The 133,493-nt window shown below is 41.1% G+C and overlaps 16 protein-coding genes, 4 long non-coding RNA genes, 4 other non-coding genes and 1 pseudogene across 29 annotated transcripts; 11 read left to right on the top strand and 14 right to left on the bottom strand.

Annotated features, from left to right (window-relative positions):
* Positions 1-2,123: 2,123 nt before the first annotated feature.
* On the bottom strand, positions 2,124-3,004 carry LOC4342223 (uncharacterized). The gene is made up of 2 exons (XR_010742490.1): positions 2,563-3,004; positions 2,124-2,446 (listed from the first exon to the last, which is right to left on the bottom strand). It is a non-coding gene; the product is annotated as an uncharacterized protein (transcript).
* Positions 3,005-6,299: 3,295 nt separating this feature from the next.
* Positions 6,300-10,128, bottom strand: LOC136357337 (uncharacterized). Its single transcript, XR_010742609.1, has 3 exons — positions 9,959-10,128; positions 8,064-8,161; positions 6,300-6,736 (listed from the first exon to the last, which is right to left on the bottom strand). It is a non-coding gene; the product is annotated as an uncharacterized lncRNA (long non-coding RNA).
* Positions 10,129-11,635: 1,507 nt separating this feature from the next.
* LOC4342222 (uncharacterized) lies at positions 11,636-13,472 on the bottom strand. Its single transcript, XM_015789855.3, has 3 exons — positions 13,280-13,472; positions 11,991-12,112; positions 11,636-11,894 (listed from the first exon to the last, which is right to left on the bottom strand). Exons 1-3 carry the CDS (start codon positions 13,376-13,378, stop codon positions 11,732-11,734), a joined length of 384 nt encoding a protein of 127 aa, XP_015645341.1. The 5' UTR covers positions 13,379-13,472; the 3' UTR covers positions 11,636-11,731.
* Positions 13,473-17,055: 3,583 nt separating this feature from the next.
* Positions 17,056-25,361, top strand: LOC4342220 (protein LEO1 homolog). The gene is made up of 11 exons (XM_015791336.3): positions 17,056-17,719; positions 18,291-18,649; positions 19,113-19,227; positions 19,701-19,883; positions 20,364-20,540; positions 20,912-21,043; positions 21,154-21,333; positions 22,672-22,803; positions 23,961-24,074; positions 24,163-24,390; positions 24,925-25,361. The coding sequence occupies exons 1-11, from the start codon at positions 17,480-17,482 to the stop codon at positions 25,066-25,068; spliced, it is 2,004 nt and encodes a 667-aa protein (XP_015646822.1). The 5' UTR covers positions 17,056-17,479; the 3' UTR covers positions 25,069-25,361.
* Positions 25,362-25,623: 262 nt separating this feature from the next.
* LOC4342219 (large ribosomal subunit protein uL13y) lies at positions 25,624-27,636 on the top strand. The gene is made up of 3 exons (XM_015791338.3): positions 25,624-26,130; positions 26,207-26,294; positions 27,356-27,636. Exons 1-3 carry the CDS (start codon positions 25,742-25,744, stop codon positions 27,497-27,499), a joined length of 621 nt encoding a protein of 206 aa, XP_015646824.1. The 5' UTR covers positions 25,624-25,741; the 3' UTR covers positions 27,500-27,636.
* LOC112939787 (small nucleolar RNA R12) lies at positions 27,085-27,164 on the top strand. Its single transcript, XR_003243650.1, has one exon. It is a non-coding gene; the product is annotated as a small nucleolar RNA R12 (small nucleolar RNA).
* Positions 27,637-29,478: 1,842 nt separating the features above from the next.
* On the bottom strand, positions 29,479-35,553 carry LOC4342218 (protein LONGIFOLIA 1). Of its 2 annotated transcripts, XM_026027031.2 has the most exons (6): positions 35,250-35,553; positions 35,022-35,151; positions 34,154-34,221; positions 31,963-34,059; positions 31,519-31,669; positions 29,479-30,536 (listed from the first exon to the last, which is right to left on the bottom strand). In XM_026027031.2, exons 2-6 carry the CDS (start codon positions 35,149-35,151, stop codon positions 29,734-29,736), a joined length of 3,249 nt encoding a protein of 1,082 aa, XP_025882816.1. In that variant the 5' UTR covers positions 35,250-35,553; the 3' UTR covers positions 29,479-29,733. The 2 variants fall into 2 exon arrangements, with proteins under 2 accessions (XP_025882816.1, XP_015646820.1); XM_015791334.3 differs by having other exon boundaries at positions 35,022-35,553.
* Positions 35,554-39,490: 3,937 nt separating this feature from the next.
* Positions 39,491-40,000, bottom strand: LOC136357330 (uncharacterized). Its single transcript, XR_010742599.1, has 3 exons — positions 39,861-40,000; positions 39,725-39,775; positions 39,491-39,625 (listed from the first exon to the last, which is right to left on the bottom strand). It is a non-coding gene; the product is annotated as an uncharacterized lncRNA (long non-coding RNA).
* A 135-nt stretch (positions 40,001-40,135) lies between these two features.
* Positions 40,136-45,348, bottom strand: LOC107277120 (flocculation protein FLO11). The gene is made up of 10 exons (XM_015789206.3): positions 45,092-45,348; positions 44,463-44,693; positions 43,767-44,102; positions 43,047-43,394; positions 41,809-42,684; positions 41,599-41,680; positions 41,448-41,517; positions 41,048-41,233; positions 40,882-40,942; positions 40,136-40,787 (listed from the first exon to the last, which is right to left on the bottom strand). Exons 1-10 carry the CDS (start codon positions 45,126-45,128, stop codon positions 40,621-40,623), a joined length of 2,394 nt encoding a protein of 797 aa, XP_015644692.1. The 5' UTR covers positions 45,129-45,348; the 3' UTR covers positions 40,136-40,620.
* A 3,343-nt stretch (positions 45,349-48,691) lies between these two features.
* On the bottom strand, positions 48,692-48,763 carry TRNAD-GUC (transfer RNA aspartic acid (anticodon GUC)). Its single transcript has one exon. It is a non-coding gene; the product is annotated as a tRNA-Asp (tRNA).
* Positions 48,764-50,358: 1,595 nt separating this feature from the next.
* LOC107281556 (uncharacterized) lies at positions 50,359-55,030 on the top strand. The gene is made up of 2 exons (XM_026026766.2): positions 50,359-50,439; positions 52,458-55,030. The coding sequence occupies exon 2, from the start codon at positions 52,528-52,530 to the stop codon at positions 54,925-54,927; it is 2,400 nt and encodes a 799-aa protein (XP_025882551.1). The 5' UTR covers positions 50,359-50,439; positions 52,458-52,527; the 3' UTR covers positions 54,928-55,030.
* A 19,049-nt stretch (positions 55,031-74,079) lies between these two features.
* LOC4342214 (MADS-box transcription factor 15-like) lies at positions 74,080-80,507 on the top strand. Of its 4 annotated transcripts, none has more exons than NM_001402986.1 (8): positions 74,080-74,445; positions 76,862-76,940; positions 78,275-78,339; positions 78,489-78,588; positions 78,964-79,005; positions 79,142-79,183; positions 79,695-79,858; positions 80,014-80,507. In NM_001402986.1, the coding sequence occupies exons 1-8, from the start codon at positions 74,261-74,263 to the stop codon at positions 80,138-80,140; spliced, it is 804 nt and encodes a 267-aa protein (NP_001389915.1). In that variant the 5' UTR covers positions 74,080-74,260; the 3' UTR covers positions 80,141-80,507. The 4 variants fall into 4 exon arrangements, with proteins under 4 accessions (NP_001389915.1, NP_001389914.1, XP_015645261.1 ...); NM_001402985.1 differs by having other exon boundaries at positions 80,011-80,507; XM_015789775.3 differs by having other exon boundaries at positions 79,682-79,858; positions 80,014-80,503.
* Positions 80,508-82,980: 2,473 nt separating this feature from the next.
* On the bottom strand, positions 82,981-84,449 carry LOC4342213 (two pore potassium channel b-like). The gene has a single exon (NM_001421959.1). It carries the CDS (start codon positions 84,317-84,319, stop codon positions 83,270-83,272), a length of 1,050 nt encoding a protein of 349 aa, NP_001408888.1. The 5' UTR covers positions 84,320-84,449; the 3' UTR covers positions 82,981-83,269.
* Positions 84,450-86,393: 1,944 nt separating this feature from the next.
* On the bottom strand, positions 86,394-87,341 carry LOC107281555 (senescence-specific cysteine protease SAG39). The gene has a single exon (XM_015790345.2). It carries the CDS (start codon positions 87,339-87,341, stop codon positions 86,394-86,396), a length of 948 nt encoding a protein of 315 aa, XP_015645831.2.
* Positions 87,342-91,418: 4,077 nt separating this feature from the next.
* On the top strand, positions 91,419-94,118 carry LOC4342212 (protein C2-DOMAIN ABA-RELATED 4). Its single transcript, XM_015790900.3, has 5 exons — positions 91,419-91,710; positions 92,556-92,651; positions 92,789-93,062; positions 93,694-93,732; positions 93,850-94,118. Exons 1-4 carry the CDS (start codon positions 91,600-91,602, stop codon positions 93,696-93,698), a joined length of 486 nt encoding a protein of 161 aa, XP_015646386.1. The 5' UTR covers positions 91,419-91,599; the 3' UTR covers positions 93,699-93,732; positions 93,850-94,118.
* A 2,143-nt stretch (positions 94,119-96,261) lies between these two features.
* On the top strand, positions 96,262-97,046 carry LOC107281714 (xylanase inhibitor protein 2-like; annotated as a pseudogene).
* Positions 97,047-97,643: 597 nt separating this feature from the next.
* On the top strand, positions 97,644-100,004 carry LOC4342211 (GTPase activating protein 1). The gene is made up of 4 exons (XM_026026725.2): positions 97,644-98,415; positions 98,513-99,037; positions 99,155-99,250; positions 99,374-100,004. Exons 2-4 carry the CDS (start codon positions 98,927-98,929, stop codon positions 99,656-99,658), a joined length of 492 nt encoding a protein of 163 aa, XP_025882510.1. The 5' UTR covers positions 97,644-98,415; positions 98,513-98,926; the 3' UTR covers positions 99,659-100,004.
* A 258-nt stretch (positions 100,005-100,262) lies between these two features.
* LOC4342210 (glutamate--glyoxylate aminotransferase 2) lies at positions 100,263-105,399 on the top strand. Its single transcript, XM_015791486.3, has 12 exons — positions 100,263-100,792; positions 100,877-100,994; positions 101,178-101,259; positions 101,367-101,454; positions 101,568-101,726; positions 102,453-102,626; positions 102,913-103,044; positions 103,634-103,699; positions 104,171-104,235; positions 104,386-104,477; positions 104,569-104,725; positions 105,012-105,399. The coding sequence occupies exons 1-12, from the start codon at positions 100,589-100,591 to the stop codon at positions 105,130-105,132; spliced, it is 1,458 nt and encodes a 485-aa protein (XP_015646972.1). The 5' UTR covers positions 100,263-100,588; the 3' UTR covers positions 105,133-105,399.
* Positions 105,400-106,883: 1,484 nt separating this feature from the next.
* On the top strand, positions 106,884-111,900 carry LOC4342209 (protein DETOXIFICATION 18). Its single transcript, XM_015791218.3, has 7 exons — positions 106,884-107,199; positions 109,542-110,086; positions 110,184-110,270; positions 110,374-110,430; positions 110,509-110,747; positions 110,865-110,983; positions 111,104-111,900. The coding sequence occupies exons 1-7, from the start codon at positions 106,915-106,917 to the stop codon at positions 111,230-111,232; spliced, it is 1,461 nt and encodes a 486-aa protein (XP_015646704.1). The 5' UTR covers positions 106,884-106,914; the 3' UTR covers positions 111,233-111,900.
* On the bottom strand, positions 110,253-111,422 carry LOC136357329 (uncharacterized). Its single transcript, XR_010742598.1, has 2 exons — positions 110,808-111,422; positions 110,253-110,726 (listed from the first exon to the last, which is right to left on the bottom strand). It is a non-coding gene; the product is annotated as an uncharacterized lncRNA (long non-coding RNA).
* LOC4342208 (uncharacterized) lies at positions 111,698-113,548 on the bottom strand. 2 transcript variants are annotated; one of them, XR_010742597.1, is made up of 4 exons: positions 113,383-113,548; positions 113,196-113,254; positions 112,515-112,648; positions 111,698-112,421 (listed from the first exon to the last, which is right to left on the bottom strand). It is a non-coding gene; the product is annotated as an uncharacterized protein (transcript). The 2 variants fall into 2 exon arrangements; XR_010742596.1 differs by having other exon boundaries at positions 112,515-112,637; positions 113,383-113,542.
* A 608-nt stretch (positions 113,549-114,156) lies between these two features.
* On the bottom strand, positions 114,157-119,769 carry LOC4342207 (uncharacterized). Its single transcript, XM_066312265.1, has 12 exons — positions 119,645-119,769; positions 119,453-119,574; positions 119,224-119,370; positions 118,998-119,128; positions 117,961-118,193; positions 117,622-117,816; positions 117,169-117,269; positions 116,565-116,720; positions 116,019-116,071; positions 115,875-115,932; positions 115,468-115,588; positions 114,157-114,740 (listed from the first exon to the last, which is right to left on the bottom strand). The coding sequence occupies exons 1-12, from the start codon at positions 119,664-119,666 to the stop codon at positions 114,535-114,537; spliced, it is 1,545 nt and encodes a 514-aa protein (XP_066168362.1). The 5' UTR covers positions 119,667-119,769; the 3' UTR covers positions 114,157-114,534.
* Positions 119,770-120,150: 381 nt separating this feature from the next.
* On the bottom strand, positions 120,151-122,603 carry LOC4342206 (uncharacterized). The gene is made up of 3 exons (XM_015791219.3): positions 122,418-122,603; positions 120,623-122,176; positions 120,151-120,541 (listed from the first exon to the last, which is right to left on the bottom strand). The coding sequence occupies exons 1-3, from the start codon at positions 122,451-122,453 to the stop codon at positions 120,476-120,478; spliced, it is 1,656 nt and encodes a 551-aa protein (XP_015646705.1). The 5' UTR covers positions 122,454-122,603; the 3' UTR covers positions 120,151-120,475.
* A 765-nt stretch (positions 122,604-123,368) lies between these two features.
* On the bottom strand, positions 123,369-126,781 carry LOC4342205 (phytosulfokine receptor 2). Its single transcript, XM_015791217.3, has one exon. The coding sequence runs from the start codon at positions 126,726-126,728 to the stop codon at positions 123,621-123,623; it is 3,108 nt and encodes a 1,035-aa protein (XP_015646703.1). The 5' UTR covers positions 126,729-126,781; the 3' UTR covers positions 123,369-123,620.
* A 5,386-nt stretch (positions 126,782-132,167) lies between these two features.
* LOC112939730 (uncharacterized) lies at positions 132,168-132,972 on the top strand. The gene is made up of 2 exons (XR_003243600.2): positions 132,168-132,400; positions 132,606-132,972. It is a non-coding gene; the product is annotated as an uncharacterized lncRNA (long non-coding RNA).
* Positions 132,973-133,493: the final 521 nt, after the last annotated feature.

The following is a 133,493-nucleotide window of genomic DNA, read 5'->3' as shown; positions in this document are numbered from 1 at the left end:
GACTGCAATACCGGATATCTTCACACACACACCCAATTATTAAAACTGATGCAATTTTACTCTCTTAGGCTGTGTTCGGGAGCCGACACGCAAAACAAAGCAGCGTTTAGCGCATGATTAATTAAGTTTTAGCTATTTTTTTTAAAAATGGATTAATATGGTTTTTTAAGCAACTTTTGTATAAAAACTTTTTTTTTAAAAAAACACACCATTTAGCAGTTTGAAAAGCATGCGTGTGGAAAACGAGAAGAGGGAGTTGGGAACGGCTGGGAATGAACGCATCCTTAGTGGTTTTGGAGGGCGGTTTCACTGACGTGGCGTCTACGTGGCAGTGTTGACCTGATCTATGGCGTTGATGTAGCGCTTATGTGGGACCCATTTTTCATTAAAAATTTTTTGTGGTGCACACTAATATGTGGAGCCCACATGTCATCCGTTGCATATTAGATTAGAGAGAATTTATTATATACCACTGAGTTTGTTCGAGTTTAACAATTTGCCATTGACATTGTCTCTTTCTATAATATACCAACGACTTTATCAGTTGTTTTACAATACACCATTGGATTGGGCCTTCTTTTCAAAAATACCCAAAATACACTTAGAGACATACAAGATTAACAATTGGTTTATTTCATTAGAAGTTTCAAAAAATATATAATTTTTTTTGTGTGGCCTTGCCGCCTTGTTACAAAATATGGAAGTTTGTATACATGTTTTAAATTTTTTCTGGTATATTTAGTTTTTAGAAAAAAAATATTTTTATGTGGTATATGAGAGAAATTTGCTTATACAAGAGATAATAGCATAAAAATATCTTATATAGTGTATGAAAGATGATTTATATTAATAATGGCAAATAGTTTGCCAGACTGGCATGCCACATAGGCAAAAATGACAAATACTCCCTCCGTCCTAAAATATAAGAACCAGGACTGGATGGGATATTTCCTAGTACTACGAATCTGCACAGGCTGCCTAACTTCTCTTTGTAAAGAGGATAAAGATAAATAATGGTCATCTCAAATTCAATAACATTTTGTAGTGATATGGAACGAATAGAATGGAAATAAAACTATGGTGTCAGTACAAAGAGGCTGCTAAAATGATTACGGTGTCAACATAAAGAGGCTGCTAAAACAGAATTCATTACAGAGGGCATTAGGATGATCTTGGGAAAGGAGAAATTGCCCAATCTGAATCAATGGTCCAAGTATTCAACCCACTAAACTATGAAAAAAATAGAACTGAGTATTCAATCCACTAAAGTATGAAAAGCAGTTCGAACAGCTCCATAGTGGCTTGGCCATGTGGACTATGACAAGTGATAGTGAAATGGTGATGGATTCGATAAAAAAAAATTCAGTAAGTCATACAGCATGAAAAAGAAGTGTGTTAATGTATAGTATTCCTGGGCTCACTGATTAGTGAGGAAAGGGCTCGGCTTGAGTAAAATGAGCTAACATGTGAGCCACGTAAGCAATACCACCAACAACTGTTGGATAGACTTTTTATTCCATATTATAATTCAATGGTTCAAGCAGGGCATAGCATGGCAAGAATCTTCTAAGAATAAGTTTGCATTTTGTGTCTTGTCATTCTTCATAAATTAATCTTATATAAGTGCACCCCCCAAAAAAAGTATGTATCATGTTGTTATTTTTCACCCAGCCACTTGTAACATGTTTGTAGTTCAATGTAACTTGAATAGAAAGCTAAGAAAATTGTGCAAGAAAATCACATGAATCCTTAGGGGCAACTTCAAAGAGGAATTTAGAAATAAGATTTTATTCACAAGGCCGTGTGCAAGTGATTGGTGTGCATCTTATAGTGCTCCCATGGCATGCATAGGTCGATTTCACCTTTCTGGAGGGTACAGAGAAAATAAAGTTATACTACAAGTTACTCCGTACAAGTTTAGTTATAGGGCATATATTTTGTTTCGCCAGTACAATGCTTTGATCAACTATTACTCTGTGTAGTTGGTAATATATTATAATATTTGTGTACAAAATTATAAGTAGAAGAAAGTATTTATGAATACAAAACTAAAAATACATTAATATTGTTTCTCGAAAATTATATTTAATATATATAGTAAAAAAATGATGAAAGCATTATCGTAACAAAATAAAAGATGCCCCACAATTTGTATAAATAAGTTGGAGAAGGATCGAGCAGTGCTTACAAGCCAACAACAAATATAGGCAGTAGCACTAAGTATTTTAATGATGGGGGGAAAATAGAACCAGTGTATCTCTCTTAAAAATATACTATATGTTTGGGGTGGGAAAGAAGAAGAAAACGTAGCGTATTAACGCATGTCGCTAGAGCATGTGGTATATCATATCAGAAATTTACAGGATCAGTAGAGCTCCTAGTGATGTACAGCTCCTATACAGTCGCATATCCATGGCAGCGTAGCGTTGGACCGGATCGGAGGCACCTACCAAACCAAACCAAACCAAATCAAATCAAATCAAAATAATAATATAATAATAAAAGAGTAAAAGAAAGAAAAAAGCAGCGTTAATAGAAGAAGAGAGTAGAGCAGACACGTACTGCGATTTTGCGTTGACGGACGACGGCATGAGATTATCTGCGCGCGCCACAAAAGGCGAAAAAGGTACTGCATGTCCTCTGCTCCTCCCTCCTCTGCGATGCGAGGGGGAGGGTGGTAAAAAGTCTGGCAAAACAAAACAAAACAAAAACGAAGAAAGAAAGAAGAGAAAATCTGTGCGCCTCCCTCCCTCAAATCAGAAACTCTCGTCGCTCCTGCTCCTGTACTGAGCTCCTGTACTGACAGACTGACAGACACGACGAGATTCCTCTCCTCCCCTCCCCTTCTCTTCCTTCCGTCATCGATCTGTCGCACGGAGGAGGGATCAGGCGACGACCATAAAAAAACCCACACCGATCCGATGAGAGAGAGAGAGTTGGGAGGCCAGATCCGATCTCCCCATTAGTAACTTATCCCTGGAAAGAAGAAGAGAGGGAGGGGCACGCGAAATTCCATCCCTGCCCCTCTCCCTTATCTGACTCACTCCTTCCCTTCGCTCGCTATTCACTGACTCATTAGGGCCGGCTGTGTTTTCCCAACTAATCTCTTTTTTTTCCATCATCACGTTTTTTATAAACTTCTAAACGGTATTTTCTTTCATAATATATATATATATATATATATAAATTATTTAGAAAATTCATATTGATCTATTTTTTAAATAAAATATAGCTAATACCTAATTAATTAAATGCTAATTGATAGCTTTGTTTTACATGCACTGTAAATTTAATTTCGGAACCGCAATGAACAAACACAGCCTAGTTAAGGCTGCCTTCGCACATCTAGGAGTTAATAGTTCCTAGAGGTGCGAGGTGTGTCCTAGATAGATATCCGATCGAACATCCAATAATCATCCATGTCAGCAGGAACTCTCAACCTATGAAATGAAGGGGAAAAAAAGAAACAGGAGGGAAAATATATATATGGTCACTGGATGCTGCTACTTTTATACACTAGAAGAAAGAAAAGGAGGGTGAATATGTATACCAGACATAAGGAGGAGGAGTTGGTTCTCCTAGCGAGCGTTGACGGACTGGCATGAGTCATCTAGTTATCTGCGCCACAAAAGGCTGCAGCAGCCAGCGAAAAGGAATTGCCTCTGCTGCTGCTCCTGAATCGCGTGAAATCATGGGGGTCGCCCGCTCCGCTCGTTTCGTCCGTCTTATCGCTCCCCCTCCTGTACTGACAGACACGACGAGATTCCTCTCCTCTCCTCTGCTCCCCTTCTCTTCCTTCCGTCATCGATCCGCCGCAGGGAGGAGGGATCAGGCGACGACCACCAAAAACCCACACCGATCCGATGAGAGAGAGAGAGAGAGAGAGTTGGGAGGCCAGATCCGATCTCCCCATTAGTAACTTATCCCTGGAAAGAAGAAGAGAGGGAGGGGCATGCGAAATTCCATCCCTGCCCCTCTCCCTTATCTGACTCACTCCTTCCCTTCCCTATTCACGGATCGTCGTATCTATATTTATATAGAATATAAAAAATATATATGGGCTTCTTTTTTTCGCCCTACTTTTTTTTCCATCCGTTTTTTTCGTCGCCTCCTTTTTTTTCGCCGTTTTTATCCATATTCTTTTTTTCGTCGCCTTTTTCCGTTTTCTTTGTCCGCTTTTTTTCGCTATTTTTAAGTCGCAATTTTTTCAATAATCTTTATATCATTCCCTGTCTAATAATATGAGGATTTTTGTTAAAAATTTGTTCCAATGAATTATCTAATCTCATTCCCAGAATTCTTTGTTCCCTACTCCGGATCGTCGTTTCTTTTTCTTGGACACATTTTGGCTCTCTATCGTGGCACTTAACGCGCAGGAAGAGATATGGTGAAGTGCAAAACAAATTTTTCCAGTGGAGATTTTATATGGCCCGCCTTTTTAGTTTTTGAAAACCAATTTTACCCAATCTCTTGGTGAAAGGAAAATTTTAACACCATAAATTCTGTTTAGGATTTCCATAATAAAAAATTTGGGAATAAAATTTTAAGTTGCTGTTAGTGATGCTTATTCGGGTTTATTTAGATGTCCGTCTTCTTATCGTCGGGCCGTATCTAGCGCCGCCGCCACATCGATATGCCTCCCCCATGCGTTCCCTCCTCCTATTAATTGCAAAAGGCCAAAAATCAATTCACTACTACTCCCCTGTCATTTTCCCATGAGTACCAACTCAACCATTTGTATATTCACCAATCTAAAAAAATATTGCCCAAGTCTATCAAATATATTTATAGGGTGTGTGTGCGCTTCATAGAGATGGCTATATGCGCTTCATAGATATTATGAGTCGAATAGAGTAGCACATACAGAAAAAAAATGAATGAGGGGTAGACCGTAGACGTGTACTCGGTAGCATCATGAAAAACCTAGCAGATATAACGTTGCATAGTAAAGTAAACTATGAAAAAAAAAACACCTAATTGCAGTAGTATACTCTGATGTGCAGAGCTTAATTGGGTGGGCTGTCACGTCTCTACCACCTGCCTCGTATGCAACATACTAATATCCTCCAATATATGTTTGATAGGAGTAGTTGCGTACTTTTTACTTTTTAGCATAATTTTGAGCATAGTTTTTTTTTTCTTTTTTACCGAGGGTGTAGTAAGCCCAACATGATGCATATGACTCATGTAAAATTTCTGTTCTTTTTGTTTAATGTATAACCCATGTAAGTTTAGATTAATCTATGGGACACCCGAAAGCTCCGCTACAAATAAGCTCGCAACAGCCGTCGTTAGTATACGAGCCGTGATTTAGTATAATGGTTTTTTCTCTAGTAATATACCCGTGTTTGTAACGGGTCAGACTTATGCAAGTAAGGATTGACTGAGTGTTAGATTAGAATAAATCACAAGCCAGGTTCGTATAATTGGGGATTAAATAAGTGGATGGATTGAGGAGAAAACACGAGCTAGACTTATATAATTAGGACTTGAATTGGCTGGTAGGTGGATTGAGAAAGTATTGAACAACCTCAATAGATGGATGGTGAGAAGGTGACAGATGGAGTAGAGAAAATCATAGGGGTAGCATTTTCAATGTTATGATTCAAATATGGAGCAATTGACAAGTTGGTGGTAACTTGGCAGAAGAAACAATAAATATCAAGTAAGTCATTCCTACGTCCCTTAATATAAGAAGTTTTAGAGTTGGACACGGTTATTAAGAAAATAGGTAGAAGTGAATGGTGAAGGGTTGTTATTGGTTGGGAAGAGAATGTTGGTGGATAAGTTATTATATTTTGAGACAAATTCTAAGGGCTAAAAGTTGTCATATTTTGGGACGGAGGAAGTAATAGCTAGCTCTTTCAATTTGAAACAAGTGAAATAAAGTTTTAGTTCAAAACGGCTTCTTCACAAGGTCAATGCTAATAAATAACGAGTATTCCCACCGTTCCGTAAAATTATAATATAAGGCTATCAATCTGAACGTAACCTTAGCCTCTAAAAGTTTTCTATTTTTTTAGGCTATCTATATATTTATCGATAAATTTTATTATAGAAAATTTTCAGTTGCAAATAAAGTACGATATGAGTGTAATCACTGCACAATCATATATGATATAACAAATTAAAGATAAACAAAATCACTGGCTCACGAATAGCTCATGTAGAGGGAAAAGAACCCAAAAATGCGTGAGCTATAAAATATATGTACTAGCAAAATCGGGAACGGTCAGCAGTGGTAGAAATAGAAGGGCACCACCACATCAAATAATTAACCAATCAACCAACTCACATGCTTGCACCAAGCAGAATACTTTAGTTACAATAACCAACACATGCATACACCATAAACAGTATTTAGCTACATTATAGTCAGAATCAAAAGCCATCACGAAGGGTTGTGTCAGGTGCAGGCTGTAGACCCCCGATTTTGGAAATCGAAAATCTTCTATGTTTATCCGTACCAATCTCTGGATCAGTAGTTGGTACACACATACATAGTTGGATCACAACATATCACGAATGAATTTAGGCTAAAAGAGTTAAATACTTACATTAGGGCCAGGTAGGCCAACAACTATCAGAGAACAACAGCAGAAGACAAAATAATATAAGGGCCTGGTTAACATGCCACAGGCAGTCGACTGGGGAACGAGACCTAGAACAAGACCGCACTCCGATCATCTTGTGGGATACGCAAGCGTACCGACAATGGCTTCTCTTTAACACTCTCCTAAAAAATATATAAATAGCAAGGGTGAGTACCAACCGTACTCAGCAAGCCACCACAACAACAATGCATATGATAGAGGGTATTCAAGGAATGCTTTCAGGTTCTTTTGCATAAAGCTGCGTTTTGCAAATATTTTCACAAGCCTAAGACCTATCATAGACTGATCATATTTTAATTCCAGTGTTCACATTAAACAACGACGGTTCTGTCCACCATCCATTGTGATCCCAAGGATAGCTTCCCGCCATTGAGTCGTCATGGTTTTCTGAGGACGTCCACCTTCCCTCCTCTCAGGAAGTGGCTCCATCAGCATAAAAATCACCATGCAATATCCCATCCCACACAAGTTAAGAATTTAGAGTCTAGCCAAGTGTAATACATGTCCCAGTGCTCATTAACCGCGAGCACGGCTATTCGAATAGATTTGGTTTGCTCACACTGCAGTGGATGTACACTTTACCCACACTCCGCGACTGCCCAACACATGAGCCTCGTCCCAACACATGAGACGCGTCACGGCAAAGCTTTTCGATAACCTCGCATTGGCAGTACCCGCTCCATGAACTTAAATCCTCATGCATTCTAGGCGTCCATGTTTCTAGCAGTGAGAGGAGTTCTGGCGCTCCCGGGAAAGAGAAGTCTCACACGCATATTAAATTATGGTTCAAGTTAAGTTCTCTCTCTCACACACTCATGGCAGTCCTACCAATGGCGACACCGATGTAGGGCACGCTTCTCGGCCCTACCTCAACGGCTGTCCCATCGTAGCGCACCTGCCTCACTCAGGGGTGAACCATCTATGCAGGGATACTGCCTCCGCTCGGCTATCTAATCCGCTAGGTCTATATCCCTTCGAGAAGTACGGTTGTACGGGGGTCGTTTCATGCTTAACTTCATGGCTCGGTCCTTAATTGACTGGGGACGGTACTAGCCTTTTCCAGATACCACCCAAATCCTCCATCCGCCCCAGTCGAAAACAGTTGTTTAATTTTATTTCTCCTTTCACAAATCATGTCATCAACATCATGGCAATGTGGCGCTCATGTCTCCACATGCCGCATCTCAATTACCTTCCCAAAGGTAATTGCCCAAGCATATAGCATTTGATAAATATGAGTATGCATGATTCTAGAATAGCATTTCTAAGCAATTGTCATAGTTGACTAGGGACTCATACGTAAACATGGTTACAAAGATTTAAGGGTAAACAATAATCAAGGCATGGCATAATCACAAGTACGATGTTCATCATTGCATGCAATTTTATTTGTAAACAAAACAATTTCGCAATTGGGATCAACATGTTCAAGGAATAGTGATGACTTGCCTTGCTCAGGATAGTCCTTATTCTTGATATAATTCTTGATCAACCTTCACCTCCTGGAAGTTGCTGACGTTGCCTCACGACTATCCGATACACAAAGTCTATAATACGCTAGAAAAACCAATATTCAAGCAACAATCAAATATGCACAAACAAAATATATTTGTTGAGGTTGAACCTAAGGTTGCTCATATTATTCGCGCTTGCTAATGGGTTCCAACATGCTAAGGGCTAAAGTTTCTTAATCTTTCTGTTATCATGGTGGTCTATTTAGGAGCTAGCCAATGTAGTATGAATGAGATACGTATCTGGCTAATTTGTGGTTTAGTCTAGCTAATGGCTATGGAAGGATTATGGCTACACATGCATCTATCTAAATAAAATGGTCGTATACTAGAGGTTCTGTTGTCGGATGGATTTAGGATCAATCAAATAATTACAGTGAATCATTTGTATTATTTATTTTATTGATGGAAGCTTTACTTTAATTATGAACATATTTTACTTGTCACAATAAATTATAAAAGGTTAATAATTATCCATGCTTCGTATGTTAGAGTTGTTTAGGTTAATCATATTATGGTTACAGATTATCCCATCACATAATTTTACAATGAATAATCCTAATTTACAGTTAAACTATAATTATAATTATATGAGGTCAAGATTTATAACTAGTATTTATCTAATATACATGTTTGTCATACACTCTCTCTTAATTTCATATATGCAACACGCAAATTAATACTATACCGTACCACTATAATGGGATGTATAGTTTATGTGTAAGCAACAATATCTTATTATTGGATCATATATTTGAGTAGTTTCTTTTTACTGTAAGCTATACAATACATGTTGATTTTAAGATGGCTCTATTTGGTTAACTAATGGATATCAACCGACTATATATATATATATTCTACTTCACATGACATTGAATCAACTAATTTTTTTAAGTGGTCCAAATACAACTAGCTCTGTGATTACTCTCCTAAACAAGTTAAAGATTCATCTATGTGTGTTTATAGTTTAGTTAGAAAATATGAGGCTAAACTTTATGTAAATAATTTATAAGTCATAGAATTAATTATATTTGGACATAGGCTAGTAAATGGCACTAATATTTTCCTTTACACCCATTAATTTGAAGGATTGATTATAACTAATTTATTTGGTTGCTACAGTGACAAGACATATTAAAGATAATTATGCTACTGTACAATATCCATTTTTTTTATTTATTGGCACACTATTTAGGTTAACTATTATCTAATCATTTGATATTAATTAATTTATAATTATAAATATATTTTATTGAATAGTGAATTATATATCATTGGAAAGCTTATGAATTTAGATGAATTTAGGTTCAAGTTTCACTCAAATCCGAGTTAAAATGAATAAGTTATGCTAGTGTAAAGATTCAAATTTGAATTAATTCTAATAATTGTGAAATGGTACTGTTCCTAATTCATTTATTTTTAATACAACCTTATCCACAGGCTATAGTGACTGACAGGTGGGGTCTTCCTATTTTCTTTTATTTTATTTTATTTTTCTTTCTAAAGGAATCATATGGGCAAATGACAGGTGGGCCCGACTCCTTTGACTAGGGTCAAACCGGCCATTAAACCCGGTAGGGCCCGCATGTCATAGACTCAGGATTATAAAACCTCAATAATTAGATTTTTAACCACCCTGACCCACATGTAATAGACTCAACTAATAAAGATTAAGAAGGGAATTACTATTCACTAAACACGTGGGGCCCACTCTAATCTCTCCTCTCCTTTCTCTTCTCTCTCTCTGCTACCTCTTTGCTTCCTCCCGCGGCTCGGCTGGAACTGGCGGGCGGCACGGCGCGGCGTCAAGCGGTGGGGGAGGGGAAGGCTCACCGGACTGACGGTGGGGTCGACGGAGACGCGGCGGCGGGGTCAACGTCGGAGCACGGCGCGGCGACGAGGTACAGCGCAGCGGCGGGGCGCGTCGGCTCAGCGGCGGCGGCGGCTTCCGAAGAGGTGGCGACGCCGGGGACGGGAAAGAGAGGGGAAAGGGAGGGGAGGTGGTGAGGGTGGTGTGGGAAGCAATGGGCGGCAAGGGGGAGGGGTTTATATAGGTGGAGGGGGCGGGCAGTGCTTAATGACGACGGCGACGCGGCACGGCGGCGTGGGGCGCGACGGCGACGGGACGGCGACAGGTGACATGGCGCAGCGGCGCGGGGCTCGGGGCGCGGCAGCGGCACATGGCGACGGGCGAGCGGCACAGCGGCGTGGCGACAGTGACGCGCACGGCGCGGTAGGGGTGCGGGGCGCGAGGTGGCGCGGCATGGGGCACGACGCGGGGGCGACGGCGGCAGCGCGCGCGGAGGGGAGGGGCTCGAGACGACGCGACAGACGACGGCGATGCGATGGAGTGTGGCGCGGCGACAGGACGGCGCGCGGCGCGGTAGTGGAGTCGACGGGACGGCGATGGCGCGCGGCGGGATGGAGACGGCGCGGCAACGGCAACGGCGCGGCGCTCGAGGCGAGCGGTGATGTGACGGCGACACGCGACGACGTGACGGCGACGGCGGCGGCACGTGCGGAGGAGCGGGGCTCGGCGCACGGCGATGGGACGGGCGCGCAGCGGGGCAGGGGCGCGGGGCGCACGGCCAGCTAGGGCGCCGTGGTGGGAGAGGAGGGGGGAGGGCTAGGGGACCACATCGAACACCTATGCCGTAATGAACAGTGACTTTTCCTATTTATCCCGATTTTAGTCCATTTCTTGTGTAAATTTGATTCTATAAATCCTAGATTTTGTATAAATGAAGTTTACCCAATATTTGTGTCATTCCAACCAATGGATTTATTCTAGATTAATATTACTCATATTTTATTTATATAATTTATTTGAATTTTTAATTAGGGTTAATTCTTATTATTATTATATATTTGTCAAAGTTTTCCTATTTTTCTTCTTTTAGGGTTTTGGTTGATTTATAAATTCAGAAAAGTTGCAAATTAAATTTGTATTTACTCCTAAGCATTTGGGTGACCGTATTAAGTGTTCAAATGTGAATTTGCCCAAAATTTAATATTGTCCAATATTTAAGGTTTATTAAAGATTCTATAATTTTCTAATGAGACCGTTATTAACACAATAGCACTTTAGTTCAATTTATTTATATGTTAGTTTATATGGAGGGGTTTAATATATTAAATTTCAATCCCTAAATGCAATTAGGAACTTGGTGTAATATCGATCTACATATAGAATTAAATACTCCCATAATTCTATTATATATATATTATATATACAGAGAGCTCAGTTTATTTGAATAATCATCATTTCATGTGTACTCATATTATGGCACCCACCTACATTATTCAAATATTTTAATATTTGATAAAATAGGTTAATAATAACTTTTCTTTTATTTGATTTTAATATCTTGTGCATAATTATTTGTAGGATTAAATATATTCTCGTAAATCATTTCTATTGCTTAAATGTAGTTCTTTTCTTTACTTTCTTGGTGATCATTTATGGTTTGGCAAGCAATAGGAATCATAACAACCAGCATGATGCAAAAGTTTTAAAAAGTTCGAAATTTTAGTGATTTTTATTATCAGGAATTTTCAGGGTGTTACACAGGCCCTCCTCCATCTAACATTACAGCTAATTAAACTTCAAGCATTAGTACCAAACTTTGCACGCTTACGCCGCGCATCTCTCCAGCCAGCACTGCATGCCCCAACTACACCGGATGCAACAAACACCGCAACTACGTTACATCCAAACACTAGATTATCTCGAAATACACCCCTGGGCATCCCGCAGAAAGTCAACAACCTGTGCGAATGATATACACAACACATATATATGAAGCTGCCCCTGAAACCAAGGTGGAAAACAATGACAAACATAAACTTGCAAGCAACCACATACCGGCTGAGCACATTTCTATCTTCATTCTCCACCCTTTTTACCTTCTCGACATCTTCAATCATTTCCCTCTTCACCTTCGCCTTCAATTCATCAATTTCTCTGACGATGTTGGTCCTTCTGACCTGATTAGGATTCACAGGTTTGAGCACAAATCAAGACAAAAATGATCAATTACTCCCTCATGGTATCAGAGGACGGTAAGTCACCAGCATTGTTAGTGCTGAGTTGTTACTGACAAGCATTCATAGGCCTCAACGTCGCCGGCTGATTTAGAGAAGAAAATGAAACACACAAGCATACGGCGGACTGAGGTTACAAGTTAGAAATATGAGAGAAATTCACATACTCTTTTAGAACCTATATAGATTCAGCGGTAACACTTAAAAAACAACATTTTTTAATTAGTAACTGATGAAAATGAGCCTGTAATCACAGTATGAAAATTAACTATGAACATTCAGCAAGTGTGTTCTTAACATATATCAGAAAGCCGACTGCTTTCTAACTCCAGAACTGTTTTATGTGCCCATGCTCCTAATACATGGTATTACTGTTACATTCATGCGGTCATTTTCTAATCTTTTAGAGAAAAACAGAATCTCTTCTAATATAACAAATACCAGCCAACTTGCACATACAAGACGATTTAAGTTGGTCTTAGGGAGTTAGGGAAGAGGAGCCCAGTAGCCCACCACCTCTCCAATCTCATCTTAATCTTATATATGTTTTACCTTCAGTATCCAAACCAAGAGGCCAGATAAAGGCTATATTTATGTGCAACGCATAAGGAAACTCTAAGACATATAGACAGAAACCAAAAAGAAGAGTTTTTTTTGAATCAATTTCTAAATAGGATTAGAGATGGAGTAACATAAGTGAAATTCTCTACAGTTATCTACTGCTGACTGTTAGAGGGGACAAAATTAGGTACTGGGATTCGGTGATATTCCCCTGTGACATTCTCGGTGACATTGAGTCACTGACATGTGGGTCCAGACACATGTGGGTCCCACATGTCAGTGACTCAATGTCACTGAGAATGTCACGGGGGAATGTCACCGAATCCCAATCCCAAAATTAGGTGCATATCCCGGCGAAAAAAAATAAAATTAGGTGCATTGGAAAATGGCCTAAAATTAGGCGGGGACAAGCGAACCAGAGCATTCAATTTCGCCGTTTGTGAAGTCCATATATATTCGATGCCGCATACAGAAATTCAGTTGAGCAGAAAGATGAGATGTGTATCGATCCGGTGGTCTTGGTGAGAAGGAAGAATAGGAGTTAGTTACCTGCTCTTGATCCGTGGCGCCGGTGGTGGAGAAGGTCCGACGGCGGGTGCGGAGAAGAAGCCCCCGCGACTGCATCACCACAGCGCGGCAGAGCGACATCACGAATCAAATCGAATCGAATCGAGGAGGAAGGAAGACGAAGGCTAGGGTTTGGAATTGGATTGAGCTTCAGCTTTATATATTTCTTTATTATTGTTTTTCTTTCGTTCTTTCCTCTCTCTTGGAAATCGCTTTTGTATTTTATCGGTGGGCTGGGTTGGGCTGGGCTGGGCTTTTTCTTTCTCATCCCTTCCCGGATTCGGATTTATCCCCTTTTTTTTTGTTGGAAGTAAAGGTGGGAGAAGAGCGAGAGAGAGAGAGAGAGAGCTTGTGGAACCCTAACCCTAACCAGGACGGACAGGAGGAGTAGATCCGTTCGATCCCCATGTCGTTCGCCGCTACAAGGATGATGGCGGCAGCCCGGCGCGCCTTCCACTCCAAGGCCGCGGAAGACGTACGTACCCTACTCCGTCTCCTTCCTTCCTTCCTTCCTTGCTTCTTCTTGCCTTAGCTTGCTTTTTGATTATTTGATTGATTAATTGATGATCGCTAGGTGCGTAGACATCTCGATGCCATGGAAAAGGCCAACCTTGAAAGGTTGCCACAGCTCTTGGATCCCATCATCCGGCAGCGAGCCGCTCGAGATGTCCACCGCAATACCCACAGGATCAAGATCTATGCTAATCCTTGCATAGGGAGGTACTTAATCCATCCATTATCTATCACATATATATGCGTCAGCACTCATGTCCTTTTTTTTATATATATGATGAATCAATCAATGCGATGAGCTAATTAATTTATTATCCATCTTAATTTGCATTGCAGGCCACCGCCCGAAGGGCACATTTGGTATGATGTCGCCTGGGCAAAAAATCTTGGTCTAGTTTTTTTTGTCACCTCATTTTTTGGGATGTACGATGTTCTATTCGAGGAGACTCAACAGTCTGACCACCATATGTCCTCCTCGTTGCCAATGCCACCCTCCTAAATTATTCTGTGTAAAATCATCGCTGCCGACCGATTTTAGATTATGAAATAATAATCTCCATGTCCTGTGGTCTTACTCTATGAGGACCTTCTTAATTCTAGCCTTGTGGTCTTATAATCTATTAGTACCTCCTTAATTTAAGCCTTGTGGAAGCACCTACTTAATTTAAGCCTTGTGGGCTTGATGTATCAGCACCTACTTAATTTAAGCTTTTGTGGGCTTGATGTATCAGCACCTACTTAATTTAAGCCTTGTGTGCTTGATGATTTAAAGTAAGTACATCCTTAAACTTAAATTAAGCCTTGTCGTTGTCGTCTTGATGCAACATTACCTCCTTAATTTAAGCCTTGCTGTCCTAATGTTTTTACTACCTCCTCAATTTCATTTGTAGGCCAGTGTCACAACTTAAGAGTAACTTTCCGTGGTAACAGTACCACTATATGTTTTTCTCAACTTTAATTACTGCGTGCACCCAAAGATCCCAAACACAACTTGCTCACTTTTTTTTTCATGCTGCCTTTTGATTATCTGTTTACAATAGGGTTGTTCGGCTGCCCTGGCTGCTGCTACCATAAAATTTCAATACTAGATACTGTATTGGCTGGCTGCAAAGCGGCCATATATAGCTTTACCGAACATCCCTTATGTTGCTAAGATTACAGAAACATTTGTGGTTTAGACGCTTCTTTGTTCACTATTACCGGTACTTAATTGACGGTTTTATGAAACCTATTCTCAAACATCTTCCTAGCAAGGTGACATCATGTTTCATCTTTTCTTTTCATGGGTTAGTTAGTTACCTGTGGCGTTGTTTCAGTAAATGGTAAACTCTTTTGGTAATTCTTGAAGTGATTTGTATTTGAATGGTTTCTTCGAACTGTTTGTGATTTGGCATGTTCTGCAATCAGTTGACATTGTTGTTATTTATAATTTGCTTTCCCTTGTTCTTTCATGATTTTGTGCTGAAATATTATCAAGGTTGGGATAGTTGTTTCCGCTTGGGTTATGATGATACTTGAGCTTGGATTTGGCATATATATTATATTACTACTCTCTTACAATGAACCAGAGGGGAGTGCTTGGGTTCCAATACTGCAGAGCTGCTAGGGTGCATGTAGGCAGTGTTGCCCTTTTGCCTATAAGATGGGCTTGGTAGCCAAGCGCCTAGTCGCTCTTGTTTGCTGCCAAGCTGCATGTTTGGTGTTATTTCTGTTAAGTGATGCATAATTGCGATGAGCAGGTACTTTTGTTCATACTGCAATTTCCATCAGCAGAAATTTCAGTGCTATTAGTTATGGATTACCTGTTGTTTGTCTTTTTTGTTCAGTTTATTGATTTCTGGTTAAATTAAACTTGTGCTGCTGTTTCAATGTCGGTATGTTTGTTGATGAGACGAGTCAGATAGTGTGATACTGAGCTGAGTTACTAGCAACATTTGTACATCGGAGTCGAAGCGATGTAATATATTTGTAACACTTCAAAATTTTATGAATAAATTGTGTGTTTGGAACTTTGGACCGATTGTTTCAGTCTTTTAGTTACTGCTTTCGGCTTGTGCCACTTTTGACCGCACCAACTATTGTTGGTTTCATTTCATCTTAGTGTATAGCCGAGATCATTTGTGATGTAGCATGCGTATGCTATTTCCTTAGCACAGGAGGTGGCAATGGCATAATGACTTGCTTCCTTGACACCAACAACAGTGCCAACAAGGACCAGGATTAAGACATTCAACCAATTTGATTGATGTCAAAAGTTAAATATTTTGGTGATCTACTCTGTTAACATATCTAGTGATGGGTGTTTTGTTGTTCTGTGAAATCGAGCCAAGATACATAAGCAAATATTATCCATACATATTGCTGCATCACAAAACATTCGCCTAGGAAAAATATGTTTCTTTTGACATGAGTTTTCACTAATGCAGGCATGCATATATGTAATTTATCTAGACCAAATATAATAATTCAAGTGTTGAAATATGATTTTTTAACATCACATTTAGAAAAACTTTATTTCGTGAGATGAGTGCTGCTCAACTTTTAGATGGGACTAAAAGATTGGATGTTTGGACATTAATTATAAATATTAAACGTAGACTATTAATAAAACCTATTCTATAACCCTGGACTAATTTGCGAGACGAATCTATTGAGCCTAATTAATCCATGATTAGCCTATGTGATGCTACAGTAAACATGCGCTAATTATGGATTAATTAGGTTTTTAAAAAAATTGTCATGTGAATTAGCTCTTATTTATATGTAATTAGTTTTATAAGTAGTCTATGTTTAATACTCCAAATTCATCCGATATGACAGGGACTAAAGTTTAGTCCCTGGATCCAAACACCACCACCTAAATAGGTTCTTGCTGTGTAACCTATCCACTCGGGTACTTGCATGTGCGCGTATGTTTATATGAGTGTATGCATTTATATTGTATTTTTTTTAAAAAATTTGATTTTGTTTTTTCTAAAAAAACTTTTTTAAACACGAATGCGCTTGGCCCGATAGTAACCTGAAGAAGAGAAAGGAAAAATAAAAAAAAATGGAACCCTTACAAATTGGGCGTCCGATTTATTTGTCAAAATTGAGCGCTGTTTCGTTAGTTAGAAAAAAAAATGTTACACCTAGTAGATGGAGAATGTTTTAATTTATACTGAAACACGTTATGGAACATGGAATTTCACCCTAAGGAAACACCAACAAATCTATATCAATCAAAAACCCCCTGTTAGCACAACATTTCAATCCAACACAAGGGCACCCATCCACCACTCTTCCCGGCGAGCATCTCGCTCTCGCTGCCGGCACGGCTCGCGACTCGTCGCCGCCGCCGCCCGACGCGGGGCGCCCCAAAGGCCGCACGGCCGCCGCTCCGTCCAGCGCCGCGGCGTGGCGCGGGCGGTAGTACGACGACGCGCTCATCCCGGGAGCGGCAGCGGTGGCGAACCTCCTTGCGGCAGCGCGTCCTGTCGTCGTCGCGCCGAGCTCCGGCCTCCTACTCGGCCAGCGGCCGGCGGCGGCGGCTACGGCTACGGAGGAGGAGAAGGAGAGCGAGCGAGGCGCCCCATTTTTTCGGCTTCCATCGGCCGCACTTTTGACAGCATTTTCGAAAGAAATCCCCAATTGAAGAAGAATTGGAGAGGAGAGGCGGCGGCGGCGGCGATGGCTGGCGGCGACAGGGAGAGGGATGTCGAGGAGGAGACGAGGAACCAGATGATGCAGAACCTCTTCGGCGACCAGTCGGAGGACGAAGAGGATGACGACGAGGCCGTCGAGGTCGTCGACGAGGACGACCACCCGCATCCGCAGCAGCAGCAGCTGCTTCGCCACCAGGTGGTGGACGACGACGACGACGAAGACGACGTCCGTAGCGAAGGCCATGCCCGCTCCGGCTACCACTCGGTAAAAATCTCAAATCTCCCCTCCCCTGCTTCCTGTCCCCCCGTCCTGGGGCTAGGGCTTAGGTTTGTTCGGCTGGAATAAATCTCGCCATTGGGATACTGCAGTTTGATGAACCAGTACATTTCTGCTTCGCTGATCCCCAATCATCTGTTCGAAAATTCTGAAAGGAACATCTTGATAATAAGCTTTGCTAGTAGAATATTGTACTTTTTTGGACCAAAACTATTGTAATTTTAGGTGACGTGATATGGAGCATTGCCTCTTGAACACCACTGGCATTTCAGAATTCCATCATTTTGTTTCCTCACACTTTGCGCGCAAGTCTGTCAGTCTCAAGTGTAAATCCTCTGTGTGTAATGCTAGTTTTTTTCAGTGCCCAGCTGTAGCAAGTGATTTGGAGACATACTGGACCTATCACGGTGTAAAAATCGAACCGTCATTCCTTGCTGATCTTGCCACAGAGTTTAGCTCTCGTAGGCTCTTCTTGTGCCCCAGTTCTTCATTGATGCATTCTGTATACTTCCGCTGCAGCTATCTGATGTGATGCTTGCTTATTGATTTGCTTGTACAGGAAGAAGTGGAAGGTGAGGCTGATAATGGAGGGGAAGGTGAAGCGGAAGGAGAAGGTGAAAGTGAGGGGCAAGTTGGGATGGAAGAAGAAAGCGAAGCTGAAGCTCATCAAGCTGATCTTGATCAAGGAGAAAGTGATGGGGAAAAGGTCCAGAGCTCCCCAGAAAGAGAATTTAGTGACCGGGTGATGCAAAATGATGCAGCAGGCATGGATAGTGAAGACGGAGGCTATCAGCAGTGGCCAGTAGCTAGCGGAAGAAGAGGAGTTGTTGCCTCTGAATCTGAAGGGTCTGAAGATGACTATTATGCTGGCCGAGGTCATGAAGATGAGGAACCTCATCAAACAAGGAAAACACCAAGGTTAAGGGAAAACAATCAGAATCCTATCTATTGTCCGTGCATTATATGCTTTCTAGATCTGACATTACGACGTACTCCCTCCGTACTTGTAAAGGAAGTCGTTTAGGACACCGACACGGTCTCCAAAACACAACTTTGACTTATTTCTATAAAAATATTTATTAAAAAGTGGTATATGTATACTTTTATGAAAGTATTTTTCAAGACAAATTTATTCATATAATTTTTACATTTTTAAACTCAACAACTTGAGAGTTATTCAGGATTTATATTCCCAAGGTTTGACTTAAACATTGTTCTAAACGACTTCCTTTACGAGTACGGAGGGAGTAACAATCTATCCACTTCTTCATTAACTGTTTCTTAGTATTTTGCTAGTGACTCAATATGCACTCTTTGCCTATGTATATCCTCCCTACCTTTGTAGTAAGTAGTAACTCGTAAGAACCATAATCTTATGCAGCTCGCCAGTTGAGGAGGAGAGAGATCATGAAGTTGTCCGTGATGTATTTGGTGAAAGCGATGAAGATGGACCTGCTCCATATCGTGATCAACATGAAATTGATGAAGATTCCCATGTGAGATTTTTATGCTCAAGTTACCTACCATTCTAGGCTTAAAGTAGGAATATCTTTCGTCGGGCTTAAAGAAAACCAGCAAAGATTTTCACGGAAATTCTAAACAGAGCCATTTTTTTATACATTCTGCACTGAGCAAGTACAGTATGCTAACGATGACTTGGTGGCATGTTGTTTAAACTGAATATCAGCAAAAGTATTCATGTAATTCAATATGTAGAGAATTTTGTGTTTTATCTTCTTTTAAATTCAGAGTTACCATATGATGCTTAACTATGTAACAAATTTACTAATGCAGGTAGCATCTTTGCTAATTATGTATTTATCTAAAAATCTAATCTTTCTCCCTATTCATTTCTTGTATGTACCCTGCATGAATATAGATCTGTGCTCCAGTCAGTATTGATCAACTTTCACACCTAACTTTTTTCTGGATGCAATAGGTACTCAAAATTTCCTCCTTTCTTTTTTAGAGATCACCTATGGAAGATGAAGGTCACTATGAGAAGGATTTGCAGCCTGAGGATGTAGTAGCTGATGAAGATATGAGATATGAATCAGATGAAAATCGTGAATTGAAACCAAAAGAGAAACCAGTTGGTCCACCGTTGAACCTGGTGGTTCCACTTAAGCAGCCGCCAGCTCAACCGGACAGAGTGAGTTGACTACCCCTTTCGAACCATATATCTTTCAGTCTTTGACCATACAGCACTGTTATCTTTTCTGACAAGATGATTATATATTGGCAGACATCAGTTATCTTTGATGGATATTTATTGCGTTGCTGTATATACACCAGATTTTTATTTGTCATTCTTTGTATCTGTTACTGTTTAATTGCTGATATTTTGTGCTTGTTCGTAAATGTTGTTGTGCAGAACTGCACAATTGACTGGTGCAGTACAATGTCAGAAATAAAGAACCTGTGCTGCTATGAACTCCATGCTTGTACTTATTATGTGACGTTGGCCCTTTAGTAGTTGAAATTTCTTTTTTATGTCATGGTATTATTGAAGAGAACTTTGCTGTCATGTTATAGGCTTGACTAGGAATATTAATGATTGGTGCTTAAATATTTTGTGCTTTTGCAGCTATTCATAGATTTTTTTGTTACTGACTGATTTCTTAACTTGTAGATGAATGTGATCAAGGTATCAAACATTATGGGGATTGACCCGAAGCCTTTTGATCCTAAAACATATGTGGAGGAGGATGTATTTGTTACAGATGAATCTGGGACTAAAAAAAGGATACGACTGGAGGACAATATTGTGCGGTGGAGAACCGTTAAGAATGCTAATGGCACTACATCTGTAAGTGGAATGTTTTTCAAGTAGCATTTTGAAATCCTTTAGCATTACAGACTCAGTTATGCTATGTCGCCATCTTCTAAGTTTCCCTCCCTGAAGATGCTCTGGGCAGCTTCTTAACTTTCTTACAATAATCAGGGTTGTGAACTAGCCTTTAGTGATGCTTGCACCGAGTCTTCTCTCATAGCCAACTTGCCCAACTGTTATTATGTATTCCCTGCAAAAGAATATATATGTTATTATACATACCATAAGATGCTTGGTCTGTTTCATTTTCTTCCTCCTTTTTTTTGGTCATTGCCCTTTTAAGTAGTTTGTGACAGGTGGTCGGTGCACTATGTGGCTATGCATATGATAAATGAGCATTGTTGCAGTGTGAAAGTAATGCGCGCATTGTAAAATGGAAAGATGGAACGATGCAGCTGCTGATTGGTAATGAAGTTCTTGATATATCTGTACATGAAGCACATCATGATCAGTCCCATCTGTTTCTGAGGAATGGGAAGGTAAAGTACTTCTTATCTGCAATTCAACAATGTTCGCTACCACCTCTGTTCATTCATGCTCTTACCGCATAGGTCTCACTAACCTGATATAATTTTGAATTGTAATGCAGGGAGTCCTTCAATCACAAGGAAGGCTCTTACGGAAAATGAGATTCATGCCATCTTCCTTGTCTTCGAAATCACATCGTTTATTAACTGCTCTTGTTGATTCTCAGAATAAGAAAACTGTTAAGATGCAAAAATGGATCGAATCTAAGGATCCTGAGAAAGTGAAGCAGGAAAAAGAAAGGGTAACCAAAAACTCCATTTCTTAATTCATTGGATGTATATGCAACACTGAATGACATGTGTATGACTTACTTTTGTCCCAATGCTGCTTCTGATATGGTTCCTATGTCAAAAACAACATGATTTGTGTTGTGTTATACTCACTTTCCATTTTTTTCTATAGGGGATAGCCATTGGGCTTGACGTAACATGAACATTTATATTTTTTCCCTTATTTCTTTAGATTATAGGAGTTGGATGCATGTAATACTTAATAGAGTAGAATAATCAGCAAGATAGTCAGAATGCAAACTTCAAATTAAGTAAATATAATTTGGTATCTGACCATGAGAGATTTGAGCAGATACTGAATTTGTACCAGATAACTGACAAACAAGTGAATATGAGCATAACTGGTAAGCTAGTACCATTAAGGAAATGCTACTAAAGTACTAACTAATGTTGCAAGCTACAATAATGGTCTTCTTCATGGAAATATGAGCTTCAAATTTGATTATTCTTGGGCGCATAGCTAGTCAGGATCACTATATAAAATAATTGAGAGGACAGTTGATGCTTTTAGAGCAGGATAATCAGCAAGCAAATTTAGAGCATGACAATCAGCAAGCAAATTGTTTTTCTTGGATCACAAACATGTGATAACATTTTTAGCTATAGTTGGTAAATTGACGATTCTCCAGTGTCTAAAAACATTACATGCAAATCTTGGCATGTTGATTGTAAATCTCTTGAATGGTAAAGAGCAAGATTTTCATCATATTTATCCTAAAAATAAAGATGTAATCATTATGAAATCATTTGAATGAGTTCCACAATCTTGTTGCTTTCTCTGTTTTTTTTCTTCCTTTTATGATGAGAGGATGAGTTCTAAGATGTAAGAAATTTATGTCGTCATTCCAACAAATATCAATGTGATATCAGGTCCCATTTTCCAACAATACTGCAATTTGTATTCAGCAAATTCTCTTGTTTGTGTGTTTTCATGTTTTTCTCCAATGCATAAGCAAGCATTAATTAGCTCAATTTCTGTGGCAGTTCAACACGCGTTCTAGATCCTGTGAGTTTCAGCTTTGATTTGAGAGTCTAAAAGTTATTGTAACATGATTTGTTCTTACTGCTACGCTGCATAGCATTTATTGTGGCTTGCTCCAGTGAACTTTTCACAAAAAGTAAATCACATAGGGTTAAGTTTCCTTTTGTGAAGGCGCAATAACCAAATAGTTGACATGCCGATTTAGTAAATGCATTTAATCCTGTTCCATGCTTTGCTGTATTTCCTTTCTGTTCTAAACTTGTTATATATGCATTTTGAATGAAGTTTGTCCCTTTTCAATATGCAGGCCTTGGGCCAAAATATTCGAGCCCATTCAATTCTTCAACGCAAAAAAGAAAAGGTTAGCCGCAAGTACACACAGCCTGCCAGGCAAAGAAGGCAGCTTTCTCCTGGATTTTTGGAAGATGCATTAGATGAGGTGGGTTTCTTGTCATTTCTCTTATTTCTTCCGCTTAAGGTCATTGATACAATCAGTTATTGTTGTTCATACAGTTCTAGTATTAGTAATAAATGATATTTAGTCCAGACGCATCCTATTAAATCTCACTAGTAAATGCCATTTGAATGATCGCCAGTCTTTCCAATTTAGCTGTGCGGCCACTTTTGGCTGCAATATAATGCTGGTAAAGTGCAAGACCCTCCACACCTTTTTCTTTTCTCGAACACGCAGGAGATCTGTGTAGGGGCGGTGCGGCACAGGGGAGTTTAGAAAAAATCCCACTCCCTAAACACCGTCATGTCTTACAAAAGAACCAAACAAACCGAATGACCTAGTTAAGTCGCAAGGGCTATCGACCTAGCAAACAGGTTTCGAAGCTTTGAAACTCCAGGCAAGCACCAAAGTGCACCTTCATTTGCTACTGATTGGATCACCGCTGCCACATACAGAGTTGCACACTGCCACAAACAGTTGTTCCTATGCTTCCAAATTTCCCTCCACATCTTATTAACACTGCCCACTCCTTATTTGATTTTAGCAAGTGATTTAAGTTCAATTTCACTTTCCGACCTAAAGCTGTTGCATGGTAAAAACTCTGTTCAGTGAAAACTGAAATCCTCTTCAGTCCTACATGTTATTTACGCGATGATATCCAAAATTTTCTTGTCTGGTTAATTTTATTTCCTTTTTTGAAACCATGTAGGCTGCTATCGTATGCCCATGGCACGTACACATAAATTGTTTATCTGTAATTTCATAGGGGCAATATGGACTTGTTTAAGCTTACTGTAAATGGCTCAGATACATAGAATCATTATGTTGGCAGTTTGTTTGTGTGAGATTTTTTTCTATGCTTAGCTGGTTTACTCAACTGTGAGTGTACCTTACTGAATGGTTACATATTCAGATTCTGGGTAGATGGTTAATTTTATTCTGCTGTTGTAGCTCACATGATGTTTTTCCTTAGAGTTAGATACACGTGTTCAATAGCTGTTTTTGTAGGAGTAAAATGTGCTGTGATGATTTGCAACTTGTCCTTTTGGTGCATTCTGGCAGGAGATTGGATTCGACGTGACAATTAATAAGACTTTAGTACTGGTTATGCCCAATAATTTATTCAATTTCATTTTTGGCAGGACGAGGAACCTGACCATCAATATGGTTCTCGCCGAATGCCAGCACGTAGTCGTTTTGAGGATGAACTGGAGGCTGAAGCCCTAGCTGAGAGGCGCATAGTTAGTGCAAAGAAGGTGAGCAACTCATCAGCATGTAACCCTTGTTATTTTTAACCAATGTATTGCTGTTTATACATAATCTGTATTGTTTGCACATTTTCAGTCAAGTATGGGCAGAAACATTCCTCGCAAACCATCATTTCCTGCTCGTCCGCCTAGACGACAGGCAAATGAATATTCTGAGAGTGAAAGGGAGGAGTCAGAGTATGAAACTGAAGGAGAGGATATTGAGCACTCACCAACCCAGGGGAGGGAAGATGAGCTTGATGAAGAAGATGAATATGAGGAAGATGTGGAAGAAGAAGCAGCCATGTCAGATGAAGAAATTGAGGTAAGACCAATGTCATGGCCTCAAAACTCTTGGTTTTCTTTTTCACAAGTTAGCAATGTGATTATGTGAATATATGATACGGATGAACATTGTCGTAAGGTTCAAATTTTGCAAGTCAGGTTTTTTCTTGGATATGCCCAATAAAGACATTAAGGAATTAAATACTTTTGCAGCATATGTGAGGACAAGATTTTCAAGAATCTTGACAGTAACCACTAGGAATATGACCAATTTTGATAGTATTTTAGTTTACATTGCTGACATTTTGTAGTTTATGCTCAGTAGTTCTGCAACAGAGTAATTAACAGGTCAGCAGGCAGACTTGCTGCTTTGTTTATGTTGAAGTGAAACAATAGGAAACAGAAAAAATGTACTCAGTTCATGTTTGACTACTTCTGCACACTAGTTAGCATATAATAGCTGAAAGGAATCTACGATTGGTTTTTTGTTGTAGTAATATAGCAAACTTGAAAGAAAAACATGATGAGGCTAGCTGTATATAAATCGAAACTGAAAGAGGAGCCTCTGCTGCAGGAACCAAAACGGAGGAGAGAATCTGGGGGTGGCAGTGCCAGCCAAAGGCGCAAGGAGATCGACTCGGACGATGATTCTCCACCAAGAAAACAGCAGGCAGTTCATCGTCGGAAGGCGGTCGTTTTTGACAGTGATGACGAATGATGATGAAGAAAGAGCTGGTTTGCAAACACCAATGTTGGCATGGCACCATATTATTTGCTTGAGGATTATTGTTTAGTAATAACAAAAAAAGAAAAAAAAACGTTGTCAATTGTTAATGTATTTGGGATGCTGTCATGAAATCAAATGTTAGCTGTGCGACCAGTTTTCCTACAGTAATATAGATGATGATCTTGTAGTATTATATTTCTAAAAAAAATATAGATGATCTGGTAAACCATCACCAGTCTGTGCTGTTTTGATGCTCATTTGCAAATATATAGGCGTTGAAAATAGCCAAGGAATGTGGTAGTTGAAGGGCACAATGTACTGGAATTATCCTTTTTCTTTCTCTGTAAGAACATTTTCTTTTCTCCTTTTTGAAAAATATAGAAAAGAACAGTTAGTATCTTGGGAGCAGAAAAACTCTAAGAATGAGGCGTAGAAGAGCCCATGGTAGGCCCCATGATACAAGGAACATGTTGGAGGCCCAAACAAAAGTAAGCCCATCAAGGTCCAGTGCGGCCCATTATCTATGTCCTCGTCGATGCCCCACCTATAAAAGGAGATTCATTCGTAAACCCTAGAGCTTCGCTTCTCCGCAGCCGCCGCCGCCGCCGCCGCGTTCCACCACCTACCACCCCCACCGGAGAAGAAGAAGAAAAAGGAGAGGAAGATGGTGTCGGGTTCGGGGCTGTGCACGCGGCGGGTGGTGGTGGACGCGCGGCACCACATGCTGGGGCGGCTGGCGTCGCTGGTGGCGAAGGAGCTCCTGAACGGGCAGCGGGTGGTGGTGGTGCGGTGCGAGGAGATGTGCATCTCCGGCGGGCTCGTCCGGCAGAAGATGAAGTACCTCCGGTTCCTCCGCAAGCGGATGAACACCAAGCCCTCCCATGGCCCCATCCACTTCCGCGCCCCCTCCCGCATCTTCTGGCGCACCGTCCGCGGCATGATCCCCCACAAGACCCCCCGCGGCGAGGCCGCCCTCGCCAACCTCAAGGCCTTCGACGGCGTCCCCCCTCCCTACGACCGCACCAAGCGCATGGTCGTCCCCGACGCCCTCAAGTACGCTCGCTTCGAACCCTTTCCTCTCCTCTCCTCTCCTTTTCTTTTCCTCCATGAACTAATCCATGGCTTCTAGGGTTCTTCGCCTCCAGCCCGGCCACAAGTACTGCCTCCTCGGCCAGCTCTCCAAGGAGGTCGGCTGGAACTACCACGACACCATCAGGGTACATTTCCTTTCTGTATTCATATTCACGCTGCTTTTCGTTTTAGCTTGAATGCATATGCTGCTGTAATGCTTTTAGTTTTAGGTTGAATGGGACGCAGATTCAGTGACATTCCCCCGTGACATTCTCGGTGACATTGAGTCACTGATATGTGGGACCCACATGTGTTTGGACCCACATGTCAGTGACTCAATGTCACGGGGGAATGTCACCGAATCACAATCCGGTTGAATGCATATGATGTACACATGTGCCCCCTTTTACTTTTCGGATGAATGGATATGCTAAATACATGTAGGAGTACTATTGAACTGAACGTGTTAGGATGAATGCAATGCTGAATACATGTGTTGGACTGTTAAGAATAGTTCATCTTGGAATGTTATGGTATTATGTGATCACTTTTGTGAATATTGGGCCCTTGTAGCTATTTGATTGTACAACTGTACGGTGGTAACGCGTTGAACTCAAACTCAACATGCTCTGGATTTGAATATGTAGGTTTTTGCTGAGCTACTTTTATGCTGTACACCTCTCTAGCTTTTGTTTTACACCATAGCCTCAACTGTCTGAGATTAGTTGATGACTCTGATGATGCACGAAATCTTAAGTATCCTATTTATTTATTTGCACAAAGATGATGGAATTCCCATAAACCTGTGATTACTTATGCTATGGCTGTGAATTTGCAAATGCATCTTTTTTTTTCTTGTTTGCATCCCCTTTTCAATTGTTACACAGCATGTTTTTTTTTCTAATCCATGTTGAGTTAAATAGCATATTTGGCATGATTGGTAAAATGAAGAAAAAATACATGTATTCTCACTGATTTTTCAGAATGATGTTTACAACCAGCTACTTCTGACCAACTGTGCCATTTCTCACAACAAAATATTCTGTTTGATACATTTATCTGCTTTGTTTCTGAGTTTGTGCTATTATTTCAACCATGTCCTGCATTTCTAGGCTGTTATCATCTCAATTCTGGTTGGGCTTTTTATGTTTCCCTTTAGTTCTTATACATGAAAGCACACTGATCACCTTGTCTATTGCACCTGCAGGAATTGGAGGAGAAGAGAAAGGAGAAGGCTAAGGTTGCATACGAGAGGAGGAAGCAATTAACAAGGCTTCGTGTCAAGGCTGAGAAAGCTGCTGAGGAGAAGCTGGGTTCTCAGATAGATATTTTGGCCCCAATCAAATATTGATTGGCCTGATTGTCATCAATTTTCTTTTCGCCTTTATAATATTTCTGCTTATCGGTACCATGAGAAGTGAAATGATATGTCTGTCGAAACATGATAATTTTGTTCCAATTGAATACTAGAGAGTTATATTGGCTTGATCTGATTTTCCCTCTTGAATTTTCAACCTTGAACTCTCCTAACTGGACAAATGACCCCTCTGGTTTGTTCTGGGTTATTTTGATCCTACTTAACGAGGGAGTAATTTGGCCTGTGATTTTTACCCTGTGGTTCGGAACTAATTTTCTCATTCTTTGCAATGATGTCTGTTAATATTATGCTCGGCTAGGTTCCTTCTACTACGTTTTATCCCCTAGCCCTAGCACCTTCGCTTGCTCATTTCTTCCTTTCTATTCACCAATTGTACCGTGTAATTAGCTCTGTTGTGTATTTTTTTAAAATTGTTTGTGCAGAACACCAGATTATAGACTGTATAATATAGATAGAATCAATACTCCTCCTGAATATTTTAATGTCAGACACTTTATGCCTGAATATTTTAATGTCAGACACTTTATGCCAATGTTAGTATTAATTTTCTGGAGTAATGGTATTGGAGGTCATAGGAAGTGTGTAGTGTCGCACAGATGCGCACATACTTCAGCGGAAATATATAAACCCATTCTGATAATCAACTTCACTCACTAAACGTTCAAAAGAAAGTGCTCAAAGAAAGAGTGAAACTAAAATTAAGGGTTCGAATGCATACGCACCAGCATCAAATTAAACATAGCATTGTTCTAGTGATGATCGACTGAAGCTGCATAATAAAGGGGATCCCAGTCCACAACGATTTAAGCATGGAAAGAAGGTACTTGAATTTTGAGTACATAATAATATTATTATTATAATAACTGGGCTTTGTGGATACATATATGGTGCATTATAAAACAAGCTAGGGGTACACCTTCCTATTCCATGGCGTATTACTTAACTTGGGTCAACTGATAGATACACTAAGGTCCTGTTTAGTTATACGGCTGAAAAGTTTTGGCGTGTCACATAGGATATACGGACACATGTTTAAAGTATTAAACATAGATAATAACAAAACAAATTACAGATGAATTTATTATGCATAATTAATTCGTCATTAGTAAATATTTATTGTAGCACCACATTGTCAAATCATACAGCAATTAGGCTTAAAAGATTTGTCTCACATTTTATACGCAATCTGTGTAATTAGTTTTTTTTTGTCTATATTTAATACTCAATGCATCTGTCCAAACATTCGATGCAACAGGATGAAAAGTTTTTACGTGGAACCCGTGTCTCTTTTCCCGATGCTTCAACCACGCAAGCACATTTTATCTTTTGAACCAAGCCGTCGCCTTCCATCCTTGCATATTTGGCACCAGCTGTGCTCCCAAACATGTACTACCAACAAAACCCGGGACATTCAACTCTATAACATGTGGGCCCTTATGTTTCTATGATATGTGGGTTCAGTGATAAATAATTTATCACCACTTGTAAGAGTGGCAAATAGTTAATTATTCCGCAAAAGCCACTCCAGCAGCGACCCACACATTCCTTAGGTTGCAGGCGCCGATCTTCTTCTGACGGTCAAGAATTAGGCTACAATGCACATCAGAAGGGAGGGAAAACAAGGAGGAATGCGATGTTATCATTACATTACAATGATCAATTGCTGTGGAGATAAACTACATACTACAATAAGAAACTACCGAGTCATTCTAGATAATTAAGAAGTACCTCTCGGTGCTTTCTCTCACCAAATCTCCTTTAACCCAGTTCTTCTTAGTATCATTTAGGTTTTTTGGAAACTTACATAGGTTATTTTTCCTTGTAATCACGGAAGGAAACTCTCGCAAGCAGCCGTCAGAAAACTGGATCCCTTGCTGCTCATCACTTGGATCCATTGCTGCTACTCCAGCGATAAGATGTAAAATGTCAAAAACAAAAGTACAGTAACACAATGCAAGAAAACTGCCAGTGTCTCAGGTTATAATTTCACTTATAATATTTATCGCAGAACAACAACTAGGCAAGTGCCTCAAACATTGCATTCCTACTTCAGGTTTCTGCATTGCTCTTCCTCCTCTCTCTCTCTCTCTCTCTCTGGACAAATCAAACCTCAACAATGGACATGCTACTACTAGGTACAGTATCACAGTTACACTCGCTTCACGCTTCGCACTCCAATGCAAGTCAGCAGCCATCACTAGTGACTGTCAAGCGAAGAGCCTCCTTCTGCGCCTTCCGGCCTTCGCCGGCTGACCGTCGGCGGACTCGCCGCGCACCACCTCGTCGACGAGCTCCTTGAATATCGACCTCTCGATCTCCAGCACCATGCCTGGAAGCTCCCTCCTGATGAAGCTCGGCGACCACCCTTCCAACCTGTTGAGGATCTCTGCGTCAGGGATCACGCTGCTGTCTTCTTGGCACATGCGCGATCTCTCCGTCTTCAGGCATTCGATGCCGGAGCATATCATCTTCACCAGCTGCTGCCCGCTGCTCATCACTGGATCCCTTGCTGCTACTCCAGTGATGAGTGTGGTTTCCTTCTCAAACTTGTCAAGGAGAAGCTCGTTCACCGCCTCGAACATTAGCTTCCGGTGCGCTCTCTTGGGATCATCTGGCTTTGTGGTGCTCCTGCTCTGATGGATCCCCTCAGGTTTGGATGTCCACCCAGATTTTCGTTGCTCAAGAACAAAGAACAGGTCAGGGTTGATGGGGTAGCCTGATGTGTGGAGCTGCATTTGTGACAGCCCTGAACCAAGGTCTTTCATCAGAAGCCCTGACGCCAGTAGAATCTCGGATACGTAGCGATGGTCTGGGCTTGGCGTCTCGCACAAGAAGGCAATGTGATCGACAGGAGGTGCCTCATCCTTGTTTACGCTCAATTGCTGGAGCTTCTTAAGGAGGCTGGCTATGTTTGCGAGCTTGCTGTTCTTGGGTTGTGTGGGGAGCTCTGTGGACTTCTTTTCAGAAGGCTTGCAGGACTCTTCTGATGGTGATGGGTGATGCTCATCATCTGCAAATTTCAAGAAATTAGGTTTCAGTCTTTGGAACACAATATCAATACCACTGGTAACAATTTCAGTAACCAGTCCACCATGTTAGGTTCATGCGTTTTCTACTTCTCTTTTTCAGATAATGGAATGATAATATCCCAGCAGATGCATCTAAAGATGCATAAAGACAAAAACTAAAGCATTCTTGAACTGATATTCATTCCGCATCCGTGTCAAATATAGTACATTAAATGCTGCGGCCCTTGTAATTCTCCTTGTTCTGTTGTCAAAACAACATGTCGTGCAGCAACTAATCGCTGGTCTGAAGGCAGATTCTTTAGCACTCCATACTGATATTGCAACATTAATGAAATTAAGAATGTGCCTAATGCTACTGCAGAAAAAACGACAAGCACTCTATCATTGAAACTCTACTGTTCACATTACTTGGGGGTTGCATACTTGCATTACGACATATCACTTTATCTAGCAAGCCATGTGGATAAATTGTAAAGGAACTATGCATACAGGAGATCTTTTGATTGGTAGTGGTAGGTGCAATCATAGTACACCACAGTAGGATTTTTGTCAACTCTCAGTTATGTTCTTTCCCTCCTTGAGGAAATTTCAAAACCCTATAACTATGGTGCATAATGCACACACCATTCTATATGAGAGGAACACTATTGGTAGCAGGAGATCTCTATTTGCTTACTATGTGCACGTGAACCTCAACCCACTGCCAGCGTTACTACTTGTCGAAAATTAATATGAAGAAACCTAATTATCGAGTCATGTAAACATCAGCAGACATGAGTCATGTAAACCTTTACACAAGAAGTTCCATAACCAACCAACTCTGGAAAACTAAGACATCAAAGCAGGAAGTAATTCAAAGGACACTCCGGAAAACCTATTCGAGTTCCCATTTTCTTTTGAAAAGTACTAATACTCCACTTTATATGATCGATGAACCAAGTAGTATGAAGCAGCAGATCTTACCAACATTAGATGAATTTGTGGTCTTGCTGGTATGGAAAAATTCCTCCTGATCAAACGAAGAGTCCAATACAGAGACTGGACTAGGCCGCTCAGTAATAGTTGCTGCAGGATCCATAGATGGCAGGTCCTTGTTTGCATCATAAGAGGTTTTCTGAATTTAAGTTTAAAAAAGGTCATAATTAGACAAGAGTTATGGTATGTTTGTACGATTTCAAATTTCCAGCTTGAACCCAACTAGAGTTGGACAGATTTCATTTTACAGAAGAACTATGACCAAATATTGTAGCTCTTCCTAAAATATATGTTTTTGCTGTTACAAAGGTGAATATTTTTTTAGATAATAGGAAGGTGAAAATTAGGAAGAATAATACTGTGTTTTTACATTAATAACATCATCTATGAATATGGATGAAAGAGCCAACTGGAGGAAGGAAAATTGTTTACCACTTTTTGAGGATTCCTTCCTGATGGTGTTTGAGTGCCATGCTGAGATCTCAAAATGTTAACTTCTGCAGATCTGTCTGTACTTGTCACTTCTACATCCAGCTCTGATGCAACACTTATGCTACCATCTGACCTTGCGGACATATCATTGCCTTCCTGGTTCAGGCTCCTTGTCCTTCTACTTACACCATTTTGATGGAAATCTTCACCTTGTGCTTGAGCAGGTTTTCTTCTAAATTTACTTCTGGGTGATACTGAATCCAAATGGCTCCTTTCCACAGATTGCCTTTGATTCTTGCTTGAATCGGGAGAGGGAATTGGCGGTCTGGCCCTCCGCTCTGAATCAGGTTTTTTCTGTTGTACTCTAGGGCTAGTGGAATTTTTATGCTTTAGCAAGCTTCCATTATTTTCTCTTTGCATCTGCTGTCTCCTAGCTGAGTTCTCAGTCATCAGCTGTGAAGTAGACTTCTGTTTCCTGCTAATTTCTTCATTCCTTCCATTTGCTCTCTTGTCAAAAGAAGCAAGGTGTTGAGGTGTAGGTGCCCTTGAACTAGATTTGGTATGTTGCTCCACAGCTTCCCTAGTGACCTTCTTTGAGCTTTTCCTTTTATCAGCACTATTGGCTGTTCTCAGCTGCGGTAGCTCTGATAAACCGCCTAATGGACCAACAGCGGAATCCTCGGTTACATCACTTAACAGGTCTGCAGATTTTGCAGGCTTCATGATTACAATGGGTGATTTGAAGCTTCTTTCTGTAGTGCTATCTTCTTCCGTTGTAAATGATGGGGTTCCTTCAGGTGCCTGTTTGGTGTTGCTGGTGCTATTCAGTCTCAGGTTTACATCAGTCACATCTCCGTTATCATGGTCTCCATCATATATCTTCGGCATCGATGGTTCCTCACGTTTCTTGTTCTGCAACAACCCTTTCGCTTGCATCGAGTCCAGGATCTGCTTGAGTGCCCTGAGATCCTTGTTCGATTGCTGAAAATCAAGGTCCTTGAGCCGTTTCTCTATCTCACTGTAAACTGATGCAGCATGTTGCTCTTTTCCATGAGCTCCCTTTGATCCCTTCGGCAATTTTCTAGGTAGCACAATCTTCTCCTGCTGTTTCCAAGGTGCAGTTTCCACAGGGAACTTAGAGTTAGGAACATTCTTGATTGTTGCATCTAGATTCCTCTGCTGCCTAGGAGTAGCCTCATTTTGGGAAGAAAGGCTCAAAGGCCTCAGCATGGTGGGTTCTTCACTCCTCTCTGTAACTGATTTGGATACCTGTGAAGATATCGCAGTATTGTCCTTATGCTCTGGCAAGTCTTCCAACCCCATGAGTTTCGCAACAACGCTAGGGAGACGTTTACAGGCATTGTGTTCTTGCTGGGTCTCCAAGGGTGGACTGTAATCTTTACTGATGCTGCTTCTCCTGTCTTCATCAGTCATGCTTGGCTTTGGCCTTACGTCGATTTCGCGGTTCCTAAGAGGGCTTTCCTTTATGTCTAGTGACAATCTTGGCACCTCCCTAAGTTTTGACGCTGATTCCCTTCCTTCACACGAGAAGCGAGGAGCATCATATGATAGCCTTGGTTGCTGGACTGATTCAGATGGATTCCTGAGCTTGGCTAAAACTCGGAGGGATTCGTCAATGTCCATGGTTCCTTTGTTTTTCTCTTGGATAGCACTGTTAGGAGGCTCATTCAAGATTCTAGGCGGATCTCCACAATTGAATAGGTGATCTTTTTCTGCCTCTTTGGTGAAAGTTCTGATTGAAAAATCACGAGTATCTCTATATATTGAATCCTTTACGAGATTTCTTATACCAAGAGTTGGGTAGCTAGGTTGGGCTGAGAGCTTGGCAAGGGCATCATCAAGGTAGTAATCCACTCCACAGTCACTGTCAGAAGAGCTCTTGAGCTTCGGTGAGCTTTTGAATGGCTTCTCCGGAAATAGCATTCGATCAGTGGAGGATAGGTCTTGCTGTCCTGATCTGTTTCCATCAAGGGAGGACGACGAAGAACAAGACGACGATGAATAAGATCCTTGCGACAACTCCACTGTTAATGGTGCTCTTTGATTATCGATCCAGCTTTTACTCATGTTCTTGTCCTGAATGCAGATTGCAGCCAGTCAAACAGATTGTAGAAGACAATAAACAATGCATCCATGCCTATTGAATGTAAGAAGAAATATTGAAACTTACAAGAACAATCTGAGATGAATATCTTGTTCGCTCTTCCCCAACACTTGGACTGCTTGACAGTGCATGGGCTGTTTCAGAGAATTGAAATATTAGAAGGGATCTTCCGATTAAAAAAACATCTTCAAATGGCTACAAATTAAATGAAACAAAGAAAAAACAAATATGTCAATGTCGTAGTTCATCCAAACAGCCACATTTCTCGGAAAGAACCTTCTTGTAATTTAATAATTAGTGCTGTCAACATTTGTGAGATAGATTTATTATCCAAAACCAGGCTCTTAATAATCTGTCTACAGGGTGTAATGGCTCTCTTTCTCTCTCTCTCTTTTGTCGGCTGCTGCGACCAACTCCCAGCTATTTAGCACTAGTACAGATTTTTTTAAAAAAATCTTAGTAGCTGCTAAAGATTCCAGAGAAAAACTTCCATCTCACTCTCACAAAAACTAAATGCACCTGTAAAATCCGGCACCTGGCCCAAAATTGGGGAAAAAGCTAGATCTCACTAATTGTCATCAACACCTAGCAATTCAATGCAGGATGAAGGAACACCAGGAGCATGCATAGCACCCATCCATACAACCCTGACATGAAGATTTTGGAAGCTTCTGAGACCAAGCAACTTCACTCATCTTTCACACCAATTATGGGTTTATAAGCCTTCAATTACACATATCAAACACCAAAGACCAAGTCTTTTATGCACACACAAGTCAAATCAAGACTGATAGTCTACTGATTGTACAGAGAAATGCAAACAATTAAAAAAATCTCGATGTAGCAGAATGAACAGAAAAGGAAGGTAAAAAAAAAATTGCATCTTTGAACCGAGCAATAGCACTAGGAGAAGTGGGGGAAGCAAAGCAAGCACCTGGGGGAAGAAGGCGATTGTGGGAATGGTGGGCGGCGAGGGGATACCGGCGGTCGAACGCCTGCAGGATCCCGGTGACGCACCCCGCCTGCTGCCGGTGAAGCTCCGGCCGCCTCTCCTCCCCGAGCATCTGCAAGTACTTGGCCGGCATCTCAGCAACCACCACCGCCTCAAGAGGAGGAGAAATCCCAAGAAATTCCAGGAATGCAGGGAGGTGGAGCCACCAACCAGTGGCGCCCTTGCTACCAGCTCAAGCACACCAACAAGAACATCTCAGCAAATCTTCTCTGAATGAATGAACCAGCCCAGAGGGAGGGGATCTTGTGACTGTGTGAGCATCAGGAACATCAATGGCCTCACTGGAGAACAAGTGTGAGTGCAAGAAGCTGCTGCACAAGCACCAAGAACGGCCTTCCTCCTCCTCCACCTATTCTTCCTCTTCTTGTTGCTGCTCCTGTGTGAGACTAGTGTGACATGGAGTAACTAGCAGACGACAAGGAAGGAAGGAAGGAAGACTTGTGATGTGAAGCTCAGAAAAATGGGTGAGAAAGGAGAGGAGACTTTGAGGCCAGGCAGTGTACAGGTTTGCAAGATGTCACCACCATATGAGGGAGGAGGACTTTGCTCCCTTTTTCTAATGCAATTTAGCATAATGTGAGTACATTAACTGCCCTGCTGCACAAGAAAGACACTGGAAATGCTGTATTAGCAGGCTAAGTATGTATCAAGCGCATCATCATCATCAGGCTAGGAAGGGAGATGTTAAGGGTGGGGGCAGAGGGGTGCTTTTGTTCTCTTCTCAGCACCCCATGTGCTGTTCCAAGGTCTTTCTTGGCCCTACCCACCATCAGAGTTGGATGGTGCCTGTTTGTGCACAACAGCACAAGCTGCACACCACATCAGCATCTCTTTGTCATTTTGGCATTCAGGCAAGCAAAAGGCCTCTGAAGAGTTAGTTGTGCTCAGGTAAAAGAAATTCTCCTATTGTTCCTAACTGGTTGGTGAGATGATCTCACAGGGTGGCCTTACTTACAAAGATTAGCTGTGTCATTAGTGTGCAAATGATCTGTTGTCTGTACATGTAAAACCGCACTGCACTTTTAGTCAAGGAGGCATTAATGTGAGGGAGGGAGGAGGAGTGCAAGGGCCAACTAACAAACAGTGCATTGACGGTGTTCATCCGTGAGCTCAAGACCAGATGCAATTCTTGGCTTTGAAGCATGTATTGGTGCTTTGCCATGCTGTGCTGCAAGACTGCTGCAACCATGCACAGACCTAGAGCTACAGGAGTGATCTCCTCTCTGTACACCATTTTTTCAACAAGATGTTAAGGCATAGGGACATATGGATTATATGGATTCATGGCTAAATGAAATGACTAAGTAACCCCCATATAATGGTACAAGAAATGTGACTATTAGCCTTTCAGTTAGGCCACTGTTTTAACTGTTGAATGTTGATGACGAAAATGGCTTTTATTCCACATTTTTAGTGTTTACCTAACAGAAGAAACTGCTAATAAGCATGAACAACAATCCAAGAAGCATTTGCTAGAACTTTGCACTGGTTTTCATTTTTCAGTGGAAGCGAGAAGCCAAAGAGGATGTATGTATTTGTCAGTTACCTACTCCAATGTGGATCTTGTAGCTAATTACAAATATTGGTGCCTTTTTATGCTTAAAATATTTATTAGATCTTGATGAGAACTAAATTTGCCTGATGGGTGAAAGGAACATGACACATTGTGACTCAGTGATGAGTATATTTGACAGTGTCTCCGACTAGGGTGAAAGAGGCAGACCAACTCAAATGAGTGATCATTCATACTAGTATTTCTCTGTCAGGACTACTACAATCTTTCAGTCGTCTAAAATCATTGATGAACAGTGGGTGGAATGAGATACCTCATCCATCTTCATCAATCATATAGAGGACCCCTTTAGCTACCAACTAAATTTGATAACAAGCGTGATATGATACGCAATGCAAAATTACTGCTAGTAATTAATGTGCAGTTATTGTACAAAGAAAAGGATTTGCAAGAAGAACACACCTCTTCTCCTTGCACCAAACACATGACTGTCCTGATCAGACACCCTCATGCGCCAACCTGCAATTTGTTTAGATACCTGTAACAGCTGGTACAGTCAGGCAAACGTGATTGTGAAAGAGCCATTACTGGCTCTGGTAAGCATGATAAAATAATGATTAAGAAATTCCCTCAGCAGTAGGCAAGATCTGATGTTTGTCTCCATCTTTACTTTCCAGTGGTTTTCTATCTTTCCTGGCAGGAATCATGATGTGGCATTCATTTGATTCTATCACATAAAGTTAAAAGGCACTCGCTCACCCTGTCTGGTAGATTATTATTCTCCAAGTAGTACATTTCAGTGTGGACTCCTGCTTCACTTCTACTAAAATGTGATCTTTTGCTTAATCACCACGGCTTGACAATGACTACCAAACAGGTGTAGGTTAATGTGGGAAGGTAATAACTAATCAGATAGGGTAAGAACTTTGCAGAATGCCTAGAGATAAGAATATATACTAGTATCATACAAGTGAAGATCATTAGTAATTAGGTTTTTGGACAAGAACTGCAGATGCACCAAGCAACACCACATGGGGGGAAAATGTAGGTGTGCAGTGGCAAATAGCAATAGCAATTAGTAGCAAAATTATCAAGGACAGGACACAAGGTGCCCCCCTCAATAATCACCAAGCATGTTCAATCAAACAAACAAAAGACCTGTCTGCAACCAGCTAGGCTGGCACATGATGAAGCACAGTTCTTTCTCTCTGCATCAGAAGCTTCCCCCACCCACATCTACATCCACATGCACCAGCACCCATGTGATCCCTAACAAGACCAGATCAGTGTTGTTCATGGTAGGTCAGGACTCCTCAAACAGCTTGATTGATTCCTTCGACACGCTAATGCTAATTAACGAACAGGCAAGCAGTGATCAATTCTTCTAGTATTGTGAGGCCAGTCAAAATTGCAGTATGGTCCAAGCATATCATACCTGTAGTTTTTTCATAATCAATACTGTATGTATATAAATCACCAGTGCACATGGGAGCCATCGCATTGACCAGCTAGATCATCACTAAATTAATCAACATTTAGCCAAGATGCATCGAGATTGCAGCAATACCGTTAAGGACAGGAGAGATGGACACTTTGACATCCTTTGGCTCGTTTAGTTATTTGGTGAAATCAAGATGATAGTAGTATGCAATTTAATAGTCTCACGAATTTCTTTATATCTGTGGGTGGTTTCACTTCTCGATGCATCAAACTATGCATTTGGCCGTTTGCAACGGCATGTCTTCTCCCTCCTTTGCTTGGACGTTGGGTCATCTATAAGATGCATATGACAAAACAAAAATTAATCTACTATGCTAAGTATTAAACTAATCGTGCTCTTGCTAGCCAAGAGAACAGAAAAGGCAATCACAAAAGGGAAAAAGAAAAGGCAAGGTTCACGCATGCTGCATGAGACGATGTGTACAATTAACCTCCTGAGCAAGGAAGAACACAGAGATATACAGGGCACCTGCAAATCTACAAGAGCTTTGTGCCCTTATCACTGAAAGTGATATGCTTATTGCTACCTCTCCAGAGAAAGCTGCATCACAGTCTTCATGGTGGTGTGGTGTGGTCCATCATCTCTTGATGTTGCCATTTTCACAAGTCATGCATAACCATGAGCAGAGCAGCAATTGAATTGGTGTGTTTGATAAATGCATTTCATTTCACAGCATGCAGGTCCAGTCTGACTGACTGGTATAGTACTATACTGTAGTATAGTATGCCAGTATGGCCAGATGTGTGTAGACATATGCCATTGTTGGATGTACCACTACTAGTACAGTAGTACAAGAATTCAGCAAAATCTAGCAAAGATGACAAAAGGTCTCCCGAGCTAGCAAGTCATGCGTGTGGCATTTGCATCTTGTCTCCTTGTCAATTGCCATTTATGAATATCTCATTGATGTGGGTAGTGAAGTAGTATCCTTGTAAACAATGGATATGATTTTACTGTTTTACCATTGGAATGGCATCTAGGATTATTTTCCAAGTAACTCAAGCAAGAATAGAACTTCACACATGAATGACACTACCAAAGAAAAGCAGGAAATATCCCACACTTCAGTGAACCATCAGCAAACTAATTGGTGTAGAATAGATATACTGGGAGTTTAACTGAGCTTCCTGAACCAAAGGCGAGATATTCAGAGTAAGAAAAAAATAAAAAAAAAACATGAAAATTCTATAGTCTTAAAAATTAAATTTATACCTATCAAAGAAGTTCAACTAAGCACAACCAAATCTGCACAAGGCATAACCTAAGTCAAGATTACAAATAAATGGGACTAAATACAGGTTACTTACTTCATTTGCCCTCATTCATCACACTCGCTGACAAGTGGCAAAGACTATTGATATTGTCAGAATAGTCAGGCAATTGAAGATTTTAGGCTGAATCAGGTGGGAGCTTTTTCTCCAGGATGGCAGGATGTGCTGCTGCCAGTACAGCGGCTGTGACCACACACACAGACACACTGCACCTTGAGCAAGCACCTCGTGACTCTGCAACCTGCACTTAACATTAAGCATACAGACTCATCAGGCGCCTCCTGCTGCATTCATTCATCACTAGTACAAAGACAAGCAATCTACATGTAAACTTACATACCTTCCTGTCTTCAATTATGGGTTCTTGCTCCATCCATCCAAGGCCAAACAGCTGCAAGCATGTATCATGTATCTGAGGAGTTAAACATGCACTATCAAACAGTGTAGATAATGATTTAGGAAGCATGAACAGAGACATGTTTTGATCCTGGAGCGATGAGTTGGCCTGATGGTCCATACAGCATCTTGGCGATAATTGGTATCCATGTTTTCAATGTCTCACAGAAAGATATCAGGTTTTGCATGAACCTGCAAATCCTGAGGCACAATTCCTGCTAATCAAATCGATAAAAATTACCATCATCACGATCAATAGGTTCAGAGGTTATCCTTTTTGTCCTGCACAAAAGGTCACTCTCGAATATTGCTGAAAAGGCCTACCACAGTTGGACGTTTCAGAGCAACGTACAACTTCTTTGGACAAACCAATCACATTCAAAATGATAATATTTTGTTCTGTTCCTGGCCAGAATTGAGGTTACCAGAGAGTTCAATGATTGTTACAAGATTACAGCACTTTGTGCAAGGGAGAAAGGTTACAGCTTGAAACATTCTTACAAGTTACAACAAATAGTTCACCAAAATTTTCCAATGGGAACTAACAATTACAACCCTGTTACCCTTGATGCCGGGAAACTAAATGATTCAGTGTACGTGCGACTGAAATACAGGCAAACAGGTATTACGTTCTTCCATCTCATCACTAGTTCAGAACAGGAAGGGACCAAAACAACAAGCTATCAAAACTGGGCAATTGCCCCATTGTCTAAGGCTCTACGGAACTAGTACAAAAGTAGCTACAGGTAGGTGTGTCAAGCGAGCAAACAGAACCAGGGGTCAAAAACTTCATGCCCATGCAAATGCTCAATGCTTAGCAGACTGAACCAAACGGGGCCATCAGGCAAAGGGCTTCTCCAGTTTATCAAGTATTTTCACATAGAAATTCCAATGTCGATCACTCTTTGTAATGGAAGGTTGACCGAATGGGTGCTCCTGTACATAGCGCTGAACATCATCTGCAGTAGCAAGGTTCTCCAGATACACCCGAAGATCTCCACCTGGTCCTGCTCATGGAAAATTGGCATCAACACTAACCATTTTGGAGCACCAATTATAAGAAATAAATACTTAAATAGATCTTGAAATAATGGAGCATACCCAATGAATCATCTTTCTTGTTAAGATAGCTGTAGGGGTGAGGAAAAATGGCAGTGTGTGGCTGCAAAATACATATATCAGGAGAAGAATAATGCGTGCGAATTACAACAACTTGATCTTATCACAACAGATATAAATTGCATAGGAACAGGGGTGAAGTCAGTACCGGATTGCCCAGAGCCTTGTAAGGGGAATCATCCACAAGTAATGTATTTGAAGGTGAAAACTCTTCTTGCTCCCATGGAAGATCAGGATCCTCTTTATTCCACAGTTTCTTTAGCTCCTTCAGTACTAATGGTTTGTTTTTGTTTTCAAGAGTTTTAAACCCAGTACCAGTGCATTTCGACATGTCCTGGCAAATTATAGTGTGTGCATTAGGACCTGACTTGCAACCAAAGCTACAGAAAAAGAAAAGAAACAAGAGTACTAAAACAAAAAAAAAATACAGTAGCATAAAATTTGGAGTTTTTCAACAACCACTTGGCCTTCTTTCAATTACTAGCTAGGCAGAAACCATGAATTTAGTTGTAGGCTGTAGCAACTATGCATACTTTTCTGCAACTTACCCAACAGAATAATAGGGACTGTTTCATATCCTTCTTCATAATGATATTTACAACCGAATCCACATTTGCTCTGCAGAATAAGAATGTTGTCATTAACACCATGCAAGAAACTCTAGCAAAAACAAGAGATGTAGGGGAGAGGAATTAGTACTTCAATCTCGATGACCATATCCCTAGCTCAAAGTTCTCGAAGCAAAATCTCAGAAAATCATCACAGTAGGGTCTTGTGAAGACTGGCACACAAACGATAAGCCATTGCAAATTAGTATATTGTATTTGATATGTTGGTCCTTTATTTACAGAGAACACTAGTATGTGTACAAATATAATTGTGTATCAAGTATTAAATAAGCAACCTTACCTAATTTTCCCCGAACCTTTGCATGTGACAGGTGAGCATTGTGGTGGTCCTGATTGATATCCGCAAGCAAACCATTAATATCTAGAATAAGAAGTTTTTTCCTTCGAAATCTTATCAATGATCCTCTTGGTGAGTAGATGTGCCGAAAATTCTCTTTGTGTGCCTGAGCTATATTTGATCTATCGCTCCTTGCACTTTGGCAATCGGATAAGACAGCTTGAACTTCACATTCACCATCCATCACTCCAACCGAAGCAGTCTCACCCAAATCCATCCTTTGCACCGAGGGTGCCTCAGGAACACTTGTTTGATTTCTCTTCATCTTTTTGTTTGATTTCTTGCATTCAGAGCCTAGAGAAATATTTCCATCAGCTGTCATCACCAATCCAACCTCGTCAGCAACAGGTTGCGAAGGATTCTTGCATTTAGAGCCAGGAGTATTATTCATGTCAGCTGTTGCCACCGAGACAACCTCACCAGCACCAGGTAGCAAAGAAGGATTCTGCACATTGCTCCTTCTATTGGCATTTTCCTTCTTTCTCCTCCGCCTATCTCTATTCTTTCTCCTTTTTCTTTCTATAGAACTCTCATGCAACGAGCTGCAGAGCTGGGAGTTATTATCCTTATTCCCTTTCTTTCCTGCCACCAAATCTTCAGCACTGTTTACCTCAGGACATTTTGGTTCTTGCCCATCTCTGGGAATCGCAACAACATCAGCATCTTGTAATGCACCTTCCCCACCCCTGCAACCACCTCCAGATTCATTGGCCAAATCTGTGTCCATCACAACAGCACTGGCATCAGATACAGCAGAAGGGGATTGCTTCTTTTGTTTTTTTGACTTTGATTTCTTCCCTTTTGGTGCCGCCCCCTCCACTGCAGAAGCCTCAAAGAAAATACTGATAAGAATGATTAATTTTTTAGACGCAATTTGAACTAAGACTACATTCAGAATTCATGAGGACATGGTCAGCAAGTTGGTGAAATGCAATTAGAATCAAGGCATCAGGGTGCTGTGTAGATGCAACATTTTTCTTTTGAAAAAAATGTGTGCAGATGGTATATCAGTTCATGAAAGAACTCTGAACTCACAAAGGCTCGTTAAATCAATGGCATCAGAGGCAAGAAATCAAGAATTGGACTCTCAAATAGCCGCTTAACCCTAGGTGGCCATCAGCAAAAGCCCTGGGCACGCGCACAGCTGTTGCAACCTACAGCAAGGGGGGAACGGTCCATACCTGAAGCAGAGGCGCCAGGAGCCTCCTGCTCATCCACCTCCTTATCCCCCTCCGGAACCGCAAGCGTGGAGATGGCACCGCCACGCCGCTGTTTCAATGTCTTGCTCTTTCCCGGCGTTCGATCCATTTCTGGTGTTGGATCATGCCCACTACTCGCAACAACATCATCAGCTCGTAATGCGCCTTCCCCACTCGTGCAACCATTTCCAGGTTCATTAGACAAATCTGTATCCGTCACAACAGCACTGGCATCGGATACAGCAGAAGGAGATTCCTGCTGCTTATGCTTCTTCCGTTTCTTGTCCTTTGATTTCGTCCCCTTTCGTGTCCCCTTTCGTGTCCCCTCCACTGCAGAAAATTCAAAGCAAATACGAGAAGCATGATTAATTCTTTCTCAACGCAATTAAAACCAATACCTTACTCAGAATTTCAACATGTGGAGTTGACGAAATGCAATTTGAACTATGGAATCAGGACGTTATGCAAATGCAGTATTTTTCTTTTGAAAGAAATCTGTACAATGCAGTATCAGTTGAAGAATTGTACTTTCAAAGGCTCGTCGAATCAATGGCATCAGAGGGAAGAAATCAAGAATTGGGCCCTCAAATGGCCATGCATCGATAAGCCCTAATCCTAGGTGTCAAGGCCCTAGACTTAGGCAAAACCCCTAGGCATGAGCACAGCTTTTACGACCTACAGCGAGGAGGATATGGTCCGAACCTGAAGCAGAAGCAGCAGGAGCCTCCCGCTCGTCCATCTCCTCTGCCTCCGGCGCTGCTGCTGTGGACGTGGTGGCATCGCATTGCCGTTTCGACGCCTTGCTCTTCCCCAGCGTTCGATCCACATCCGGTGTTAGATCATTGCCACTTCTGGAACTCGCAACATCAGCATCTCGTAATACACCTTCCCCATGCGTGCAACCGTTTCCAGATTCATTGGCCAAATCTGTATCCGTCACGACAGCACTGGCATCGGATACAGCAGATGGGGAACCCTGCTGCTTATGCTTCTTTCGTTTCTTGTCCTTTGATTTCTTCCCCTTTTGCGTCCCCTCCACTGCAGAAGTGTCAAAGCAAATACTGATAAGCACGATTACTGCTTGCTCAATGCAATTCGAACAAATATCCCTATTGAGAGTGTCATTAGGGTGTGATGCGCAAGTAGGCGAAATGCAATTAGAATTATGGCATCAGGGCAATGTGGAAATGAAGTACTTTTTTATAGGTGCAAATGCAATATCAGTTCAAGAATTGAGCTCGCAAAGGGTTCATGGAATCAATGGCATGACAGGAAAGAGATCAAGAACTGCGCTCTCAAATGGATGCGCGTGGTTAAACCTAGGCTGTAACAATAGGCAAAAGCCCCAGGCATACTCACAGCCATAGCAACCTACAGCGAGGATGAGATGGTCCGTACCTGAAGCAGATGCAGCAGGAGCCTCCCGCTTGTCCACCTTCTCTGCCTCTAGCGCCGGCGCTGTGGAGGTGGTGGCACCTTCCCCGCTCGTGCAACCATTTCCAGATTCATCAGGCAAATCTGTATGCGTCACAACAGCACTGGCATCGGATACAGCAGAAAGGGAATCCTGCTGCTTATGCTTATTTCCTTTGTTTGACTTGGATTTCTTCCCCTTTGGCTCCCCCTCCACTGCAGAAGCGTGAAAGCAAATACCGATAAGCATGATTAGTGCTTTCTCAATGCAATTCAATGCTCAGAATTTTCAGCAGGGTTGAGTTGGTAGGTTGGTGAATGAAATTAAAACTATGGCATTAGGGCGTTGTGCAAATGCAGTACTCCTATTTGCTTGGAAAGAAACCTGTGCAAATGCAATTAGCCAATTACGGTTCAAGAAATGAACTCCACAGGCTAGGCTAGTCGAATGAATGGCATCATCAGAGGCAAGAAATCAAGAAGCGGGCTCTCGAATCGCCGCGCATGGGTAAGATAAAACCCTAACCCTATTTTCGGAAGGCAAAAGCCCGCGCATGCGCCCAGCCGTTGGGACCTACAGCGAGGAGGAGGAGGAGGAGGACATGGGCCCGTACCTGGAGCAGGAGCGGCGGGAGCGTCCGGCTCGTCCATCACCTTCTCCGCCTGCAGCGCCTCCGCCGTGGAGGTGGTGGTGGCTTCGCGCCGCCGTTTCGAGGAAGGCTAGGGCGCCGCCACCCACCGGCTCCGCCTCCCCTTCTCCTCCGCGGAGGCTACCAATGGAGTCAGGGAGAGCAGGGCAGCGCGCGATGGCGGTGGCGGCGGCGGCGAGGCGACGGCGGTGGGTTTCGTCGGATTTGGTAACGGGCGCGGCAAGGTCAAAGCCGGGTTTCGTTGGCCTCCTCTTATTGGGCCTGACCTGTTTGTTGGGCTTTGTGGGCCTCCATTTGCTATTGGGCTTCTGTTATCTAGAGTTGGCCTTTCCTCTCATCTCCCACGAGACGTAACTGCTGCTCAAAGCTGAGTGTTAATTTGGTATTCTTCCCGAAAATGGGTTCAAACTAATTTTATTACAAATTTTGTCAGATTATGCAATTTTTATTATATTGATAACTGGATGAGACGGCAGCATATACATATCACGACATGATTGTTACTTCCTCCGTTTTACAATGTAAGTTATTCTAGCATTTTCCACATTCATATTGATGTTAATGAATCTAGACATATATATCCATCTAGATTCATTAACATCACTATAAATGTGGAAAATACTATAATGACTTACATTGTGAAACGGGAGAAGTAGATACTTAGAAAATAAGCGCACTCGTTGGCGTGCCATTTTCATAGCCCGTGTATAATATTAATGTTGAAATTTTTCCGAACCATACCAGACTCAATGTCCCTTTAATGTCATAAAATTTGATTATTAAAAATATAGTTCGTCAAAATTAGCAACTTAAAGTCAAAAATGTATTTTATGAAGGCAAGGAGTATTTTTAATGGTATATTATATTTACATGTGTTTTATGATAGTATAAAATATCAATTTCTCGATACCTACTTTTTTTAAGAAAATAATTTTAATCCGTTTGTTTGTGTTCTCGAATAATTATCACAAAATCGGTTTCATTTATCATCCATTAGCTAGACGTGTGTTCATAGTTTTCTTCTTTTTTCCACAACATAAATAAATTCGGTCTCTTCTTGGGACATATAATGCGTGCACTTAACTATTACAAGCACATCATATAGTTATTTTCATGCCCTTTCTCAAAAAAATTCATACCCCCAACATTGAAAAAAATTGCTATTATCATATATATATAAATTTTTTATTCGATGTTCTTTAACAATTGTACATATAAGCCAATTTTTCAATGAGTAGCTCACATAAGCTACTCCCTTTGTCTTAAAATATAAGTATTTTTGGACTCTGACACAGTCTACGAGATACTATTTTGACTAACAATATCTATAAAAGTGATGTTTTAAATAAAAAGAGTTACATATTATGATAGTTTGTTTAATGATAAATCTAGTAACATCAATTTTATATGATATGATCTTTTTTATATTTTTACTATTAATAGTCAAAGTTGAAAATGTTTAACTTGTTACCATGCTAAAAAAAGTTTATATTTTGGTACGGAGAAAGTAGCTTAATAGCTATGATACGTTGGAGTATATGTTAATACATGGAAACAATTAATCAAGTTACGACATGGGATTTCAGTTACACAGACATATAACGGTTCTAATGATCAGGTGGATTAATTCCCTTGAAGCTGCGGCCACGGGAAGTCTCTTGATGTTTCGTTTTTTTTCACCTCACACGTCATTTTTTTACCTCATAGCTGCAGTTTATCTTCATATCCAACCCTGCCTCGTGATCCAATCCAAATCCGACAAAACGCCGGCTTGAGATTAGTTGATTGGGCCGCTTGGCGCTGTTAAAGTTTAAGATAAATCAGGAATTTACGGATAGTAAAAAAGATAAGCTAATCACCGTTCACATGTAGTGCTACGTTAGTAGCAACTTGAAGAGAGACAGTAGCAACAACATCCAGATTCTAGAGGTTTCCAATTCACCCGTCCTCTTTGCAAATCAAAAGGAATTTATATTCCTCATAACTATAGCTCATGCTTGTGTTTTTAAAATAACAGGCTATGTTGCTAAAATGTTTCATTCATATTGTAAAATGACTTTTTCTTTTCTTTGAAATATGTGAAGCACAGCGATTAGTGGCATCTGAAAATGCTAGCCATTATTTTATTTATATATGACCACGAATTCAAGTCTACCTTAATTATTTCAGACGATTACTAGCGCATGAGCAAGTTTCGTTCAAAGATATTTATGCACGATTTTCTTTATGTATAGAAAAATAATAAATAATTAAATTAAATGTATGATATAAGAAGGATAAAGATAGGATGAAAATTCTTAATCCTAGTACTCGATAGATTTTAACAGTGTATATATACGGAATTTTTTTAATTTGTGAAAGTCACATTCCATAAAACATTTTTTAGAAAAAAAAAAGAAAGCTTGGTGAATGTCTTTTTAATAAGCCAACAATGAATAAGTTTTTATGGAACTTTAAGGGAATTAAAATATTTTTTATAAATTATTTGTAGAGTAATTGTTACAGTCTAAATGCGCTCTATGTTAAATACATAGTATCCGCGCCGCCTCCAATTTAGCCATACTTTAATGCATATTGGTTAGCTTATTTTGCATAAATGGTTGATCAGCCAAAGCATTTGGCTATCCGATGAGGCCCTGTAAATATACGTAGTGCAGAGTAGGCAAAGAGTTTAATGTTGGTTGTTTCATAGCCATTCGAGTTCAAGGACACCCCGGTCAGATCTTCACGCTAACTTTCCAATCGCTGGTTCTTCCTGCTTGCGACTATGTTGCTTTTGCTTCCCCGGTTCTGATCGCTTGCGCGCACGAGAGATCGGAACAAGCAAGGCCTCTGGAACCACACCTTCGCCTGAGATCTGCACCGGGTAGGCGGGTGATCAGGTTTTTGGGGAGTGCTTCCGCACGACTGGTCCTCTTCCTCTGTTGTTCGCCGTCCGTTCGTTTGCATCACCATGACTGCTGGAGATGGCACAAACGGACCTACAGCTGGCACACCGATCGACAACACCAACGGAGGCAGTTCTGCATCACAATCCAGCGGAGGGACTTTCACAGGGTATAACTTTCTACCGCTATCTTTGTTTGTGTTCCTTATGTTAGTCGCAATAATATTGCGTTCTCTCCGTGAAGATGATGCTTATTCTATTCTAAGCATGCTCCTGGTTATGTTTAATTTTATCACTAGATCATCTTACATTGTTCATACCAATATGCTATTGCCGATATATGTCTGTATTTCCAACAGTATCCGCGCTGCCTCTAATTCAGCTATACTTTAATGCATATTGGTTAGCTTATTTTGCATAAATGGTTGAGCAGCCAAAGCATTTGGCTATCCGATGAGGCCCTATAAATATACGTAGTGCAGAGTAGGCAAAGAGATTAATGTTAGTTGTTTCATAGCCATTCGAGTTCGAGGATACACGGAGAGTCGATCATGTCAGCTTCAGAGAAGAGCAGCAAGAAGCAAAAAATGCTGAGAAAAGAAAAACAAATGAAATGGACATAAAAAGCAGAACTGATGCAGAAAATGCTGAGAAATGGCAACAGAAGAAAAAAAGAACGCCGTTGCCGGGGATCGAACCCGGATCACCCGCGTGACAGGCGGGAATACTCACCACTATACTACAACGACCTTGCTTGCTTTCTTTTTATGTTTCTTTTTAAAGATGTTAAAAGTGTCCAACTAAATTAGGTACAGCATGGGGGAAAAGCCGCTACCATCTTTAATATGTGAGGATTACATTTTATAAAACTATCATTAAACTAAAAATTTAAAGTATCATATCACAAAATTGTAGATTTACTGATAAAGCTATCAAAAACTACATATCTTAACTCTATTGCTTTTTAAAAGTTACAAAATCTGCAATTTTGTGATAAAATTGATAAATTTGTAGTTTTATGATGAGATGCCTCAAATCTATAGTTTTATAAAAATATGGTGCTAAATTTGTAGTTTTTTTAATTAATACACATCCTTATATATATATATATATATATATATATATATATATATATATATATATATATATATATATATATATATATATATATATATATATATATATATATATATATATATATATATATATATATATATATATATATATATATATATATATATATATATATATATATATATATATATAAAATCTTTCACAACGAGGTCAGCCTACCTAGCACAATTCGATGATCAAGAAGCTGACGCAGTGGTCAAAACAAATTTAGAAGACCTGGGCTCCATCAAAATACAAAATGTTTACATGGTTACTTAATTATGAAAAATAGGATCGGGATATCTGACCGACTATAACGAAGAGAGTAGCTGAAAAATATTACTTCTCTCAGCTTTGCCATCGCTTCAAGAACTGCCCAGCATCACAAGAAAATATATGGCAAGCAGTGGCGCCAAAACTGCACAATGATCAAGTTAACACTAACCATTACGCCAATGATACCTTGCTTGAGCAATGACAGATGCACAGTGCAGACGCCAGGACAGCAGGGGAAAGTCAAAAGCATTGTGAGGATGACACCAATCCTGGTGGCTTGGGAAATTTGAAGCGAATGCAACAGGATAATCTTCAGCAAGAAACAAATAGAGGCGTCTGAAATTGCTGGCGGAATAACAGAAGAAATTATCACTAGGGCTATGTGTGACAATATTGGATTGAGGTGGTGTTTGGGTCCAGGGACTAAACTTTAGTCCATGTCATATCGGATGAATTTGGAGTATTAAACATAGACTAAATATAAAACTAATTACATAAATAAGAGCTAATTCGCGTGACAAATTTTTTAAGCCTAATTAATCTATAATTAGCACATGTTTAATGTAGCATCACATAAGCTAATCATGGATTAATTAGGTTCAATAGATTCGTCTCGCGAATTAGTCCAAGATTATGGATGGGTTTTATTAATAATCTACGTTTAATATTTATAATTAGTGTCCAAACATCCGATGTGATAGGGACTTGACCTAAACTTTTAAGTCCCTATCATTCCAATTCCATTCGTGATACGTGCGAGCGAACTCATTCCTCTGTGATAGCAAAGCAAGCAGAGTACTCCAGATTTACTTTCACTTTACTCTTTTTCTTTAATTCTGTTGGAAAGGAAAAAAAAAGACTTATTCCATATAAACTGTGTAAGTTAGAAGCATGTCGATCGTGGATCGCTAGATCAAATGCACACTATATATATATACTGCTGCTACCATTCATTCAGCAATTAACAAATTATTGCAGCAGCAAGTCAAGTGTGTACTGCATCCACGACACATATGCATTATCGATCGTAGCACAGGTGCGACATTTCAATCACTCAACCTCTAATTATTCCTTCCTATTGAGTAGCTTTGCTATATAGCTCGCATAACTCTCTTAAAGATATATTCATTCGTTTCTTGCATATTTTCTAAATAGCTAATGTACAAAAAGTTTAAGAAAAAAATAACAAGATAAATTAATGTATAACATATCAGCTTCATAAACATAAAAATTCAACTTCGGCTTTTACTGTTGCAAATAAATTAAGCTGATGTAGCTCGTATGTGTATATTTATAGTCATATTTAATTTGTTTGTTTTGTGCAAATTATATAAATTAAATTTAAATTTGTATGTTTGTGTGATAATATATCACATATTAATCTATCTCATCAAGTTTTTATAGTTTCTTTTATAAGTATTTAGACGACACGAAAAAAATATAGTAGTTTCCTGCGTATGTATGTTGTTGGGAATAAATCCCATGTTAGTTAATTAAGGGGAGTTAAACCAACTTAAATATAAAAGGAGTCCCTCACCTCTTGCCTTTTTTTTAACAAATTAGTCCTTTTCAGCGCTAAAAATATTGGCGCTAAGCTCTAATCCGAGATGGCATGAATTCGCTGAGTTATCGTAGCTCAGCACCAAATAACTTGGCGCTGAGGTCCCGACGAGTTAAATTAATGCGGAGGGATTTCTAGCAATGTCCGACTGATAGCACAATGGTTGTAGAGTTCTACTCTAATCTAGGATTAAGCAGGGTTTGATTCCCATCTGTCCTATTTTTTTTCTTTTTAGTTTTCCTTTTTCTTCTCTCTCTCACTCTTTATTAATATGTTTTTTTTTTATTTTTGTTCTCTCGTTTTATTTTTCTATCTTTATTTTTCTTTTTTTTTCTCGTAATACTATCTTCAAAATATATTTTTTTTGAATTTAGAAAAAAAAATATTAAAGTGGCATATTATATAGCAAATGAGAACTTAAACTGAAATTCCAAATCAAATTCAAAATAAAACAAATTATAGAAATTTGAAAAGAATAAGAGTAAGTAGTCAAGAGAACAAAACTTATTTTGTAAAACATATTAATTCTAAAAGAATGCTAGGAGGAAGAGAAAACATATTAATTCTAAAAGAATGCTAGGAGGAAGAGAAAAGGAAAAAACCCAAAAATACAAAAGAAAATAGGAGAGGAGGGATACCAGGATTCCAACCTAGCACCCTAGGGCTCACAGCCTAAGCCATCAACCACCTGCTATAACGGTTTTGCTTCCATATGTTGCCTGCGCAACTATTTAAATCGTCGCGATTTATTTGGCGCTGAGCTATGATGACTCAGCAAATTCGTGCCACCTTGGATTAGAGCTTAGCGCCAATAAAGTTGGCGCTGACACGTTATATCTCAGCGCCAAGGTCTATGGCGCTAAGTCCACGGCCTATTTTTTTGTTGAAGTTTTTTTCTGGGACTAGTTTCGAAATAAGTTTTTGAAAATAATCAATTTGTTAAAAAAAAGGCACCTCTTGAGCTAGTTTTTTTAAGGTGTAGTAAGGCTTCCTCCAGATTTTTTTTGGGGCAAACATATGTATGTGCACAACAATCAATAATGCCAATAATTAATGCAGGTGTGTTCTTCCGTTCTTCTCTTGTTTACCATATAAGGGCATGTACAAAGGTAGAGTCAGATATAAGCTCTAGTTATCTAGAGACTAGCATCCTACAACAGTTATAAATAAAATGGTCTCTAATCATTAATGTATCCAAATACGTTTTCTTACTTTTCTTTCCTTTCTTTCACCACCATGCAACAAAATTTGCTCTAATAAATTCTAAGAGTCGACTCTGAGCCGTTGTCATGAATAACAACCATACTCCTTTCTCTTTCATCCATGTCATCAAATTTACTTGCATGGTAATAGAGAGACCACTAATAAACACCGTTGTACATGCCCTAAGAGTATATACTCCCATCCATAATCATGAATTCATGATATCTGTCTTAGTTAATTTAATTTAATTTATGTTGGGTGGACGTGGATGCGCATGATGAGCGCTATAGGCAGCTGAGCACAAGATCGATCGATCGATCGAAATAATTAAAAGGAAGGAAGGGATCTAGTGGCCGGTGGATGGGTTTCAATCCGCCGGTGCCGCAGAAGGACAGCGAGTGGGAGATCCGGGTGGCTGTGCTGCTCAGCCTCCTCCTTCAGGTCATCCTCATCTTCGTGGGGCCCATGCGCAAGCGCACCTCCCACCCTGTCCCGTGCTTCGCCATCTGGGCATGCTACCTCCTCGCCGACTGGGTCGCCGACCTCGCCCTCGGCCTCCTCCTCAACAACCTCGGCAACATCGGCAGCAGCAGCAGCCACCTCTCTGCCGGTGCCGGCGGCGGCCCGCCCATCTTCGCCTTCTGGACGCCGTTCCTCCTGCTCCACCTGGGCGGCCCCGACACCATGACCGCCTACTCCGTCGACGACAACGAGCTCTGGCGCCGCCACCTCATTGGCTTGCTCTTCGAGCTCTTCTCCGCCTTGGTCGTCTTCTCCTGCTCCATCAGGAGCAACCCCATGATCCCGGCCACCGCCCTCATCTTCGTCGTCGGCGTCATCAAGTACGGCGAGCGCACCTACTCGCTCTACTCCGGCAGTGTGGACGGTGTCATCGCCAAAATCTTCCGGGCCCCTGATCCTGGCCCTAACTACGCCAAGCTCATGACCGTGTTTGGCGGCAAGCGGAATGGCGGCCTTCTCGTCGAGATCACCATTGCCAACGGCGAGGCCAGCAAGGCCAAGGAGGTGTTGCAGCAGGGCAGTGAGGTTCGGCTGGTGGAGACGACCAAAAGCCTGGAGGCAATAGCGTACGAGTTCTTCACCATGTTCCGGGTGCTGTACGTCGACATCAACCTCAGCTACAAGGAGAGGAGGATCAGCCAGGCCTACTTCCTGGACCGCCGCGACATGACGGCGGACAAGGCGTTCGAGGTGATGGAGATAGAGCTCAACTACCTCTACGACATGGTGTACACCAAGGCGCCCGTGTCCCACAGCTCGGCAGGCTGCGTCCTCCGCTTCATCTGCACCACCTGCCTCGTCGTCGCCATCGTCCTCTTCGTGCTCCTGGACAAGACCGGCATCCTCCCCGTGGACCGTGGCATCACCTACGCGCTGCTGCTCGGCGGGCTGGCGCTCGACGTGGCCGCCATCCTCATGCTCCTCTGCTCCAACCGGATGATCGTCTTCCTCGAAGCCAAGCACATGGCGTGGCTTTCCCGGGTGGCCAGGGCCGTGCGGCTGCAGCCAAGGCGGTGGTCGGAGCGGACCTCGCAGCTGAACTTCATCTGCTACTGCCTAGGCAAGCCCAAGGAGCAGGAGGGTCGCCGCCGCCAGTGCTGCAGGCGGAAGACGATCCCGCCGAGTGTGATGCGGTTCCTCATCTGGGTCGCCAACAAGGTGGGCGTCAGGGAGACCTTGGACGACTTCTTCTTTATCCAGCGCAAGCCGGTGACGATGGTGAGCGTCATCGGGAGGCGGGGACGATGGTGCAACTGCAAGGAGGGGGATGAGAGGGCGCCGACGACCATCGATGCCCTTGCGTATGTCTTCGTTGGTCTCCAGAGGGAGGCCATAAAATTCAGGGACTCCGAGGACTACTACTTGAAGAAGCTGCGCGGCTACCGCGGCGAGGGGACCCTATTGGATGACGAGGGCCTCTTCCGAAACATCAAGATGGAGCTGACCAAGGCAACACGAGAGGAGCTCAACCTTAGGCTTACGGAGGAGGAGAGCTCGAGCTCAACAACCAAGAAGAAGGAGGCCGAGGAGATTACACATGACGTCCTGCAGCTGGCCGACAAGAAGAAGAAGGAGATAGACGACTTGGTGAAGGAGAAGCTGGATGGCGTCCTGCGGAACAGCATCGGGAGGGAGTTCGACGAGTCGCTGCTGCTATGGCACATCGCCACTGACCTATGCTGTCACCGAGAGCGGGAAGGGCCTCGGATGCTCGACACCATCGGCTTGATGTCCATCAGCGAGACCCTGTCGGAGTACATGCTCTACCTCCTCGTCAGGCAACCGGAGATGCTGTCGGCCACCGCCGGCATCGGCCTACTCCGCTACCGGGACACGTGCGCCGAGGCGCGCCGCTTCTTCAAGTCGGCGGAGGCGTGGGACCCCAACCACGACGACGCCCGCCGGATGCTGCTTTCCGTCAACACGTCCAAGAAGCCGGCCGATGTGAAGGGCGACCGGAGCAAGTCGGTGCTGTTCGACGCCTGCATCCTGGCCAAGGTGCTCCGGGAGCTGGACGACGACACCATGTGGAGGGTGGTGGCCGGAGTGTGGAGGGAGATGCTGACTTACGCGGCCGGCAAGTGCCAGGGGAGCACACACGTGCGCCAGCTCAGCCGTGGCGGCGAGCTCATCACCATGGCATGGTTCCTCATGGCGCACATGGGGATAGGCGACGTGTATCGGATCGGCGAGCTGGCCGGTGACTCCAAGGCCAAGCTCATCATCCATGATCAATAGCTAGCTAGCCATACTCAATAGCTCATCGACGTCCAATCTTCACCAAGAAATAATATAGACACGTACCTCAAATTGCTAGCAGAATAAGAGCATAAATTATTAATTACTAGGGCAATGTGCGGAGCAAAAGATTTAGCGAGAATATTGAGCTGATTAAGACTATTGGTACTATGCATAGTACGTGTTTTCCTTAAGTGTAAATATTGCTGCCTGCCCCTACTTAATATAGCACCAGCAATTGTTGTCTTGGATTCAAAAAAAAAGTATATGTAGTTTTGTGAAAGATTGAATAAAGTATGAGTAGTTTGTGAAATTTACTCATAAATTCACTAGGGCTATGTGTGTGGAGCGAAAGATTTAGCGAGAATATAATATTGGATTGATTGAGACAGTTGGCCGCGCTATCCAAGCATAGTGCAGCTCACCTTGGTATTATAGTGTTTTCCTTGAGTTTCTGCCTACAAGCCTTGCTTGCACTTTAATTTGTAATATATTGCTGCCCCTATTTAATATAGCACCAGCAATTGTTAGCTTGGATTAAAAATATATATATATATATATATGTAGTTTTGTGAAAGATTGATTAAAGTATATATATATATATATATATATATATATATATATATATATATATATATATATATATATATATATATATATATATATATATATATATATATATATATATATATATATATATATATATATATATATATATATATATATATATATATATAGTTTGTGAAATTTACTCATATATAATTAAGTTATTAAATTATTTGTGTTTTTCTATGTTTAAATGGAGCTTGTTAATTAGTTTATAAAGTGATGTATGACACCAAAATATATGTGGTCAAATGTTTGTCTATTTTGTTTTCAAAAATATTTTGATGGCGTGCATGAAAACAGAGCCCTAGCTCAAGCCTCTGAAAAGGGGTGGCACAACATTTTGTAGCGAACACGATTGAATAGCATCTGTGTGGTGTACTCAACTATGTAGGCCAAAAAAGAAAGACATCTCAAACAAAAAGTGAAAAAAAAGACTGAAGCAACCAAAAGGTACTTCCTCCGTTTCAGGTTAATTATGAGATGTTTTAACTTTGGTCAACGTCAAACTGCTTCAAGTTTTACTATAGACAATTTAAGTAATATTTACATTACCAAATTACTTTTATTAAATTAGTAATTAAATATATTTTTTATAATAAATTTATCTTAAGTCAAAAAGATTACTATTTTTTTTTCTATAAACTTGGTTAAATTTGAAGCAGTTTGACTTCTTTGACCAAAGTCAAAAATATCTTATATTATAACCTGAAACGGTGGGAGTACTTACGTAGGCCTCTCTGTGATGTGAGTGTGATATGCAAATTAGCCTACGTACGTGCGACATGCATAACATACACGCATTGCATTTGCATGCATGCTACATAGCTATCGCTTGCATTTCACTCCACGAATGAGTATATTTCCTGTGCAAAAGAGTACTTGAAGTTATACCTTACGAATGGGTAACAAAGACAATTACTGAGTCACATATCAATGCACAAGCAAACAATATCAAATTTAATTAACATAGAGAGAAAAAACATAATAAATCATTCTTTTTCAAAACATAGTACAAGTATTAATTATGCACTCCTATACACTTACGCACACCCACTAATATAATATAAACATACACGTACACCATACACCTCCGAAGACCTTCGATATATCTGAGATAGATAAAATCATCAACACAAGTGTCGACGTTTGATGTCGCGATTCCGGTATTTACATAGTATGGGGATCGTTGGTACTAGGATATACGCGGGACTGAGGTAAAAGAGACGGAGGCGAGGATTTTTATACATGTTCGGGCCACTGAATTGTCGGGTAATAACCCTACATCCTGTTGGCCGAAGCCGGTCGTTGCTCTTATTCACCATAATCACACAAGTACAATATTTAGGGTAGCCTATCTAACTATTGTCGACATAGCGGTCTGAAGGTCTGACTCGTAGTCGACAACAGGGTAGTCTTCCTCCTCGAGTTCGTGCCCGACGAGATCAGAGATAGTGCTTTCATCTCTCCTGACAGTATCCGGAGACACCGTAGGGGACTAGCCGTGCCTATCTCTGAAGTCGATATCCGGCGTCTTGTCTTGGCGTATGTAGGCTTGTATTGGCTTATGGCTTTGTGGCATCTATGTTGTCCGTAGATTGTGGTGGGTGTTGATTGTATTGGTTCTCCCCCTCTCCTCCTAGGGGCCTTGTATTTATACCCATAGATGTCCTCTTGTCCAAGTAGAACTAGGGAAACCAATATGGATACAATCCGAGTAGTCCTTGTCGTTTTCATGTATAACTCTGGTTGTCTTTCCTTATCCGGAACTCATCCTATATCCGCAGTTTGTTTCCATATAGGACATGGTATGTGGTGGGTCCTGCCGAGATTTAGTCAACTACTATTAGGTATGTGGTATCCATAACCCTGACAGTAGCCCCCGACTTCAATGCAAATGAACAAATTCATATTCTCAACCGCAGACCTTGGAGTAACTGTTATCGAGCTCACGTGACCGTTCTCGGTGAGTTCAGAGATAACGTTAGACTTCCTTTATTAGCCTCGTGCGGGCACCTAAAGGGTTTGTCTGAGTCAAATCTCCGTCGTCAACCAAAAAAGTATAGAGCATACGACTAAGTCTCCCATCTTGCTGTAATCGAGAATTTAGATTGAAGTCAAGAAATTTTATCTCGGCGGGTACACCATCTCTTCATTCCGTAATCCTTGTCGAGATCCACTAACCGTTCTCGAGTGATCGAGAAGGCGCAGAATCTGCGACGGAGCCTTGTCAACATTTGTTGTACTCGCCTTAGTCGATCTTGGTGTAGAACCATAGAGACATGAAGTCTTCAACAATGTCGAATAGAATTTTCCTGAAATCAATACTCAGAAAAAAATATTAGATAGAAATAGCCCCCGAGCGAATGCTCAAAGGGTGACATGTTATAATATGTATGAAAAATTGAAAATGAATTAAACTTACAGACCAATGTTTTGTATATGAGCGTCTTCTCTTTTACCGACTTCGATCAGTCAGTTTGTTGAGTCATACACTCTCCTTAGCCCCTAGCCTTGTCGTCGGAGAATCGTTCTCGGAGGATAAGGCTCTTAGACCTTCGACCTGCCTCGGTTGAATAAGCACTGATCCTAACCCCCAGCCGTGAAGTTGGAAAGTCCATTTCCAATTACACGGCTTGGTTAATACGCATGGCGAGAACTCTTACACGACCAGATCTTACATGGTCTTTCGTCTCTACAGGATCCGACAAGGCCTTATCCGCTCTGGGCGTCCCCAGCCGAAGTTCCCTTAGGTTCCTCAAAGGCCTTGTCAGGACGGCGTAAAGGGACATGAGGATATGTTTCAACTATAGGTGCCGTCGTGGTAAGGGATCTCTGGGTAAAACACTTGGCGATATTGTGTACCAGATACCAACTTTGTTGAGGTACAGGTAGTGGGAGAATCGCTGCACCTCTGGTCAAGGACTAGGTAGTAGTCATAACTCGATCACTTGAAGTAGAAATAGTGGGAGATTGCTACGGTTTACTGGTTCGAGAACCAACGCGTAGAATTATCTCTCGAGCACCAACGGAAGTCACGGTGTGAGGGATTGCTACGGGTTTGCTGGTTCGAGGACCAGCGCGTAGAATTATCTCTCTAGCACCAACGGAAGTCGCGGTGTGAGGGATTGCTACAGGTTTGCTGGTTCGAGGACCAGCGCGTAGAATTATCTCTCGAGCACCAACGGAAGTCGCGGTGTGAGGGATTGCTACGGGTTTGCTGGTTCGAGGACCAGCGCGTAGAATTATCTCTCGAGCACCAACGGAAGTCGCGGTGTGAGAGATTGCTACGGGTTTGCTGGTTCGAGAACCAGCGCGTAGAATTATCTCTCGAGCACCAATGGAAGTCGCGGTGTGAGAGATTGCTACGGGTTTACGGGTTTACTGGTTCGAGGACCAGCACGTAGAATTATCCCTCTAGCACCAATGGAAGTCGCGGTGTGAGAGATTGCTACGGGTTTGCTGGTTCGAGGACCAGCGCGTAGAATTATCTTTCTAGCACCAATGGAAGTCGCGGTGTGAGAGATTGCTACGGGTTTGCTGGTTTGGGGACCAGCGCGTAGAATTATCTCTCGAGCACCAATGGAAGTTGCTAGAGTTGGTTTATTACATGTGTATCTCATGTGGCCAGCATGACTCACATACCCAACTCGTAGCATATCCGGATGTCCGTCCGCGATCATGTCGGGTGATCAAGCCGACATCGTTCGCGAGCAATTATCCTTTAACAGCCTTTTCCCGAGTAGTCCAGCCATGGCCGGTGCTATGAGATAGGTTGTCGGTCTTCGTTGGTAGGTTGGGAGCGACGACTATGCATTTGTCAAGAACGTTCTCGACAATACGGTGTACTCGACCACATCCTACTCGAGTGCTCAATTGTTCCTGAAAAATATTGTCTAGAAGGCAAGACATATAGCAGATAATATCGAGTATGTACTCAAAAAACTGCATGGATCTTCTAGTACTATCTGGATGTAACGAGCAGATGTAAATATCAGGCATTATATAGACCGGAAACAAGCATGATTTATACAGAAGAAAATAGAGCGAGCCCCCAGTGTTAGACCGTAGTCGATTTAACATCGGGGACACTCGCGCAACAGATATTGTATAAAAAAACATGCTCTAGGTAAACATAACAGATTATAGATCTGACAATTCTGTATGATCTGAATAGGTACGATAAATTGCATATAAAATATTGCGTACCTTTGTAGATACATACCGGATGTATCTACGAAATTAGTAGATTAATTTAAAAAAACAATCTACCAATTACCTTGTAGCGTACTCGTTCGACATCACATGATCTGACATCTTTTGGTACGCCGCGTATCTTGAGGCTCGGTCGATCTCGAGAGATCGAGTTGTTGATGACGATGGTTCCGATCTCGTCGAGAGACATCCCCACGGCGAAGTTGTCGAGTAGCTTATTGTCGGAGAATCCATCTTTTGAACCCATCTTGTCAAAATCCTGAAGCACCAAAATCCCCCTACCTGGCACGCCACTGTCGACGTTTGATGTCGCAATTCCGGTATTTGCATAGTATGGGGATCGTTGGTACTAGGATATACGCGAGACTGAGGTAAAAGAGACGGAGGCGAGGATTTTTATACATGTTCGGGCCACTGAATTGTCAGGTAATAACCCTATATCCTGTTGGCCGAAGCCGGTCGTTGCTCTTATTCACCATAATCACACAAGTACAATATTTGAGGTAGCCTATCTAACTGTTGTCGACATGGCGGTCTGAAGGTCTGACTCGTAGTCGACAACAGGGTAGTCTTCCTCCTCGAGTTCGTGCCCGACGAGATCAGAGATAGTGCTTTCGTCTCTCCTGACAGTATCCGAAGACACCATAGGAGACTAGCCGTGCCTATCTCTGAAGTCGATATCCAGCGTCTTGTCTTGGCGTATGTAGGCTTGTATTGGCTTACGGCTTTGTGGCATCTATGTTGTCCGTAGATTGTGGTGGGTGTTGATTGTATTGGTTCTCCCCCTCTCCTCCTAGGGGCCTTGTATTTATACCCATAAATGTCCTCTTGTCCAAGTAGAAGTAGGGAAACCAATATGGATACAATCCGAGTAGTCTTTGTCGTTTTCATGTAGAACTCTGGTTGTCTTTCTTTATCCGGAACTCATCCTATATCCGCAGGTTGTTTCCGTATAGGACATGGTACGTGGTGGGTCCTGCCGAGATTTAGTCAACTACTATTAGGTATGTGGTATCCATAACTCTGACAACAAGTATCTCATAGTCGACAGATCCAAGTCTACCACTTACAAAATAATTAGCCGTAAATATGATCACACCTATAAATCCAATATTTAGATCACATCCGTACAACAAATAAGGATGCATTCTCAAAGGCTCGAATTCTAATTAAAAAAAATTGAAGGTAGAGGCGTCCCTACATTTTTTAAGAATAAATTGCAAGCGTGTTGGGGATTGAACATGGAATGAAACCGCACACAAATTCCAATTCCATTCGTGGCCAGGCTCGACGGCAACGGCCCACGGGATCTAGAGTTGGCGACCCACCTCTTCGTCGACCTCCGTCCACCCTCCCGCCGGCGATGGAGGATGGACACGACAATGGCTTCGTGGAGCTCGATTTTCATTTCTTTTTCAAAATCTGGATCCGATTTCTATTTTTTTTAATCCAAAAAATGTTTTCACTGGCGGTTGTCTTTATCTTGCCGCGGTTATCTTAGCATGCCTCCTGTTAAACTCGATTTTCGCTAGCAGCTAGCTGGCCGCTAGTAAAAAAACATTATTTTCACTGGCCTTTGGTCATTGGCGGTGCCGTTGGCCGCTAGTGAAAATCCATTTTAGCCGTCAGCGAAAATGATTTTTTAGTATTGGGTGAGAAAATATCTGTTTGGGTGTGAGCATGAGCTCACCGATTTTTAAAATATTGTGTCACGTAAGATTAAAACCACTTTGATTGAAAAGGGGGTAATTCGTCTGGTTTGAAGAGTTTAATTTAAGGTGTAACATGTTTGGTATTTGTATTGAAAGGGGTATTTTAGGCTGTTGTTTGCTTAAGACAAGTATCATCATGTTGTTTGCTTACTAGATGTTTATCTTTTGAGGAGGACATGTGCATGGCTGTCGATCCAACGATCATCAAATTCAAAAGTCATAAGCATGATGGTTTCAAAGGGTCTTGTCAACATGGATCAACCTTTAAGAGCACTCATAGTGGCTAGACCATCCTGACAGCTGCTGCATGCCCTTTACCGAGCAGGGAATCCATCCAACTTCGATTCTCATGTGCTCCTTGCCTTTTGCTGCTAGCTACTCCCTCCGTCCAATATATCTCTAGTCGTAGGTTGCTATATTCTGGGACGGAGGGAGTATCTATCTCTCTCATCCGTCCTAAGAGGATATCACAGATAGATCGATGAGCATTCAAGTTTACAACGGATAAGTCTGTTATCCAAAGTACATACTCTCCCCGTCTAAAAAAAAGACAAACCCTGAGTTTCCGTGTCCAACGTTTGACCGTCCGTTTTATTTGAAAAAATTATGAAAAAAAATTAAAAAGACAAGTCACGCATAAAATATTAATCATATTTTATCATGTAACAACAATGAAAATACTAATTATAAAAAATTTCATATAAGACGGACAGTCAAATGTTGGACACGGAAACCTATGATTTATCTTTTTTTTTAACGGAGGGAGTATATATGCTGTTTTGATCTGTTCGCGATGAAAATACTACTTATGATGCTGAAAGAATTACATGTTTCCCTAGTCATGTTTGTTGTCCTGGTCGTGATATAAAAGACAAGTAAGAGAAAAAAAAGTTCCTTACATACGTAACCATGCATTGATACATGTCATTGGATTTCTTCTATATTAATTCCTAAGAAGGAAGAAGATAAGGGAGGGTGAAAGAAAGAAGATGAACTTGATGGGGTGGGTCTCATGTATAGATGGTAAAAAAAAATGAAAAACGTGACGGCGATGATATGGGTTTAATTTTGCAAATTTTGATATTTATCTGAATAGTTATATTTGCAATGATACGGATCAAATTAACCAATTAACAAAAGGAGAGAAAAGGTCGTCCAAAACCTCCGTTAAAATAGTCCGACAACACCACCACCATTAACTAAAGGAGAGGGCAAAGTCGTCCATAACCTTCGCTACAATAGTCCAACAATAGGTATTGTCAACAACCGTATAGAGCATTTCAACTACAAGTATTATAGAACTAGAGTGAGTTCTGAAGATGTTACAAAATTGCTATGTTTTGACTTCTTTTTTCAGCCCTTGATTAAAGCTAATTTTTTTTTACAGTTATACTTCCATATGCAAAATCCGATTAAGCACCCTTTGATCAATGTTGCTTAGGTATGACCATACTTACTACTTCCATATCCAAAATATATGATATACCGTTCGACTTTATTAAAGGACGATAATCCTACCATATGAATTTTATGTTTTGCAAACTAAATATTGATGAATAATGTTTTAAAATTTTGACATAATAAAGTCAACAACACCATATATTTGAATACGGAGGAAGTATTTACAATGTCATATACTCCTATTTATGAACGATGACAGTATTTTTACTACAAAAGGAGTGACATATAACATATTTTCCTCTGTTTCAATTGACAAGCTGGTGTGCAAGTTGCATAGTGGGAGCCAAAATATATTCGCGTGTCCCCTGTGTGTAGAGATATGGCATGAATAATGAGCGAAAGGAATGTATATATAGTTGGTGGTACGGTGTACGTAGGTAGGGATCGATCGTGTCCATTGCTGGAATATAATCTCATTATCAATCAACTCGAGGTTCTTCTTCTTCTTTTTTTTTTACACATCTCGATCCCGATTCTGCGGTGAGCTATATATATTTTTTCACTTGCGTGGATTACAAATTATTATTCTTCCTTCTTCAATTATCCACGGTCCATGCGTGCGTACGTATACGGCCATAATTATGTACTCCCTTCGTATTTTAATGTACGACGCCGTTGACTATTTTAACAAACGTTTGACCTTTCGTTTTATTAAAAAAAAATTATGTAATTATATTTATTTTATTGTGACTTGATTTATCATGAAATGTTCTTTACGCATGACATAAGTATTTTTATATTTATATAAAATTTTTGAATAAGACGAGTGGTCAAACGTTGGTTAAAAAGTCAACGGCGTCATATATTAAAATATGGAGGGAGTATCAGCTAAGTACATATAATTAATTAATTAGTACGTATATTTGTACCTATGTGTTTGACTTATTAGACTGGCTTGGTAGAGTATAGTGCGCAAGTTTGGCGAGGAAATTTTCCTGGTTATTAATTAGGGGAACCAAACCTATTCCCTTGGCCCTAATTGGACCTACTAGCTAGCAAACATATCCGCGTACAAATTAAATATCCGAGAGAATGGTTTTTTTTTCTCTCTCTCCCGATATGTCAGTGTCAAGAGAAGAGTTATAGACGTACAAAGCATCTAATTAATTTCCCGATAAATGTTAAGGGGAAATTAACAAAAGCCGCACCATTGATCTTGAGCAGTGTTGTCTTTATCAAGAGAGATACACACAAGTACGTCAAGCTAGCAAAGATACCTAATTGAGAAATGCCATACGGCCATACCGTACCATTGATCCTGAGAGTTCTGTCTTCATCCCTAAATATTTGACACCATTAGTTTTTTTAAACATGTTTGACCATTCGTCTTATTCCAAAACTTTTGTGAATATATATTATTAAAAACTTGAGTAGTGTAGTATATTTAATAATAAATTAAATGATAGGAAAGAAAATTAATAATTACTTAAATTTTTTAAATAAGATGAATGATTAAATATGTTTAAAAATTTCAACGACGTTAAATATTTAGAGACGGAGGGAGTACGCAGCGAAGATCTTGAATAGTCCTAATTAACTAGTCACTTTCATTGCAGAATTAACGGAAGGGAAAGGATATGCGGAACTGCAGACAGAGAATTTTACACAAAACACCTTTTTCTGAAATTGTATCGATAGAGATGCTCATATACACGTGCAAGCACTATAATTATCTGTCAATGTATACCCGCTAGCTTATCCTAAATATACACCTTTAAAAATCTTATTCGTCCAACATATTTTGAGATCGATGGAATTATTACAAATTGCCTTGGCTTGTACTTGAAGTGATTAGGTAAACTTTTTGTCCAAAACAACAACAATAATTAGAGAACTAGCTAGTACACCCATCCAAAAGGAGAGCGACACTATTATTGCCCATGAACACAAAATGAATATATGGACGATGTCATTTTCCAAAGTTGTGAGTTTTTTCCATGGCATATATTGAAGCGATGTCCCATCGTCTCGTGGTGGTATTTTAATTTCAAGCTCGATGAGATATATTATTGGATTAATGCGATTATTACATCCACTTTTTTCTCCTAAAAAGGGCAAATCTTTTTGAAAGATTTAAAGCAAACATATATATTGAAGTTGATTAATTTCGTACAGCTAGTCTAGCTAAGCATCTGCTATATATCATTTTGTCCTAACAAGCGAATAACTGAAGAGATGTGCTAGTGCACTATACATATGATGTCCTTTTCTATTCTGTACAAGATTCTGTTTCTACCTTGGGCTTTCTCTAAAAAGCCGGATCAAAGAAATGATATACTCCAAGGGTATTGCTAGCTCTGTATTGAGAGATTATATTGCTCATGTAAATATATCCTCGTGTTGTTTTTCTCTTTTTCTTACAGCTATTTTTCTGCCTTGTAACTCCAATGATTGGATCTAAGGCCTTGTTTAGTTAGGAAAAATTTTAGAGTTTCGTTGTCACATCGGATATACGGATACACATTTAAAGTATTAAATATAGTCTAATAACAAAATAAATTACAGATTCCGTCAGGAAACTACTAGACGAATGTATTAAGCCTAATTAATATGTCATTAGCAAATATTTACTGTAACACCACATTGTCAAATCATGGCGCAATTAATTTTAGAAGATTTGTCTCGCAATTTACATGCAAATTTATGTAAGTGGGTTTTTTCCTACATTTAATACCCTATACATGTGTCCAAACATTCGATACGTCAGCGTGAATTTTTTTTAACTAAACAGGGCCTAATAAAAAACAGAAAAAAAAAGGGAGGAAAAAAAAACAAAACCGTTGCATCAAGAGTGAAGAGCCCTATAGTGCTAGTTGTGGATGGAGTCGACAGAGTACACTAGCGGTAGTTGGCTTTGTTGGCTCCATTTACTACAACTAGTCTTCCAATAGGCCAATGTATATATGCAGACAAAAGAAGCTGTGGTGGGCCGGCTAGCTACTCATCATCATAGACAACACATCCATAAATAAGCTACAGTAGTGCGTTATGGTCTCCACCTGTGACTGATTTGAGAAAGATGCTACAAACAACAATAATAATTTCAATTAAGTTAGGAGTAGCTAGCAAACCCGTGCATTATTATTAATTCATGCATGTCCAAGTCCAACCATGGAGTAGAACCAAGGGAAATGTGGTGACACGTTTCACTACTTTTGGCAAATAATTATATTTCTAGCATGAACTAGCACTAGCGGTATATATGTATGTAGCTGTCATGCATTGCCATGAAAAATACATGCATATTTATATGGAGGACTACTATACAAATAAGTATATCATATTTCCAAAGAGAATCTATATGGATCGGCCCAATAAAGGATAGAAGAAATCCAGGCCCACACACAGCTAGAGCCTAGCATGCAATGGCCAATCGCTGTCTTTTCCTCCTCCTCGTTGCCCATCAGATTCCCAAGAATTTTCAGATTGTCCTGTTCTATATTTTCCCAAATAAGTTTAAGAAAGATCGCTCCAGACATGCAGCAACAAATGGAGTTATGAAGTGGTTGGATTGGGAGAATAGCACTCTAGAAATACTTATATTTACAGGATAATTTTCAAATGCTAGAAATGCTTACATAGTTTCAACTTATTGCACTTATGTAATGGAATCTTTACATATTTCAGTTAAAAATAAAAAGAAGCTACAAAAGCTAACTGCTCTCCTTTCACCAGCTTGACCATTTAGCTGCTCCGACTGTCCCATACCTGCACAGTCCTACGTCATCTTGCTCCTAGTTTTTTCCCCTTATTATGCTAACTTACAGCTTTTAATTATCTACTCTGGTTGGTTAGCAATAACCTCTTTCTAAATGGAACTTAGCAATAACATTGTGCACGATGAGCCTCATTTTCTTTTTGAAAAAAGAAGAAGAGAGAATTAACTACCGTGCACCGTAATATCGGATCTATATATCCTGCTCTAGCTCTTATTGTTAGCTTAGTGATGCTACACATCTATCGTCCTTAATTGTTTTTTTTTCTCCATTTCGTTCACTCTAACTCCCTAAGGAGTGGGTATATATGTATGGTGATGGTGGCTAGAAGGGCTCAAGGGCTGAGAATGGCGGTAAATGTGACCTGACGACTATGCCAATATACTTCAATTTAGGGCTTTCTTTGAAATAAACACTACTGAAAAACTGATCTTTCCTGGGTCGACCCAAATATAATCTTTAGTCCTGGTTTATCCCCTGTCAGTAGCCTGTCAGGAGCCGAGGATCGGGACTAAAGATCACTACTTTAGTGATCTTGATTATCTTTAGTCCAATTGAATGCATGGTATATAATCCCTCTCCCTTACCCTCTCCACCACAACCGGTCCCCTCACACTTATCCTCTCCTCCACAACCGGCCTCTCCTCTCCTCAGATCGATCCCTTCCTCCTCCCCTCCCCTATCCTCCGCCCCCCTCCTCCCCTTCCTCCTCCCATCCCCGGCTTTCTCCCCCTCCACCCCTCCCATCCGGCTGCCAGTAGCCGGCGGGGCCGCGCCCGTGGTGAGTGGCGAGAGGTGGCAGGTGGCAGCCGCTACCAACATCCTTTCTCTTTTTCTTTTGTTTTTTTTTTACAATTTGTGATTTACTTAGATGTATAGTTTTGTGATTCGTTGTATGGATCTGAGATATATAATCTGTGATGTATTTGATTTGTGTGTAATTTTTTTAAGATTTGTGATGTATTTGATTTGTGTGTATAAGTAACTTAAGATTTGTGATGTGAATGTTTTGGGATGTTACTTTGATTTGGGATTTGGGGTTTGATTTGGGGATATGCATCCCACTCGATTTGGGAGAAAATACAGGGATTAAACTCCTAAAGAAACAATGAAAAAAAAAAGAAAAAAGAGACTTACTGGGACTGTCGCTACCCTCTTTTTAGTCCCGGTTGGTACTAAAGATACATTCTCTCTAGTCGCGGCAACCGGGATTAAAGATGGATCTTTAGTCCCGGTTATTTCAACCAGGACTAAAGATGAGCATCTTTAGTCCCGGATTCCTAGTCCCGGTTGAAAAATCGGGACTAAAGGGGTTACCAACTGGGACTATAAACGGTTTCTCCACCAGTAAAAGGAAATTCATAGGAAATTTTGAGGGATCAAATTCTTTGAAAAAAAATTCCTATAGTATCCTTTGGAACAAAGGAACATGATTGCAAAATTCCTATGGATTACTTCCCTACACCCACATTCCATAGAAAATTTAACATGAGCTGCATACAGCATACCTCATGTTTTATTTTCCTATAAGTCCCCACTGTAAATTCTATCTTCCTCTCTCTTCTCTCTCTCTCCTCCACAAAGAATTTCCTGTAAAATTCCTGTGTTACAATTCCCATGCACCATCCAAAGACATCACTTATATTTTTACCCTGTTTTAAAATCCTAGAGCATTGCGTAGCATGTGACAAACTATTTTTACATTTTAAAAATCATGTGTTCCAAAGGAGCTAGCACTTATATTTTCCTTTGATGGACGGATATGGCTATTGTAGGCTTCTAAAATATATTACTACTCCCTCTATTCATGATTATATGCTTGTTTTAATTTAAATAAACATTAAGACTAAACTTTTACCATTAACTTCTCCTACAATATATTTATAGTATCTACAAAATTATAAAACTAATATTGTACGAAATTACCTTAATTAGGTATGAATCTAATGGCACAAATCATATATATATATACAATAATGCGCACTTGAAATGCTAAACAGTGTATTTTTTTCTAAAACTTTCTATATCAAAGCTATTCTTTTAAATCAAATAAAATCAATTCTTTCAAGTATATAGTAGTTAATACTTAATTAATAATGTGCTAATTATCTATAGTGTTTTCCGAGCTGGTGAGTAGCTAAACCAATCAGCTCCATAGAACTCACCTAAATATACTTACATGTTACTTCCTCTCTTTTATACTATTATAAGTCATTTTGACTTTTTTCTAGTTGATTTTTTTTAGGTTTGACTAAATTTAAAGAAAAAAATAGCAACATTTCCAGCACCAAATTAGTTTCACTAAATATAGCATTGAATATATTTTAATAATGTGTTTTTTGAAAAATATTGCTATATTTTTCTATAAAAAGTTTGACTAGAAAAAAAATCAAAACGACTTATAATAAGAAATAGAGGGAGTAACTAGCTAATTATTGGTCAAAATCTTTCAAGTATGGCTTTCTAGAATCAAAATATATACAATTCCTTCCGTCCTATAATATTGCAACATACGATCGGATAGGACACATTCTAGTTCTTCGAATCTGGACATTTGATTTTATGTTGCTACATTGTGGGACCGAGAGAGTGTGTACGCGGTAAAAGTGAACGGAGAGAGTATCTCTTGTGCCGTTAACGTTGTGCGATATTTTTTAAGCATCACTAGCAAGCTACTGAAGTCCTGAAGCTAGCTACTCTCTAGCTGCTAATGGCAGTAGCAATATATAGCTGGTTAGACATCACTAGCAAGCGTCATGTCGCCTCTTGACAGCTTTATTTTATCAATTGACAGCTTTATTTTCTTTGCTTGATCTCATCATATTATTGATGAAATAAACTAATTAATGCTATTAATTTCGTCTTTCAAGTCAACATCAAAATTAAGAATCCTTCGGAAAGATCACCACACGGGAAAAGCCATGCAGTGCACATTTTGCTCTCCGTCCATATAAACCAATAGTATCTACATATCCTTGGAAATTTCTATAGAATAAAACTAAACATGTTGACTTTTCACTTATTTTTCAACAATAATATATTTCCCCTTCCACTATGGTCGTCGCTTGTACGTGACTATAATAGGTCCTGTTAGAAACGCTAGAAATGTTGAGAAGCAAATGATGAATAGCCAACTGGTGAGAATCTAGAAAAGTGTGTTTTTACTTATAACTTTATAGAGTAGAAAAAATGCCCGTGCATTGCAACAGTAAAAATATTTTTTTATCCTATACATTATACTCCCTTGGTTTTGGACCAAATGCTTCCTTGGTTTTGGACTGAACGCTCATTCCTTCTTCATTTTCAGCTCTAGTCATAGCCCAGTCCGCTGCCTCCCTCTGCTCAACCTACCTCTCTTTGGCTCAGCGCGCCCACAAGTAGAGCTGTAAGCCCAACTCGAATAGTCCCGTGCCTGTACCATGACGGAGCCTATCCTCTCATCAAATCCGATAATCCAGTCGAGCTCGCATAGTCCTGTGCCCGTACCATGGCGGAGCCTATCCTTCCATCAATTCTGATAATCCGATCGAGCTAGTCCTGTGCCCGTACCATGACGGAGCCGATCCTCTCCATTCAAAGGGAATATGATGAGAGAGTAGTGGGGAATCGGTTTTTGCAATCAATTAGAGGAGGAAACGCATGGAGAGACAAATCGACGTGGCGGTGGCGCTAGGGTTCAGCCCGACGAAAAAACCACGAAAAAAATAGAGACAAAAGAAAGAAACCCGAAAACCGGTGAAAGAAAAAAAAGAGGGAACAGTGAAAAGAAAAGAAAAAAAAGGAAAACGGTGAAAAATAAAATAAAACGGAAAAAGATGGGAAAAAAGAAAAACAGGCGAAAATTATAGGTGGAAGCATATGTATTTTTTATTAGGTATAGATTTCTAGATTCTATAGCTTTTGATCCTTGTAATCTAGATGAAAAGCTTACGGGCCTCTTTGATTTAGAGGATAAACATAGGAATTTTGGAGAATTTTAATCCTATATAAAAAAATTATATAAATACATTTGAAACAAAAGATTGAATCCTATCATATCCTATCCTATTAAAGTCCTATGGAATGAACAATTCTACAGAGATTTTGGCGGAAATTTAGCAAGAGCTTCAACCTCTTGGAAATTTTCCTTTGAGTCTATCTCTCTTATCCGATTCGTACTTTTTCCTATGGTTTAATCAAATGGTTATTTCTAAGATTTCCTGTGTTTTACAATCCTCTGTTATGCACGAACTCCAAGAAGTTATGTGTTATAAGGTTCACATCCTCTGTTAGTAGTTGACTGTACTATTAAACTATACCATTAATAGCATAGCCAACTATTAACTTCACATCATCTATCAAAAACTCTCTAAAAGACAGGGCCACATACTCAGGGGGTGTTTAGATCCAGGGGTGTAAAGTTTTGGCGTGTCATATCGGATATTATATAGGGTGTCGCATGGGGTGTTTGACACTAATAAAAAAACTAATTACAGAATCCGTCAGTAAACCGCGAGACAAATTTATTAAGCCTAATTAATCAGTCATTAGCAAAGGTTTACTGTAGTACCACATTGTCAAATCATGTAGCAATTAGGCTTAAAAGATTTGTCTCGCAAATTAGTCGCAATCTGTGCAATTAGTTATTTTTTAGCCTATGTTTAATACCTCATGCATGTGTTCGATATGACGGGGTGTAAAATTTTGGGTGGGATCTAAACATGGCCTCATTAAAACCAACCATTGACAAGGTCTAGTGTGGATGTAAAGTGTGTAAACTAGAGTGCTCTGTATGTAAAGATGACTAATTTTATACTCCCTCCGTTCCAAAATAAGTGCAGTTTTAGCATTGTTCATGTCCAACGTTTGACTGTTTGTCTTATTTGAAATTTTTTTATAATTACTACTTTTATTGTTATTAGATGATAAAACATGAATAGTACTTTATGTGTGACTAATTTTTTTTAATATTTTTCATAATTTTTTCAAATAAGACGGGTGGTCAAAACAATGAACACGGATATCTATGGCTGAACTTATTTTGAGACGGAGGTAGTACAATTATTGTATTGGGTATATATATCATTTGTGCAACTACTAGTATACATACGTAGTACTCCCTCCGTCCCATAGTGTTGCAACCTAGGATGGGATGAGATACATCAAACCATCCTAGGACTACGAATTTGGACATGATTCGTAGTCCTAGGATGGGTCTCATCCCATCCTAGGTTGCAACATTATGGGACGGACGGAGTCCTATATATGTAGGCCATGCTCTCGGGGAGAGAGAGAGAGAGAGAGAGAGAGAGAGAGAGAGAGAGAGGGGCCAATTGGTGTTGCGATCGAGGCTAGGTCAGGTCATGACGCAATGCAAATGTTATATGGAATGGATCAGAGTGATAGAGGAGAGAGCTGTCGAGCTGGGATTGCAGCATCTCCAGCGCCAGGAGCACCAGTTGCCGTAAACAACACCACACAGTTTTTCCCACCAAATATAAAAGATCTTTCTTGGCACAGTGCGTTCAACAGTTGCAAGCAATAATATTATTGGCTAATTAGTACTGACTTTTATTAATATTCGCCTATTATACAATTGATACCACCTCCGATCCATTCCTAAATATACTGACCAATGTCATATGAAAAAAGAATAGAGAGAGTAGTAATTAATGAACTATATCAGTGAACATTGACAGACAAAAATAAAATCATACTAGCCATACTGTGCAAAAAGCACCATATATAATTTGAAAACGACCGGTATAGTTTACACTCATATATACTACTCCATCCGTTTCAGTTTATAATGCATTTTGACTTTAGTCAAAGTTAAACTGTTTTAAGTTTAACTAAGTTTGTAGACAAATATAATAATATTTATAATACTAAATTAATTAGAGTCATCAAATTAACAATTGAATATATTTTCATAATAAATTTATCTTGGATTGAAAAGTCAAAACGTAATTTGACTTTGACCAAAGTCAAAACGTCTTATTATAATGGAGTAACTTTGTAAATCACACTTGAGTGTATTGCGTGATTTCTTAGGATGCTACGCTATCTCACAAGCGACTTACGTACTATAAATTAATGCAGTGAACATACTTAGAGAGTTGAATTTTACCACGATTTAATTTCGATGGACTAATTAAAGAAAATCTCAAGGTTTCGAAAACGACATGGTACGTCGTGCGCGTATATGTAACTATTGACCATGTATTCATATGCACGAATTGGTACAAAAGGGTGCACAAATTCTGCAATAACTGTTGGAAATGTATATATATTCATACATATGTGTGTACACTGCTCTCTCCATCTCTAAAATACCTTATACTCCCTCCATTTCATATTGTAAGACTTTCTAGCATTGTTTATATTTATATAGATGTTAATGAATTTAGACACACACACACACACACACACATATATATATATATATATATATATATATATATATATATATATATATATATATATATATATATATATATATATATATATATATATATATATATATATATATATATATATATATATATATATATATATATATATATATATATATATATATATATATATATATATATTCATTAACATATATATGAATGTGGCCAATGCTAAAAATTCTTACATTGTGAAACGGATGAAGTAGTATTTAGCTGGTCTCAGATATATTAGTATGGTTGTGAAAAGACGAATATGCACTTCATTAAGATTATATGCTTCTATTATACTACATGTTTAGCTAGACTTTTGGCATGCCCAAGCTCTAACAAATGATTTTTGCACCTAAATCGATTTCAATTAGGTGGGCGAGAGTGGGGTTTAACCAATAGAGATAAAATAAGGACAATAAAAACAGCTAGTGGACCACATATCTCCACACGTCTCTTAAAAAAAGATTTATTTTACAACTGAATTTGAAGATAAGGTATTTTGTAATTGAGAAAGTAAATACCAATATACTCCCTCCGGTTATTTATATTTATATTTAGCGTTAGAAAAGTTAAACTTAGTTTTCCCATCTTTAAATATATATAGTGAATGGATCGTATCGTAAAAAAAAAGACAACCGGATTATAGTTAAATAATTGGCCATGTATTGATATGGTGCAAATTAACAAAATTTCGCAGTAATGATTGGCCATGTATTCATGTGTACATTTATCAATATATCAATAAAAAAGACAAGAGGATAATAATAGTAATAATAAAGAAATGGAGAAAAGGAGTCGAGGGGTTGGGAGTTCGACCGTACGAGGAGGTAGCATAGCAGCAGAATCGACCCCAAGCTTTCCTTCTCACGTAACATGCCGTTATTATATTATATATATTAAAATAATTAATCCAATTATTTTTTACCAGATTAATATTAATGTAATCCGTGTGTCAGCAGGCTTGAGAGGCTGCAGGTGGGCCCCATGATTCCGGGACCAATCACAGCTCGACAGCATACTGACACCCGTCCCCAAAAGCAAAGAGGCCTCTCTCTCTCTCTCTCGCCGATCCCTCTCCTCCTCCTCTTCTTCTTCTTCCACTAGCTAGTTCGTCTTCCTCCTTCAGCTAGCTTGTAGCAGCTAAGGTTAGGTCGGATCGAGATCGGGATCGGCCGCCGGCGAGCGGCGAGCGGCGAGGATGGGGCGGGGGAAGGTGCAGCTGAAGCGGATAGAGAACAAGATCAACAGGCAGGTGACGTTCTCCAAGAGGAGGAATGGATTGCTGAAGAAGGCGCACGAGATCTCCGTCCTCTGCGACGCCGAGGTCGCCGCCATCGTCTTCTCCCCCAAGGGCAAGCTCTACGAGTACGCCACTGACTCCAGGTACACCTATAGCCTGATCGATTCCTTGCCATTTCTGGAGCACCTGAGCCCGCCTGAGATGGATGAACTCAATAATTCTCCTAGCTTTTTGCCGTTTCTGGCCGGCCGCTTCCATGGATTTCAGCTGCTGCTCTCTGAATTTGCCATGTTTGGTTTGTGCATCTGGTTGCATGTGTGCTACAGCTGATGATTTTATGCTTCACTAGTGCTGCAACACATGCAACACAGTCCAATCCAAGCTAGCTCAGCTACTCCAGGAGGAGGAGTCAGCTGCATGCCTCCTCATTTCGGGAAATCATCTCTCTCTCTTTCTATTTTTTCCCTTTCCTTTCTTGTTTCCCCTTTTTCTTTCCTGCTAGCTTGCTTCTCTCTCTACACCCTGCATACCCTTTTTGGGATTGATGGCCGGTTTTAATTAATTTCCCCTCCTTTCTTTAGTTAATTACTACCCTACTACTAATTCATCTCCTCCCGATCCTCTCAATTTCTCATCATATGGAGTACTACTAAAATATATATATGTAGTACGCACTTGGTGTGGCCGGTCTTTGTTAACATCATGTGCTTGCTTAGATTCAAGGGGATTATATATATAAGAGGATCTACTACTAAGTGTACTTTGTGATTACATCAGCTATCTATGTAGCTGATGATCTTGCTTTGGTCTTTTGCTGATCCATTGAGCTAGTGCTAATTCTCATCACCCTTCCATTTGATGTACTGCAAATAGTTTTTTATTCATTCGCTTCTTCTCCCTCTTCCCCATGTGATTTGATTGCTAGCTCCTTCCTGACTTTTATTTGGGTTGATTTCGTCACATCTTCCTCTCAAATTAATCTCATGCGCGTGCCTTTGTTCTCCACCTGTCAAGAAATTAATTAAAGAATATATCACACGAATTACGAGGAGTCCACCACCAGTGTCATGCACTCCTCCCTATTGTTCACAGTCACAGCTGATGCATGCAAAACATCTTCTGTTTCTCAAGTAATTAATTCCCCTCTTCTTGTGAGGCTTGGCTTAAAATTACTCAAACAGCTGTTTTTCTTGCTTATGCATCATCTTCCTCAGATACCAAAACGTTGGAGATGGACAGATCTGGCCTTTCCTCTTCCCTTCTCTCTCATCCTCTTCTATGTTTCTGCCTCTTCTTATGATGAATCTTTATTTGGTATTATTCACGTTAAGCATCTCTTTAAAGAGCCCTAGATCAAATTTGATCTATCTCTTTTGGTTTAACTTCATGGCCAGTTGCTTGTGTGTTTTGGTCTAGAACGACCACGTACGCGAGATATTTCCTTTTCTGCTCAGCTGATTAATTAATAATGATGGGATAATTCACTAATTATTCTGGAGTTAGATCAAGAGATGTACTTAAACATCCTGTGACACGATGACTTCAAAAAATAATCTTGCTCTCTGTAAAATCACATAATAGCTAGCCATCGCGCGTGTTTCAGAAAAATAATTTATCTTGCTTGCTAGCTTTTGCTCAAAATGCGTTTCTGACGTCTAGGTAAAGAGGACTTTTACGGTCGTCTGTGTTGTACTGGAACAGTGCCCTGCACACTCCCCAGCGTCAAGATCAGTCTAAGGCGCTTCATTTCTAGCTCAGAAATCTTCACTTATTTGATCTTAATTATAGATCTTCCTGAGATAGATCTAAGGGTGTTCCAGTAAAACAGAAGAAGTCAAGTTCTTCAGGATCCTCGTGATATAATTAAACTGTAGTCTCACAATCTTACTGATCATCAAGGAGTCTGTAAACACCTATACGTACGGCTATAGGATTATGGGGAGGTTGGTCTAAAATAAAGGTGTTAAATTACTTGCAATTATCAAGATGTGCAAATCATCACCCAGTAATTCAATGGTGCTATTATATATAGTCTGTTTTGAACAGTTCCACTGGTTTTGTTAGGGTCCTTGCTGATGGCTGTTTAACGGTGCTGTTATATATAATCTTGATTATTTTTTTTGCTAAATTTTCCTAAGCAACCCACTTCAAATTTTGGAATGGGTGAATTCTTATGTTCACACCCTCATATCACATGTGTCATGAGGAGCTTTTTTTTCGTCACACAGTCCCATACAACGTCCCTGTTTTCTTGAAGATAAGATAATTCATGCATGCACTTGAATATAACCGAGTGTTTTCATGTGCATGCTTTTTATTTGGCTGTGTCGAGTGTTTAGACAGCAAAAGAGCTCTTGTGCATACAAATGCCGATATCTATATATTAGTAGTCTTAATCCACATTTCAGCTTTAATTGCTTGGAATAGTTTGGTAGGCATTCCTAGCTTCAGACCATTTAAATATACTTCCTAAACGTTGTCATGAGAATGCTGAATGCAAAGTATTTACATATATAGTGGACTAATTTCAGATTCTGCTCATGATGGTTTTCCCTGCAGGATGGACAAAATCCTTGAACGTTATGAGCGCTATTCATATGCTGAAAAGGCTCTTATTTCAGCTGAATCCGAGAGTGAGGTAAAACACAGTAGGTTGTATGATATATAACTTTTACATGAAGGGAATATTATTGTTCCTTTTCTATTGCATTAGCATTTCAATCATATCATTTCCTTGTGGCCTTTTAAATCACATGTTAACAAAGCAGTTTTTCTGAATTCTATCGTTCTACTTGCCAAAACTAGATGTTGGTAACCTTCTGTTTTATACTTTTTAACTTCAAACCTCGTGTCTTTTGCACTCTGGCATATTTCTTAAAATTTCTACTTATTGGGATATCATGCAGGAGAGTCCTCATTCCCTTCATTTAATCCCCTCAAATTTTATTTATTATGGTCATACAATTAATGGGCCACATGCATGGAAGTCGATCGCCAGCTTGCGATCAGCATCCTATCATTAATGTTATGATCTATACTAATTCTTCTGTAAATAAATTAAAATTGCACTAGTTTTTAACTAAATGCTACTATTCTATTTTTTTATCCATACTCCGTTTGAGTGGTTTCTTTTGTGTTTCATGAAGCAATATAATATGCTTAAGAAAACATAGAAACATGCACAATACAATAATAGCGCTGGTAGAATCCGGTTGGAGACCAAATGTTTCGATATTCTAAGTGCATATTTATATATACTAAGTAAAACTGTAATCATAAACATGCATATGGACTGTGATCGATGAAATGTTTCTTCATTTTTTTTTTCAAGATAACTCTTCCCCAGTTGACAACATGCACTGCATCCAGAAGTACTCATGGTATTTGTTTTCAGTACTGTTTGATGAGTAAAACTTTGGTAAGTGTTAAAAAATGATGATAAGTGCAAATATTTGTTCCTTTACCACTTCCACCTTCTTGGAGTAAAGAAAAAAATGTGTGTGGTTTGGCAAAGTTGTTGCATATATCACGGCATTAGTGTGCGGATAATGCGAATAAATGCATCAATAAGCACTAGGAGTAAGTTAATTAGTTCTCTACCTTAATTGAAAAGTTCATGTACATTTAAAAAAATTAAACATGCCTCTTTTTATCATTTGTTGAATTTCTACATTTATCAAGACAGCAAAGGAGTTCTCATCTACTAATAAATTAATTTAAGGAGCTATAACTCCCTTAATTTTATCAAATATTCACATACACGGTTGCATTTGAGGATTTTCTATATACTCCACTAAATGAGGATGCATTTAGGTTCTTTATAATATTTTATTTCCATCGTTTCATCATCTGTTTATGTTTACAGTAATTTAGTAATAGTTCTCTAATTTTGACAGTAATGGTTGGCTCACAGAAAACATCAACCAACCATATATATTGGTTTATACTGACAAAGAGTTTTTTTTTGTACAGGGAAATTGGTGCCATGAATACAGGAAACTTAAGGCAAAGATTGAGACCATACAAAAATGTCACAAGTAATCGATATATATATCCAATTTCTATAATAATGTTAAATAAATTTCGAACTAATTGCACTAATTATTATTTTTAAACCAATTTAAAAGAGAACTTCCGGTATTGACTGCTGAAGATGACGTGAAACTAACTTATGTATCTTGTGTAGACACCTCATGGGAGAGGATCTAGAATCCCTGAATCTCAAAGAACTCCAACAGCTAGAGCAGCAGCTGGAGAGTTCATTGAAGCACATAATATCAAGAAAGGTAGTATTTTTTTGGATAGTGGAATCTTTTTATTTGAACTCCCGACCTCTACACACCAAATGTACAGAAAAAAAGGAGCAAATTATTAAAAGAAACGTAGTAATATATTTAGCATGTTCTGTTTCAAACTGGACTGAATTGAAATAATTCATGCATGCGCATGCCTGAGTTACATAAATATATATCCAAATGTCTTGTTGTCACTGCTACTTTGAAACAAATGTTCTTTTTTTTTTCCTTTTTGAGAAAATATATGAGTAAATATTTTCAGCACATTCTGGAGGAACAATTACCAAATATAAACTTTTTAGCACATTCTGGAGTACAATTACCAAATATGACGGACTAACTAGAACAATATGTTTGTGTTTGCAGAGCCACCTTATGCTTGAGTCCATTTCCGAGCTGCAGAAAAAGGTGACCAATTGAACTGCACTACTGTGTATGCATGTATATATGAATCGTGCATGCAAACCGTTGTTAGCTAGTAGTTAGTTATAGTTTACTCTTGGTTAGTCTCAACTGATAGTGCAGTTTTCTTGCATGAGTGCAGGAGAGGTCACTGCAGGAGGAGAACAAGGCTCTGCAGAAGGAAGTAAGTTGTCGAAAATATAGTATTTACTGCTGCTTATATTAATTAATTCATTCTGCTTGACTAGCCAATGGAGGCACTAAACATAATTAATTCATGCGCATTGGTTTTGATCAATTGATTTATCTTGTTGACAATTTTCCAATCTATCCATGGGTTTAATTACTAGTTTTGTCAATGGAGGCATTAGAGATAATTAATTCATATGCGCACTCGAAAGTTTGAAATTGCTGTAGTTTACTTGTTGGGTGGATCATATCGCCAATAATTTTTTCCCCCACAGTTGACCGCAAATGAGAAGTAATTTTCTTTGCCTTCTAGACTTGACGGCTATTTTTTTAGCGTGTTGGCAATTGAACATATGACCTTGGGTTAAAACCACACATCTTTTATCATTGCGCTATCAAATACATCTCGATAAATTTGTCCCTTACTAGCGGTTTATGTGGTTTCCTTGGTGGTCGGTTTGTGCCTCTTAGAAAAAAATCGTGATGTTTGTAGTGTGCGCATGCAGCTGGTGGAGAGGCAGAAGAATGTGAGGGGCCAGCAGCAAGTAGGGCAGTGGGACCAAACCCAGGTCCAGGCCCAGGCCCAAGCCCAACCCCAAGCCCAGACAAGCTCCTCCTCCTCCTCCATGCTGAGGGATCAGCAGGCACTTCTTCCACCACAAAATATCTGGTACGTATATGTCTGCATTCATGTCTCATCAGTTGCTATTCAGTTATAAATTAATCTGTTACTGCACTAATTAAGATCGATCACACCCTTGTTAAGTTCTAAGTCTCTAATTAATTAACTGCATGTATATAATTATGCACATCTGTGCATAGTAGCTACCCGCCGGTGATGATGGGCGAGAGAAATGATGCGGCGGCGGCGGCGGCGGTGGCGGCGCAGGGCCAGGTGCAACTCCGCATCGGAGGTCTTCCGCCATGGATGCTGAGCCACCTCAATGCTTAAGATGATCATCGTCGTCGTCGTCGGCCAAACAGCTGCCGTATGCACCGTGAATCATGGGAGCAACCTTGAATGAATTGAAGTCATTGGTATCGATCCTAGCGATAATATATATGATTCTCCTAAAATGAAATTGATCTCAAAAAAACAAACCTAGCGATTAAGCTATTCTTATATATGTGTTTGCCTGCTGCCCCCTACCCTACAGGCTACATATGATTTGCAAGAAATTAATTATGAGCAAGGATCAGGATGTGTCTTTGTGTAATCATCAGCACGTACCTAGTGCTTCCTACTGATATATATGCATGCAATTGTGTGCATATAAATATATTTGCATGCCATGCTCCCGTGATGGTTAATTAATTTATGATTGTGTTTATACGCTAATTAACTGCAGATGCAAACTAATCAATCGAATTATATATCTTTTGTGATTGGATATATGGCAGGGGATTACATTTGGTGGTTTCTCAATTAATTCATTATTATGGAAATTTAAGAGTTCAAGATAATTTATATGATAATAGGTGTATATAGATAATCGTTAGTATTTATTAGTGACTACAAATGAATAGATATGTACTACTGGTTAATTAGAACTGCAAGTTATGCATGTATATATATTGTCTCCATATATTTATTAATTAACACGACTCATTATGAAAGAGAAGAACTATTCCATGGTAATTGTACCATCAGGTATGTGCTAAAAATTGTTTCTCTTTTGATGGGATCGAGATATTCACATTGAAACATAAATGAGTGAACTGATCATCCTTCTCTTTCTAGCTGATTGAACTTTTCATTGAATTGTCTAGTCCACAGCAGAACATCACGTTGAAATATATAAGTGAATTATATGTTTTCTTGGGTTACATGTAATTAATACGCACACACATCGTACTCACACCCACATATACACCCTCCAAATATACTTAAAAGTGACGAAGGCCAGCGACATTTAATTTACAGGACTTCATTGGAGGGAGCTTCTAGCTGTTACAGTTTCTCGCAGAATCAGAAGCTCCCCAAATAGTCTAGCTTTTGGTTTAGATTCTAATAAGTTGTAGTGGTAGAATTCAGAAAATGAACTAGAAGCCAAAAGCTGGCAAACCTAGTTTTTTCAAATTCTCAGAAGCTGGCTACCAATCAGTTACTTTTCAAAATCTTAAGCTCCTCCAAACAAGCTCTAAAATTACGTTGAAAGTGTTGCTTGTCGTAATAGTGCTGAGGGTAGATGGGCTGTACACCCCGAAAAAGTTTTGCGCAAAACAAAACATACTGTATAAATGAAACAATTTATATTCGACAAAGGAAACCTAGCTATTCAAGGGAATAAATCTATACCGTACGAGCCAATTTGATAATCTGTTGGTAAATGTCACTACTATATCTAATTTATCTTGCCATTTAAGTCAAAGTTCCATCGTTGCTAGGATTCTAGCAGATGAAGTCGTGTATCCAGAATACTACCATCACATTACCAGTGTTATTCGAAATTGTCTATTCTTTTTTGCTTGACCACCGTAAACTTTTACACCAAATTGGTTAACATATTAAAAAAAATTATTGTAAACGGTGCAACCATGCATATGACACCATGTCATACGAAGGGAAAGAAAATACTGCTACACATACTTAAAAAATTCTTACATAATTATTAGATGGAGATTACAAATATCTAGATTTACTTATAGCATGCCACATTTAATAAAAAAAATGTACTTACATCCTTTTCCGAGGAAAAAATAATCACGATATGCTTTGGTATGTGGTAGTGAGAAAATCAGCATTGATATTGCCGGACTAAACTGCAAATCAAAGAAAATCTTTAATGTTGTTACAGCCCCAATTTTCATTTATTTATATGCTTATCTAAATCATGTATATAGCAAACAAAAAGTTATCTGTGAGTAAAATTTTTATATGCGTGTCTTTAATGGTTCAAAAGCAAATACTGTAAATAAACTACGATAAAAAATTTAAAATTAGATTTAAAAATTAAATTTTAACCTATAAATATAAGCATAAGCCAAACTACGAGGACGGGCTTCCTGTGTCGCTCTCACACAAAAGAACCAGGGTTTCGACAGAAAAGAGAAAAAGAAAGGAAATAATGGGATTGGATGGATGGGTGTGGTGTCTTGTAATGCCACTGGGCCGACATGATTGAGAAGGCCAGCCAATAAGATTTAGGGCCCATTAACAAAAATGATCTGGTGTACCAGGGTTTGCCACGTCCACATTGCTCCATCTCTGGACAGTTCCACACACATACACACACACTCTCTCTTTCTGTCTGATTGCCTTTGCCTTTTCTTTCATCTGCAGCCATTTGTGTCCCTCGGATAATAATCATTCACTTGCTTTGTGCAACCTTTTGCCCCTTTTTCTACTTCCTCTTGAAGACTGTGCAACCTTTTTTGTTCAGATAAAGCTGCAATTTGAACACCACACATCTGTCCCCCATTTTAGTGTAAATTAAGTAATTACTTTTGAAGGTTTTGGTGTAAGTTAAATACTACTTTCGCAGGTTTTCGTGTACTAGAGCTTAAGGTGCTTTGGGGCAAATCTTAAATACTACTGCATTGCATCTGTCTCATATTACTTATCGTTTTGACTTTTTTCTTACAACGTTTGAATTAGTTATTTTATTTAAAAAATTAGTATAAATATAAAAAATAATAAGTCAAACTTAAAAAACTTTTGATAATAAAACAAGTCACAAACAAAATAAATAATAATTCCAAATTTTTTTAATAAGATAAATAATTAAACATTATAAATAAAAACTTAAAGCGAGTACGGAGGTAGTACATCACTAACTTTATATTTTGGAATAGAAGAAACATGTAACACAAAAATTTCACATTAGTGGAGTAATTTTTACATGCTACTATATCAGTTTAGTATAGTACTCCTAACAAGTCCTACTCCTACCTAGTAAAAAAAAAAGGCAAAATAGGTTATACATATAATTTTAGACAAAGAAAATGTTATACAGGCTTCAATTTGGACAACTACTAATTTCAATTGAGTAATTTACATCAGTAAATGTACAGTAGGACTAACTCTTGGAGGAGTATTTCCAAGAAAGAAAGAAAGAAAAATGGCGGTGAAATGAAATGTCTAACGCAGGGAAGGCGGCGGGTCCGGAGTAGGCTGGGCGGCGGCGAGGTCGGCGGGGGAGAGGGTGCCGGAGTGATCGGCGTCGAGGTTGTCGAACTCGTCGAGGAACTCCGATATGTCCTCCTGGCTGATCTTGCCGAGCTCCTTGAGCTTGTACAGCACGAAGTCGGCGGCCCCGACGCGGTGGTCGCCGTCGAGGTCCGCCGCCTCCAGGTCCATGTTGGTGGTCCGGCGCCGCAGCACCCACCTCGCCAGCTCCCTCTGCCGCCGCTCCGTGTACAGCTCCGCCGCGTACAGGAAGAAGAGCGCCACCACCACCGTGCTCACCGTGATCCACGCCACCGCGAACGCGCGCCCCCCCTCCGACGAGAAGCTCCGGTCGCCGTACCCCAGCGTCGTCACCGTCGCGCACACGCAGTAGAACGCGTCCACCGCCCGCATCCCCTCCACCTTCCACAGCACCACCGTCCCTGACGCCACCGCCGCCACCAGCAGCAGCCCCGCCGTGTAGAGCTTGTACCTCACCTTGTTCATCTCCATGGCGCGCACCATCGTGTGCGAGTGCAGCGCGCGGAAGAGGAGCGCCTCCTGCTTCTCGACGAGGTAGTCGGCGGCCTTGCTGAGGAAGGTGCCGACGACGGCGACGCCGGCGAAGACGAAGGCGCAGGCGAGGAGCTTGGCGGCGTCGCTGGCGGGGACGAGGTCGCCGTAGCCGACGGTGGTCATGGTGACGACGCAGAAGTAGAGGGCGTCGAGGGCGCGGGTGGTGCGGGTGCCGGACATGTGGTCCATGGCGAGGTAGAAGGCAATGGTGCCGAGGAGGAGGTACGCGACGAGGAGGAGGCCGACGAGCCGGAAGCTGGGGCGGCCGCCGCCGGTGAAGAGCGTCTTGGGAGGCGCGTCGGCCGCCGAGGAGTTGTCCTTGTCCGTGGGCGGAGGCTCGGAGGAGGGCGCCGTCCTGCATCGCCGGAACCTTCTTGCCGCTCCTTCCGGCGGCGGCTTCTGGTCGCCGCCGTCGTGAAGCAGCGGTTGTTGGTCGAGGGCCGCCATTGATTTGGTGATAATTGAGGTGGAATTTGAGCTAAGATTCAGAGGTGCAGCGATCGATCGATCATCGATGTGTGTGAAATAGAAATTGGGAACAGAAACAAAGGAGATAGAGGTGTGTCTGTGTTGGATTGGTTTCAGCATCAGACAGCAGGCAGGAAGTTAATGGATGGGGTGGTAATTAATTTAATCAGTCACTAAGAGCAATTTTAATAATATACCCCACTGTTTAGCCCTCACATTTTAGCCTCAAATTAGCCCTCAAGAATCCAAACAGATGGGCTAATTTTGAGCTAATGTGAATTAGCCCCCCTCAAAACATTAGCCCCTCCCAGGGATGCTAATGGGGCTAATTTTATATGGGGACCATCAAAAAGCTAGGCCAATATTTAGCCTACCAATTCATGACTAAACATTAGCTCTTAAAATTAGCCCTGGGCTAATCTTCCAAATATGGCATCAATCTAATAACTCATTCATATAATAGTTAGCTGTAGAAATACACTACATCATTAATACATAATCTACCCATCTTTCTCACATGGTTTATTAGAGCTCGTGCTGCAGCTGGCTACAGATCTGTAGCCCGCTTTTATTCTCTCTCTCCTCCACACAAGCAAAAATCTGACATGGCAACTTGTATAGCCCGCTTATGTCAACTCTCTCTAAGAGCAAGTTTAATAGTATAGTCAACCTGTATAGCTCCAAATCATCTATAATCAATCTAATAGTCAGTTCATACAATAATTACCTTTAAACATATACTACACAATTAATACATGGTCCCACTTGTCATACACACATATATCTTGGAGTTCATGCTGTAGCCGGCTACAAATTTATAGCCCCGCTGATCTTCTCCCTTATCTTTTATCTTCTCGAAATAAGTTTATAGCTGGCTTATAGTCTGCTATGGTGTAGTACTGCTCTAAGTAGGTGATTACTCCGCAGCATCCGGATTGGATAGGTTTTGCTTAGGTGTGATAAATGAATGGGTGTGACGTGTCTGTTGTGATGCCGATGCCGGCGGGGAGGTGGCTGGTTGCTGTGTCGGTACGGACCTATTCTTTTCTTCACATGTGCGAATATATTGGTTACTGCTCCAGCTGTGAAGGCAAAGCTGAGTTGTAAACAGCTACCCGGTTCATTTTCGTTAAGCACATTTTTCGATCCAAATGCTACACGGTGTGTCTCGTAAAATATATATATAAAAATTTCTTTAAAAATTAAACAAATATATTTTGTAAATAAAAAAATGCTTACTAATTGATTAGTCGTGCAACTAATTATCTATATCATTTATGTGTGCCTGATTAGCTTAGCTAATAAACCTTACCAAACACAGTATAAATGATACTCTCTTTTAGGAGTACATAGGATACATTTTTCTTTTCTAAAAAATTCTAAATAAAATATAAAAATAAAAATTTCCAAATTTAAATTCCTTGGAAAAAAAATAACACGAGTAAATTTTATACTCCTAAATTAATCCCTTTTATTTAATTATGCATGCCACCTATATGATCAGGGGTGGACCGGGCCTCAAGCCACTGGGCCATGACCCTGATGCCTCCTGGACTGCAAGCCCACTGTGCTGAGTATGCAACTTCTTACCATGCAAACCTCGAGAACTTCAAACCAGAACTCGATGCAGTTGATGGGAGCATGGATTCTAATTTAGCTATGGCGAATAACAATTCAGCGTCGTTATCTTTGAATACTTTTTAGTCAGAAATCATCATAAGCAATTCTTTTACTTGTAAGTAATAAGTCAATGAAAGCCTTTATTCATTGGATATACGTGTTACATGTACTATATATGAATCAAGGCCATGCATATCCATGATCCATATGGAGAGCTCGATCGAGCCACCAATTAATTAATTAACGGTATTTAGAAACATAACTAAATCAGTTAATTAATCCAATAAAGGGATTAATAACAATGTCGACAACGTTATTTATTCATTAATTAACTAATTCTTCTGTATGCGATCGAGCTGCAGCCATAGACGTCGACGTATTTCTTCTTCTTTTTCGTCGTCGTCAAGCTAGGAGCAGCTTGTCCTTCTTCTTCCTAGGCAGAGACGACAGGGTAGGACGGCGCCATGGCGACACCGCACGCGCCCTGGCTGCCGACGTCCTTCTCCAGCTTCATGTATCCGCCGTCCCCCCAGGTTGTTCCCCACGAGTTCTTGATGATCCAGTAGCCGCCGCCGCCGCTCCCGTCCGCCTCCGCGCCGTACCCCACCACCGCCACCGCGTGGTCCAGCTTCGTCCCGCAGCTGTCCGCCGTGAACACCCCGCTGCCGTAGTGCCGGAACATGGCGCCGCTCCCCTCGATGGCCACCGACACCGGCTGGCTCGCCACGGCGGCGGCCAGCGACCCCTCGTCGTTGGGGTTCACGCGCTGGTAGCCGCTGATGGTGGCGGCGACGCCCGACGCCGACGACGAGGCGTCGAACTGGCACGCCCCCTGCGCGCCCTGGTAGGCGTAGGCCGCCTCGGTGGTGACGCCGCCGCTGTTGGCCATGTACTGGAACGCATTGTCGAGGCTACCGCCGGTGCAGCCGCCGTTGTCGGCGCAGTCGAGCAGCTGCTGCTCCGACAGGGACACCAGCTCGCCGGTGGTGATCTGGTGGATGCCCTCCACGGCGGCCACCGTCGAGAAGGCCCAGCAGCAACCGCAGGATCGTTGGTTCTTGACGCCGGTGACGGCGCCTTGCTGCCGCCAGTCAACCTCGGCCGGCTGCTGGTCATCCTCCGACGAGAGGCGGGTGGTGGCGTTAGCTGCGGCGTACATGGTATTGGCCGGGTTGTAGCCGGTGTACATGGCGGCGAACTCGGCGTCGGTGAGGTCGGTGAAGCGGTTGGTGGCGAGGCGGTAGCGCTTGTTGCCGGCGGCGTTGGAGCGGTCGATGAGGTCCACGTTGGCCTTGAACACCCGGAACCGGCGAGCCTTCTCGGCGGCGTCCTTGTACGTGCGCCCGTGCTCCGCCATCCACTTGTCGTGCCTCGCCTCCATCGTGCCGGCGCGGCTGGCCATAGTCACCTTCGCCATTGTCGACAGGCCGCCGGCGACGACGAGCAGCAGCGAGGCTGCCATGACCTGCAGCTTACTACTAGTACGAGCCATATGATGATTAATCAACGACTTAATTAGTTACCTAGTGTAACTAATTAATGTAGCTAGCTAGCTTATTACTCGAAGCTATTAGAGGTGTGTGTGCTGTGCGCGGTGTGGTTTGGTTTGGTTTTGGAGGAGGGGCTAGGGTTTATATAGATTGCATGATCGATCAAGTACGTACACTACACATGCATGGGAGTAAGCTGAAAACATCACCTGTAATCCTGCATTATTTATGTTTTCTCAAGTCCTCCCCCTGCCACATTAATGTAGAAACTTACCAGGTTTGATCAATTCCATAGCAGATCATTAACTAGCTAGTAATTTCAACCAAAGTAATTGAGCTAACTCATCTAGCTAGCTGGCATAATGGAGTGGAGTATATCTTACGATGTGCCTCGAACTAGATGATCTCGCGCGCAGTCCTGAATGTGGATGGTGGACTTTCTAGATTATAATTCCATTAATTCCGAGCCGTCCCCTCCCCGCCCGAGCGGATCATTTCCTGCCTAATCAATTTGACCGGAAAATTAATGTAAGCTCATATATGTTTCAACTTTGACCACTAACTTATTAATAACTTTTAGATTATATATATATATATATATATACACTCGTGCTCCATGGAGTATGGGCTCTAATAGAATCCACCGTATACGTGCTTTGAGATCCGTGCTACATAAACCGGAGTATTATACATCTTAACGGGTTAAACCCAATTAGATCTTTCCATCAGCAATAGGCATGCATGATTTGCATGCATGCATGTACTGACGTGATTGAGTTTCCATTTATACGTTCACTCCTATTGTTTCCATATAAACTTTCATGCACATACTTTCCATTTGAAATATTAATATGATTGCGTGATAATTGATTATCGAAATTTAAAATGACTTTCCATATTTGAAATATTAACATTATCACGCTAATATTTATTTCCAAAAATCTGAGATTGCACTAAATCGAATCCACTAATTTTTGATTTTTTTTTGCTTATTTCCATCAATACGAGTAGACATGTCATTTCATTCTAATACACACTCCACTTTGGGCTCCACGCTGTTACACCGCCGCACGTCGGCGAACTTCTTCATCGCCGAGTCGTTGTGCTACCAGACGTGCCTGAGCATCTTCGTCGTGGGCTGCTGATTGTTCGTGAGAGTCTTGGACGTACGCAGCCGGTTATCCACAATCTTCGTCGCCAATCAGTTGCGCCGCCGAACATCCACGAGCTTCTTCTTTGCGCCCGCTCGTCGTTCGCGACAATCGCAGCAGTCGCTTGTTGTTCGCGACTCCATCCCAAGCTCGCTCCTCGCCCCACGACGTAATTTTCGGCTTCCAGTTCCTCCGCTTGAATCTTATCAGCGAACCACGTTCAGGTATGTGCTCCATCCATCCATCTTTTCTGGTTTATGTTTCATGTGGCTGAGGCACTACTCAATATATTCAATGTTTTATTCCAATATATTCATGCATCATGATCAGTACCTATTGTTATTTTTCAACGTCCAGTGTAATCATTTCCCATTGTTTGTTTTTTATAGGAGACATATGCAGATATCCTCGCTGATGTCAAGATTGGAGTTGATCCTCCCAAGTTGCTCGTTCGTCATGATAGGGATCAATTTGAAGATCAGGCAAAACCAGCGACCCTGAAAGCGTGCGTGGATTGCAACCCATCTGACAACAAATAATAATCTATGTTGCTCCTTTGTATTAAGAATCATATATTGTAATAATCACCTCGTGGCACCTACTCCCTCCGTCCCAAAAAAATGCAAACCGTGGGTTCCCGTGCCAACGTTTGACTGTCCGTCTTATATGAAATTTTTTTATAATTAGTATTTTTATTATTGTTAGATGATAAAACATGATTAATACTTTATGCATGATTTATCTTTTTAATTTTTTCCATAATTTTTTCAAATAAGACAGATGGTCAAATGTTAGGCACGGAAACCAGGGTTTGTCTTTTTTTGGGACGGAGGAAGTAGCTTTGAACAATGTTAATTTTACTTTAGTTGCTGGACAATTTTTCTTATTGTATTATTCCAATCGAAATAGTATAACTGTTTGCCCAAATTTCGTGTCTGTTATCCATAAATTAGCTAAACTTTCATATTTGTATTCTGGGTCATATTCCGGGTCATAGTATACCTAAGTTTTAGATCGCATACCCAGATTTCTGTACACACATAGGGTATGTACGTATATTTGGGTCTGTATTTTAATCTTGTTCCCATTAACTGAATACCCGGTATATTTGGGGACATACTTATATTTGGGTCTATATTTTAAACTTGTTTTCCTAAACTGAGTACCCGGCATATTTGGTTATATACGTCTGTTTGTGTCTATATTTTCAACTTCTCCCAAACTGAAAACTTGGTATATTTGGGTATATATTTTCAACTCTTGCGTATATACACGTCGTACGTCATATAAGTATAGCTAATTTTACTTCGAATACCCAAATTTTTTATCATAAACTTAATACATAATAACATGAAAATTTGATCATGGTCTGTGATTTTTTTCCCTTACATACACAATCTTTGAGTATATGCCCATGACACATGTTTGTACTCATAACCTTATATAACAAACCACAATTTTTGCATAAACCGAATAAACAATACACATGTCTTTTGTTTTAAATTTTAAATAGAACTATTTGGATAGATGTCATATTGAATTTTAAACCCAACCTTTTGGCAAATAGAAAATGCGAGAAATTCAATATGACAACCATATATGAAGATACATTTTTCATGCCGTGCGAATTTATTTCAGGCCCATTAAGAACTAATATCCGCGTTCATACCTAATATTTGGGTATATTTGGTTCCAGTAATCAAAAATCAAGTGTGTATATTCTATGTATAAATATGGAAATATAGCCATAGTGCATATTTTGTACGTCTAATAGCTAAATTAATGACGCCATAAATGGAAGTATATAGGTATGGATATATTACCATATACCCAGCCGTAATATATTTCCAAATACCTAGTTTCCTTTTTCCAAAATGCCGCTGATCAGTATTTCCATATACTTAGTTCCCGTGTTGCCAAATACCGAGGATCAGTTTCTAGAATTAGATACTTAGTTTAGGATAATTCCTTTTGTTTTTCCATATAATTAGTTTCAATTTTCCAATTTTCGCACTTTCCATGATTCGTACATATATTACCATTTATTCAAACCCCAACTTCGGGCAAGTGATTTTCCATATTTTCGTGATACTATTCCTAATTGTATGGCATTAAAAGTTTCCATTTTGAACTTTACACGCAATTATGGAAATTCTATCATCCGAATTGCATGCATGCATTGAAACGTATTAATTCAGTGTATTTACTATCTATAACTACGTTCAAATATATGGAATTCATTCACTGTTAATAGCTATATTCTTAACGGGTGTATAACCATTAAGCTAATATACCAAAATGACTGCACCGATCATCCACGATCCTACGGCTCCCGACATTGGAGCCCATACTTCATGGTGCCCCATCCGGGCGTCCTATATATATATATATATATATATATATATATATATATATATATATATATATATATATATATATATATATATATATATATAGAGAGAGAGAGAGAGAGAGAGAGAGAGAGAGAGAGAGAGAGAGAGAGAGAGAGAGAGAGAGAGAGAGAGAGAGAGAGAGAGAGAGAGAGAGAGAGAGAGAGAGAGAGAGAGAGAGAGAGAGAGAGAGAGAGAGAGAGAGAGAGAGAGATTAATGCTTGTATAATCACTAGTATTGTACACCATGACATTAGAGAAAAATTTGTGCATTCCACTAATTCGTGACATGCATCTATCTGCATCTGGGATTTTCTGAAAATAGCACGCTAGACATATAATAAATCCTCCAAATGTGCCAAACAACAGGAGCCATGCATGAGACCTTCAACGCAAGTTCCAAAAGAAAATGGTCTACTCCTCTAATAATTAATATGAGGTCACAATCTCTTAAACATTTCTGGCCGCTAACAAAAATGGGAAACACGCATGAATGGTAACTGATCGATGCTAAATTTCAATAAGACGAACAACGGACAGTGGGTTCTTTCTTTTTTCTCTGCATTTTAATAAAGGCAAGGAAGAGCAGGACAAGGAGGAAATTAAAGATGTCTGATCTTCCAGGGTTCCTGAGCGTGAGAGTGCTGCGAGGGGTAAACCTTGTTAGTCGTGATGCCGGCGGCAGTGATCCCTATGTTGTGCTTCACCTGGACAATCAGGTAGCCTGCCTCTTCTTTTCTTTAGCTATATATTAATCGTTAAAATCTATTAATTCTCCGATTTGTTCATAATTTTTGAGATCCACAAGCACAAGGACTTGAACATTGACATTATATATACTGTTTTGGATGTGCTGCTATATTTTTAAGTAGTTAACTGTAGATGCACTTTAATGTTTTATACTATTGCAAATTAATTTTAACTGTGGGGACAGGACAGTAAACAAAGCCCATGTTTAGTTCGTGTGCCAATTTTTTTTAAAGTATACGGATACACATTTAAAGTATTAAATGTAGACTAATAACAAAACAAATTACAGATTCCGCTTCTAAACTATGAGATGAATTTATTAAGCCTAATTAATCCGTCATTAGCAAATGTTTACTATAGCATCACATTGTTAAATCATGGCGTAATTAGGCTCAAAAAATTCGTCTCGCAATTTACATGTAAACTGTACAATTGGTTTTTTTCGTCCACATTTAATGCTCTATGTATGTGTTCAAACATTTGATGTGACGAAATTTTTGGAAGTTTGAAGGAAACTAAACACTGTCAAAGTACAACAACGTTCACCTTTCTTTTTTTTTTTTACAACTATCGAAAACAGAAAAGTAATGGTAATGTGCACAAGGAATCCATTTATTTCTTTACCTGATTATCCAATAGTACTGGTATGCCCAGTAAAGAAGACTTAAATTACAGATAGACTAAATAAGATAACGAGTTGATGAGATGTGATGTGCTAACCTATTTGACAACAACAGTTCTTTAATTATAGCGTCAAGTTTCTTCATCAACATTTTGTATCAACTCTAATTTGTCATTTTATTTGCCTACACAGAAATTAAAGACAGGTGTGGTAAAGAAGACAACAAACCCAGTTTGGAACGAAGAGCTGACTTTAGCTGTCAGGAATCCAGAAACACCTATCCAGCTAGTAAGCATCTGTATCTCTATACTTATATCAAATGCTCAAACACTAAACTAAGTAGACAGTTCTTACCACTCTTACTGAATTTTTTTTTCAAAAAGACAGGAAACTTACGATATAGGCTGCCTCTTTTTCTCAAACAGGAGGTATTTGACAAGGACACATTCAGTAAAGATGACCAGATGGGTGACGCAGAGTTCGACATTGAGGCGCTGATGCAAATCGTGAGGATGGATCTGCAGGACATCCGCAGTGGCACCGTCGTACGCACCGTGCGACCCGGCAGACAGTGCTGCCTAGCAGACGAGAGTCACATTGTGTGGGAGAATGGTCAGATTGTGCAAGACATGCTTCTCAAGTTGAGAAATGTTGAGACCGGCGTGGTGCACCTGCAGCTGAAATGGGTGAACATTCCAGGTATGTACTCTGCACAATTATAAGGCTGGGGTGCTGGATTCGGACTCATGATACGTCAACATTTAGCATAATAGCACTAGATGGTCAAGTACAAAAGATTTGGCATAAAGAGATCAAAAGATTAGAACAGATTGTCCACTGTTTACTATTATTACCGGATTCATGCTAGAAATGATGCATTCAGATTAGCAAAACACCATTATTATTAATCATGTTGAAACCAGTAGCAGGTTTAATTTGTTTAACATTTTTATTTTATGATTTATCTTGTTGAACCAATAGCAGTAATGGTAGAGGATTTGTATCAATAACAACCTGCATGACATAGTGTTCCAACTTGAATCTTCAGAGAGTAAGCCTGTTGCAATTGAATCAAGAGTATTTGGACATCGATCTTACGAGAAAAAGAAAAGAGTATCGGACATCCAGTCTTGTCCATTGTTCATTGCTATTGCCTAAAATCCTAGCATCTTTCAGACTAACTTTTTTTTAAAGATAATAACGGATTAAACAATCCAGCCTACACAGCCAGTCTTTCAGACTAAGTAGTAATTAGGATGATTTTATATGCTATCTCTTGCAAGCTGCAGCAGTTGGCAAAGGTAATCTAACGAATTTTCTTTCACATTAGGCTGAAGAAGAATCTGAATTTCGGTACATTCATGCAAAGGTAAAATGTTATAGAGTAAATGTAATATTGGCTTTATTAAGTTTTCCTCCTCTAGACCTGTTGATCATTCATCGGCACATCGGAAACTAATCTAACATAAGCAATTTGATGGTGCAGATATTGGTTCCTCAAATTGGTGAAGAAACCGGTGTTGTTTTGTTTCAGCATTTTGCCATACACATTAATTGTTGTGTTGTTCTTCAGACTGTATGTAGCTGCCTGTATATGTATGTAATTTCTGTGACAATGTTGATCAGACTTCAGAGTATATGCATTTTGCCATACACATTGCTGTGCTGTTGTTGTTGTTGTTCAAGACTATATATATGTACTTCAGCTGCGTGCATATGTAATTTCTATGACAATGATGGGAATTCCAAATGCAAGTCTTGTTTGAAACAAAGATACATACTGTGGTTGATATGAATGGATCGATAAAAATGAATGCATTTTACTGGAGCAGAGCTGAAGATGAACACGTACGTACTTTCCGTCGGAGTCGCCTAGAACCGCTTGCTTCCTACTGTCGCGGCGGAGGGGACGTCACCAGCCGGAGCTCAGGAGTGGAGCCACTCAAGGGATTGAAAGAATCGCCCAATTCGAGGACCGGAGCGGCAAATCCTGGAGAAACTGATGAAGTCACCATATGTGTCTCACCGTCGATGGGTACGTCGCCTACCACTGAAAGCACAACGTCGTTAAATCCTAGAAAATTCGCTCCCATGGGGAGTCGAACCCAGGACCTCAGGTGCTACTGAGGCTCTTGTAACTACTAGGCTACAGGCCCTTTCGCAAGAATCGCCCAATTTTCCTAAGCCGATCAAGTGGTCCCGATCGAGAGTGAGGGATGGGGAATAATCCCTTCGGCACGGAAAACGAAGCAGACCATTCGAGATTTCTAATTCACACGTACGCGCCCCGGGCGCGCACTTCTGGCCCACGGCCCACGCGTGTCGCGGTGCCGTCGACGCTATGAATCGCGATGCCGTTGATGCTCTAAAGATCAGTTTTTTTCTGGTGCTTTTTTTAAAGTAACGTAACTAACTATATTAGTTAAGGATAATAATAGTAGTTAAGGAAATATTTTTTTTCTTTTTGGGAGATTTTTTTTACTAATAGATTGAAAATTTTTAAGTTACATTTGAAAACTTTTGACTTAAGATTTAAACTTTGAAGTTAAATTTTAAAAACTTTCAACTAAGGTTTGAAAACTTTCAACTCGAGATTTGAAAACTTTCAACTTTCATCTCAAATTTGAAAAACTTTCAACCCAGATTTGAAAACTTTTAACTCGAGATTTGAAAACTTTCAACTTTTATCTCAAATTTGAAAAACTTTCAACCTAGATTTGAAAACTTTCAACCCAGATTTGAAAACTTTCAACTCGAGATTTGAAAACTTGCAAATCAGATTAAAAAATTTTAAGTTAAGATTTAAAAATTTTTAAGTCAAGATTTTAAAACTTTCAACTCAAAACATTCAAAAAAATATGTGTGCTAAAAAGATTTAAAAAAGTAATTAGAAAAAAGGACAAAAAAAGGAAAATAATCATTGTAAAAACGAATAAAATGGCATGGGGGAGCCGGGACGCGCCAGCAACTTTGCTGGCGCGCACGCGCGAATTAGCAACACCTCAGACCATTAGCACGTGATTAATTAAGTATTAGCTAAATTTTTTTCGTAAAATAGATCAATATGAATTTTTAAGCAACTTTTATATATAAACTTTTTTTTTAAAAAAAAATACACAGTTTAACAGCTTGGGAAGCGTACGCGCGAAAAAGGAGGTGGCGGGAAGCAGCGCACCCAAAGACGTACCAACTGGAGGAAAAAATACACCCAAGGTCCCTCAACTTGTCATCGAGTTACAATATCGTCCTTGAACCGCAAAACCGGATATGACGCATCCCCCAAGTTACAAAACCAGTGCAAACTATGTCCCTGGGCGGTTTTGACTCCGGTTTTGTCCTATGTAGCAGCTGACTCAGCGTGGGACCCATGTGGGCCCCATGCGTCAGCCACTTCTTCCCTCCCCTCTCCACCTCTCTTTCTCCCTCTCCTCTCTTTCCCAATCTGCACGGGCGGCGCGTGAGGAGCAGCTGCACGGGCGGCGGCCGGCGGGCGCAGGCGGCTTGGGGAGGAGCTGCGCGCGGGCGGCGAGCGACGGAGGCTGGGCGGGCGGGCGACGTCCGGCGGGGGAGGAGCTAGGCGGCGGTGCACGAGCTCCTCGCCGGACGAACGCTAGACCGGCTCCGCCATGTCGGCCGCGAGGAGGTGGCGCGCCTCGTCGGCTCGCTCAGCCGGAGTGCCGCCGACGACGTTTACGCAAATGACCTGAGAATTTGAGATCATTGCCATCTTGCTGTTCTCCTTCAAGCCCTATCAACAAGATTGACACGATTAAGCACTGGATCGAGATATGATCGATCGAGCAGCACCGACGAACTAGCCGCCGATCATAGAGTCAAATGCTCACATCTCAAAAGCTTCAATCCACGTGGACGAATCAATCCATTAAACTTGTACGCATGCACATCACGCACGAACACCACAACACAAGAGGACATGAAGCTTCACCTGCAAATCTCTCTATAAATACATGGCAAAACCATCAACCTAGCTAGCACACAGCAACTTACACATGGGCCTCGTGCACGCACTCCTCCCCTTAGCAGGAGCAGCACGCTACGCCGCCGCCAGCGACGGCCGACGACCCGGGCCTCGCCGTCTACTGGGGCCGCCACAAGGAGGAAGGCTCCCTGAGAGAGGCCTGCGACACCGGCCGCTACAACACCGTCATCATCACCTTCTACAACGTCTTCGGCTACGGCCGCTACTCGCTCGACATCTCCGGCCACCCGCTCGCCGCCGTCGGTGCCGACATCAAGCACTGCCAGTCCAGGGGCATCACCGTGCTCCTCTCCATCGGCGGCCAGGGCGGCGGCTACTCCCTCCCCACCAAGGCCTCCGCCGCTGACGTCGCCGACAACCTGATCTGGAACGCCTACCTAGGCGGCCACCGCGCCGGCGTGCACCGCCCCTTCGGCGACGACGCGGCGGTGGACGGCATCGACTTCTTCATTGACCAGGGCGGCGCCGACCACTACGACGACCTCGCCCGGCTGCTCAACGGCTACAACAAGTATTACGATGACCTCGCCCTGCAGGTTTAACGTGCTGGTGAGCTCCGCCGTCTCGGCGACCACGCTCCACATCTCCTCCGTGTCATTGTCGTCGCCGGCCCATCACCAATTCACCATGCGAGAGACGATGTCGCTGGTGAGGCCCATCAGCGCGGCGTCGGCGTCGACGTGCTCGCCGTTGGCGGCACTCCGACTGAGCGAGCCGACGAGGCGCGCCACCTCCTCGCGGCCGACGTGGCGGAGCCGGTCTAGCGTTCGTCCGGCGAGGAGCTCGTGCACCGCCGCCCAGCCTCCGCCGCCCGCCGCCTGCCGCCCGCGCGCGGCTCCTCCCCACGCCGCCTGCGCCCGCCGGCCGCCGCCCGTGCCGCTGCTCCCCGCGCGCCGCCCGTGGAGATTGGAAAAGAGAGGAGAGAGAGGAAGAGAGGTGGAGAGGGGAGGGAAGAAGAGGCTGACGCGTGGGGCCCACGTGGGTCCCACGCTGAGTCAGCTGCCACATAGGACAAAACCGGACTCAAAACCGCCTCGGGACCTAGTTTACACTGGTTTTGTAAATTGAGGGATGCGTTATATCCGGTTTTGTGGTTCGAGGACGATATTGTAACTCGACGACAAGTTGAGGGACCTTGGGTGTACTTTTTCCCCAATTGGACCACAAATTCTTTCTTTCTGTTACGTGCGGCCCATATTTGTTGGGCCGTAACGGAATTTGGAATTTATGCGGCCCAAGAACGGGACTGGGATTTGTTGGGCCCTCCCGCAGGTGCGCTCAGACTCGCCGTCGCTCCCCCAATCGGCCGCCGCCTCCGCCGCGTCTCGTCCACTTGAAGAGCAACATCTCTTTCACTCCTCGAACCCTAGCACCTCCAAATCAATCATTCTCGATCTCCGCGCGAGAATGAGATCCTCCTCCACCTCCAGCCTCCAGGTACGCCCCCGACTCCATTGCTCTCATTTGTGAGGGTTGTATGACATCCATCTGCGGCGGGGCGGGGCGGGTGGAGACGCCGCCCATTTCTTCTCAACACGGCTAGCATGCGACAGAGGAAGCCCTCAAACTGATGGGCTAGGATGCTTGGCTTCGATTCGATGTTGGTGCTATATGATTATCACAAGACTTCGTGTTAATCTTTCTAATCATTACCCATCACCAACTGCTACTTCATTTTACACTTGCTGCTTTAATTTATTTACCTTACATTTTGCTACTCACATAAACTTTGTTCCAGAAACATTGTTTGAAAATATGGTGATTTTTTTAACTATTGTTGATAAAAACTTGGTGCTGTTATGGACCTGGCCTGATCTGTGGTGGCGAATGAGTGAGGGGATGGCATCACTCTATATATGCGAAAAGCCGAAAACAGCCATGTGTTCTGCTCTTTGTTCCTTTTTGTTTAAGTTTTGTTGCTGGGATAACACTTTGTAGCCTGCCTCTCATGAATCATGATGGAAATGGAAGGGGTCTCCCTCTTCTGGCTATAATACATTTGCTTCTCAAATATTACAGTACATTTCTAAAGGAAAGAAAAAAAAAGATATGGTAAATTGAAACTTCCATGCCTTTTTCCATATCTATTTATAGGTTTTGCACGTGTTGTCCAAATGTGATCCTTTATAGAGGTCACACCTTTATCCAGGTTTCTTATCCGAGCTAATCGAAATCCAAGAACAAAAATACTACTGTGGCAAAAAAGAATAAGGAAGAACATAAGGAACTCCCACATGTCCAAAAATGGAAGCAATTAGTTTGGTTTCAATACAGGCCACAAAAGAAATGGTCAGCTCAACTCCTACGGTTGAGGCTCACACCTCATTCACCCTGTCCTGAGCAATCCTTTTTAGGCTCCTTCCTGCAAGGCTGCAACTATATAGGCCGATGAGGACAGAAGGGGGAAAAAACACAGGCGCATTCTACCGAGAGGCACAGGGGTTGCAAGAAGTCGCCTAATTCTCCTATTGAATTAGGCACATCTTCGCCCCCACATTGCCTCTCATTGTAAAATAGTATCAACTGATAATCCACAGGAACTAAACAACAATTAAATCCAATTATGGACGGATTGGTAGGCCTCTTGAAAATACGGGTGGTGCGTGGGATTAACCTTGCCTACCGCGACACAAGAGGCAGTGATCCATATGTCGTCCTTCGCCTCGGCAAGCAAGTATGATTACTTTTTTGTTTTTATATCTCTAGCGATTTGCCTCATCTCCATCTCTTTTGTTTGAGTATATATTGTTCTCAGTGTCTTACCGAGTTTTGTGTTTTGATCATATTACAGAAAGTGAAGACTAGTGTAAAGAAGAAATCTGTGAATCCTATTTGGCATGAAGAGCTAACTTTGTCGATCATGAACCCTATTGCACCGATTAAGCTTGTGAGTGGATGTTGTTTTCTTACAAGCATGTGTACTAACTGATTATGATATTTCATGTTCAACCCTGTTTTTTTTTAATGAATGCTCACATTGCGGATTTTCTTCTTCTGTTGAAATAAACAGGGGGTGTTTGACAAAGACACTTTCAGTAGAGACGACCCAATGGGAGATGCAGAAATAGACCTGGAGCCCTTCATGGAAGTTCTGAACATGGACCCGGAGAACATTCGGAATGGTTCCATCATAAAAACAATTCGACCATCCAACCAGAACTGCCTTGCTGATGAGAGTCACCTATTCTGGAGGAATGGTAAATTTGTCCAGGACATTATTCTCCGACTTAGAAACGTCGAGAGTGGTGAGCTGCAAGTGCAACTGCAATGGGTGAAAATTCCTGGCAGGCACTAAGTGTCTCATGGCCATTGGGAGATCTTGGCTACTGAGATATCATTGACATTTCCGAATGCCAAAACATATATTGTGCGAAATGGATCATGTCAACCATTGGGGCTGTAAATACTGTGCAAAAAATGAATCATGTCAAGCACGTTTTGATGTGGAGGTTGTGACCAGCAAAGGGTTCATCAGGTTAGTCAATGTCTGTAGGAAAGGAAAATGATGTTAAAATGTTGTTGCCGAAATGTATTGGGAGCATGATCAGTAAAGCTTGGGATGACATAATCAAATAGTACAAACGATAGGACCATGTTTGCCTGTGCTTTTGCAACAAATCAATCACAAATACTGTTTCTCATGTGGAATTCTTCTTCAGTGTCGTGGCAATCACTATCTGAACTTTTGCCTGAACCTCAACTTTTATCATCTTAAACAGTATTATATCCTGTTATCTTGAGAATTGCTTGCTGCTTAACGTGGCTCGATGCAGTCAAGTGGGCGAATTCATTTTTGCGATTCTGAAAGTGAACCCCTTCTCTAGTAGCAGTAACATTTTTTTTGCCTGAATTTCTACGGAGATGAGAGTAAGGGACAAGTTCAACTGAAAGGGAGAGGCAAAGAAGACGATGATGCCTTTGTTCGTCGTCGTCGTCGGCGATGGCTGTGGACCGCAGGCGAGGTGATAACCCAACCAGTGGCCATTGATCCTCTTATCCTCCCGCGGCGACGACGAGCGGATGCCATCTCCTCCTCCCCGCATTATCCGCAGTTGCAGCGCACGGGGCGCAACAGGACAATAGGATAAATTCCACAATTCCAGTAGCCTACAAATTCTCACCTGCTCCCCTGTTTCTTGGTTCCCCTTCCTCTCTCATCAGCACACACTGTCACCACAACAGCCACCAACTCCTCTCAACTTCTTGATCCGGCGGCGGCGGCAAGATGTTCGGCGGCGGCGGCGGCGGCGGGAGGAAGCCGCTGGACTACGAGGAGCTGAACGAGAACGTGAAGAAGGTGCAGTACGCGGTGCGGGGGGAGCTGTACCTGCGCGCCTCCGAGCTCCAGAAGGAGGGCAAGAAGATCATCTTCACCAACGTCGGCAACCCACACGCGCTCGGCCAGAAGCCGCTCACCTTCCCCCGCCAGGTCACTACTCCTCTTTCTTTCTTCTTCCTCTACTACTAGTAGATTCGATCGATTGATTTCTCCCTATTCTGTTGTGTTGTGCAGGTTGTGGCGCTGTGCCAGGCCCCCTTCCTGCTCGATGATCCCAACGTCGGCCTTATCTTCCCCGCCGACGCCATCGCGCGGGCCAAGCACTACCTCGCCATGGCACCCGGTGGACTAGGTATCACAGTCACACACAACTCTAGTGTTCTTGGCAAACCTATCATGTATCCTTTCCTCAATCGAAATGCTCCCATAAGTTGTCAACTTTAGCTTCCTTGCAAAAGCCTTTTTAGTTGTGTATGTAGTTCTTCTCTCGTAGCCCATACACGCGAGCTCGTTGACTCAGGTTTTATGTAATCAGGTGCTTACAGTGATTCCCGAGGTATCCCTGGTATTAGGAAGGAAGTCGCCGAGTTCATCGAGAGGCGTGATGGTTATCCAAGGTCAGAATGATCAAGAGTACTCATGACAAGTCTCAACTGGTGGTGTTCTTTTACATCATAGCTTTCTTGGGCCATATTCTCACACCTGTATCCTATACCTATTGCAGTGATCCAGAACTTATTTACCTCACAGATGGTGCCAGCAAAGGTGTGATGCAAATGCTGAATACCATTATCAGAAATGAGAGAGATGGGGTATGTTATTATTCCTTAAAAGCTATATTTGCCCTGATTAATTCAGTGCTATTTCTACTGAAGACTAATTTCACCCCATCTGATTCAACCGAGATGTGTACCTTCCTTCGCAGATTCTGGTTCCTGTTCCACAATACCCGCTTTATTCTGCTGCCATTTCCCTCTTTGGTGGTTCTCTCGTGCCATACTACTTAGAAGAAGAGGCTAACTGGGGACTTGACTTCGTCAATCTCCGACAGACTGTGGCGTCAGCGCGGTCAAAGGGAATCACTGTGAGTGTTTTACAGAAATTTGGGAGTCACGGTATCTTATTCAGTCATTCATGCAATTACTGTAAATGAGTTCATTACCATGTTCCTGCATACAAAAAACAATACCCCAAGTAAAATAGCAATATCAATGTAATATTGATGAGTTCAAGTCTCTCTAAGTGGAAAATGGTCACTGGAATCAACCTCCTCACCACCGGCCATCGGCGTGTTCTCTTGATCAGTTCAAATCTTTGAGTCATTTCTATAAGGCTTTGTTCAATAATTCATCAAAAATAGAAAGGCTTATATGAAGTTCTAAAGCATGTATGATTGAAACATGTCCCTTGGAGAGGAACCACCGAACCACACTCATTCTGTAATGTTATACTCCTGTGTAAGCAGTAAGGGGTACATATTGTTTTTGCATCTGGTGGAAAGCTATCCTTTTCTTAACCAGTTCCGATAATCATATCCTCATGTTATCTTCACTGGCTCACCTAAAACCTCTGCTAGCTCTTGGACAGAAACGCTAGCCGTTAGGTTGGAGGAACACTTTGCTAGTCATTATCTAGCATGCAAAAAGATGCCCACTTGATGATTTATGTCCATCAGTACACTTTGTTTTGGTTCCTCTTTTCCATGCTTATATTTCTTCCCCTTTCTTTTATTTTCAATCATGCTGTTTGCATAAAAATGTAGCATTTATACTATCTGTATTCAGCTTTGATGTTATTTTTTCTTCCATAGGTTCGAGCAATGGTGATTATCAACCCAGGAAACCCTACTGGCCAATGCCTTAGTGAAGGAAACATAAAGGAACTTCTCAAATTCTGCTTCCATGAGAACTTAGTTCTGCTTGCAGATGAAGTCTATCAACAGAACATTTATCAAGATGAGCGCCCATTTATAAGTGCTAGAAAGGTAACTTTTGATTTCTGACCCGTGATGCTTTATCATGAATACAACATTTCCCAACCTTTTACTTTCATGTGGTATACCAAAAATTAAAATGAACATAATAAGTTGCCTTCAAGTACCAGATGGAACCAAGTTAATTAATAGCTGCTCCTTTTGATGTGGAAATTTAATAGTTTTTTTCACTTATAAATAACTAATACATGAGTTTATGCCCTAATATTGATTACTTTGATCAATTGTAAACTATTCTGATTGCTGATGTTAACATGGACTTTCTCAATTTCTTCAGGTTCTGTTTGACATGGGTCCTCCTATGAGCAGGGAAGTTCAGCTGGTTTCTTTCCATACTGTGTCAAAAGGATATTGGGGGGAGTGTGGACAACGTGGAGGGTATTTTGAAATGACAAATCTTCCTCCCAAGGTGATGCCATTATAGAATATGTGATTGATCTCAAAAGATCGTGATTCAAATTTCTAGTCTTTACTATATAGATTTATAGAATGCAGCTACACAAAAATGTAGATGCAGATACTAGAAAAGATGTTACATTCTTCATGCCATGTTGCAAAGTCTAATAGAGAATATGCTAGTTTCTTGTTGTTATATTTGGTCCACAGTAAAATAGTGTATATGTTGAACTATGTAATATAATCCAGTAGCCCATCCTGCTAACTAGGTTGGTGTAGTTACATTTGTTGCACCGAAATATTCCCTTACTAGAGTGGTCTTTGTCAGTCTCAGAAACTTGAGTATGAACAACGTAAACTGGAGTTTGCAAGTTTGCAACTCTTAGGTTTGTCCAATTTCCAAACTGTAAACTTAATGTTTGACAAATTTTGAAGAGCCTTTGGCAGTTGAAATATTAAGCTTTTAGATAAGATTAAGCACTCGCACAAGATTGGTTATAGATCATGTAATGTAAGATTTTACTTTGAAGTTTGGATAGTAGCACAGATACCATTTTTCTGTTTGCTTGTGATCTAATTACGTTCCTCATTTCATATGACAGACAGTAGACGAGATCTACAAGGTTGCATCAATCGCACTCAGTCCAAATGTTCCTGGGCAGATCTTTGTAAGTCAAACAATATTCATTGTTTTTGTGCAATTATCTAAAACAGCTTTCCGTTCTTCCAGTGGCCAAACCACAAGCTTTAAAACTGGAAATATGATATCCTTAATTTATCCATGGAGCATTACTCAAAATTTCGGTGCCCTGAGATGCCCAAAAATATCCAGATTTTTTTTCCATGGATTGCAACAATAATAGATGAGAGCATCTAAATAATCCCTTATTTGGTCAGTCCATATGTTGGTGATGAGCACAATGGCTTACTTTATTAGCATATAATGCTGCACCTTGAAAATATGTCTCTGTGGGCTACAGCCTTACAAGGAATAGCAAACATGCATTTCTTTTTGTGTTAGAGTTATTCAATGTGGTCTTAGTTCCTGAAACAGTTTAGTTGCAACTGTACTAATTTTCTTGAAGTTATGTTACTTTGCTTTAACAAGTTAATAAAAATGGTTTTAATGTCATTTACAGATGGGTTTAATGGTTAACCCTCCTAAGCCTGGAGATATCTCTTATCTGAAGTTTTCTGCTGAAAGGTATATACTTTCCCTTCTCATCATTTTAATCCATGTCTGCATTTTCAAGGAAAAGAAGACCTACACGGGTATTCAGTTATTCAGTATTTATTTCCTCTGGTAGTAATTTCGAGTGTTCTATGTATAATGTGCCTCCTGATGATGTTGCAGCAAGTCTATCCTCGAGTCTTTGAGGAGGAGAGCACGCCTGATGACAGATGGTTTCAATAGTTGCCGAAATGTTGTCTGCAATTTCACAGAAGGTGACATTAACATATGAGCCCCTTCCTTTATGGCAATAGGAGAAAATGAAGCAGCTTCTCTAATAATGCTCTTCCAATTATGTTGTTGCAGGAGCTATGTACTCTTTCCCCCAAATACGCTTACCACCAAAAGCTATAGATGCAGCCAAAAGGGCTGGCAAAGCGGCCGATGTTTTCTACTGCCTCAAGCTTCTTGAAGCAACTGGAATATCCACTGTTCCAGGGTCAGGTTTCGGACAAAAAGAAGGGTAGGTGTTTCCCTTACATATACATATGTATCTTCAAAGTTTCATAAACATCAGAGATCTCTCAACTAGACATGACTCAGGAGTACCTGAATTTATCCTTTCCAATCAAATTTTTAGATTTATTTGGCAGTTAAGCGTTTTCTAACTTCCAAAAGGACTGGTAGAAAGCATTTGAACCATACATCTGACTTGTCTTCTTGATAGGAAATCTGAAAAGATATCACTGACGATTTTTTGTGTGTATATATAAGTAAGTAAACTGATGCATGGTTGGTGTGCACTGCAGGGTGTTCCACCTGAGGACGACCATCCTGCCAGCTGAGGAGGACATGCCTGCCATCATGACCAGCTTCAAGAAGTTCAACGACACTTTCATGGATCAGTACGATGGCTACTCCAGGATGTGAAATGAAAACAAGATGAGCACTACCCCAGGAGAAGAGAGAAAGAATCTGCCTCAGCGTGGCTGATCGAGCAGTTATAATTAAAAGGCACTGTTAATTAATTAATTAATCAATCAATCGAAAGGCTAATTATTTGCTGCAACAATCTGTAACTCGATCTACTGAAGGAAAAAAAAAACTTCTTGTCCTTGATATGCATGATGTATAGATAAAATTATTTCTGCTCTTTGGGAATTGAATAATACGGGCGCACCCACCGGTTACAGTCTACTATACATGGTCCTGTCTGTAAGGCTGCAGTAGCGAACTATTTCTATGTTTTGATACTGTGAACAAGTTGCTTGGCAAGTCACTTGTGCTGGCTGAAATATAATGCAGATCAATATATGATCAGATCAATGCAGAATTATACATTGGTCTCTAAATTAAGGCAGAGATTTTTGGAAGTAGCACAGTCAGAGACAGACATTAAAGGGGATTATACAGTTGGTTGTTGATGGATTGTAGGTGAATTGAGCAGCATCATGCTCACGCACACAGTAAATCACATATCATCAAATTGGGGGGTTTCTTCTGACTTGTGCCGGCTTGGCGTCTGCTGCGTGCATAAATGTCAACTCTCTTCACTTCAATGATCGTTTAGCTCTATCCAGAATCCAGTATTACATTACTCCCTCCGTCAAGACATGATGCTCGTACTAGAAGATGTACGGGAAGTCGACAAAATTATTGTTGAGATCAAACCGAAACGAACTCTTCCGGATGCAAACGAAGCTCCAATTTGACAAAGGCTGCAAATTTTGCAACGAACGAGTCCAGTCCACAGATCTAAGCGCACGACCTCGTGGGAGACCGTTGTACTGTATATATTAAAGTCAGGAGATGAGCTCATTCTTCAGGAAAAAAAAATCACCATAGATTAAATTAACAATAATATAATCACCACCAGACCCGACTCACTTCTGACCAGACCTGTTCTCTGTCCAAATTAGCAGACATATTTTTTTTAAAAAAAAGACATGCTTTAATTTAGAGGGAGATCTATACTCACTCTGATCCTAAATACGAACATTAGCAAATACTTCGTCCATCACAAAATAAATCAATTTCTAGGTTTAAATTTTATCTCAAAATAAATCAACTTCTACCTTGTTGCCTACCCTTATTCGCAAATCAAGAAATTTTATTCTTTAAATATCACTCACCTACCCATTTATCAATACAACTCTTCTATTTATTAGGGATATTATGATCATTTGTCTTTCCCCTTAACTTCATATTGGGAAGTTGATATTTGATATTTTGTGGGACAAAGGAGTACTAAGAATAAAATGAAAGATTTCCTTTCAATGACCTCGTCAGTTAATTTTTGAATTACATGGATTTTCCTCCTAATCACCTGATTAGTTGAAAATGGTTAAAACCCCGTAAGTTAGAATCATTGTCCAAAAGTATTTATATCTTGTTCCATCTTACAAAAATATTTATATTTTGGGAACGGAGCGCAATGCAAGATCAACGTGCTGGTCCTGCAAAGTCTAAAGAAAAGAAAAGAGTAAGCCGCCACAAGCAGGTACAGTAGACATGTATAGTAGCTACAGTGTAGACGTGTCCTGCTGCCTCGTGTCGTGGCTCACGCTATATATATCGTTAACGTGTCATTGCACTGCATCGATCCAATCGCAGGCAAAATTAACTACTGTAATTATTAAAGCTGTGCCCTTAACTACAAAAGAGTTGAGACAAAAAAAATCAGAGTTGAGAGTTGAGAGAAGAAGAGTTAAGATGGGTGGAGATGAGCGGGCAGTGGCTGCTCCGTTGCTGCAGCAGCAGCAAGACGGCGGCGGCGGCGACGGCGAGAGGAGGAGGAGGCGGTGGTGGTGGGGATGGTGGGACGGGGAGGAGGCGGCGGGGCAGCTGGCGTTCGCGGCGCCGATGGTGGCGACCAGCATGGCCTACTACGCCATCCCGCTGGTCTCCGTCATGTACGCCGGCCGCCTCGGAGAGCTCGAGCTCGCCGGCGCCACCCTCGGCAACTCCTGGGGCACCGTCACCGGAATCGCCCTCATGGTAATCACATTCCATCCCATTCCTTTTGATTCATTCATCTATACCGGCCTTCACCATCTGAAAATCATATCCTTCCTTAGATTTTCCAATTTAATTATCGATCCATTCGTTAATCTAATCAATCATCTCCTTCGTCTCCGGTGGCCGGAGATGCTTGCTTGGCCGGAGGCTCACCGACCGATGGTTTCACTGTTGGTCTCTCTCTTTTCTTTTTTGGACTTTTTTCTGAACAATAAAAAAAAAGGAATGAAAAGATAATGAAACGTATTGGTCTCTCACTAATCCAGTCACGGTGCACCATGCAGTGGGGGCCACCATCTGACATGTCTTATCATACTTCATTTTTGCATCGAGATTCCAAACTCGATATATATTTTTTTATTGTTGGTGGACAAAAATAAATAATTGGATTGCATATATGGTGGTGGTTGGTGATTGCTACGATAAGGATTTCACGAGATTTCAGGCAAGAATGCATATGTAGTTTTGGCTAAATCCAAAACGCCATAAAATGAGCTGGTTTTGTAGTGGTTGTTGTAGATGTGTTGTTAGTATGTAATGAGCTCTACCTGAAATGAGATCTATCATCTACTCCACTACCTATGTCAGTGCAAGCAAAATTTTACAACATTTTGCTTTTAGATCTAAATAATATTCTCTCAAGTCTCAACTAATTGGTGTATCCAAAACTAGAAAATAAACTTGTTAACAGAAGAGAAATTAAATTTACCTCATAAGGTTATAATAGTATATCATACTACCAGTTAATAAAATTAGCCCCAGTCTGGTCAAAGTTGCATGCTCATTTACACTTTCTAACCCCTTGGATCATTTACTGTTTTCTATGTTTTTTCAGTTTGACTGTCATAATGCACATCCCTTATTCCTGCTATATGAAGAATAAATATCACACTTGACATTTTATATGACAGATTGGCGCAGTCGACAATATTTACGTACCACTGAAAACCTGCTAGTCATTTCGCTTTGAAAGGGAGATCTGTATGAAAGATTAAACATGTCATTTTTTATGAATGTTTCAAAGAATACACTTGATTTATTTTTTTGATGAAAATTACAAACTAGATTTAGACCAAACAAATTACAAATCTTCTCATATGTTGGCGCTAATATGCCACATAGTCCATCTGTCTTTGCCTGACTATAAACCAACTACTTGCTGATGTTAACTGGAAGGAAGAAAAAACACAAATAACTTCAACGCCATTTTTCATCAAGTATAGGTGCACACGCTGTTTCAAGAGAAGTTTGTAATCCAAGTGCATCTTGTCACTTCAAAGCATGAGTTCATATATAACTTTTTTCGTTGTAGGGTATATATCAGTCAAAAAAATATATAAATCTTTGAACAGAAATATATGCACATAACCGTCTCCTTTCTGGTTGAAAATAGTGGTGCTCTGTGTTCTTTCGGTTCCAAGTCAACCAGTACATCAGATAAGGAGGATGGAATTTTTTGTTTAATATATATGACAAGATAATTTTATGCAGTCAACTCCTACAGCCATGGTTAAATATTAGGGGTGTTCTGGCTGCAAAAGGGCTGCAAAAGGATAAATTAGATGTAAGCCTGTAATAGTCAACTTAGAATGTTTTATTTTAGATTACAATATAAAAAGTTTTGGGGGGCATTGTTTAATATATCATCTCTGTCCTGAATTCTGATAACGTCCATGCCTGAGTCTCCCAAAAATTAAGCATGGTCAAACTACAGAGTAAAACATAGCACATGGTCACAATTTAAGACCAACTCAACACCCTTGTTCACAACTACAAGATCTTATTGATGAAATGGAAATATATGTCAACTTCTGTTTGGCATGTTTCTCTAGTTCCTTCAGCTCAAATTTTCATTGAGATTTGCTGAACTGGTCATACTCGATGTTACTTGTGCTTTGAGTGAGTCCTAGAAGTTGAAAGTGGGAGTTATATGTTTTTTCCCTTTAAGTTGGATGTAAGAATTTGCGAAGGCATGTGTGCATAACAACATCAACCCAAGTGTATAGGTAGTACTTTGGCATCTCCTTCAACTAAAAAAAATGGCATGAGTCAAACCAAGCTTTAGATTATGATGGCCAGGGTTTTCAATTTCGATTTCAAATTTCTGTATTTTTGGCACTTTTTGGACCGAATTTTTTTGAATTTTTAACATAAATTTACTGAATTTAACTAAATTCGCAAAAAAAGAGAAACCGAAAATTTCGGCCGAGATAATCACTTGCCGCGCGGCGGGGGGGGGGGGGGGGGTCCGAAATTTGCAAGAATTTGGCGCAACAGAAATTACTATGCTTATCAACCAATGCATATTCTTCCCCTTGCAGACTGGACTAAGCGGGTCTCTAGAGACGCTCTGCGGGCAAGGTTATGGTGCAAAAATGTACCACATGATGGGGGTGTACCTACAAGCATCCATCATCACATCGGCCTTCTTCTCGGTGCTCGTCTCCCTCCTCTGGTTTTACTCAGAGCCTGTCCTCATCTTCCTCCGCCAGGACCCTGAGGTCACGAGAACAGCAACGCTGTTCCTGCGTTACTCCATCCCGGCTCAGTTTGCCTATGGCTTCATCCAGTGCACCCTCAGGTTCCTACAGACACAATCTGTGGTGACACCGCTGGTGGTGTTTGCACTCCTGCCACTGGTGCTTCATTTCGGGATCACCCATGCGTTCGTGCACTACCTGGGGTTCGGCTATGCTGGGGCTGGTATGTCAACGTCAGTGTCGCTGTGGCTCTCCTTCCTCATGCTCGCTGCCTATGTGTGCTTGTCAGAAAGGTTCAAGCACACCTGGGAGGGCTTCTCCACCGAGGCATTTCGCCATGTTCTACCTGGCCTAAAGCTGGCTATCCCCTCTGCAGTGATGGTGTGGTTAGTGCACAAATGATAATCTGATCAATTCAACAATTTATGGCATCGTATTTGATGGTGTTCACATGACATTGTTTTTGCAAACTGTAAATGACAGCTTTGAGTACTGGGCGTTCGAGGTGCTGGTTTTAGTTGCTGGGCTGATGCCGAATTCTCATATGAGTACTTCTATCATTGCAATGTGGTAAATATCTCTTCACTTTCATATCTGAGAATTCAATTCCTTATCTTTTTTGTGTGTGTCTCTATGGTAAAATTCTGAAACCAGTGCAATGACTACTTGACAGTGAAAACACTGAAGCGATATCATACATGATCACCTATGGGTTTGCTGCTGCTATCAGGTAAGTAACATTGTGACAGTTGACAACATCCATGACAGGTGACAATGCTAACTCAAAAGTGATGTTCTTTTTTAACAGCACAAGGGTGTCAAATGAGCTTGGAGCTGGTAACGTTGCGAAGGCGAAGAAGGCGCTTGCTGTGACGCTGGTGCTCTCCCTGCTGCTGGGAGTGGCATTTCTTCTGCTCCTAGGCCTTGGTCATGATCTCTGGGCAGGGCTGTTCAGCAAAAGTGATGCAGTTATAAGCGAATTCGCTTCGATGACTCCGTTGCTCATCGGGTCAGTGGTGCTGGACTCTACACAGGGAGTCTTGTCAGGTTAGTTCGTGGGTAGTCTCTCTCACTTTCTCTATCTAAAAAGGCACATAGAGATATTACCGTGTTGTTCAAATGAAGGCCATTTTGTAGTAACTTGTGTACAACAAAAACTTGCAGGGGTTTCAAGAGGCTGTGGTTGGCAGCACTTGGCAGCATGGACCAACCTGGTGGCATTCTACATTGTTGGCTTACCACTTTCTATCCTCTTTGGATTTAAGCTTGGCCTTCAGACCAAGGTACTCTTTCTGAAACTTTGCATATATGATATATGTAATGTTTATCCAATGCAAATAAGAAAAAAAAAATCAAAATTTGATGCTTTCCCCACTAATCCATCTTATCACTGCCTGCCTCAGGGGCTGTGGCTGGGTCAGATATGTGGTCTCCTGTTGCAGAACGCCGTTCTACTCTTTATCACCCTCAGGACCAAATGGGAAAGATTAGAGCTGACAATGAACGGCAAAGAAGACGGTTTTGTCTGTTGAGGCTTGAAAGATCTGAACTTACCAGTTTAGCAGCAGCATACGCCTCTCTGGTTGAATCGAACATTGAAGTGAAAAGTTTTAGAGCTTAGTAGGATGGCCTCTGCTACTACAACCGAAGTACTCCCTCCTTCCCTAAATGTTTGACACCGTTGACTTTTTTAAATATGTTTGACCGTTCGTCTTATTCAAAAAATTTTGTAAAATGTGTAAAACTATATATATACATAAAAGTATATTTAACAATAAATCAAATGATAGAAAAAGAATTAATAATTACTTAAATTTTTTGAATAAGACGAACGGTCAAACATTTTTTAAAAAGTCAACGGCGTCAAACATTTTGGGATGGAGGGAGTAGTTAGTAGCAACTTGGAGTAACTGAATAGTAATAGCAATTAGTGCTAGCATGCAACATTTTTGCGTGATCAGAATCTGGAAAATGTATCAATCTTGTGGAACACATAATTTGCTAATATGGTGCTGTATATTTATTTGACTCTATATTCACAACACACAAGGATTTTAAGCACAAAAGTGCCAAGGATCATACAGAAAAACAAAAACTTGGTGCTACCAATAGTAAATTAGACTACTGATTGATAGCCACTAAGATATATGTTTCTGTTAAACTTTTGTGTTTGGTAGATGTTCTGGTTGTTTCTTTCTTCTTTTTTGGCTGTGTGCATTTTCTGTATAGACCGGGAGTGACTCAGTTTGATTGTATCATCTTGATGTAATTAACCGAGTCTAAATAAAGCTTCCATTAACTTTTTAAAAAGTTAGACTACTGATCATACGTGCATCTCGAACTAACTTAAGTCAAATGGCACCAATTAATAATACTAATACATATGTGTTTAATCAAATTTAGTGACCTTAGGCGGGCCAAAAGTGTCCGTACGACCATCAACCCAGTGTCCGAATTCCTCTAGAGTGAGATCTGCGAATTGGGTGGTACCTAGTATGCATTTGCAATACCCATGCTCTTTCACTTGTTCAGCATTGAACTTCTCAGCAAATCGGACAGTAGACTTGAATATCTCAAAGCGATAAGCCTTCTCTGCCTCGTCTTTGTATTCGCGGTTGAACTTGTTCATCCACTCTTGGTGTCTCACCTTCAGGGCCGCCTCCTCCTCCTCAGTCAGATTCATCCTCTCATCGTCATCGCTTGTCTTCATGAGCTTAGGTACTAGACAGTTACTATGGTTAATTATGACAAAAAGGGATCGATGAACATATATGCATGTCAGGAAACCAAAGAAAGATTTTAAGCTGTCCGTACGTGGTTGTGGTTCTTCTGCAATGTTTGTGGCATACCGCTGATATCCAAGCAATGCAGGTCCTATAGACACTGCTGCCATGGTGTTGTTACGAGGCCTTAATAATAATTTGAGTTCAAGTCCCCCTGACAGCACCCTGCAAGAGTTAGTAGCAAATTTGCATGTACACATAGATAGGTAATTAATATGTAGGCTAATGGGTGATAAATACTACAAGATCTTATTGTTTTAACCTTTTCTGTTTGTAAAGCGGTAAACTGCAAACTCTTTGCTACATAGCACCGAGTAGAAAAATAGTAGGGTACATATGCCATGACAATACTCGTTAATACATGTCAAGTGGCATCGTCCATTGATGAGAAAGATGGTAAATACTCTAAATTCTGAAGCATCACTGTTTTGTTATCTAATGGAAACAAAAAAAAGAAGAAGAAGAAGAACTTCACAGAACAGTTGATATAATTTACTGAACTCAGGGATCCAACTGATGGAATTGGTGAGAAGAAATAGTCATCCTAGAATCCCGGATAAGAATCACTAGTCTTTTTGTTTGGGGTTACAATCAGATCAAAGGTTAACAGAATAGGATTCGGCAAAATCAATAATTTATGTTGAAAGAAAACCTTTGTAAATTATAGTTTATAGAAATTTGTGGTTTTTGACAGATTGAGCAAGAAAACCACCTGAGAGAGGAGCCCTGGAGCCTCGTGGTATTGGATCTTCCGACATGGTGAGCAAGGCCCTGGATCAAAATTATATATATCCCCAGGAAAAATCAGTCGCTTTACAATATTAATTTGGAGAGTGCATGTATGCATTGTGTGTAAGAAAGAGATCTAGAGAATGAAAAGAAGGCATATATATGTGTACATGAAGAAGATGACTTGCTGCTGCTCCTCTCCTCATGGCGAACAATCCCTAGGTTGGCTAGATGAATCGACCAAACAACAAATTAAGCGATCAGGCGATCTCTGGTTATCTCGATCGGCGCAGGGCGGCTAGGGCACGCGGCGCCCGACGTTGGGTGATTGGCTCCGATTGGGATTGGGTGACATAGTCACAAGGTGACATAGGGTGAATCGTGATGACGTGTATGAATTTCAGCCGCTAGATTTGTTTCGTGATGACGTGTACGAATTTCAGCCGCTAGATTTGTTTTGGAGGGCCGAGATTCACCCTATGTCACCTTGTGACATACCTACCCTATATCACTAAATCAGAATCCGATTGGATTGGCTCCCCTCCTATTATATAAATGTATTTATTATTCTTTATCTCCATCTTAAATTACAATTATTATTATTTAATTATGTATATAACATATCTTTATCTAGATACTTTAATATTATTTTCTATCTCCGTCTCAAATTATAGTTACTTTGGACTTTGTATATGGACAGACTTTTTTTTCAGATGCGAAGTTAGAAGTTATCATATTTTAGAATGGAAGAAGTATATATATCCATTACTGTTAGTATATGTCTGGAAGTGGACTTGTTAATTTATGTGTTGATATAATCACTAGTTCTAAAAAAGCACACACATACAGACACCAAGAACAGTCACCCAGCATTTTGATGATTGAAACAGATTGGTGCGTTAGCTTCAGCACCCAACTAGTCAGTCAGTCAGGCATCACCCAACTAGCACGAGGTAACTGAGATATGAAATGAAATGCACAGGTTGTTACAACGAATAGTTAGCTCGTAAGGATAACCGAAAATACAAGCGGTTCAACACATACATGATGCTGAACATAGCTCCCAGTACCTCTCACCCATGACCTAAGAATCTATCATCATAATAAGATTAAAAAGAAAAAAACGTTAAAATGAGCACACATCTATCTCATGGTTATATAACATCGGCTACATTGAGATGACTCTTCTCATCAGTGCACACAGCTCCAGTAACGTTAGCGTCAACTCTCCAGCAGCAAAGAACTCAGTCCATCGCTCCTTATATGCTTATGTACATAACACCAGTAGAGCCATCATGGCTTGAGTCAGTACCATCAGTCGCTTAAGTACCATGCACATAGAACAGACCATCACGCGATCCCATCCAAGCCCCCCAACTGTGATTTACACCGAACAGCGAAGAATTGTGCAAGTCGCAGCCGCTTTCTGGCCAGCAAAGTGCCGTGAATAGTGAACCAGCCACACTCTGTGCAAATATTTGCTCGCCCGTTTTTATACTCCAAATTCGAACCATTCTGTCTTCCCCACCTGACAAGGGTAAAGATATTCAGAGACTTCCAGATTATTGAGAAATTAAATTTGATGCTAGGAATACCACTGCCATGTGCATTATAGAAAGCTCTCTTTGCGAAATGGCCTAATGCATAATGGCAAACCAGCTAGTAATAATAGCATAGATTTCTCAAATTTCATAATGACACTATCATGATTCAGACTTGCAGTAACTGAAAGACTGTTAACATTATTTATGGAAATGCCATGGTAACATTATCAGACAGCATTTAACCACAGGATTTAGGATTCTACATACAGGGAGCCATATAGCCCCTCTGTTCTATAACAGTTACTCCCCCCGTCCCAAAATATACCAACTTTTAGCACTTCGGATTTGTCCCAAAATATAACAACTTCACCAACATTCTCTTCCCAATCAATCACAACCCTCCACCATTCATTTTTCCCACCTACCTCCACTTCTCAACCAATCACAACCCCTTCCTATTTAATTCTACCTACTTTTTTAATAACCGTGTCCAACTCTAAAAACTCTCTATATTCTAGGACGGAGGGAGTAAAATTCAAAGGGCAGGCTGACTTCTATGATGTATCATCAGTGGTGGAGCTTGTGCAATGTACTGTCGATGTTTTGGTCAATGTATTTACTACTTATATCTAAAGGTGTAATCTTGAGAGCCATTGGTCCTAACAGAAGCAGACAGGAAACCGTGATATCTGGAACCAAGGATTGACTTACCTGACATAAGAAGGGTTTCAGAGGGATCGACAACAAGTGGTAAATGAGTATGTGAATTTATATGCCCTGCATAAGACTGTATAGGCCCTTTCTGAATGAGACGGAGATCGAATAGCTTGATCTGTACAACAAGTGAAGCAATTGCATGTCAAGTTCTGAGTTTGCAGCCGAAACAAGTAAAAAAAAAAGGTGCAACTTAACTTCACAGATAACAACTACGTAACAGGTAACAGCTCATAGTGGCATAAAGGCCAAATGGAACTTCAGTTGGCATCTTACTAAACTATATGTTGAGGTGTGAGCAGACAATTCCAGCTTTGAAACAAATCAATAGAGACATTTGGAACACAGTCGCTTATACACTTGCTCATAGCAAAAAGCAGTCTAGTATGCAGTTATGCACTTACAGATCCATCCATGGAGCTCCCTAAGAAGTAGTGCTCATCTGATGAGAGAACCACCAAGCTGCATAACGATGCCAATTTTAGCACAAAGAAATTCAACAAAAATGTCAAATGTAGAGTATCAGCAAGGGGAATTTTTTTGACTACCTGCAAACTGCTGAAGACATAGAAATAGCTCTTGAAGATTTAGCGTTATCAGCCTGCAAGGCATTTTTTTTTCCCAAACAAAAATCATAAATTAAAATATTGATGAGCTCAATAAACAAGATAAGCATTCAAAATAAATTATCCCCAGAATTTTTTTCTAGTGATATGAAAACTAGGAGGAACCAAAATTAGAACTTGACCAATAACCAAAGTGGTGATATTTTATGGCTTATATTAAACACAGGTTACAATTGTTAAAGGATGAAAGATTGCTAAGCTTTGTCTTTTTTCCCATTTACATTGTCAAAGTACATACAGAATACAAATAAAGCTTGCTCTGGGAAGTGAGTAGGTGTCCCTATTGTTATCATGTATGAACCAGACACATTAAGCTCATAAAACAGAGACGTACAACATAGATGTCACATATAATACAATCAAAGAAATACCTCTGTCCTGTCCAGTGCCCCAGACACAGTACCAAATGCCCAACAATACACTGTAGACATGTATCAATGAACGATATGTACTAGACTTAGTGCGCACCTGATTTCTCCAACGATTATGCCTTCTGGGTGTCAGGGGAATAGTCCTCCTAGCAGTACCAGGTGAAGCTAGCTCGGTAGGACGATTATGTTGCTTTTGCCGTACATCAAGAGGAAATATGCTCCCATTCCTCAAGCCGCATAGCACAACATTTCCCTGAAAACATGGGAAAATCATTTGGAATTTGGAAATAGTACAAAAAATAGCAAGGCAAGTCTTGTGAACTGCGCTCAAGTGCTAACACTACGTTGGATGGGGTTACAACTTAAACTTACATAGAAACAGAAACCATTTAACAATCATAGGACTAGCAAGTACAAAACCTATAAACTTATACTACCATCTAGATCTACACTGGTAAAGGCACTATTTCAGTTTTTATAATGAGATTCAGGAGAAACATTTAGCCATGCATCAAACAAATTGAATTAAGTTATTTGAATAACGTAGCAGGAAAAGATTATATGTTGAGGGAAACTATGAATGGACCAAAGAATCAACAAAAATTTTCAATGGCTATCCTTCCAACACATACCGTACATTATCATTTGAACATGTGCAAATCTAAGTGAAAGGTAACCCATGTTTAAATCTAAATTATTACCGATTGCATAAATTGTTGGGAGAGAATGTCACTCTTGCAGTGATACATCCATGATAATGCTCTTCTTTCCAAATCAAAAAAAGCAGCACCACTGTTTGTACCTAGAAATAGATGAAGTGAAAACTTAATAATAAAGCAAGCTTAGTTCATGCAACAGAAGTTCCTTACACTACCAGTCCAAATTGCAGTGAACATAAAATAATGTGTCGAACTAATGCAACACCTGACCTTTAAAATTGGATTAATACAATTGCACGCAAGACCCAAATTTAGCAGGGTACAGTTATGGTGGGATACAATTGTACAAGTGCATTCCATAGCACGCTAACAATTATGAACAAATGTACTCAAATGCTGTCTAAATGTTTATAAAGGTACAAGATTAAATTGTTACTCCAAGTAATAGGTGCATTTTAGGTGCACCATAAATTATAGGCCCAACTCAAAACTCACCTATGACTGCCTGTGTGCCATCTGAATTACAATCAGCTGTCCAGATTGTGCGATTAAATGAAGCAACCGGTATAATATTTCCTATAATATTTCCTCCATAGGCATTCATCGAGCCCATTGCCACGTCAATAGTATCAGACAGATCCATAATATGTATAGAACCACCAGATTCTCCAGATCCTAGAGTAGCCACCATGTTTTGTGATGTCAAGTAAAGCAAGCTCACGACAAAATTGCAGATTTGCAGGTAAAAATAAATAAATGAAATGCACATTGACACAACATGTGCAAACATGGTAGGAATAATATGCATAGTATAAGCAGCAAATTAAGGATACAATGCTCGCTGGCTTGAGGAATTGGTGTTGTCAGCTCCAGGGAAACAATGCTGAAGCTTTTTTATGCAGGTTACACTTGATAAGAATTTTGAGAAAGCTGTTTCAGATGACCAGATGCTTGCAAGTGCAGAATTCACTGGTGCATTCTGCTTTACCAAGGGAGTCCAAGCAGGTTCAGGTAAAAACTCCATCTCATCCTCAATGTTTGCTATAGCAGTCCCTAGTCCATATAAACTGCCAGATGATTTCAAAACAAAAAAAGAAGTCACATGTTTAGCGAACAATGTACATCATTAAACCAAACTGATAAAGTAATTGTAAGCTTATATACACAAATAAAAGCTTTTTAACCATCAAAAGGATAAATATAAAGAAACTGTGGTGTTCTTTTAAAACATATACTTCTATTCACACATGGCATGGTTGTTAAAACATATCAAAATAAAAATATAGTAAGAGATGAAAGGTCTAGTTGAGCCTTATTGGTACAGCTTTTAAGCAGTGTGGACCTTCTTGTGTAACTCGTAGGAAGGGTGCAATTTTGTTCATATCATTATTATACTGTACTGGATGGGCGCACTTATGTTCAAGTATCTGACTTCATATCATTATGGAGGAGGCAATGGTGATGGCGGTGGTTAGAAGACCATTTGTACAGCATCAACAGCGGCCAATCATAAAAATGCTGTTGCTGGTTAGAGGCTTGTCAAAGTAATACTGTGAGGTGAAAAACTAATCACTTCAACTGCCCGAATTTCAAGACTTGAATATTTCCTGGACTTTTAGGAGTAATCGAAGTACATGATGTGTGTTTAGGGGTTGTTGGTTACTTTTATGTTTTGCTTTTTAACTTCAGTTATCTAGTTTGTTGTTGAAAGCAGATTTCACAAGCACACCGATGAGCACCAATGTATCATTGAAATAATGCAGTCTTAAGATAACATCAAACGATGGTAGATATGTGTCCTGTCTCTTACTATTAAAGGAACCTACTGTCATACTGAAACACAGAAATAAGAATGGAATTGAGAGCCTTACCGAACTATGCCATTCATGCTTCCGGTCACTAGCACCTTGGATTCTTTCAGTCCAATTGGTGTCTGAATCGTCACATACAATTCTTCGAGTGCTTTGTCAGCCACCAAGGCCGTGCCCTTGTACTTCCAAACCTGTTAACCGAACAAGATGAGCGTATTGCAGGAACAGAGACAAGCAAGCAAAGCAGCAAATGTCAAAAGCCAAAGAGATAGAAAGGAAAGGCAACCATGGGTTGAGACGCCTGGGCGTACTGGCACTGGCGCATGAAGGTGGACTTCCTCTTGTTGGAGAAGATGACCCCGCCGCCGTACATCTCCCTGGCGTGGACCAGCTCGGGCTGCCTCGCCGTCTTCCTGCATCCAGCTGCTGCAGCCTGCAGAACATCATCATCATCATCATCATCATCATCAATGCGTGGCGACAGGTAGAGCGAGCGATGGTGAGAGTTAACATACCTGGGGCGGCGGGGGTTGGGCAGGAGGCGGTAGTGCAGGGCGGCGGGTGGCGGCGCCGGGGATGGGACCTCGGATGGGGAAGTAGCGGTTCTTGTCCGGGTCGTAGTAGAAGCCAGGAAGCTCTGCGATCGCCTCGATGTCAGAGGAGACTGGAGAGAGGAGGAGGGAACAAGCTAGTATACATGAACGAACCTTTTGGGGGAGGAGGCGCCATCTCGCCGGGGAATCTCTCGAAAGGCGGCGGCGGCGGCGGCGGGGTTGTCGCCGTGAACGAGGAGGGGGAGGGATTGTACTAGTATACAGTGGCCCACTGGACCGGGCTTTCTTCGTTTGATACCGGCCCAATAAATATACTTGTATTCTTTTTTATTTCAAGGAATATATATATCCTATTATTACAATATATACTTGTCCTACTAACTGTATATATACGGCGTAATATTCTGATGATGAAGACGAAGTAGTATTTTTTGCAAACCAAAATCCACACATCCGCACATCACAAAATATTGCAACATACTCAGTTGTTAGACAGAACAATGGGATTTCAGGATATCACAAAGTAATTTCATGTACTAAATTGGAATCGTCAGGAACTTTCATGTCAGCTCATGACACCCAAACTACTAGTATGATAGTAGTGTCGGTCCAAAGCCAACCATAGCTCCCTCCATGGTACAAGTGCCAAACGCCAGATATTTGTCCAATAATTCATTGCAATAGTTCACTGCAGGCCATGACAACAGTAGCTGCCCATACACTGTGTCAGAATTCGGAGCGAGTTACAGTCAAAATGTTCATTTTGCAGTAAAAAAGAAACAACTATGACATGTTTTGACTATCCAGGCTTCTATCTGAGCTATCGAGCATCAAAACTGAAATATGAGCAATTTTGATGTGGGAATGATTTCCGGAAGGCATGTATTGTCAATACATGGCAGCAGAGAGTAAAAGTATATCCAGCTACATAACTAAGGTGTAGACAAGACAAATAATGAGAATTTGGTGACAATCTTGGCAACTTCAGCGCTGTAGCTTCCTCCTTGCAAGTGCTGGACTTTTCTTTGGTATGTAGACTTTGTAACTGACCTAACAAATGCAAGAAAGCTAATCAGTACAATGTAGAGATAAGGCATACATTTGAAGAAAAAAGAGAGGTTTCTTGCTCACCTGCACAGTTTCTCCCTCATGCATTCTAGAGAATGTCTTTTTCTCAAACTGAGAACCATCTTTGACCTCAGTCCCAGGCTGATCCTTGACCTCACCAGTTGACAAAGTAGAAACATTAGGAGCTGAAGCTTCACCTGAATTTCTTTCATCCCCTTTAGTTCCTTCAATTTTGTTAGTATCAATAGGAGGATGCCTGACTTCACTAATGTTTTCAACAGGGGGAGAATTATCACAAGCACTAGGGGTAGTGATAGATGTACCACTATCAAGCCCTTCCTTAGTGGGTATGCTCACAACTGATCTAACTCTGGGATTTCCATTCACATAATTCACCCCTGCGCTGCTTCCTAACCTTCGAATCACGCTGGCAGAGCTCCTTGGAGGGCTTCCCAACCTATGCATTATGCTGGAACTACTCCTACCATCCTGTAGCCTAATCTGTGAATTTGATCGAGTAGGTTCTAGACTGCTTCCTTTCTGCTCAGTTCGCCCGCTGGTGCTGCCGGCCTCAAATGTTCCAGGTGATTCAACGCCAACGCTCTTGCCAGCGGAGCTTTCCTGCTTTCGAGGAGTTATATGGTTCCCGAAATCCTCCAATCTAGGGGATCCAACAGAGCAGTTCACTGAAAGACCACTTCTTTGCCTCTGAAAAGGTTTGTCAACAGAACTCGCTTCAGCAATTTTCGTGTCACTGCTCTTGGGGCTATCCGTTACCACTTCCTTCCCTGTACCATTGGTTTGCGGCTTGCCTGCCATGAGCGCTGCTCCTCTAAATTTTCTGAAGTTCTCAAGAGCTTTCTGCCTGAGAATCAGCTCCAGATCCTGAGCATCAGGGCTTCCACTACCAGCAGGTAAGATGTCTTGTGTTTCATCAGCATCCTTGGTAGGAGCGCTCTCCATCTTCTCAACGGACTCATTCTTCTCATGATCAATAATTGAGTGAGATATCTCAATAGAGCTCCCCTTGCTGGTATCAGCCATGGCTTTCTCATCCCTATCCGCAATCTCAACAGATTTCACATTCTCAGCCCGATGAGCATGGCCATTGTCATAATCCTGCACAATCTTATTCCTGCTTGCATGATCCTTATTGCCACCGGACTTGCGATTCCTGCTCTTACTATTATTGCTCCTACTCCTGCTGCGACTACTGGAATTACTCTCTCCACTGGTTGAATAGCTTGTAGATCTTCTTGACCTCCTCACCCTCTTGCTGTCCCTCCCCCTCTCCTTCTTCTTCTTCCTAACATCTCTAGAGCGGCTCCTACGCGGTGGGCTCACCGACCTCTCAGAAGCGCCGCCGCCGCCACCGCTGCTGCTGCGCGTTGAGTAACTCACGGACGACGATGAAGGGCTGGGGCTGGGGCTAAGACTGTGGTGGCGTCTGCGGCCCTTGTTCTTGGTGCTCTTCTTGTCAGAGACCTTGAGCTTCTTGGAGCGCTTGCGGGGTGGGGATTCAGAGCGGGAGGAGGTGCTGCTGCAGCGGCCTCGCCGGCGCTGCTTAGGCCGCTGCTTGCCGCGGGAGGATCGGAGCTTCTTGGACTTGGCCTCATCCTAACAAGAAATTTCAAACAAAAGAAATCAGTTAATACGATCCCCGAAGAACTCGGCTGAAGAATCGGCAGCGCATCGTGATAATCCCAGCGCTTCATTTGGCACCGCGTCCGGGGTAGTCCAACCCCCAAGAAACAGATTTTCCGCAGTAATTTATCGCAAATACCCTAATCGCGGGGCGAGATTGTTGAGGAGCGCACAAACCCTACCGAAATCGACCAAAGCGGGATAGTGAGGTTACCTCGTCGGCGGCCTTCCTGGAGGATTTGCTCTTCATGGAGAGCAGAGGAGGAGAGGGAGATGGATTGATGGCTAGATAGATTACGGCGGATGATCCCTCTATTGGCTTTGCTGGTGGTGGAGGGTTCCTCCTCCAAGTCTCCAACTTTCTTCTCTCTTCCCTTTGTTTTTGTTTGGATAGGGTTTCTTCTTTTTTTTTTCTTTCCCCTTTCTTATAGGGACTACTACTACTTCTCTGAACTTCTCTCCTAACAACAGAATAATACACTGCTTCTGCTGCTGCTGCACATTGAGATGGATGATGGATCAGATCAGATGGGAACAACTTCCCTTTGTATATTCTCCTCCTTCTTTCTTTCTCCTTTTAAGTGTTCATCTCATCTCATATTCTCCTCCTCCTCCTCCGGCATCATGCCTGGCTTTACTTTGGCATTGCCCGTGTGGCGACCAACTAAAGAACACAACACGCACTAGCTAGGTTGGGGCCATGGATGGACTCATGGCTCAGATCACGCCAGAATCTAACGCGCAATATGGACCCACGCCACGACCCATCACCATCTCATATGAGTAAGAGATCCAGGTTTGGTGCAACAAGTCCTTTTCTTTCTATCCAAAACTATGTTTAAGATTGCTTTCCATAAGCGAACTGAATTAGCAAAAGCAATTTATCTTCTTTCTAATTTTCTTTTACTAGATGGAAGCAATTTCTTTTCTGGTTACATGGATGATGCACACGCAACCATATACACCACACAACTATTAACAAAACACACAAAAAAAAAAAGGCGCATCAGCACATCGGCAGTTGCATAAGAAATCTGTGATGATGTACCCCTGTACCATAAGCTGCCAGAATTTCAGTTTTCGCAGGACAAATTACAAGAACATTACTACATTTCATCACAAACCACCACTTATCTCCAAGATATAGCACTGGAATGCCACATAGTACTAGGTACTCAATTCTTGATTGGTATTTTGCTGGAAGGCCAAGTTTCAGACAACAAAACAAAGATACAGGTCTATTCCTGGATATAATATAACAAAACGACACTAAGCTATGTACATCACATAGACTGCATCTTCTAAAGATTATTAGCACTCAGATTGCTCCTATACCCTCTGTCTACTTCTCATGTCAGGCCTAGCCTGCAATCCAAAATGAACAGCAGACAACTTAAAAACACAGAATTATTAATGATTATACGCTGTCAAGCCAAGCAACAACTTGTTCGATCGATGGGCGCTGCCGAGGGTCAGTGCTGATGCACCTACACGCCGCCTCAAGGACCGAAAACAGTTGCTTCTCATGTGTTTTGCTCCATATCAGGGTGTCAAAGATCTGCTCTTCCTTCTTTTCGGACTTCATCTGAAGAACATAGGAGACCAAGTCCCTTGATCCCTTGGCTTTGGACACATCCATGGGCCGTCTGCCTGTCAGAAGTTCCAGCAAGACAACGCCGAAGCTGTAGACATCCCCTTTTGGAGTGGCGATCACCGACTGGCTGTACTCCGGCGGTATGTATCCCAATGTACCAACCAGATCAGTTGTGACATGAGTGTCATATGGCTGTATCAGTCTTGCTAGCCCAAAATCAGCCAGGTGCGCTTCGAAATTTTCGTTCAGAAGAATGTTGCTGGACTTCACATCTCGGTGGATGATGTTGGGCTCACAGTCCTTGTGCAGATAAGCCAGTCCCCTTGCGGAACCCTGTGCAATTTTGAGCCTTGACTCCCATTTCAGCATGTAGCCTCCATCTGATCTCTCATGCAGCCAGTAGTCCAGGCTATTGTTCTCCATGTATGAGTAGATTAGCAGCCTATCATTTCCATAGCGGCAGTACCCTCTCAGTGAAACAAGATTTTTGTGTTGAGCCTGCGACAGCGCTTCCACCTCAGCACGGAACTCCCTCTCCATCTGCCCGCAATCTCCAGATAGCCTCTTCACCGCCGCCTTTGTTCCATCTGGGAGGTAGGCCTTGTACACAAGGCCAAAACCGCCACATCCTATTATGTTGGCCTGATCAAAGTTGTTTGTTGACTTGATGAGATCGCTGACAGTTAGCTCCTTGGCAGAATCCTGAAAGAATAGCACTGGCTTCCAGTAATCATACGAGTCATGACAGGAGCCATTAATTTCTTCGTCGTCAATAATGCTGACCTCCCTCTTTGAGATGTTAACCAAGATAACAGCCAACAGTACTACAAGTACCAAACCGATGCAGATGGCCACTCCAAGAATTTTGTTTTTCCTGTTTCTGCCGCTCCGCTGTATGTCATTGTCGGTAGGAGTTTCCCCAGGCTGATTCTGGTCACAAGAACTTGACCTGCACAGACCAGGGTTACCTTCAAAACTTGAGTTTGAGAAGGTGAAGAACTGTCCTCCATTTGGGATCGGCCCCACCAAGTGATTGTGAGCCACACTGAACTTTGACAAGAAGGTCAGGTCCGTCAGCGACGATGGAATCGATCCACTGAGATTATTGGATGACAGATCAAGAACCTCCAAATTCTCCATCCGGGACAGCACATCAGGAATGCTCCCAGATATGGCATTGTTGCTCAAATCCAGCACATGTAGCTCTTTCAAGTTCCCAAACTCGGGCCAGATAGTCCCATTCAGACCATTATCATTCAAGAACAACGACGGTGGGAAGTTTGAGAGCTGGTTGTATTGCCGGCCACTTGTGCTCTTGTTATGCTTCACATACAACGGCATGTTAGTGAACGCCATACCCGGCGAACGTCGGGCGGTGACAAGGCTCTTGAGCTGCGTCAAACTCTTCGGTATCTCGCCGACTAAGGAATTGTTTGAAAGATCCAAGTAGGTCAGGTTATCAAGTTGACCGATCCATTCAGGGATGGTGCCAACCAATTGGTTCCAGGACAAATCAAGCACCTCCAGTCTCTTGCACTGATGCAGCCATTCCGGGACCCTTCCCCTGAGAGCACAATCACCAAGGGCCAACACCTCAAGATTGTCGAATCCAGCAATGCCGTCGTCGGGGAGATCCTCGCCGACGAAATTCTTGGTGAGGATCAGTGTGGTGAGGTTCTTGCAGGCGCGGAGCACGGTGAGCGCCCCCGAGATGTTGCGCATGGTGTTGTTGGACAGCGAGAGCACGGAGAGCGAGCCGAGGCGGCCGTACTCCTCGGGCAATTGGCCGGTGAGGCTGTTCTTGGCAATGCTGAGTGACTTGAGGTCGCCGCAATCGGCGAGGCTAAGCGGGAGAGAGCCATTCAAGTGGTTAGTGGCAAGGTCAATGGACACGAGGAACGGCATGGAGGAGAAGTTGACACGAGCAATTGGGCCGGAAAAGGAGTTGTTCCGGAGGTTGAGGTCACGGAGAGATGAGAGCGACGAGAGCGAGCGCGGCAGCAAGCCGGAGAAGCCATTGGAGTGCGCGGTGAGATGCTGCAGCGACGTGAGGTCGGCGAACACGTCGGGGAGGTGGCCGGTGAAGCGGTTCACGGACAAATCGAGAGAGGTGAGGTTTGTGAGGCCGCGGAGGCGGCTGCTGACCTGGCCGGTGAGGCCATTGGAGGCGAGGGAGAGCTTCTGCAGCGCGGCGAGGCCGAAGAGCGTGGGCGGTAGGGCGCCATGGAAGGAATTGGATGCGAGGTAGAGCTCCTGGAGCGTGGCGGCGCAGGGCGGCGGCGACGGGGACGGCGAGAGCGTCCCGGCGAGGAGGTTGGCGGAGAGGTCGAGCACCCGCAGCGCCGGCGCGCCGGCGCAGAGGTCGGGGGCGAGCGCGCCGGACAGCGAGTTGTTGCTGGCGTTGAACGCGGACAGGTGCGGCAGCGCGGCGAGGTCGAGGAGCGTGTCGTTGAGCAGGTTGGAGGAGAGGTTGGCGGTGCGGAGGGAGACGGCGGCGAGGAGGGCGGAGATGCCGCCGGTGAGCGCGTTGTGGCTGAGGTCGAGGTCCTGGAGGCGCGCGAGGGCGGCGAGGGAGGGCGGGATGGGCCCCTCGAGACCTCGCCCGGGGAGGCGCAGCGCCGTGACTCGGGCGGCGGCGTCGCAGGCGACGCCGTCCCAGGCGCAGCAGGCGTCACCCGACCACGCGGCGCGGAGTCCGGCGCCGCCCCCACCCGCAGAGAGATTCCCCGCAAATGCCCGCAGCGCGAGGAGGTCTTCCGGGTGGCATGGCGCCGCCGCAGCGGGCGGGAATGGCAGCAAAGCGAAGAGCGCGACGAGGGAGAGGAAGAGACAGCGTAGGGGCGCGCGTCTCGCCATGGACTTGGCCTCACGGGCAGAGGCGGGGTGTAGGGAGAGGGGGAGAAGGGAAGGCGGCGGCGGCGGCACCACCATTGCTGGCGGGGCCCGTTTGGTCCAGCTTTCTTGTCTGCGTGTGTGCGCGCGACGATGGCAGAGCAGCAGCAATGATGTATACTAGTAGGGATGTGGAGGTGGAGATGGAGATGGCGCTAGAATCCAAGCTCGATAGCTGCAAAGTCCACTCTACTCATCAGAGGAGTAGAGTACACAGCTTGGAGACAAGCGAAGAAGAAACGGAGGAGAAGATGAATTTGTTTGCGTTCCGTATCTCCATGCTCCTCTCCTCCTCGTGAACGGGACTCCTTTGCATTTAAAGCGCTAATAACGTTCGGTACAGCCACTAATTTGGTGGATTTTTCTATTCCAACTCTGCTACTAGTACTATTATTATTTGTTGATTTATTACAGTACTACAGTATACTATACAGAGTTAAAAATTGCCTTTTATGAATAATTCTATATACTACCTGATGAGTATAGTTGGCTTTTAAGGACCCAATATTTGGCCTCCCACAGGTCATACTCAATAGCTACCACTTTTATCATCCATATACGACTATGGTCGGAAAAAGGAAGAAAAAAAAAAGAAGAAAGGCACTTTTGTATCGACCAATTAACAAATTATTTTCTATGGTGGCCAAAATTCTAGTTAAACTTTTATATAGACCAACTTTGTTTCGATCTAAATATGTCATGATAGAAGACGTATGTATATCTGCTGGTTTAGGTCAAAAGTAACGGAAGTCATAATATAGCACTAGCAATATTGTCAGCATTCAATTCGTAGCACTAAAGGAGCATAGACTAGCGCGAATACGTGGCTCCTCACATGGTCCATGCAAAATGTACTATTGTAACCATGGATACAACACAAAATTAGAAACTTTTCATTTGGCCTATGTTGTTATATAGTTGTGTTTAGTTCCTTCCAAAGTTAGAAGTTTAGGTTGAAATTGGTACGATGTGACTGAAAAATTGTGTGTATATGACAGGTTGATGTGATGGAAAAAGTTAGAAGTTTAATAGCCATAGTAGTTTCTTATTACTACTATATAAGTTACAATACCCTTTTCTACATATGACTTCTTTTTATCCATAGAGTTAAAAGTTAGAAATTGCCTTAAATATAGTCGATCCCACCTCCCTCTCGCTTTCAATCGGCGTGACAAATACTTACCCATATAAAACTAGCAGAATTTTCACTTATAGTAGACAATATTTGTTGTTTTTTTAACCCATTGCTTTTGAACCACTAAGAGAGTGAAATTAGGGTCTGTTTGGTAGAAGAGAGTGAGAGTATAAAAAGTCACATTTTAAAATTACTTCGAGTTGTTTTTTAGTCGTATGCGAGAAAAATCTAAATGTAAAACACCAAGGACTAATTGGATTCATATGCAAGTCACTAAACTAGATACATTAGTATTACAATAACTTGTACATTATACTTGTAGTATTTCGTAGGGAATAAAATAAATGTTCAATCAAAAAGTCGAATAACTTTTTTCTAGTGGAAAGCTATGATATGAGAGCTGGGAATAGTAGGTTCGTGGTTGATGTGGAGTGGCAGTGAGACTCTGATGAGAAAGTGTGGTGGTACGTGCAGGTTCAGTAGGACTATAAAAGTGTAGGGTAGACTGTGTTTAGATGGTGGAAAAGTTGAGAAGTTGAGAGAAAGTTAGTAGTTTAGAGAGAAAATTGATAGTTTATGTGTATACTATAAAAGTTTTTTATGTGATAAAAAGTTGGAAATTTGGGAGGAACTAAACACAGCCGTAGCGTAGTGCAGTGGTGGCAAAGGGGAGGGGGGTTGGGTAAGGATGAAGGGATACGTGCGTGCACTTGGAGTGTAGGAGTGCGTGTGCAGCAGCCCAAGATGTTATTTCGGCACCACGCGCTGACCAAAATTCACTCATTCAGTGGCGTGGCCCTTTATTATTTTCTCTCTGTTGTGGCCACCCGGATTCTCTGTGCACCACCTTGCAGTTGCTTGCACATATGTGTAAATTTCTACTGCTAGTAGGATAATTGAAACTATTTTGAAGGATTTTAATCCTAAGGGAACATTTCTTATAGTATATGTCCCTTTGAAACAAACAAATAAGGGTCCTTTTGAATTGTAGAAATGAAAAAAAAAAGAATGAATAGAAAAAACATAAGATTCTTATAGAAATGTAAGTGTAAAACAGAGGATTGAAAAACATAGGAATGATCATTTGGTTGGACCGCATGAAAAACGCAGGAATCGGATGAGAAAGATAGACTTAAAAAAAATTTCAAGAGGTTCAAGGTCTTGCTAAGTTTCCTCCAAAATTCACGTGAAATAAGTCATTTCATAGGATTTGAAAAGCTTCAATCCCCTTTAAATCAAAGGGCCAATTAGAAAAATTCCTGATAGGTTTTAAATCCTATAAAATTCCTACATAAATCAATCCTTTGATTCAAATGGGCCCTAAGCCACCTGAATTCCTACGAATTGCTTCAGTTCACATGAATTTTGGAGGATTTCATACATGAGGTCCAACCTCGACCTCATGGTGATCTTGTTATGTCTCTCCCCAAACTCCTCTTCTCTTTTCCATTGAAACATCAAGACAATGTATTTAAACAATTCCTGTGTTGTACGGATCCTATAGATTCAATAAAGCACGACATTTTAATTCTATATATATTTTTTCTTATGTTTGTATAATCTTGTGTATTGTAAAGTAACTCTTAGTTTGGAATATGGAATTGTATCCTTATTCTTTGCGGGAACTTGTGTGACAATTCTTTCACCTTGAAAGATACTACCAAGGGCCGAAGCTTAGAGGGGTTAATCTTTTGTTGGTATTGTATAGTTTGATGGGTCAGATACTCGGTTTCAAAGTTTATAGCGCTAGGATAGACTTCCCATCAAAATTTAGGGGTATTCAAACCGATTATTGTGATAATGCTCAATTGTTAATTGAATCTTATTGAGTTGTATTGAATATTGTCAATTCAAATATACACATCACGTACATCGAATCAATAATTAACGACGAGAATCGAGCAGTTGTGTGAAGGCTGAAGCTTAGCGCTGGTAGAGAATTCCAAGCAGAAGCAAGGAGTATAGTCAGAGAGGATCCGAGAGAGAGATGTGTGTGGTCATGTTTTTCATGAACTGGTCACCCTCTTCCACGTGAGTAGGACGACTGATGGATGGGAGTCTCGAAGCTTTTTTTAGTTTATGTTTTTCGATGCTATAGCTTCCATTTATTTACTGCTTGCTACCAGCCGTGCCGTCGAAGCTCTGCTCTCCCCATCATCCACTAAAATAATTCTAGCACTATTACAGTCCTGTAATTCTTTTCTTTAACTTTTAATTCCTGGACAAAATTACAACTGTACCTTACTAAAAAAAAAGAAGCAAATATTCCTCCTAGAGCCCTAGTAGTAGTAGCAGCTAGTATATCTTGGGCCACATATTGGATTACATATTGGATTGGATCAACAAATTGAGCCCAAGACAATGTTATCGTACTATATTTAGTACTGACGAGCAGCGGCAAATTAACCTTCGGCCCTGTTTATATCCCACCCAAAATTTTTCACCGAATCACACGAACGTTTGAACACCTATATGAAGTATTAAATATAAACTAAAAAATAATTAATTACATATATTGCGATTAATTTGTGAGACGAATCTTTTAAGCCTAATTGCTCTATGATTTGACAATGTACTGCTATAGTAAACATTTACTAATGACGGATTACGTAGGCTTAATAAATTCGTCTCGCGATTTACTGACGGATTCTGTAATTAGTTTTTTTATTAGTGCCCGAACACCTCATGCGACACCCTATATAATACCCGATGTGACACGCCAAAACTTTACACCCATAATCTAAACACACCCTTCATGTAGGACTTGAGATATGAGTACGGAGTATATATATATATGTGTGTTGGGTTGATTTCTGCCCAACAAGCTAGAGATCATATGCTTCCCATCCCAAAATATAAAGGATTTTGGTTGGATGTGACAGGGCCGATCCAGTTTCATAGTTATAGGATATGTCACATACACCCAAATCCTTTATATTTTGATGAGAGAATCCCTTATATGCCACTAGAATTTGACCAGTTCCCTTGTATGCCACTCAAAATTGGCTTCTCCCTTATATGCCACTAGTTCAAGTTTTTCCACCCTTTTATGCCACTCCCACCACTATAGTGTTAGTTGACTGTTAGTCAAAGGTTAGTTTTTTTTAAATGACCAATATGCCCTCTCAACTAAAAAATATGTAAACTTCAAAAAAACCATAACTAATTTATTTTAAATCTTTTTTGAGTGAACAAAATTTTGTCAGAACCAGTGAAAAATGCTCTTTATATTAAAAATATTGTTGGAAAACTGCATGTTTCATGCTTACATTGAAAATTTATTTGTAATGGTAATGGCTAAAATTGCATGTGATGCAGAAAAAAAATCAATTTTCATATGTTGTATCCAGTAGCTATATTAGTACTAAAATACCTATTATTAGTTGTACACTAATTCTATAGGGCAAATGCGTCTTTTTACAATCAAGTTAACGGTCAACTGACGGTGGACCGGCGGCAATGGCATAAAAGGGAGGAGAAACTTGAACCGGTGGCATAAAAGGGAGAAGCCAATTTGAAGTGACATATAAGGGATATAAGGGAGCCGGTTAATTTAGAGAGGCATATAAGGGATTCTCTCTATTTTGATACGAAGGGAGTATAATCCAAAGCGAGATCAAAGATTGACTGAATTACCTCTACCCGCAACGGCTGGATCCGCCATTGTCAGCCCCGGGACGACCGGATTCGCACCACCGCCGCCGCCGCCATCAGGGTGCGGATGGGAGCTAGCTAGGCTTTTGGATTTTTAAATTTTGAGACTTTTTTCCGGTTTTTTATTTTTACTTGCGGATGACATAAGTTCGCATGCGGGTGACGCATGTGGGTGCGTCACCCACATGAAGAAAAAAATCGTTATTTTTGCAGACATTTTTGGACAGACGGAGGCTCAACCATATGGAAAAATAGGTTTTCGCCACATGAAAAAAATGGTTTTAGTGGCGTGTGTGTACGTCTTGATGCTGTATTAATTTTAATCGGCGGCAATTAAAAATGTATGTCGAAATTTAGTTGGATATACTCGTAGCTAGTAAGTAACCTCAATTTTCATCACACCCTTGAGATCACAGGGCATATAGAGAATTGCCTATGGCCATCTTCCAAATTAATTAATTAATTGATGTTTGTAGGTAGAAGTGACGAAGTGCATATATACCTTTGAGATATGTATTTTTTTTTAGATAATGATCTTTGACATATGTATACATAGAAGATATACAGTATGGCTCTAAACGATTGATGTGCTAGCTTGTAGCTATTGATGATGAAATGCATGTTGTCAGCACAAGCAAAGATACAAAACAAGCCTGACTGCATACATTTGACTACATCTGATAGAAAGCAATGTGCCCACGCAAAAAAATATATATCGCCGATTGATGAGAGGCAGCCGGTATATATATGCTACAAATTAAGCTCTGATCGATCGGTGCCTGCATCTGCATGCATGGTAACTAGCAGGAGGAAGAGGATAATATGTCTTGGGGGTGCTTGTTGCTGCTGCTGCTGATGATGATTGTCTCGGCATCATCATCTGCTACAATGATCGTCATCTCTCCCTCTAATTCTTCTTCAGGTAAATCAAATGCAAAGCATATATAGGGTACTGAATTGCATATATTCAGAAGCCAGCTAGCTAGCTAGAACTCGATCGATCGATCTGATATATATATATATATATATATATATATATATATATATATATATATATATATATATATATATATATATATATATATATATATATATATATATATATATATGTTCAATTCATATCGCAGCAGCAGCAGCAGCAGGAAGAGGAAGAAGAATGGAGGAGTATGGTAGTGGTGGGTGCAGTGTGAAGAGCAAGACGTGGAATGAGAGGAAGCTGTGCACCAAGCGTGGAACCTGCCGCGCCGAAGGTTTCGACTACGGCTCCTGCTACCCCAATCGACCACGACCTTCTTTCATCGGCAGATTCTTTCACGTCTGCTACTGCAGCATGAACTACTGCAAAAACAATATCATCCCATCATCCTAATAACTAGCTAATTACTTAATAATTACTGTATGTTTGTACGTATCACCTACCGATCGATCGACCCCTACAACTATATATACTGATCGATTTTCGATTATATATGAAATAAATTTTTACTACTCCAATCAACGGCTGCCCCCTCTCGCTAATTGCATCGTGTAGTTACTGTATGTGTATCACCATTATATTGGTGCTTCGTGTTTAGTAATGCACTTCTAAATCCAGTGTTTTAATTGTAATTTACTCTTAATTATTAAATTATATATATTAATAATCAAGCTAATGGTAACATGTCAGTCTTTTAAACACAGTTTTTCTAGGAATTGGGTTACTTATATATGATGGGCCACCTAGCTACTTGTGGGCTTGTGGGCTTGTCCAGTTAGTGGCCTCTTAGCATTACTCCCTAGTAGAAAATTATAGAGCCATCACCCGTAGCTAGGTTTGTGTTAGTAATAAAACCGTAGAAAATTGTAGTATTTATAGTTCATTCTTAGGATAAACTCGAAATGTGATTTTTCATTTAGTCATTCTAAGTATTCAAAAGATATCGACGCTCAAGTTCTAAAATTAGTCGACTTATTAATTATGCTTGTTCAAATGTATTTTTCTCCAAAGGGATCGAGCACAATACACCTACGATATG

This window comes from Oryza sativa, chromosome 7 (genome assembly GCF_034140825.1).
Source record: "Oryza sativa Japonica Group chromosome 7, ASM3414082v1".
Classification (NCBI taxonomy): domain Eukaryota; kingdom Viridiplantae; phylum Streptophyta; class Magnoliopsida; order Poales; family Poaceae; genus Oryza; species Oryza sativa.
The sequence above is the reverse complement of the archived record's forward strand: the minus strand, read 5'-3'. Positions and strand labels throughout refer to the sequence as shown.

Coding starts and splice junctions, on each gene's coding strand:
- LOC4342214 (NM_001402985.1), top strand. CDS start 74,261: ATGGGGCGGGGGAAGGTGCAGCTGAAGCGGATAGAGAACAAGATCAAC. Junction 79,006..79,141: donor TTTCCGAGCTGCAGAAAAAG/GTGACCAATTGA, acceptor GCATGAGTGCAG/GAGAGGTCACTGCAGGAGGA. Junction 79,859..80,010: donor CTTCCACCACAAAATATCTG/GTACGTATATGT, acceptor ATCTGTGCATAG/TAGCTACCCGCCGGTGATGA.
- LOC4342207 (XM_066312265.1), bottom strand. CDS start 119,666: ATGGCGCCTCCTCCCCCAAAAG. Junction 119,575..119,644: donor GGCGCCTCCTCCCCCAAAAG/GTTCGTTCATGT, acceptor AGGCGATCGCAG/AGCTTCCTGGCTTCTACTAC. Junction 114,741..115,467: donor TGAAACCCTTCTTATGTCAG/GTAAGTCAATCC, acceptor TACCCTTGTCAG/GTGGGGAAGACAGAATGGTT.
- LOC4342205 (XM_015791217.3), bottom strand. CDS start 126,728: ATGGTGGTGCCGCCGCCGCCGCCTTCCCTTCTCCCCCTCTCCCTACAC.
- LOC4342209 (XM_015791218.3), top strand. CDS start 106,915: ATGGGTGGAGATGAGCGGGCAGTGGCTGCTCCGTTGCTGCAGCAGCAG. Junction 107,200..109,541: donor TCACCGGAATCGCCCTCATG/GTAATCACATTC, acceptor TTCCCCTTGCAG/ACTGGACTAAGCGGGTCTCT. Junction 110,748..110,864: donor TACACAGGGAGTCTTGTCAG/GTTAGTTCGTGG, acceptor AAAAACTTGCAG/GGGTTTCAAGAGGCTGTGGT.
- LOC4342220 (XM_015791336.3), top strand. CDS start 17,480: ATGGCTGGCGGCGACAGGGAGAGGGATGTCGAGGAGGAGACGAGGAAC. Junction 17,720..18,290: donor CCCGCTCCGGCTACCACTCG/GTAAAAATCTCA, acceptor TTGCTTGTACAG/GAAGAAGTGGAAGGTGAGGC. Junction 19,884..20,363: donor CGCCAGCTCAACCGGACAGA/GTGAGTTGACTA, acceptor CTTAACTTGTAG/ATGAATGTGATCAAGGTATC.
- LOC4342219 (XM_015791338.3), top strand. CDS start 25,742: ATGGTGTCGGGTTCGGGGCTGTGCACGCGGCGGGTGGTGGTGGACGCG. Junction 26,131..26,206: donor GTCGTCCCCGACGCCCTCAA/GTACGCTCGCTT, acceptor CATGGCTTCTAG/GGTTCTTCGCCTCCAGCCCG. Junction 26,295..27,355: donor ACTACCACGACACCATCAGG/GTACATTTCCTT, acceptor TTGCACCTGCAG/GAATTGGAGGAGAAGAGAAA.
- LOC4342222 (XM_015789855.3), bottom strand. CDS start 13,378: ATGTCGCTCTGCCGCGCTGTGGTGATGCAGTCGCGGGGGCTTCTTCTC. Junction 12,113..13,279: donor GCGCCACGGATCAAGAGCAG/GTAACTAACTCC, acceptor AATCCTAATCAG/GTCAGAAGGACCAACATCGT. Junction 11,895..11,990: donor GATAGAAATGTGCTCAGCCG/GTATGTGGTTGC, acceptor TCATTCGCACAG/GTTGTTGACTTTCTGCGGGA.
- LOC107277120 (XM_015789206.3), bottom strand. CDS start 45,128: ATGGACGAGCCGGACGCTCCCGCCGCTCCTGCTCCAG. Junction 41,681..41,808: donor AAAGGTTCGGGGAAAATTAG/GTAAGGTTGCTT, acceptor TTTGTGTGCCAG/TCTTCACAAGACCCTACTGT. Junction 41,518..41,598: donor ATATGGTCATCGAGATTGAA/GTACTAATTCCT, acceptor CTTATTCTGCAG/AGCAAATGTGGATTCGGTTG.
- LOC4342218 (XM_015791334.3), bottom strand. CDS start 35,172: ATGCCGGCCAAGTACTTGCAGATGCTCGGGGAGGAGAGGCGGCCGGAG. Junction 34,060..34,153: donor ATTCATCTCAGATTGTTCTT/GTAAGTTTCAAT, acceptor ATCTGCATTCAG/GACAAGAACATGAGTAAAAG. Junction 31,670..31,962: donor GAAGGAATCCTCAAAAAGTG/GTAAACAATTTT, acceptor ACTTAAATTCAG/AAAACCTCTTATGATGCAAA.
- LOC4342206 (XM_015791219.3), bottom strand. CDS start 122,453: ATGAAGAGCAAATCCTCCAGGAAGGCCGCCGACGAG. Junction 122,177..122,417: donor CCAGGAAGGCCGCCGACGAG/GTAACCTCACTA, acceptor ATTTCTTGTTAG/GATGAGGCCAAGTCCAAGAA. Junction 120,542..120,622: donor ATGAGGGAGAAACTGTGCAG/GTGAGCAAGAAA, acceptor TGCATTTGTTAG/GTCAGTTACAAAGTCTACAT.
- LOC4342211 (XM_026026725.2), top strand. CDS start 98,927: ATGGACGGATTGGTAGGCCTCTTGAAAATACGGGTGGTGCGTGGGATT. Junction 99,038..99,154: donor TCCTTCGCCTCGGCAAGCAA/GTATGATTACTT, acceptor ATCATATTACAG/AAAGTGAAGACTAGTGTAAA. Junction 99,251..99,373: donor CTATTGCACCGATTAAGCTT/GTGAGTGGATGT, acceptor TGAAATAAACAG/GGGGTGTTTGACAAAGACAC.
- LOC107281555 (XM_015790345.2), bottom strand. CDS start 87,341: ATGGAGGCGAGGCACGACAAGTGGATGGCGGAGCACGGGCGCACGTAC.
- LOC107281556 (XM_026026766.2), top strand. CDS start 52,528: ATGGGTTTCAATCCGCCGGTGCCGCAGAAGGACAGCGAGTGGGAGATC.
- LOC4342213 (NM_001421959.1), bottom strand. CDS start 84,319: ATGGCGGCCCTCGACCAACAACCGCTGCTTCACGACGGCGGCGACCAG.
- LOC4342210 (XM_015791486.3), top strand. CDS start 100,589: ATGTTCGGCGGCGGCGGCGGCGGCGGGAGGAAGCCGCTGGACTACGAG. Junction 100,995..101,177: donor CATGGCACCCGGTGGACTAG/GTATCACAGTCA, acceptor TTATGTAATCAG/GTGCTTACAGTGATTCCCGA. Junction 104,726..105,011: donor GGTTTCGGACAAAAAGAAGG/GTAGGTGTTTCC, acceptor TGTGCACTGCAG/GGTGTTCCACCTGAGGACGA.
- LOC4342212 (XM_015790900.3), top strand. CDS start 91,600: ATGTCTGATCTTCCAGGGTTCCTGAGCGTGAGAGTGCTGCGAGGGGTA. Junction 91,711..92,555: donor TGCTTCACCTGGACAATCAG/GTAGCCTGCCTC, acceptor TTGCCTACACAG/AAATTAAAGACAGGTGTGGT. Junction 92,652..92,788: donor CAGAAACACCTATCCAGCTA/GTAAGCATCTGT, acceptor TTTCTCAAACAG/GAGGTATTTGACAAGGACAC.